This window comes from Pithys albifrons, chromosome 2 (assembly GCF_047495875.1).
Source record: "Pithys albifrons albifrons isolate INPA30051 chromosome 2, PitAlb_v1, whole genome shotgun sequence".
NCBI classification, from domain to species: Eukaryota; Metazoa; Chordata; class Aves; order Passeriformes; family Thamnophilidae; genus Pithys; species Pithys albifrons.
This window is the reverse complement of record NC_092459.1, coordinates 53,862,712-53,984,607: the sequence shown is the minus strand read 5'-3', so window position 1 is coordinate 53,984,607 and position 121,896 is coordinate 53,862,712. Positions and strand designations below refer to the sequence as shown.

The window sequence follows — 121,896 nt, the reverse complement described above, 5'->3', positions numbered from 1 at the left end:
TTGTCACAATGTCATGCTTTCTACTTTTCCTGACCACTTAGGGAGACACGAGAGCAGTGTAAGGGAACATGAAATCACAGTCACTTCAGTTTTCCTCATGATCTGAGTCTGCTACTTATTTACTATAGCCTTGTTCTTCAGAAGAGTGCTGCTGCAATAACAGTGCTTGATCAAGATCAGAATAGCAGAGCTGGGAACAGTGCTGGGGGTTTGTCATCAGTGCAGACTGATTTTCCCTTGCTACTGGGCAGTAATCTCTTAAAATTCTTTCCCACTTGCAGCATCTCAAATTCCCCCAAGCTGCTGGTGGCATTAAAAAATGTTGCCCATTTTGCATAACAGCATTGTGTTTTAATGTCCATTTACATGATTAAGTGATTTGTATTCTATTTGTATGTCTTAAATTCAGATAAAATATTTAAGACAGCAAAATGGTTAATTTCTTTTTCTTCAAAGGCTGTTTATAGTTTTGAAGTGAACAAACATCAAACGGTTTTGCCATGCTCCAGTGGGGAAAACACAGCAAAACCCCGCCCAGACATGGTGGGGTTTTTCCCCCACTCTAGGCAGGGCTGATGTATTTAGTATCTTCTTTGCACGGCGTCAATAACCATCATTACCAATGGAGTTTTGTAGCAGATCCCCTTGCCCCCTCCGAAGCCCAGTACCCACAGCAACCCCCTTCTCTCCCAGCCTGAAACCCTTTGTGGGTGTGGGTATCCCAGTGTGGTGAAAGGGCCAGCAGTTGCCTGAGCTCACTCCAGCTGCAGCCATGAAAAGAAGCAGCCACAGAGGGAAGGAAGCAGAAGTACCTCCCCGTGCCACTCCTCCCCTCTGCTGGGGAGCCCCACAGTGCTCCTGAGCACAGCATGCACCAGGCTGCAAGTGTTACTGCCTAGAAAGCTTTTCACTGGGCTTTAGGTGCCAAGCCTACATGCTGCTTTGCTGCAGACCATGGCCTCTACCCTGGAGAAGTTCATTCATTCTCTGGACCCCAGAGCCCTTCCAAGAGTCCTTGAAATCCAGTCAGGCTTCTATTTCCAAGGTGAGCATCTAGTGCTTTGTGGCAGGGCGTTACAGGTCTGTATTTGACATCGGGTCCCACTTTAAACCGGAAGGTGAGAAAGGCAGAGGGAGGAGGCTGATGGAGTTGTCTTCTAGCAGTTGCCCAGTTTTCACTTTAAAGACTGAGCGTTTGATCAATGACTTCAGAAATGTCTTTGTTACGGTGTGCATTTGGTCTTCTCAGTGACAGTGAAGAAGAAAATGTAGTTAGTCTTCATTGTATCCTGGAAAGTGTACTAGAATGAGACATGAATTTGCTCTGTACTTACACAGAGCCATCAATACAGCAACTGCAAATCACCTCACAGACTTTAAATTGATTAACCCAGCTTACACTTCTGTGGCTGCCATGGAGAGGTGCGCTCTGCATCACGGAGTCTGGAAAGTTACTGTGAGGGACCATAAGGTTTTGCTGAAGTTCTGTCCTGCATTTCAGCATACTTCAAGTGGTGCAACTATACAAAGGAGTGGGTATGAGCTGGACAGGAGCAACACAGGTGCAGTATTTAACTGGGGTTTCCTGCTTCAGATCTTTTTATGGTCTTTTTAGTGCCAGGCTCTGCTTGTGCACAAAACACAATGGAAAGTGGTAAAGAGTCTTCCATGGAAAGGCAAAATCCTCCTCTTGCTCAGGACATGGACTTTGTTTCATTGCAATGAAAACATCATGTCAAGCTTATGGATCAGTCTAGGAAAAGAAAGTTACATCCATGCCAGTGTAAAGGAAAACTTCAGGTCCAACTAAAATAAAACAGAGCAAGCTTCATGAAATGAGCTGGTCTGCTTCATCTTCAGCCAAATACCCACTTCATGATCCACAATATCTATCTTTACAGCAATCCAAAAATCCCCATGCTGATCTATAGCAGGAGCAAACAGGAGGTGGCCACGGAAAGTCTGAGTAGCAATCAATAGTTGTGGCTGGAGTGGGTGATTATTCCATCGATGAGAACAGGCTCTTGGGGCAGAAAGAAAATGAGAAGGGCAATACTGAATCTGTGATGGTACTGTACTGTCCATGTTCTCCTGACTGCCCATCCTGGCTGCTCTGGAAACTGCCTAGGACACATGTATTGTGCTGACACACAGAAAGGTGTTCTGGAAAATAAACTTAGCTAAAATTACCAGAAACTTTTGAAAATACTCTGTTTCTGACCTTTTCTAAGTGACCTGTTCAAGTTTTATGTTTTAAACTGTTCAGACAGCTGGGACTGAATTAAGTTCTTGATAAGGAAACTACTACCTAAGTGATGAAATTAAAAAAGGGGAGATCACCTCTTTATGTTGAAATAGCCACTATATTTGTCTTTTTCCACCCAGGTGGGAAGCCAAAGTGATATGAAAACCAGTTGTATGTATATGTACATGTATGTACATGTATATGTACATATGTATGTATATGTATATATGTATATCTGTACACAAAATACTGTATATATGGATAGATAGATTAGATAGATAGATAGATAGATAGATAGATAGATAGATAGATAGATAGATAGATAGATAGATGATATACAAAATGCTATGATAAAATGATGGTAGCCCAGCTGCCTGCAGGTTTCTGAGTTCCTACAGTCTGCACCCTGCTGGTCATGCATGGTAAAACTTGCATCAGTACAGGTGCTTCTACGTACTGTGTAAACCCTTCCATGTGAAGAGAAAAAAACGGTGGCATCTTAGCCTACAGATCAGTCTGTTGCATTGTCCTCACTTGTGAGAGGAAAAGGCTACTAGCTCATGACTGACTATAATAAAAGAGCCTACACAGCCTTGGGAAGGGGTGCTTTGTGCTCTAAAGACCTGGGCATATTTGCATTAAAAAGTGTGCTGTTCTGATGCTTTTTTGGTTTTCAGCAGCATCACCTCTTCCTGTCTTCTGCTTCTGGTGGCTTCTCAGCTGTACTCATACATGTTTCACCAGCAGGTTGGGTGCAGCACCAGTGTATGTGCATGTGTCTCTTGAAAGACTGATACAGACATTCTACTTGGCATCTTTCTCTGACAGTCAGCATATCCCAAGAATACTTAATACCTAGAAACCTCAGTATCCCATAACAGGCTTGTGTTGGTTCTTTTTCCTTGCTTCAGAAGAAGCCTGAGATGCTTTAGACACTTGGTGCTTGATAGGTTTGCAGGATCTAGGGCTACAAAATATGTTCTCAGGCCAGACCCCCTCTTCCTCTCTTTCCCTCCCTCCCTCCCTCCCTCCCTCCATGAGCTTTCTGTCCCTGTCAGATATCTCCTGAGCATTTTCCTCCCTTCTGTACCTGGCAGCAGGGGTGAACATACTATTCTGTGATTGCATTATGATTTATGCTGCATTTTCTGAAGCAAGAGTAGTTCTTCAAAGAGAGTCTAAAGTAAATCCTGTTATATGGCTAAACAGGAGAATGGACCACTTTGCGCACTTCAAGTTTCCATTAGGACAACCATTTTCAGGCCTTCCTCAGGCAGATCTCCCCGCCCCCACAACAATCTTTTTGATCTGTCAAACCCCATGCAGTGCACCAGCAATCATATTGTGGGTAATGGCAGGTCTATCTGTACAGAACATGGGTTTATTGCTGTGGTTGCAGGGACCAAATCTGAGTATTTGTGCGTTGATTGTAGTAGCTCCCAAAGGACTACACACAGTCAGCTTGGTCAGCTGAGTGGCTTTATGGAGTGGGATTTCCTGAATCTGTAACCATTCTCAGCACAACATGCTAATAGTAAGGGAGGTGATCTATTTTTGAAGCAATTACTTGTAATTGTTTGAAACTGATCAATCACAAGGGATAATTAATTTTCCTGTGTAAGAATTTAAAATGACAAGTATTTGTATATATGTAAATGTTAATGTATATTCCCCTGTCCATCCCCCCCCCCACCCCCCCACCCCCCCCCCAAAAAAAAAAGGCAAGGTTTCTCAATGTCACCTTAACCACATATATAGAATGGATGATTGAGTAAATAACAGTCTACTAAATTCATTAAAGCTGTCACATCGAAGTTGTAGCAGCCACCAAAGAAGGCTATGAGCAAGCTTTGCGGTAAGAAAACAACAAAGTGTAATTCAGTCACTGTTCTGTAGTGCACTGTGTGCTGTGGGGATGAAACTCTCCATTTACTCTATCTGGAAGCTGTATTTTTCACACACTGCACTTAGGTCTAATGATTTTACAAATTGCAAATTAGCTGTGTGTTTCTTGACAGATTTTTAGAACCTCTGATAACATAAGAAAAGCATAACACTTTGTAAGGATGGATGTATCTTTTTCCATGTAGTAAGTTACTTTTACTAGAAACTACAGAATCAGGCTACAGAGAAAGGGTGGGAATTTACTTGCCTTGGGCAAGGTAGCATCTCTGAAAGAATCCATTCTGCCTTCATACCCATGTTATACCAAATACAACTAGGCCTCTGCTTTCAGACCCAAGCCTGCCTGCTTACCATTCCTGATGGAGAGTAAGTAGAAAACATATGTTGTGTGCACTCATTCTACAATTAGTTTCTCTACTGGCCAACAAAACATTATGTTCCAGCTGATATTAATGAAATGTGATGTATTTAGCTCCTCAAACTGCAAATGGTCAGGACTTTATAGACTCTGCTTCCATCTGAAATACTTTCAGCTAGAAAACCTATGGGAAATTGAACTTTTGCTGTTGGTGGTGAATACTATGAACTAGACACCTTTCTGAGGAAGTTCTGTTCCTCTTCACCTCTCTGTTCCTGGCCTGAAGCAGGAGAAAGGGTTTCCTTGGGATGATATCAATGAATTTCATATTACACCTGGACTTTGCACCTTGGTTGAAGCCTTACCAGTTTATCCCTAGGCAGGATGCCAATGTTTGAGGAGCTTGTTCATACTCCCATGTTCCTATTCCTTTTTCCCTGAAGCCATGTGTGGCTACACAGTCAGAGCCCCAACCTGCAGTCATCACCTACCACTGTCCAACACTATGCAGAGTCAGGAACACAAGGTGTTAGTAATAGCCTGAGTTCTTCTGAAGTGCTTTTCATTCATCATACTCAAAAGACCATACAGAAGTAGAGAAATTATTATCATCTCTGATTCAAAAATGGAAACACAGGTGAAAGGAGATGGTAGTTCTGCAAATGCCAGGGATGCCTCTCAGGACAGTTATTTTGGACTCAGCAGTCATAATGTCATCGCTACAGAAACTGGACTGTATTCTTGAATCTCTGAAGGGAATAGGAAGGCCGGTTATAAAATGAGAGCAAGTTTGCCAGATACAAATAACTTCATAATCAGCACTGATTAGAAAGGAACTACAGTGCAGGCTGAAGTACACGACAATTAAATAGCTCATTAAAATATGTTATAATAAACTTAAACTGCTGAAACTTCATTGGGAACTGATTTGATTGATCAAATATTTCTTTGAACATTTTAGTAAATATTGATACTTAGTGACGTAAGCACTCTCTGACCACTGATTTTTACAGATAATTTGCAACTGTGGGCTTTCATCTTCATATTGCAAAAATCATGTCTGTTTTAATATGGATATAATTATTTTATCGGTAATTGAATTTAATATTCTGCAGGCTTAATTTAATGAGTGGCAGAACAGTAAGATGTCAAACTTTAATTGTGAAAAACGTAGAACTGCTCAAGGCACCTATTCTGTTGGTGTTTCTTGTCATTAGCCTACCCACAGCCTTCCCATGCTTGCTCCATCTATACTGAAATCCCATATTAGTGTGGTGTGCTAGATACTTACAGGTATTCTCACAAGCTGTCTTTTTTAAATTCCCCTAAAGCTAAACACACACATCAGTGATGGTATTCCCATTCTCCCAGGGATTGGGACTTGCCAGAGTGCAGGGAGAGTTGGTAGTTCGACTCTGCAGTTCAGTTGTTCAAAAGCAGTATGTGTGTTGTGTAAATTGCAGTTCTAGGACATCCCCTCCTTACAACAGACCTTGAAACAGAATGGAAAACCCTATGTTCCACACTCTTTCTCTGAGGAGAAGGGAACTCTGAGCTAACACTCTCCACCTCTGCAGGCTGGGTGTGCAGTGAAGCAGCACACTATAGCTGTGGTGATCCACTCTCTGGGGTTCTGGAAAGTGGCAAGTCTGTCTGTGTGGGAAGAAAATGCTGAGAAGAGGCAACCATGGGGTTACATATATATCCTTGCTTAGTGCCCTCCCAGACCTAAGGGATCTAAAGATTCCCAGTGTTGTCAGATGAGGATCCCTCCTCTGGGCAGCTGCATGAGAGACAATGCCAGAAAAAAACCCATGGGGATTTTCTCCTTTTTTGGTGCACATGAATAGTTTCATTTCACAACTCACTTTGGCAAACTATGAAGAATATGAATGTGCTTAGGATCATGGTTCCTCTTGCTGACTGTGTATCCACATTCACTTGCCATCTCTGCAATTTCAATTTCTCTCTTTCTGCTTCTGTGACTGGAAAGAGCATCTTTCCAGGGTGCACTTCTTCAAGCCTTCCACGGGAGTGATGGATTCTGCTGGCCATCAGCAGAGTGCTGGAACTCTTTGCAAAAAGTCTTAACCCTGAACCTGTAGCTAGGCAAACTGAACATAAGAGGAATCCTTGTCTATTAAGTCTCAGCTGCCCCAAGTCCTAATTTAGACAAGAAATCACTCTCAACACTTACAGAAAATGATCATGTAGGATAGAATGTTTTTCTACTGTTTCTAAGCCAACCTAGAGGGAAGAAATCCTGCTCCCTTGTCAAGTGTGATAAGGTGATGAGTTGATGAAGGCTAGGATATGCAGTCTGTAATATGTATGGATAAAACAAGCAAGCTGCCTCCTCAGGATTAATAAAGCTACCTTTCTTACAAAAAGCAACAAGATAATTTAAAACAGAGGCTAAAACATGGACAGCTTTGATGGAGATAATTAGAGTATTTCTTAGAAGTGGAGTACCATTAAAAATTATCTGTGTGTTTACTGGGTGGACTCTCAGTTGAGTGCAAGCCAAGAGAGAATTGCATATGAAATTGATAAAATCTGTGGTACAGTCTTTGTACTAATTTGACTCTTTTTTTTGCAGAGATAGAAGCCAAACCTGTCTGTAAAAATGGCAAGGTGTTTTCCCTTGAACACAGTTGTTTGCGCTCCTCTAGACTGGGCAATTAGGAGCAAGAGTCCTAAGTACAGCCAGAGTAACATAGTTTGGATTCTCTTTTGTGGTCAGTAGTTGGAGCATGTTAGTAAATTTTCTTGATTAATGTGTACAACCAAAACTCTACACTTGTTCAAGCTGCTTCAAAAGCAGATTTTATTCCAAACAGAAAATGTCCTTCAGCGAATGCAATGTGAGAACAAACCCTGACTTTTTTGGGTCAAATATTGCTCACTTTATTCATACTGCTGCCCTCAATGGGATGACTTATTCAGACATGATGAAAAAATCTGACCCTGGGTAGCTGGCACTCAGGTTGAAGCTGTTTTGAGGAATTCCTTTGAGGGGATTTTCTTTCCATAACATTCATCTTTGGGGTTCGCTGTGGATGGCACAGGAGATACGCAGAATACCCAAATTGCCTGGTTTGTCTCAGCCCCTGTCTGGGCTTGCTGAAGCTCCCTCAATGTGCTGGTCTCCTGTAGTGGAGAGGGCTCCTCAGCTGTCATTGCATTTGGGCCTCCAGGGATGTGAGGAGGAGGTCTGCAGCAGAAGTAACCCTGTTTCCCTTCCCATGAACCTATAAAAATCCTATAAAAATATCAAGACAATTTTCACAAACTCAGGCTCTGGCAAGATGATGGGACAACCATATTAAATGACATGAGGAAAGATCCTGGGATAAGCATCCCATGATATACAAGCCCATGACCACATAGTTTCTGTGTCACAGGGCTTTTTGTGGGATAATTTTTCCTTTAAGTATCTGGTAATCTATTCATGAAGGAACATGGCATTTGTCCAAGTTCACTGTTTCTAGGTAACTCCCTTGGACACATGGCAATGTCATGCTGTGGTCTCAGTAGGTGAAGATGCTTGAACATGTTTCCAGTTCTGGCCTGCACCTATGAAGTGCTCAACACTGTGACCTGATCCTGCAGCTTCTTGAACCTAGTCCAACAGAAGATAGTTTCTCTGTTAAACATACACTTCAATAAACATACTTTAATTCAAAGTAATTTTTCTGCAAAAAATTAATAAAATTAATTTAAAGAAAATTAATTCATTTTCTTTGCAGAAAATTAATAAAATTAAATAAATAATGCTGTTCAAAAGCAGGTTTGAGCATTCTTTTCACTGCTGCAGTAATTCCAACCCATGTTTGTAAACCCAAATAAAAGGTCGAAGATATTGCATTGTGAGCTGTGGTTTCACTTGCTCTTTCCATTACAGAGGGTGCTGCATGCATAAAGCTCTGCTGCCACATGCAGAGCATGAGCCCTCTGTATAGATGAGAGTCAGAAGAAAGTATTTATTAAAAAAAAAAAAAAAGGCCATAAACCTATCAGGAAAGGAATAAATCAGAAACTTCAGAAGTAATTTTTTTTTAAAAAGTCCTTTAGGATTGAAATAGCTTAAAGCATTTGACATTGAAAGTTTGACATTATATGCCAAAAGATTAATCGTAAATCTTTTGGTTTTGATGGTTTCATGCTGACAAAAATCAGACCCTTTGCAGGTATGATCAAGATAAGATGCATATTTGCATAGAACCTTTTGGACGGTCTGTGTCCCAAATTGACCAAACTTAAAGATTTTTATTACATAGGATATGTTAAAGAGAGAAGCATTGTTAGAAAGACCAGTAAGTTGGTCTGTCACTTGACAAAGGGTCTTTCACTCAAATTCACACTGCCTTCATGGCCACAGCTATACTGGGGCCACAATGGAGCTGTGCTGACCCACTCTCATTGAGGACACCTTCTGGAGGTAGGAAGGGAAGGGTGGACAGAAGTCATACTTTATACTATTTGCAGCCACTCTGATGGCCTAGAGTTAGAGAGCAGCTGGGGCAAGCTTCCTTGTTTGTCTGACATTATGCATATGATTTTCAGCCTCCTCACAAGATATTCTTTTATTTGAATTTAGTGGGGAAAATCCAGCATACTGATGAGCATCTTTGGTGCTCAGGAGGTATTTGAGTGGGAAAAAAAAGCTAACTAATGTCTTACCATCAGGAATTGTTTGCTTTTCCCTCTGCTCAATCAGAGTACAAAATTATTAAGCAAAATTCTCCTCCCAGCAACTTTAAAATAGATCTCTTTTCTTTCCAAAGAGCATAAACTCTGAACAATTGGCTAGCCCGCAAATAATGCCCATAAAGAATGATATCTTTTTTATTGACACTAATTATAGATACATTATGCCCTTCATATTACTTTGGGAGCCTGCAGCACCCTTAATAAAACTGTGATTTCAGCTGAGCTATGTCGTAGGGTAAAGCAGGCAATTGTAATTCTGGCTGAATGGCTGCACCAGGACATTGAGCCTTTTTGTGAAAGCAGAACCATTTCACCAGCCCCTGAAACAGTCACCTCTGATTGGGTAAGACAGCACCCATATGGGCAACCGATGACAATTGAATAGTGGAGAAAGGAGCCCTGGGAAAAGGACATGGGGACAAAGTTCTACTCTTTCAGGAGATGTACAGAGATCTTTCATCTCCCTGCTAAGCAGCCAGGTTCCCAGCTCTTCGGATCTTCTTTCAAATACTGCTCAGCCTGCCAGCTGCAACGAATTCAGGAAGTGCTATCGAGGGATGAAAGGGAGAATTTTTGCCTCAAGGATTCAAACTCATGGGACTAGGAATTCAATGCCCGTTGTTTGGCCTCCAAAGTTATTGGGTTTTGTTAAGAAAAAAGCTTGGTCTTTGTTAAAATTAAAAAACAAAAAAGAAAAGGAAAAATTAATGGGGGCTACTTGGAAGTGTTTAGCAGCACACCCTGTAGCAGACAAACGGTGAGACTGGGAGTCAGCCAGTCTGGGCTTGAGCTTCAGCCCTGCTGAATAATCCTCTATGCCACCTTAGTCAAGCCTTTTGTTTTGTTTGCATGTCTTTCCCTGGCCCTCCATGCTAAATGCCCAGAGGCATGCAGCAAAAGGGAGTTACATCCAAGTGATGTATTATTGCTGTTAGTCATGGGCCTGATTTTGAGTCATACTTCCTATCAGCATCAGTGAAGCATTTACTCTGAGAGCAGTCACCAAATGGAGCTCAAAGCTGCTGGAAAGAAGAAGGGACATATTACTGAGATATTTAACTGTTCTACATTGTATTATAAAATATTTCTTTCAGTAGTACTGTTACATGCTCTGACATGAAGAACGACATTCTCCATCTCAGACATTCACTGGATTTGTATTTTATATTGTTTCTTTTAATACAAAAATACTCTTTTTGTACCTATAATGTGAAATAATCAAATAAAGGGCTCGTGTTAGGGAAGATGGTGATGTGGCTGCTTGGAATGGAGGGAAAAGATATTGAACCATTTGAGGTGGTTGCTTTGATGTGATCACAGTGGTTGCTAATGCAGATTGTCAGCTAGAGATGAGTTTATGAAAGGATATAAATGTAGTTTTTATTGAGCAAAGTTGCATTCCATAAAAGGTGATTTCAAAGGCAACAAGCTCTTTAATTACAGCCTTCAGGGGGATTGCTTGATCACTGTAAATAAACTGCTTTATTCTTGGTTCTTGCTAAAATATTGAGGGGTTTTATGCATTATATTACATACATCTTTCCAAAGCAAAAGATTCTTTTCTTAATGTTACTTGATTTACATTTTTAAAGTGGTACATTTTTTTCATAACCTGAGTGGGAAGAACAAAGTTATTATTGTGCAACAACAAATAAATGTACTAAAAAGTCCATTTTAATTTTAATTTTATTTTTGAATATGTTTTGTGAGGAGGTCTACATCACACAGCTGAAGTAAAATCTCTCAGAGTCACATTGTCACACACAGCAGGAATTTTCATAACGTTTTAAGATTAATTATCATGGCTTTTAAAGGAAAATAACTTTTGTTATCCCTTTTGAAAGCTATGCAGTTTCCCTCTCTCCCTTTTATCAGCACAAATATTTTCTGCAAATGCCTAGGTAACATTTTTCTTGTCTGAATGCAATCTTCATTGTATTATTCCAGGCAAACCGCCAAGCAAGGGCTAAAATCAGCTCCAAAGCAATCTAGTTGCAGACAAATATGTAATTACAATCAATACTGTATGTGCAATTGCACCCCCAAAAATGAATCTGTTCTTGTATGGCTGGCAGATTTTAATTTTTTTTTTAACCCTAGTATCGATAAAAATGAGGCTTCTGCATCATGGTTTCAGTCTGTTAGCCATCATCTCCCAACTTCTCACCCTCACAGTCTGTCAACCTCTTGGCCTATTTCAAATGAATCTGGGAAAGGAAGGGATAATTAAACTCCTACAAGTTATCCATGAATTGATCACCTAGGTAGATGCCTATCTATGTACATCTATCTGTCTGTCTATCCACTCATATATATGTTTTCCTACTGATAAGCTGTTGAAGTTTGGTCTCTGACTTCCTGAATCGGATGGAAAATGTGATGACATACATCCATCATGCAGTGGTTATATGAGCTACTTATCCAACTTCTCTTGTGCAATGACAAGTGCCATCCTATGGCAATAAATTCTGTGATTCTTGGGCAGTCTTCACGTCTACTCTGCTAAAGCATTCCTATTTCCTAGAAGACTTAAATCACCTTTCCTAGATGCTTAATACCCTTTCTCTTCTTAATGGTTGCAAAATATAAATATTTTCTTTCTTCCTCTTTTTTTTTTTTAATTCAAGAAGAAATCCACTTTCACTGATATCATTACAAAGCATTTTCTTTGCCAGTGGATTATGTACCCATGTTTATTTCTTTGCTGGTAGGACAAGAGGCTTCCTTGCATTTAATTTTCTTAGGGGTTTTTTTTGTTGTTGTGGTTTGTGTTTGGAGGTTTTTGTTTGTTTGTTTTCTTTTGTTTTAATTAAACACATGACTTTTTTCCTTTAAGTTTTAATTTTCATCTCATTTTTTTCCTAGAATGGATGCTCTTAGATGAATGCTCCATTTGCTTTCGCCAGGAACTACATGTTTTATTCTGATAAAAGACTGTGAGAGTTAAAGTGCTGTGGCAGCCCTGTGCATCTATTCTGTGCACACTCTTCATGGTTTGCAGTATGGCATTTATAATCCATTTTTTTTCTGAATGCATTATCTTGGCCCTTGATGTTTCAAGCAGAGCCTGCAGCTCCGTGTAATGCTTTTTGTAGGCTCCAGCTTGCATTCCATATGCTTGTCTGCCTTAGGTACTTTCTGTCTTTTGAGTGCAGATTTTCTTTCCTTGTGTATTTTACCCTTTTCTTGTAGTGTTTTAGATTGCCTGCCGTCTCTACAGTGCTAGGCCACCACTTACCCTGGTTTTCTCCTGGTTTGCAAATTTTGATTGCTTTATCAAAGGCTAATTTTTGTGTCATCCAATCATCTCTTTTTGAGTGTTTGGTAGAATGAGTTTCTTCATAGAATCACAGAATGTTTTGGGTTGGAAGGGTACCTTAAAGATAATCTAGCTCCAACACCCCTGCCCTGGGGGTGTTTAAACCACATTGCTCAGAGCCCCATCCAATCTGGCTTTGAACACCTCCAGGGACAGGGTATCCACTACTTCCATGGGCAATCTGTTCCAGTGCCTCATCATTCTCACAGTAAAGAATTTCTTCCTAATATCTAATCGAAACCTACTGTCTTTCAGTTTGAACACATTCCCCCTTGTCCTGTCACTACATACTCTTGTAAATAGTCTTGCCCCATTTTTCCTGTAAATTCCTTTCATGAAAACCATGAATACCCTTCTTATGGATATTGCCCAAGTGGATATTCAGCCTCAGGCCCATCACTGATTGATCTGTGTTTTCTCTTTTTTGCAAGCTCTGTTTATACTCTTTATTTTGTGATGGAAGGCAGGACTTCTCAAACTCTGCCATAAAACTTGTAGTTAAGCTACTATGCCTGAGGAAAAGTAAATCTGATAAAAGTAGTAACTAGCCATAGTCAGAAACAGAGCCCTCCTCTGACTCCCCTCTTTATTTTTTGGTGGCACCATTCTTTTGTAGTTACAGACTGAAGTGGTGGTTAAATATTCTTCAATCACCGCATTTTTTTTGTGAGAGCTTTAGCTCCTTAACCGCTCTGTTCAGTGGATGAGGGAAAGGCTGTGGATGTTGTCTCCCTAGACTTCAGTAAAGCGTTTGGCAATGTCACTCGCAGCATTCTCTTGGAGAAGCTGGCAGCCCATTGCTTGGAGAGGTGCACTCTTCACTGGTTAAAAAACTGGCTGGATGGCCAAGCCCAAGGAGTTGTGGTAAGTGATACCAGGTTCCCTGTTATTTGGAACTCAGGTGCAGCCAGTGAGGACATTGAACCTGTATGGCTCAGTGCCTGTGCTCCTAAGGAGCACTGCTGGTGTGTGAGTGAACACTAAGGGGAACACTTGCAAAGGCTGTCTAGCAGACATTAAAGCACATGTGCTCGAAGCCCCTGATTAGTCTGCATAGTTGCTTTCTTATGTTAAATGACTTCTAGGAGCCTGTTTTCAAGTGAGGGAATCTGGAGAAGCTGGATCTAAATCTGCACTGAAGGAAAAAAGCCTCTAGAAGTCATGAGTTGCCATTTTGGGTAGGTTTTCACAAATATTTGTTCAGAAGTGAGAATATTGGAATTTGTTCATCTTTCCAAGTTTCTGAAATGCAGCTCTCATCACACTGGGTCCTCTGGGATTCCCTGTATCTAGTAATACCACATTTGCTTGTGATCTCTACTGTGTCTGATGTGAGGAGCGAGGTGGTTCAGCACAAAAGGAATATTACCCTCTTCACAGCTGCTTAATCTTTCTCTCCTTCTCACTCTTATATGAAATAAGTAATGCACATATACTTTTCTGACTGTCATAAAATATCCTATGGAGCTCAGCTAAAGCAATGAGACCTATAATAATTCCTCATGTGTTTATTGCAGCAGCAGCCAGCCCACTGATGGGAGCAGTAGCAATATCTAGTGGAGACAGCTGAGTTAGTCTATGTTGAATTGCTCAGGAACTGAAGGGAGTGCAAACAACTGTGCACTATTTTTATAATAAGAATATTTGATTGTTCTTTTTCAGTTTTAGGGCAGCACCTTTCTTGTTCTTTGGCTCAGTACCAGAATTATTGAAAGCATGCATAAACAGCATGTTTCCTCTCTTGGCTCTGGTATCTGATATTTATGTGGCACTATGATCCAGAATATCTCTGTGTTAATCATCCTGGTGTGTATCAGAAAGTCAGTAGCCTGCTGGGTGAATTTAGAGCTTCGGTAGACCCCTTGAGCCTATGTAGGATTCTTAGCAAGGGAAACCAGGGGATGTTGTCCCATCCTGCCTCTTAAAAGCATCTGCCAGATAGCTTTTTACTTTTTTTTTTTTTAATTTATTCTGCAATGTCTTCTCCAAAGCGTTAAAAACCTACATCTCTTTCAGAGAAGCAGCTGGGGATCTTCTGGTATCTCAATTGTGAGAGCATTGCTCAAGCAACCAATAGGTTTGCCTGGACATATATTCACAACAGAATACACTTAACCAGTTGCTCAGCATTACTCTCATTACTCTCTCTCATTCTTTAGTTCTCACAGTAACCTGTTGTTCTGTAGTTGTGGTTGTTTGTGCTCTTGGGTTTAGGCTACAATGAGAGGAAGTTATGCTCAGGCTGGGCTCCCAATGACTTCCAGTAAGGTCAAGGTGATAGACAGTGCTTGTTGCTTGCAAGTGCTGCAGCAGAGTTGATAAATATATCCCAGACTTAGTAAGAGATGCTTATTAACCCAGGTTATGTTCTGGACTGGAATTGTTCTTGAGTGAACATTAAGAAGATCAGTCAGTTAATAATTGGTTTTTTGATGTGACAGCTGGCAAAAGAAACAAAGAAAAAAGATTAACTGCTTTTTTTTTCTTTTACTCTCCACCATCCCTACCAACTACAAGGAGAGCTGTGGAGTAAAGAGTGTTACTTTCTGTGGAAAGTGGGTTCTGCAGGCAAGGGCAATATTTCAGCACAGGCTACATCAATTATTGATCACAACTATGCAGCCAAAGGTCAGGTGTTAAATATGTGACATTGCCTGAGACCATTTTGGTTACCTAGGTTAAAAAAAAAAAAAAAGAGAGAGAGAAAAGAAGAAAAGACTGAACAAGATGCAAGAAAGTGCTTACAGTGATTGCGGGAATGAAAATCTGTCTTCTCAGAGGTAATAAAGAGAAGGACAAAAGTAACATGGCAAACCCCTCGGGGAAGGGAGAAATGTAAATGAGAGAAATTGTATTTTAAGTAGCAGAACAAGTAGTAGGAGAGTAGTTGAATACATTCACCAATGCATTGAGTATAGAAATGAGAACAAGATTTCTCACCACGAGGGAAATGAAATTTTGAGATGAGATTTCAGAAAGGGCATGTCCACATCACTAGAGGACTGATCTTGGTAAGTTGTTGTCATGAAATGAGCAGAAGAATGGAAGCTAGCGTTAAAGTCTACATTTCTGATGTTCTGTGTTCAATGCAATTCTATCTACAAATGGAATACCATGTTTGCTGCATTGCCTTTATATATATCAGTAATTGATCCCATGCCTCAAAGCTTCTGCTAATCTCCTGCAGACACCAGGAAGATTTTTCCTTCTTCTGCATAACTTGCCTTTTGGTTTTTTTTTACTTTAATCTTTTCCCCTGCATCTGCTTCTGAAACAGCAAAGGTTAACCACAGCTAGAATGGAGAAGGGAATGCTGTTTTTGGCAGGGAAAGATGCAGTTCCAGGTTTTGCTGAGGAAGTGCTGAAATGCTTGACTGGATTGCCTTGTTCCTACTCTCAAAGTTCTAAACAACAGAGATAAAAAAGGAATTTTTCTGCTGCCAGGTCAGAATCAGTAGGCTTATTTCAGCACGGGACAGGGATTGCCATGGTTAATTGGCCAGTTTTCCAATTTATTGTACTTGCTTTAGGTCTTCCGTTACTCCAGAAAGCTCAAATGCTGGTTACACTTTGATGTCCTCTGCCCTTTCCATGGGAACTTTCTAGGGTCTATGGTTTTGGTGGTTTTTTCCGCTGTAGTCTGTTGTTTCCTATGGGATATGCTATGCCTTCTGCTGTCCAGAAGTACCTTTCCTGCCTGAGCTCCCCTGCCTGCTGATTTCAGGAGACAGCTGCTGACCACTCAGCCAACCCTATGCTCTACCTCATCATTCTGTTTGGGTCTAATATTTTGGAATTGTGGGTTTTTCAGGCCTTGTTCTCCTTATATGCATCTAAGAACAATGTACACAATAAAGCTAAGACAGAGATCACTGAAGCCACTAGATCGACTTTCTCATGACCCTAAGGAAGAAAATTAAAATTAAGTCTATTATCACAGGAAAAGTATTATTTTATATCACTTAAGTATTATTTTTGCTTTCATTCAAAGTGGTAAGGACTCTTGACAAAGTGAGAAGAAGCTGAATAATGTTTTTCTTCTTTTGTATTTCTTTCCAGGCTCCATCTATGAGATGTTTGGAAATGAATGCTGCCTGTCAACAGGAGAAGTCATTAAAGTTATTGGCTTCAAAATTAATAAGCTCATAGCAAGTATCTGTGAGAATAATGAAGTCAGCCGGTTTTCAGCCAAAGTGGAATTACCACTAAATTTTCCTGGTATAGTATTTCATGCACACATGTTTTTGAGGAATTATAGTCCTGAGTAATAACCTTTGTTCATGTTATCGATTTGCTGTCTTGATTGATATTTGAGGTTGCAACTCAGTTGTCAAGGATGCAGTTTCATCAGATGATACAAGACACAATCAACTAATTTTCAAATTTCAATTCTTACAGTTATTTTTCAAAGTTGTATAGAAATGATTAACATTATAATATTTTTAGTAATGCTTTCTATACTTGGAGTGACTTGGTCTAAGAGTTACAAAAAAGCCTTTTTTTCATTTACTTCTAACTTTGCCAAACTTTGTTGGAGCTGAAACCTTCCTAGCTGTGTGCTCAAACTGTAGTTTATTTACCATTACTATATGTGTATTTTACTATTTTTGAATGCAAAATATTTTCAATGCTTTATTACATTCTGCTTTTATTTTAATGATTTATTTTAATTACAATGGCCAAAGTGACTGTTCCATGCTTGAAAACAAGATTAGAGGGAAGTAGATGTGATTTTCTGCTTAAAAAATACATTAGTTCTACAGATAAATCCAAATATATTCATATTTCAGAGGATGGACTTGAAATTTGGCAGGTGGTACTGACTTATTATTTGAAATATATCTTCCTCTGTTCATGTTGCCTTGCTAGGGAGAGCTAACCAAGTACTGAATCTGGGGTACCTGGTTTATCACACATTATGTTTATTAGTTTTTGAATTCTGCTCTCATCTCAATTCCTCTACTGCTAGGGCCCAGCAGTGTTAAATAGGGAAGTGAATGGAGTGCAGAGGGAGAAGTCATGGACTGTGAGTATCCTATATGTGGGAAGTGGAGGAGAAAAACTAGGTTAGGAAAACAATAGAAAAAGGTTGAACCTCAGAACAGGGCATAAGGATGAAGACTTGTCTTGCAAACATTGAGTCTTGGAGACAGAGGTGCAGGTGGTTTCAGCAGCAGACGAATATCTCACACGCACGTAAATATATAAGTAGGGCATTTCCTGTGCTGAGAGTCTTGAAGGCAGCAGAGGTCCTGCTTGGAGAGAAGAGATGCACAGACTGGAAAACAGCATGAGAAGGCCAGTGGGATGTGAGGGGGAGTCTACATAGATCTGGGAGAGAAGTTATGGGACACCTGCAGGTAGGAAACACTGGGGCAGAGCACACACAGGACACAGCTGACTTCAAGAGTCTGAGATCATATCCAGGAACCACTTGGGCCCTCAGTCTAGCTAATGAATTGAATGAAGCTACAGTTTTGTAGAAAAAAAAAGTGCAAAGATTTAATTAGCACTGTAATGTACTGCAAGGACATGGAAGGATAAATTGTTCCTGCATGGGGAACGTAATATGAGTGTTTTCTAGTGTTTGAGTGCTTGACTTAATAACCCCATTGGTGTTCTAATGTCTTGCTGAGCATGTGAGAGTGCACACACACACATATATATATATAGGGTTTAGGTTATGCCAATGTCCAAACTGGTATGTGCTTTTTTTGCAGAGAGAGATAAGACACTTCTGAAAGCAAATAAAATGTAGAGGTCAATGGGAATACAATGTTTCCTGTGAATTCCACAGTAAAATATCTTCTGTCACAGCTTTATTTCAGATTTCTCTCTGAAATAGTTCTATATAGAATTTTTCCCCTCCTGTAGATCCTCAATTTACTTTCATGTTTTTCCATCTCAGTGAATCAGAACCATTTGTATGACCACTTATCAAAAGACTTTTTCTGGAATACCATTTTCAAGCACTAGTAGGACCACAGTAGTGATCAAAGACATTTTGATTCTCTGTGGCTATCTAGAGATATTGAAATATGACTGTCCTGTGAAGTCTCAAGATACTTGATATTATTCTTGAAATCCAGGCTTCTTTGCTATTATTAAAATTTCTTCTATCTCCAAAATATATATACCTATAGGAAGGCATATTCTAAATCTTGATTGGCAGATGGGGTTGAACCCTAAAATATCCAAATGAATAGAGTGATAAAAGTAATCCTACATTTATTAATGTTGAAACTCCTGATCTTTAGAACCAAATTACTTGTGATTTCATATGTTGAACCTGGTGAATCAGGATTTGTTTGCATTCAAGTGATCAGTTTTACAACTTAGCATTTGGATGTTGTTGCCCTATTGAGCACATTTTCAAATTTGATCTAATCACTACAATTTGCATGTATAGTTATGAACTCTTGCAACCAGTATTCTAGAAAACTGTGTTATTTCACTTGAAAAATAAATTCAGAGTTAATTTTGCTGAAATTTATCATTATTATCTCCACATGATGGGTATTGCTGAACAGCAGCACTGAAGAGGGGTATAATGATACTTATTAGCCCAACAGGGAGCACCTCTTTCCTATTTCTCTCTGTATATGTACTCTTATGCATTCAAGAGCTATTTGGTAAGATGTAAATTTGTCATTTCTCTAATTCACTTCTTAGATGAAGAATGATTCTACTCTGCAGCATCAAGATTTCCCAGCCTCTGCTTTTTCTTGACCCTTTTCCTTTTCACATACACAAGCCAAGTTCTAACTGAAACATTGCAGATGAAACATGGCTTGCCCCTATTTCCTGAACAAAGCACACAGCTGAATTGCAAGTCATCTTGTTCACACTGCCATTGGCTTAATTCAATAAAAATGTCCACAGGTCTTTGGGAAGCTGACACTGTATTTACATTGCACATAAAGTGTTGATGCAAAAAAATCTTTTGCTTTGATGCTACTTTTCAGTTCCTCTGTCGTGAGTTTTCATTTGTATGCAATGGGCTCATGTATCCTTTCACCATATGTATGTTGGCATATATAAGCAATGCTCCTCTTTAGGTTACTCTGGAGATACCATGTCTGTGAGTGAAGAACTGGGCTCATTGGTTTTAAACGAGCCTTACTCTTTGTCTTTCTGAACATATTTACAGACTACAGAATTGCTTTTCTTCTGCTCTGGCAAATCAGATCCTTGATAAAGGTCTAATTTGCCCTTTGCATTAGCGAAACCACTGCAACCACAGGTTCACTATCTGTGTTAGTTTGTTTTATACTCATTCTAATTTTTTCTCTTTCATGCGTCAGAGGGCCGGGCTATTCTTTCTGCACACATACAAAAAGTCTGCTGTTACTCTAGACACTTCAATGACTACATCTAACCACATTTTGAACTACAATTTCCACTACTAGGAAATTAGCAGACAGCTAATTTGCAGAACAGCTGAACTGTGTGCCAACACAAATGATTACATTTCATTCTGTTATATTCCTCCTTCTGCAAATTATTTCTGGACTGACCCTGCTCTCATGAGGTGCCTGGCTGTTGCAGCTGCTCATTCCTATGTGGTCTGACAGATACATATTTGGGCACAATTGTCCCTTTGAGTGCTCAACCTCTGTGAGTCACAAGACAGAAGACTCGTCAGCAACCACAGAGCACATCTGTGGAAGAATGGGGGTTAGACACTAGAAGGCTCATCTTGACAGGAGATGCTGTAGAGCTGGCCTTTGGGACAGGATGGGTTGAGAGAAAGCTGGAGCAGAGGAGGTAGAGAGTGGGTGGTGGAGGTGAGGGAAAAGAGGAATAGCAATTGTCAGCTTCAGAGAAATCAGGAACTGTGCTCTTCCCAGTCTTTTGCATTACCTTGGGGAACAGAAACTGTGAGTCTGGGATGAGTGGTGTTTCTGCTCTTCTTTTTCCATGAAGGCTGCTTGCTACTCTCCTAGGCAAGCCTAGCTACTGGTTTTCATGGTTTTCTGTGGGGAACAGAGAAAAAAAAGGGTACTCCTTTCTTTCAGGGCTCTAATTAGACTGAAAATGGGAAGTCAATGAGTCTACAGTGTGGTACATTTTAACACTCTAACACTCTAAAACCAGTATGAAAGCTGCATATACTGTTCCATAAAAAAGTGGTAAAAATATCTTTCTATCAAAACATACTTTCCCATAGCACATTTAATATTGGGCTATGTTTTCTCTCCCATACCAGTGAAAATAATTTTCTCAGATTCTCAAATGGTCTATCAATCTGTACATAAATTAGTAAAACTTTTCTTGAAAATGATGGGCTGCTTAGGTTTGGGCTTACTAATTATCATGTTATAGCTAGGCAGACCCGTCACCTCATGAAATGTCATAGGTCTAAAGGCTTCATCGAAAGGAATGGTTATATATTCCCACAGTTATTACACATGTGTAACCAAAACCATTGGGTATCAGTGCACTTTGATTGTAGACCTGATTACATTTAGAAAGTAGATCTATAGAAGCAATAAAGACAGACCTTGGTAAACCAGATGGACTTTTTTCCAGTTTTGATTTTTCCATCTGTCTTTCCCCCTAATAGTCCACAAAGATCTCTTAGGAAATCTAAATTAATTTAATTTATTAATTTTATGATTTATGAAAAAGTATAACAATATTTTTGTTTGACCTCAAAATGTCCAAATCTCAGTGTCTCATACTTACCATATGTCTCCTTCTGGAGATTTCCTTGCTATCTTAGTTTTGGAAAACACTTGTTTTTGCAATTTGATTTGTAATGTTTTTAATAAGGTTCTGAATGGTTCCAGATAATACTGTTTGGTTGTTATATTTTTGGGTTTGGGTTGTTGTTTTTTGTGATTTTTTTTGTGGTTTTATTTTTATATATGTAGATAGGAGAAAAAGAGCATTTATAAGACAATAAATACCATGGCAGATTAAGGCAGTTAGATAGGAACCACAGTCACTTTCACACAACACACCAAAATAACTTTATATATCTTTACCTGTTTTCTAGAGTGAAAGGTATGGAACTTTGCATACTCATAGTCACACATAGGGAGATATTACATGCGTACACTTCAGGATTCTCATCAATATAGAAGCTTAGTATATACAAGGCTATGTGACCCTTCATTTGCCTAAGCACTAATACTGTTAATAAATTAAGAAAACCAACAGAACAGAAGGTGAAGATTTTTCTGTTCCCAGCCTTGACAAAGTCAGTCTGCCTGGGCCCAAGGGGATAATCAGTTGTCTAGTTTTGTATGAAATCTGATAATTTGCTTCTATGTGAAACCTGCTTTCCAACCCATAATGCTGATTGCTTAGTTGCTGAAATAGCTGGCTTCCAACTAACTCTAGTCCCAGCAAAATTAGTAGAGCCTGAGATTACCATCAAATTCATAGAGGAAAAGAATGTTTCTCATACCTGTACATTGCCAAATATTTTCAACTGGGAGTGGTATTTTAGCATAGTTTATGAAGGCATTTTAATGCAATTCTGGAGGTTTTATAGGGGGAAATACTGGTGCTCCTGTATCACAGATGGGTAAGCATAGTTACTGCCTTTGGGACACATTGTAGCTATTTTGAATATAATTTTAAATTAAGAATATTTCTACTTGCTTTCCCCAGCACGGCCAGGAGATGATACCCATCTTGAGCTTTGCAAAGCATAACATTGGAACACGGGGATGCTGTCTTTTCCACAGTTTCAGTTTGTCATTGGTGCCACCCACACTGTGATACTTTCCAAATGCTGATGAACCTGTTTCTGTTGATCTGCACTGACAGCTCTAGTACTGATTAGGACTGGTGTAGAAAAGTGTGTTGAAGTTGTGCTTTGTACTTGTGCAGCTACATTCATGGATATGGCTTCCTTGCAGCCCAGGAAAAAGCCTGGAGATTTTCCCACAGTACTGCAGTGAGAACATACATGTAGAGGATGTATGTATATATATCCGAGGTACTAATTTCACACAGGAAAAGCTGGCTTTCATACAGACAACTGTGAAGGCATAGAACTGCAGAAAGAAGTGACATGGCTACAACTAGGGACTATTTCTGCAGAAGATCAAATAGAATATTGCTCTCCAGATGTCAACAGGCCCTCAGAGCTGCTGGTTACCACAGTTAATAGTGACCTCATGAGACACCTAGAACCAATCATGCCCAATCTGGTGATGAATTCAATTCAAAGCAATTAAACAGACAGGATCCTAACAACATATCTTTTAGCAAGAATGGTGCTAGAGTTATGAAGTAAAAACAGTGTGTTTTGTCACAGTAAAGCCAGAATCACAGTGATTTTGTAGTTAAAAAAAAAAAAAGGAAAAAAGAGGCTGTTGTGGTGGAGGCATTTGTTTAATACATCCTTTTTATGGAATACAATCTCAGGAAGACTCCTTCCATGCTGGCCTGTCAGTTGTGTTGATTATGGTCACTAGTGAATACAAGGGGATAGGTGTGGGAGAAAATAAGAAAATGCTTATTTTTAACTGAAGCAATCCCCTAATCTAATTTGTTAAACAATCCCACAATCAGGGAATATGTAGAAAAGGTAGTGAGTGTCTTCTCAAGATCTTGCAGCAACTGTGTGTTCTGCTAGCATCCCACCTTATTGAGATTTAGGTATCTGCTGGGGGATCCTGGACTTTTCTCACATTCTCATTCCCACAAGAAAGAAGTCATGGCTGGTGTGGACCCAGTTCCCACACTAAATGGCTGCAGATAGTTGGATATAAAACCTTACAGGCATAGCTTAAACTAATCACTTATGAGATTTGGAGCTGCCATAAAAGAGTGTCTAGTGGTACCGATCAGCATTTCTTGATTCCCCTCCCATACTTCCTCCTCTAAAAGACAAAGTTGGAGTAAACCTTTATCAAAAAGGTAAAGTGCCCTCTGTGAGGACCAGAGGAGCACAAGTGTGGAGTAGCAGGGCCATAGGATTTTTGCTAGTTGATTCTGAAAGATAAAGGGAGAAAAGGTATGGTATCTCCCAGGGAGCTTGGCTTCTTTGTCACTGTACCTATAGCTAATGGTTAACTTGTGATTAGGAAACCTGGCCTGGCAATAACCTTTCTCCTCATTTGTATTCACTCTGAAGCAAGTCTTCATCAATGCCTGTCTCTGGAAGCTGCACTGTAATTCCATGAGACAGCATTCACAATGATGCCACACCTTGTGAAGAAGACAGTTGAATCACAGAATTCAGCTAAGCCCTGTGTTTTAGCCCTCTAAATCCTCTAGTTCTTTTTCCTTCATGAAAACACTCACACAAATATAGGAATGTACACATTTTTCTTGCAATGCAAACTCCTAATGAAACAGCTCCAAGGGACATGATTAACATGAAATAATAATGTCCCTAGGGCATAGGGAAGCTTCTGCCTTACAGAATTTCAACATTTTAATTGACTTGTGATGTCTAGAGTGCTACAACATCCAGACTTTGAATTAATCCAGCTGTTGGACTGGGCTATCAGACGTGCTAAAATCTATTTGCTCTTTCTTATTTGCAGCTGCTACTTTTTAATTAGTGATGTATCTTTAAACATTCTTGATCTAGGAACCCCCAATCTGCGTGTGGAAGGTTCTGCAGTACTGATGTTTAGGCAGAAACTTGCATTCACTCATCACTTCAATGTTGATCTTCCTCATACCATATCTGCATTTAGCTCTTCAAGTTTCTGAGAAGAGAGAAAAGACTTTAGACTAATTTTCATTTATTCTGAAGCAAGGAAGAATTTTACTGTGGATATAAAAATGTTAGATGTCAAAAATTAGATGCAAAGTACAGAAAATGTTAATTCCATCTACCTATGCATTGTACCATGTAGTTGATATTCTCTTTGTAGAGGTACATTTGTAGCAACTGAATTATCATCTATGAATTGTTTGGTGTGCTTTGCTCCCCATTTTTATTAGTCACACTCTAAAATTTGTTGTGACTTGCTTTGTATATTTTCCTTTTTATAATGCAAGTTTTCTGCTTTTAGGTCTTTATAAGGTTGTGGCAGATAAAACTCCATATGTCAGCATTGAAGAAATTGCAAGAAAAGTCTCTATTGGGCCAACAAGGTTTGGTCATCCATGTTTCTACAGCCCCGAGGATATAAAATTGGCAAACTTCACTGTCAAACATGGTGAGCAGATCACCTTCAACTCAGTGGAAGAGGTCAATGGAACAATGGCTGTAAACTGTGTCGTGGTCAGAAATAACCAGTCTCATTCCTTTACTTTGCCGTTTTCACAAGAAGGAAAATTCTACGAGTGCGAAGACGACCAGATATACACTCTAAAAGAAATTGCAGAATGGAAAATCCCGAAGTGCAGAAACCGCATTGTCAAACTTTCCAGTACTTTACATATGTGGGATTTCTGTAATCCACTTCCTGAGAATTTTGATGGCTGCTTGATTCTCATGCCTATCTATGAAGTGCAGGCAGTAATGAAATGTAAGTACCCTTAAATACACAATATTTGCTTAAAATAGCTGTGAAATATTCAGTTTATCAAAAAATCCTGATCCATATTTGCCACAGATGCTAGTTCCAAGATGAAGAAACAAAAAAATAATATTGCCTTTATTATTCCTATATCATCTGTTAATTCAGATTGTTACCTTGAATTTCTTTCTGTTGCCATTTTACTGTCACTACAATTAAATCTTCATGTTAAATAAAATATATTGCATAGTGAAAGTGTAGAGCTTAGGAATTCTATTCAGTTCTCAGATTCTCTTTCTTTGTGACTCAGACTCTGGCCATGGAGAAGCCAAATGATCATTTATGGCTATGGCTAGGATGTAGAAAAGGAATAGAGACATACATGTTGCAATACATTTAACTACCACTTATTTTTCAGAATGAGAATTTCACAGAAAGAAAGATCATATTATTTTATTCTTTTGCAGAAAAAAGATATCAATAGAATATACACAGAAAAATCTCATGGACAATTTCTGAAACTTCTAGGTTTGAGAAAACAAAAAGATTAAAGCCCCAGTATCTTTAATAGCTGTAATTTGTGTTGTGAGGTTTATATATATATATATATATATACATATATATATATATATATATATATATATATATATATATATATATATAAAATTGTGGATAATACTATCCACAATTCAATAAAAAAGATTCCTGATAAGAGGGTTAACTGATTACATTTTCACGGGCTGTGGGCAGGAATGCTCTTTTCTTCTCATTCTTAATAATTAACAAGTTATATGTTTGGAACTCCTACAAATGCTCATTAAAAAACTTTCATTTTCACTTGCCTCCTTTGTTATCTTTCTCTTGTAGTGCTTAGGATGTTTGTCACCTGAAGGTGTCAAAGTGACAAAAGCAGAGTTGGAACAAACAGATCCTAAATCACTGTCACAGAACTCTGTCATATAAAATACATCTGACACCAACTTTGCAGTATAAAATATTGGTATGTCCTGCTACAGGGAAGTGTGAATCAGGATATACTATCCCTGTGTGTAGGTCTATGCAGAATAAGTCTTACTGAAGAAAGTCATTAAAATTTATTTGCTTGTTAAATTTTACTGCCCTGGTCAGGGATCTCTGGTGTCATTGATTTGGAGCTAAAGTCTTAAACAAGCCTTAATTTCATGGTCAGCTTTGTGCTTGGAAGTTTTGCATTCAAAATTTTGCAAGTTCAGTTGTGATAAAAGTGCTGTTGTTCCCTGTCAGATTGTTAAATTCAATGGCTCAGTTCTGGTAGTGAATAAAACCAGGTGATGCAGAAAAAGATTTCCACAGAGGAGCATTATAGTAAAATGTCTCAATTCATAAAGAGTAACCTTAGGCTTTGTTATAGAAAGTTTTTGCCCTTTTTTATGATCTTATTTCCTAATAATTACAAATGTTTTAATTATTCTTATAAATATTAAAACACCCTATTTCTCCCAGACTGGCCATAGCAACAACATTTGTTAAAGGATTCAAATGTATTTATTAACTAAAAGTATTTTCCCAATAATTTCTTTATAGAAACCATTACTATGAAATAAAAGAATAAAAATATGACTTGTACCCAAGAAAGAGTCTGATAAGATAAACAACTGATTAAACTTAGAGGTGTTGTGGGGAAAATAGTGAACTACATTATTTTTTGCCTTTTTTTTTCCTTAAACTTCTCATTTACTCACATACCTTATTCTCTCTCTTCCTTTGTGTGGTCTCATGCAAATTCGATAACCATATCTCCAACTACAATAGTTAGACTTACTGATACTATTAATGGTGTCTGTTTTCACATGGAAGTGCCCACCTCAGGGAAAGTACTTTAGTAACTGGCCAACAGGATTGTATTTTATTCAAATGTCAGTTTGAAAACAAAACCCAATGTATTTCATTTTCTTTTCCTTTTCAGTTCGAAAGGACATAGTTCATATCCTCTCAGATCTGGATGTTGAGGTCAAGGATATAACAGACTGTTATGATATCAGCTCTTTCCTTCAGCCACTGTCTTTGGAAGATGTATTTGAGAGAACAAGCATGGAATTTCCTATGGTTGCTGAGATAATGGAAGGACCTTCAGGAAGCCAAAAACCTTATAACTTATTATCTACAGGGAAAGAGATTGTCATCTACAAAAAGCACCAGGCAGCAAGAATCCTAGCTTCTGAGATCAGAAGCGATTCCCCCAAAAGACATTTTTTAATCCCTATGAGCTACAAAGGAAAGTTCAAGAGAAGACCTCGGGAGTTTCCAACTGCCTATGACTTAGAGATAGCAAGAAGTGAAAAGGAACAGCTTCATGTTGTAGCAACTAAAGCCTTTGCTTCCCCTCACAAAGAGCTTTTTTCTGTTTCAGTTGGAGATCAGTTTCTAGTTCAGCAATGCCAGACTAGTGAAATTCTCTATGAGGGAAGAAAGAAAGTTGTAGATGTTCTAGCTTGTGAACAAATACTAAGTGATACCTATAAAAAAGTGCTCCTCCCTATGTACATGGAAGGCGGCTTTGTGGAAGTAATTCATGACAAGAAACAGTACCACCTTTCTGAGATTTGCAAAGAATTCCCTCTGCCTTTTAACGTCAAAGTGTCCGTGAGGGACCTCTCCATTGAGGAAGATGTCTTGGCTGCAGTGCCTGGTCTGCAGTTTGAGGAAGAAATCACAGACTCTTACTTGGTGATCAGTAGTGCCAGCAGTCCAGTGGAGAGCTGGGAGATCCCTATATATCGCTTAAACATGTTGGTGCACTTGCTCAGCAAAGATGTCCAGAGAGTTGTGCCACCTGTGACTAAGACAACAGTGGAAGAGATCAGCAAAGAGCAATACTATATGGTGCGAAGATATGAAAACCAAACCCTTCATCCTCCACCCAGGCCTCCCAAAAAGCCAACACTTGCAACCAAACCTGCTTTTGCAGTACCTAAGCAAGCTGTATCTGATGTACTACAGGCTCCAAAGGTAAGGCATCACAACTTGCCTTGGAAGGTCTTACAATCACAGGTCATGTTCTGTGGGTTTAAAATCTTCATTTCTCTGTTGTATCCTGATGGCATGTACACAGATGTCTCTCAGCTTCCTGTAATAGGCAAATTAGCCACTATAGACAAGAATGGCTAAAATCTCCAGTGTGCATTAATTGATCCATGAAAAACAACGGAACCATGCAGACTCACAGCAGAAATCTTGGCTGTATAATTTTGCATGGATAATCCTTTACTGCACCATTGTAAAAGTGAAGGGAGAGACTTGAAGTGCCTGTATTTAAATCTTTATTAAGAGGAAGCATATGTTTTCATGATGTAAAGATAATTTTGCTCAGCTGGAAATGGCAGAATTAAGTTCACATAGAGACAGGTTGTATAGGAATTTTTGAATTCATTGTTTGCACTTATCCAAGTGGCAAATAGGTTTAGGGAAAAAAAAAAGCAGTCATTTTAGAATAGCACTTCATGTTAAGAAAGAAGTGCCCCTTCTAGGACAATTTTCTTCATGTTTAACCTAAGGCAATGCATTTGTTCATTAGTCTTTGTGTTGGGTCCAGCTGAGGTGGAGTTAATTTTCTTTATAGCAGCCTGTAACGTGTTGTGTTTTGGATTTGTTACTTAATAAGAGTTGACAACATGTCAGTCTTTTGGCTGTGGCACAACAGTGCACACACAGTGTCAAGGCCTTCTCTATTTCCTTGGTTTCCCCCAGAAAGTTGCCTGGGGTTGGGAAAGAGGCTGAGAGGGGACACAGATGGGACAGCTGACCCCAACTGACCAGAGGGATATTCCATGATATATATTGCTAAGCTTAGCAATAAAAACTCAGAGGGTGATTTGTCTAGAAAGGTAGCCTAGCTCAGAGACTGGCCAGACATCAGTTTGCTTGTGGGAGGTGGCAACTGACTGCCCTTGCATCAGTTTTTTTGTGGGTTTTATTTTCCTCTTGACTTCATTTATTTAACTGCCTTTATCTTAATGCATGAGTTTTCTTGCTTTTGCTCTTACTATTCTCTCTTCTGATGAGATCATCATCCCGATGTCAAGGTGGAATGAGTAAGCAACTGGATGGGTGCTTAGCTGCTGGCTGGGGTCAACCCACCACAATTTTCTTGCATATATTGAAAGCCCATAAAGCCCTTTTCATGGGCTTTAATGAGAGAGACTGTCTAGGAGGTATTTAACTTAGGTTGCAGTTGCCCTCATGCACAAACAAAAATTCCCTACAGGGAAAGAGGGAAAGACCTTCAGGTCTCTGTGTTGTGATTGTGCTATGCTTTAAATGCAATGTAACTCATGGAATTATATTTTGGGAAGTTTGGAGAAAGTTTTTTTTTGTGTTGCTCTCAAAGTGAAGTCCAACTGCAGCCACTCTGAAAGGGCATCATTTGTGAGCACCTCTCTTTGCCTGCTGGAGGTTTTCCTTCCCTTATACAAATTCCAAGACAATATGCAAGTCCAAAGCTTCACATAGGTCCTGGAAGATAGTTACAACACAGTATAGAAGTGAATGGTTAAAGTGGGTCCCTCAGATAAGGATAATTCAACAAAAAGAAGGACCATTCTCTCCTGTCTTTGTTACAGAATCTTCTTTTCTGCTAATTTGTACAATCAGCATTGTAGCAGCTTAAATAAGCCATCCTGTTAGGCTAGGCAGGATACATGAGAAACTGGTTCCTGGAGCTAACAGGCAAGCAATCAGCTTGTTACTGGCCTGGGGTACAGAACTGGGGAAAAATTCCCTGAAGCTGTGTTTCTGGTAGACTTGTACCCTTGTTAGGAGGACTCAGACCTCCTGCAGTTACTGATGGCTGCGTATGGAGAAAAGCAGGTGGATGCAGACTCCAGATCAGGTTCATGCACAAGATAATACTTTCCTGATGTGAAGAGCGAGCAAAAAAGGCAGGAGAGGGATGAACTGAGGTTCCTTTGCACATTCATGGCTGAGAGCAACCTGCAGATGTCCAGAAAAAAGAGATATTTTAAACACTATTTCAGAAGACCTTTTTTTTCCTGCCACATTCTTGTAATAAATAAATAATAAACTGCAGTCAGAATGCTCAGAGTTATGGAGAATTGTAAATCTCCTTCCCTGGAAAAGTGAAACAAATAGGATCCCTTATTCATTAGATTAAACAGCCTGAGCTGTAACTTACTGGGTTTAAAGTCACACAGAATGCGTTATCTTTTCTATCCTGAGCATCCAGAGTCCTCTGAGAGGACGTGGATGGTAGCAGCTAGGCTCTGTCTTGGCCCCTCTGCAGCGTCAGGGGAGACTGTATTTTCCTTTACATGTATGAGGAATGTCTGAAGGTTCACAATGTTGGAAATTGTGCCAAACTGATAAACAGCCCTCTTTGCATATTTGTGACTATGCATAGGCTCATTTGCATAAATAACAGATGAGCGTCCTAATGAGCTGAACTTAAGCCTGACAAGGTGGCAGCCTGGAATAAGGTTTAGTGCTGCATGCATTGCTATGCTTTTTCTGCAGGCAGCTCCCTGCTTGGGGAGCTCTGGCTGCTTGCTGGAGGATGGTAAATAGGTTCCTTGCTGACCAGTTGGGAAACTCTGGCTTGGAGCTCCAGGATTAAATGCTGCTGTTGCATGAGTCCACAGAGGACTAAGATCCATCTATTTTATGCCAATACCTGAGAATAATCTTCAAGAATGGGTCACCTTTATCTACAGCTTTTGCTCTGATTTCCTCTTAGCTCACAGCAAAGCTGTGAGGGCAGAGAGGCTCCAGCTGTCTCTTCCTGCTGTTCTCTGACCTTGGTAGGGGAACCCTGGGGCCAGGAGCAGGACTGTATGCTTCACTGTGTACTTTTGGTAATGTTAGTCAAAGAATTATATAACATCAGCCAGCATGGACTGGGATCTCAGACGAGTGTTAAGAAGTGCCTCTGCTTGTTCAAGGTGCAGTGCTGCAGAGACATGAATGTTTGCGCAGTTCAGCAAAGTCCAGAGACAACAAATGAATTCTCAAACATAATACAGCTGCATTTACCAAGCACTCTGCCCAGTCTCTTCACAGGGTTAATTAAGTTGGCTCAGCTGCTGCTGATACAGCTTTCCCTTCCAGAGCCTGGGGATCTCTCCTTTTCCACCTCCACAGTATAGCACAGACTTTCCATTTCTCTCTCATATGAATGTTTGAGTAAGAAACAAACTACATATTTTTGCAGTTTTGTATTGCTTGCTAATTGAATAAACAAAAATAAACCCCAGCACATATGTGTAAACTAAACAAAGTAAACAAAATACCTTATATTGAATGATGACATTTATCTGATATTTCATATAGCAGATATCCATCTAATATGAATAGCAGATATCAGATCTCTATCCAATAACTAATACCACCTCTAGCCATAAGCACCTCTAGCTAAGGACAGGGGTGACAAACAACTTGTATCCTTTGTCTCATGGTAAAATGTAGGATACAAGCAGTCTTTCACCACTCTAACTGACTTGTTGAATTAAACAGTTTAAATCATTCAGTTTCTGGTTTGTGAGCTTATCTAGAAAGTGAGAATGACCAAATAAAACCCTAGAAGTTAATGCCACTGATTTGAGAATGGAGCATCTCACTTTCTTACCAAGTTGGTCCTGGGGAGAAGTTCCCATGAGAGGAACCATTCAGGACCTCACTTTTAAAAATGAATTCATTTAAAGGGAACAAGCAGGATGTGTCTGTTCTGTCTGTAGTTAGAACCACCACTATGAATATAGCAAATGAAGTTTTCACTTAGTAACTCCCTTGAAAATTGTTTCTTAAAGTTTCCTTTTTGCCTGCTACCTACTGCTTCCTCCCCTTCAAGCAGCAAAAGTTTTCTATCTTTCTTTTTGCCTATCACTTGAAGCAGTAAATATCCTACAGATTTAAGAAGGTGCTAATATATGTCCCTCAATGCTTTTGTATTAAATTGAAACAAATGCAATCTTAATCAATGCATGGAAAGCCACAGTTTAGTTCTAGTACTTTTAATGCCCTGCAGGTACTAAGTACATTACTTAAGGGACAAAAAAAAAAGGCAGTATTTTATTCCTCATAACGAGTAAAAGAGGTTAACTCCATGCTATTTTCAGTGGTCTGTTTAGTCAGGCATCTAACTTGAGCCATGTATCTTTTATGAATGTGGTACTGGAAAACTCAGTTTCAGGCAGCAATCTGCTCATCTCTGGCAAGAAAGCTGAGAGAATTCCAGCCAGGGAAACTTGAATTTAATAAAATAGGAGTATCAGGGCATGATAGTGAATTGTCATTTTGTGCTAGAGTCCATTATCCTTCCAAAAGTCATTACGGTGTTAAGATATCAGGAACTTTCTTGCTTTCTTGCTTCTTATTTCAAAATTATAATGAAAGAAAAATTATCACTTCCATCTGGTTTTGCAGTTCTACAAACTAAACTATCAAAATCTGCCATTAACATATTTATCATATCTGTCTTCACAGCAAAATGAAGACTTATCTGGAATTAAGTTGATAAGACATAAGCTGCATTTCTCAGCAAATGAGTTTTCCTACAGTGTCTCCTTTCCTTCAATGTAACTATTTCTTTTCTGCTTCCAGAGCACTTTTTCACATTTTTGGGGCCTTTATAGAGTAGATTTAACACAAATAATTTTGCTGTGTAGCAAGAAACTAACCTTCCCAAACAAATGCATGTTAGAAAATGCACACTGGACAGCCAGGAAGGAATAGGTAAGAACAGACTTTAGGAATTAACAATTTTTTGCCTCTGGAAATGAAGAAAAATGTTGTTCATTAGCAGATGCAGAAATGTGCATATGCAACCATAAGAAGAAGAGGTTTTTTCTCTGACAGGTGCAGCATTGTGGCTGCTGAGGCTGCAGCTGTGACTCCTCTTTCTCTCTTTTTTTCTGTCCCCACTGAAGAGGAGGTTTCCCTCTTCCTAGAGTCTCAGTTTCCACCCCCTCTTTCCCCACATTCTATGTATTGTTTCTCCCTGTCACTTTCTAGTAGCTTTCTAATAAATAGCGTGTGAAGTTTGGAAAGTATAGCCCTACACATTTAGTATCATCATACAGTCTCATTGCGGTGAAGTTCCTAAAGCCTCTCAAAATCCCATCACCACCACAGCTTCACCTGGTGAATCAGGCTTCAGATCCTTCCACATCCTTGTGCTGCAGCTTCTCACTTCTCTGAGCACCACATCCACACTGTGCCACAGGTTTCTTTTCCTCCTAACACCCATCCTGTGCCACATATGTGTGATTTCCTCCAGATCCATGTGCCTTGAGCCCCCTTGTACTATATTTTGCATGTGTCTTTCACTCCCCCTAACTTACATGACATTGGTTCTCCAGTCCACTCTACTGCTTTCAACAGGCTTGCCTTTTTCTATTCCTTATTTCTTCCCAACTCACCTCCACTGCTTTCTCTTCTCTCACGCAGTGAGCTGAAGCCCAGGTCACAGGCACAATGGAGTAGGAACTGCAGGGGTATCTCAAGTTACACACAATCTTTTGTTGCCTTCACCAGCAGCTCTATTCCAAACCTCAGCAGAGCATTGGCCTTCAGCTACATTCTTAGGAGCAAAACTGGGGTAAGATGTAGGTGCTGACAAGTGTCAAGCAATTTAATTTTCTTGTTGGCTGGACAGTCCAAGCTGAAGGATTGTGTAATGGTGCTCTGTTGCCGAGATCTTTATGGCTATGTTCAGACCTGGGGGCCCATGACTATTTTCTGGAAAGCCTTTATGCATCCTTATACCATGCTGGGCTGAAGCCTAAATGTATGCCATTCCACTTCATGTCCTGGGTTTTCTGCAGAAAAAAAACAAGCAATGCTGTCTGGAGAAGCACTGTAATCTCCCTGGTACCCTATAGACTCAGTATGACCCAACAGGAAGGAGTCGAAAGAGCAGGAAACCCTAAAGACCCAGCTAATAAATGACTGGACCTTTCCTGATATTCTCAGTATGGAGGTGTGGCATTAAGACTTCTTTCTCTTTTAAACAATACTAAAAGCTTAAATTTTCCACAGAGGATCATCAAGGTTGTATTAGGCACTTACTGCAGTTTGATGTTAGTCTCAAAACCAAAATACAGTAGGGAAGATAGCAATGTGCCTGCCAGAAAGACAGACAGTACATAATTGCCTGAAAAAACAAGGCACTCTGAGGTGTAAGTCTCATTGCAGCAAGGCATTACTACTACAGGAAATGCTGATACAGTACATGAAATTAAGGAAGGTACAGATGAACATTTGGATATGCTGACTGATGAAAATGCCAAATGGTTAAAAGCAAATTGCTTAATTTAGAGCTAAAAATGAATTACTTTGAGAACAAAGAGAAAAGAAATATAAAAATAAAGAGAATGCCCAGAAGAAATAAAAAATTGAACCACATGAAATATGGAACCCTTGATAAGAAGGAAAATCCTGCACAGAATGTGTGAGCCAAAAGCCATTGATGTCAGTAAGATGAGAATGGGCTGGTGTGTTTTTTTCCTGTCTTGCATAAAGTACATAACATAATAAAACACATAGCATAGCAAAATCATACAATTGTGTAAAATTATGAAGCAGGACAAAAAATGTAAAAAAAAAAAAAGAATTCAAGGAAGCACTGCAGCAAAATAACTCTTTAAAAATAAAAATTGGAGAAAGGAATAACAAAAATTTTTTTCAGCTGGGGTTCCAAGAAGCCTGACTTCCCACAAGGCTGTTCTGCATGCTGAATCCTTCTGTTTGTGCTTTTCCTCACAGCAAGAAGATCAGAAAATTAAGTTGGTGGGTAGCTAGTGCTACCTCTTATGGCCTGTATTTTTGTCTGTTTGGAAGTCAGCAAAGAGCTTTGCAATTTAAAATTACCAGAGATAATGTGCACCACAGCAAGTCTCCAGCAGGAAGCACAGTCCCCATACTGCTGCAATGCCCATCTGCAGCAGTGGCAGTTACCTGCCAGGCAGCTCCTGAGGATCTCACAGAGGCAGCTGCTGGAGCTCTTGGCAGCTGCCAGGCTCTCTGACTCTATGCCTGCTTAAACACCCTCAGGGACTTTTCTGGGTTCTGAAGGCCAACTGGCATGAGGTGTCTCTGCTAGTAACCCTTTTGGTCTCCTTATTTCTGGGAGTGGGCCATAGGGGTGCTCTAACCCCCAGATCATGCCTGGAAACTGTTTGGGAAAGTCCTAGTTGGCACAGGTTAAAATGAAATTCAGGGGTGTTTATAGGCACTGTGTAATCCAGTAGGCTTGATACAGCTACTGCGAAAAAAAGATGGGAAAATGGATGCTCACCAAAGTCACTAAAGTGTTGTACATGATCAGTGTAAAAGACAACACAGACATTGCCAATTTACATTATGCCTTTTTTCATGAAATTCAACCTTTTGCAGTACTATCAGCTTGGCATTCTGGAAGTGAAGGCACCCTAGAAGGTTTCGATTACGTTTTCAAATATATGCCCCATGAAAGAAAATAAGAAAGGTGCTGCCAGTGTGACAGCAGGGTCAAATCTAAAAAAGACCTTGTAGTCATGGCTTAGATTTTCCAGAGAGTCTTTGCAGTGAGGAATTGAGTGATTATCATGAAATAGAGAATGCTGTGGAGAGACTCATCAAATCCATTAAAATTTGTTAATGACAGTCCAAGACTTTCCCTCTTTATTTTTTAAATGTGTAAGTCCATAGACATGGCAAAAAAGGATGTTGAGGGAGATTTTAAGGGTTGAAATTAATACATTTACTGTCTCTGCCAAGAAAATTAATTTTTCTTCTTTATGCTTAGAGATGTATAATTTACACCAAACTTTTTTGACGTATTTAACATCATTATGTTCTTGTTTTGCCTCAGGACACAAAATAGTTTTACCGGTAAATATGGTGTGATGGCAATATGTTGTGGTGTTGTGGTTCAGGTTTTCCTCTCACTTTTTTCCTTTTCTTTTTCCTTTTCTTTTCTTTTCTTTTCTTTTCTTTTCTTTTCTTTTCTTTTCTTTTCTTTTCTTTTCTTTTCTTTTCTTTTCTTTTCTTTTCTTTTCTTTTCTTTTCTTTCCTTTTCTTTTTTTTTCTTTTCTTTTCTTTTCTTTTCTTTTCTTTTCTTTTCTTTTCTTTTCTTTTCTTTTCTTTTCTTTTCTTTTCTTTTCTTTTTTTTTTCTTTTCTTTTCTTTTTTTAATACAAAATGAAAAGGGGATTGAGGATGCACAAGTTGTTCAATTTTGTTGTGATCACTGTAGTGCCACTGAAAAACCAAAGCAATGATCCCAGGCATGCAATGACTGTAGACACTGGCTTGTATCAGTGATCCACCTGAACTAGTGTGATGGAGTCTAAGTAGAGTATCACTTGATAGGAGTCACTGGAGTGAAAAAAAAAAATGAAGCTCTTTGCTAGTTTGTGGCATGCCATGAACCACTGTGATGGACAACAGTGGCAATGAACTGCTTAGACTCTGCTCTGGTTTGGGCTCTAAATTAGCTGGAGTTGAAATCTGGTTAATAAACCAGATAAAACTATTCCAAAAACCTCACTGTTAAGCTTTAAATTTAAGAGTATTTCAAAAAGTAAATAATACTTTATGTGCAAAATGAAGAAATTGTATCGGGAATCTACTTATGGATCCATCTGTTTTGTATAAGTGGCAAAAGCATGCTCTACAGTAGTAATGAGGAAAAGAGTGGTTGAGTTTGCTTGTGAATTACTCTCATTTGAAAGGAAATGTGCCAAGCAATTGAACAGTAGCTCTACAAGAAAATTCTGGCCATGTGAGGAATAGGGTTCATAGGAGCTCAGTAGGTCTGCTTTACATTTCCACTTCTGTCACATACTGCTTCACCAGGCAAATCACATAAATATCATTGCCTCCAGATACATGAAGAAACTGCCAATTGCGAAGAAGGAGTGTGGATTTACAGCTCATTAGTTACTTTATATGGATGCTTAAATCTCAGGTAAATGCAAGATACATTGCTTCACTTTCAGTAAGGGTCAGAGCTACCTCACATTTAATCTGGAGTAACAACTATACAGACAGTTGCCATGGAGTATTAAATGAGCTGTAAATTCATGCTCATTTACTAGGTGGCAACTTGTTCGTGTAGCTGTCTCCTCTGTCTATGTAATGGGATACGATGCTTCATTTTCCCATCTTGGATATTTGTGTAGACAAGCATAATTTTGGATGCATGCAGCATTTTGTGCATTGGCTACTGTGATAGGAACAACAGCAACAACATAAAAATAATATCAGCAATGAAATTACTAGACACTAGTACATTTTATCCTTCTTTAAAAGTTTTTAACTGGAGGTTAATCTATAGAAGAGGTGAAAAAACCAAGTGACAGTTGTCTAGGATAGGTGGATTCTAAAGTGTGTGTATTTGAAAGGAAGAAACAAGAAAGAAGAACTTATTTAAGAATTTATGCCATTGCAAGGTGTTAACCCTGAGACTCACTAAAACTTTTGTGAGCTTGGTGTTTTGTTAACCACTTCATAGTTGATTCTAATAGTAGGCTCTGGTCTTTTGTGCTTGTCTTCTGCATCTGCTGTGATATATCTGGTGTCTTAAGCCTTGTCTTCACCTGTTGGCTTACAGAAGGTAGCAGTTAGTTTCAAGACATTAAGACTTATGGATGGAAAGTCAGATGTTTATTATAAAGCCTCTGTAATTTTCCCCAATTTGTGGAAATTTGACAAACGATAACATTAAACTAAGAGTTGCATGTTAAAGTTAGTTTGTGCAAGCATGAAAGGTGTCAGCAAGGGAAGAAAATGAGGAAAGAGACTGCTACAGTACAGGTTATAGAAATGTATATCTATTTTATATTGATAGATCATACTTGGTTAAAAAGCAGTGGTACATAACTGATCATGGATAAGTGAATGCTGGATTAAAAAGACATTTTTCAAAGTCAGCTCTAGCACACAGCTTTAACAGACACATCATTTATACTAGTTGCAATGATGGAGCAGCACCACCATTCGGATGGAAAAGTGGATTAAGGAGCTAAGTTAGGAAGGTGAAATTGAGAACTAGTGAAACAGTAAAATGGAATATCCAGTTGCATTCTATCAAACTGTGAAATGGGATGGGAAAAGACAATTTATGTAGGATGGACGTAATTGCATTTTTGCTATAGAAAGGTTTTTTTCAGGAGGAGGATTTTTCTTTCTAGGTATGTTCTTTTCCTTTTGTGAATATCCTAATTCATAGCCATCCCTCCCTCATTGTCTTTCACATAAAAATGTAAAGTAGCATACTGTAAAAAAAAGTCTGCTCTGCTTGAGACAACCACATGCATACATACATGGTGATTATCATGAAATATCTGCTCTTTATCTGTTACTGTACACCTTGTTGACCAGATGGACCAGAGAGGTCTTGGTTTACCCCCTACTCATACTCCATACAGTCAGCATTTGATGGTGCAAATACCCAGGCTATCAACCTCCTACACTACATATACTCCCTCTCTCTTCTCACGGTTTGAGCAAAAAACATGGGAGCTAGAACAAAAACAGAAACCAAATCCTTAAACAGCAGGCTTAGATTTTGCATAAGGCTTTTCATTAGTTTGCATCTTCAGAAAAGACAGAGATAAAATCATCTCATGAAATATTGAAACCACTTCTGCCCATATGAATAGCTGAATGTGCAACATCTCCCTCTACCCTCCAAAATGGAAAATAAACCTTCTTGTGAATGTTATGAGTTATTGAATAATAATATGGCAGTCACCTAATGCTGCTATTGTTGAACCTAAATGAAAAACCTTATTAATCATGGATTTGACAGCTCATTCAGTTATAATAATGTTTCCTGTCAATCCAAGCTCTCATAATTGGATCTTACTTAGAAAGGAAGATGCTCCATTGACTGCTCAGATGGAGAAAAATATAGGTTTGAAAATGAAAATATCAGTCTGAATTCTGTTTCCAGGGAGCCTGCTTATGCATTTACAAGTTGGATAACACTTTAATCCTTGCTGTGTGTCACATTTGGATGTTGCTATAATAAGATTCTCTCACTGACTAGACACCAGCTCTACAGTCATGACAGTGAAAGTGAAAGCAGGAAGAGTAAATGAAACTTCTCCAGGAAGCTGATGTATCATCACTATGACCTAGTTGCAAAGAATTAACAGAAATAGATGGCTTTTCTACATAAAGAAGTGTGTTAGGCTGTGAATTTACAGCTAATTTGGTTTTCTGCATGGCCTCTTTTGTGTTTACTCAGTATGAAGAAAGTATTAGACATTTCCCATGGCATTGAGTGGAGATTAAGTTACTTTGAACCAAGGCAATTTAGTGAGCTGTAGGATTGTTTTCAGAGAAAGTTAGTGGCAAGGAACTGTAAATTCATACCCTAACTTACTGCATAATATCTTTGTAAACAAGGCCAGAGACAGAACAAGCACAAGCAGCTGAGGTTGTTATCAAAGGAGTTAAATATTCAGGCTGAGACAGAAAGCACTTTGAAAATAATTTCAGATAAATGTCATTTAGAAGATATTCTGTGGGCAAAACCCACAAACTGCAAATTGGAAGCCCCAGTTCGGTGGGTATAACAGGGAGAGGTGGTGCAGTGTGTGTGGGTCACAATTTGTTAAGGACACTGAAGCCATAGGGTAAGTAAAGCTTAGACTCAACTTAAAAAATACAGGTTTTATAGAAAACTCTGTTCTAGGGCAGTCGATGCAATAATTCTCAGAAAGTGTTCTTGTTCACTGATAAACCAGTGTGGCTGCAATAAATGGGAACTTGGAGCAGCTTTCTACTCAGTAGTATAATGTCAACCAGCATAGAGACACCAGATTGTTTTCACTGCCTTGCAGGATAAGTAGCGAATAATCTGGTAGCATCAGGAATTCCTGAGTATAAGGGCTTACTGGTTGTGTGCTTGAACCTACAGTAGATATACACACTGAGAAGATAGTGAGTAATCCTTTCTCCATCCATGGCTCAACTGGATGAGGGACAGATGGGAGAATAGACTGTAATCAACACCAGAATGTAGTAGCTGTATTGAGACAATATGCTTTCTTCTATGATTTGTCTTCAATCACTGCAGTTTAGCACTATCTTTTATTTTGCTTTGTGCCAAACAGAGATAACTTCTTCACTGAGATTGCAGTGCCTGAGAGAAATAAGGACAAGGCTAAGAATGAAAATGTTACAAATGTGAACAGGAATAAAAATCCAAAGGAAAGTGAAAAATGCTTGTTTTGTGTTTGCTGCTGTGTATTTGTTTTTAATGCACAGTATAGCTGACTGATTTCTCTTCTCTGAATAAATAAATATCAATTTTTTTTTCAGGTGAGGACTTGGTATCAGAGGGGCTTTCTTGTATTTTTACAGTGCAAAGATCATCCAGTCATAGACCAGAAATCATCATATGCCTCTGCAACCCCACATGTAGTGTAAATTTGTGGAGGTTATATAATGGTTTGCAAAGTGCCAATTAGCATAAAATGTCCATACAATTTGTCATGCAGCTATGTAATTTGAACGGTGGAGTAATAATTCAAGTAATACTATTCACAATATGTAGCTTGTTCAGCAGTTGTTGAATATAGAAAATAAATATTTATATTCATGGGATAGTTCTGAAAAGGTCAAGTAGGAGATATTTTAATCCATGTTTTCAATTTGTAGCCACATGTATATAGTAATAAATCATAGCAGCTTTCAAAAATAACAAAGGCAACAGTGACATATGACTCTCAAATGCCTATAGACTGTAGATGAAACTAATTTGTTTTTCCTGAGCACCTAAACACAATTTCTTTATTTGTTGTTGTGATCTCCTCTGTAATTACAAAAAGAGATTTGATACCTAATGGCATAAAACATTATGCTAACAATTTCAAATTAATGGAAGCTTCCAGCTTATTTCAAAATACACATTTCCAAGTGCTGCCATTATTTTTTTCATAGTTTTTTTCAAATGTGAATACATTTTCAAATCTACAAATGTAATTTTTATTTGTAATTTTCAAATGTAAATGCAACTTCTCGCTCTGTCTCCAGGTACAGCACAACTGTAATAACATGACAGTCTGAGACACTAATTTGCTGATTAAAAAAATCCTTTACAAATGTTTTGCATGTTTATACATTGTATGCAACCCTAACGAAAATGTCATGATTGGGTTTCTCTCAATATGTATTGTCATTCAGTTGTAACCACAAAGAAACCTCTTCCTGACAGAGCATTTTGTTTTTCTAGCTGATTCCAGTCATTAGGCAATGCTAAATTGTTTTCTTTCTGAAACATATACTATGAGCACACTTTCGACTACTCTACTGTTTGCCTAGCTCCTCATCTGTACATTTTGATGTGCTCTGTCTTAGGCTGTCTGTGCTGGGATAGATGGACCTCACAGGACATATGCAGGCAAGGTCTAGAGAAATACAGCTCTGTTTACTGTAATGGAATTGAAACGTCTTCCAAGAAGTATGAATTTGGAATATTTGTTTTGGGAGAAGAAAATGTCATGCATGTTTCTTCAGAACTGGGCCAGCATGGCCTGGTACAGCCTAGTTACAGAGGAAGGTGCCTTTGCTTGGGTTAGAGATGTTAGAGATGTGAGCTGCATCTCTAAGCTTCCACTATGGTCTGTACTCTCTGTGGCTCCTAAAGAGCCAAGTAGACACTTTGCAGTTAGCTGGATCACTTTTAAACTTTTGTATTGATGAGGTTTCCTGACTGCAAGCAGAGCAAGGACAAGTGGATCATGCAGATAGGTACACATAATTGTGTGAATATTGGTGCCTTGATCTGCCTTGAGTTGGCATAGTAATTAATCCAAACTGAATGATAAACATCTTTTTTCACAACAGGGCTGTGGTCACTGCATTTGCATAGGGAAAGGGTCATTCATACCCATCAGCAGTTCAAGTGAAGCCCTGCTGCTCTGGCTGTGTTGACTTGGGTCCTGCATAGCTGTGCAGGTACAAGGTCTGAGAGATGAGGTGCAACCCTCGTTCAGAAGGAAGTGTTTTGGCAAGGAAGGCTGTCTTGGGTGTTCCTATGCCATCCAGAAACACAGAGCCTAGAGGAAAACTAGCATTCTCAGAGGCTTGTTTTCATCACCAGCCTACAAGCTCTCTAGTGTTTGCCTTTTTGGCTCTCCCAGGTATGTAGCATGTGTCTTAGTCTCTGAGCCTTGTTCAAGAATCTCATGGGGTCTGGAAGTTTGGCTATGTGCATATCAAGGACGAGGGTCGTTCTTTCATAGAAACAGGCATAAATATTACTCAATTTACAAGCAATCCTCACTATGAAGGTTTGGGGATCCATGCTTTCCTGTTGTGCATATTTCATTCCTATTGAAGTGAAAATGTGTTCAGCAAAAATGTGTATGTAAACATTTAAGGGAATTACTTAGTAGGGTTGAGAAAATTTTGTGTTTCTCAGATTTGTTTTTCGTAATGAAACTAAGTATTGTCATGCAAATTCTCTCTGGATGAAGAGATAAAGTAAGAATTCAAGTGTAAGCTAGTCCATCTGTTTCCACAGCTCTTGCAATGCCAGTAATTGAAAGGGCACATTGGGTTCTTGAATCTGTAACAGATCCTGTTTTTCATCCACCACTTTGATTTGTAGCATTTTTTATAACAGCAGCTAAAGGCACAGATGAAAAGATCTAAACATGCTTCAAAGACATAAGAAACACTGACACCTAAGAAGCAACATGTGTGGCTGTTTTTCTTCAAAATCTTATTTAAAATTGTTTATGTTTGCTTAATGGTCATATCTGCTTGAACTCTTGAAATGAATAATAGGGATTTCTGAAGACTTCATCTCTACTGCTGATAAAGATGTAAAGTATCAACTGGAATGAAAAATTGAACAGTTCCAGTGAGTTTTTAATACCTTTGTTGTTACAAAGAAAGCTTAATTACATAAAATTACGTGTGAAAAAATCCATTTACAGTGGAAGAAAGGAGTATGGTTTGTAGTCCTGCCATAAATTTTGATTCCTACGTACTGAAACACTGAACATGTGAATGTATTGATTCAGTTTCAATATCAGGTAAAAGAGCATATACATGTGTTGTGGTTTTCCTTTTCTCATTGATATATAAGCAGTTTGCTAAAGTTCTGCCCACACATTCAGGACTGTTTAATTGAATAGTTACATCTCCTTCTCCCTCTCTGTCCTCACCGTATGTACTAATGTAGCATGAGAGAAGTATACAATTTTTTAGTTCTCCTTTTTTTTTTTTTAATTTTATGAATCCATTCCATTTTTGCTTATTACACAAGCATCTCAGCATATTAAACTTCTGTCCTAGATAATTTTCAATGGCAGATGAAAGAAATCATCCACAGAATAATTTTGTACTGAAATTCTTTTTTTTTTCATTGGTGTTTAATAAATGTGTCCCCAGCTACTAATCACACAGGGTCCACATTTTCATTAATAGGTGCAATAAAATAATTTTTTTCATGTTACTTTCTGATTTTTAGTTCACTAATATTTTTCTTTTATCTGGCAGATGTATTTGAATAGATATAATTTATAGAGAATTATGTTTTACAAAACCCCACACCGATATTGAGAGCCCTTGCCTAAAACACAGTAAATGTTGTGGGGTTTGTTGTGGGGGTTTTTTTGGGGGGGTTGTTGGGTTTTTTTGTTTTGTTTTGGGGTTTGGTGTTTTGTTTTGTTTTTTTTTTAATTTGCCTGATATAGTCATAGCTTACTGACAGATAACCTTGGACAGGATTTTTTTTTTAATCTGTGAAAATTATCTGCTGATATACAATCACTAAGAGCATTCTTGTGCACCTTTGTTCATTACCTTTAAAAGCTTGTTCAATTATGAAAAGATGCTATCTCTGCTGTTTCAAAGAAAGAAACCAAACCCATAGAAAGCACATCTTTTCACATTAGATTTCTATTTACTATGGCCTAGTCTAATAATAAATGCCATAGTCATCTTATTCATCTGTACACATTTCTTTTAGCCTCTTAGGCTGTGTTCTACATTTTACAATAAATGGGGTGATACAAAATCCCCATTTAATAAATTGATCATTCTGGAAAAACATCACTGTCATTCAACTTGCAGAACATAACGGATGTGTAAAATGTTCCTAGTAAAGCATATTCAGTACAAGTTCAGAGGACAAAGCCCTTACTCATGCCTCTGTTCAGAGCACTACCTAGACTCCTACTATCGTAAACCTTTTTCTCTTAAAATAATTATGTGTACATTTTTAGCCTCACATACTTCTTGTATGTTTTATTTGCCTTGTGTGAACCCATTTGGATATATTCTTTGAGAAGAGAGAATGCATCATCAGTACTTTGAAATAAATGGGATTAGAGATAAGAAAATAGGAGCACAGTTGTTGGTTTTCCAGCATTCCCAAGGAACATTTCACAAGAGAACTCTGTTGATGCACGTCAGCAGGTAAAAGTACCATTACCTAATGTCTCCTGCGAAGAAAAAGAAAAAAAATAAAAGCACAATATTGTATCACCTACAAAGAACCATCAATGTATCACAGAAAGATGAATAGCACAGTTGTAGTCCCTCTGTTTGAAGGGATCATAACCAGTTGCAATAAAGTACAAATACTTTGGCTCCAAGGCAATGCTGAATGCAGCCATGTGATTGAGTCTGGTGATCTTGATGTATAGTGTCTTGGGTTCTCTTTGAGAGTTCAGAGGTATGATTCCTTCTGGCTGTAATTTGCACCACTCTAATTTCCTTTGGACAAGGCTTTAATTCCTATTATAGAAATAAGTTAAATTTTACTACCCTTCTGTGACTGATACACATTCAGGCAGGAGGTTACTTCCCCTATGTGGATACTAACAGCACATACCATTGATGTGAGGAACATGCACTACTGCTTGCTATTTCTTTTTAGAAAATTTTAAGTTCTCCACCAAGAGACCTGACAGTTCAGAGAATACACTGGCTCTGACAATAATTAATAGTAAAAGAATTTTTTTCTTTAAATGTGAGCATATATAAATGTTATGACCCTTTCCCCTGTTGGTATTTGGTGGTATTTTAAGCGAAATTTGAGGAGTTTTGCATAAGAGCCTAGAAGCCTTGGTTATAGAATTCCCTTGTTCTATATGTTTCTTCACTGTGTTTTGTCTTTAGAAAGCTGAAGGGCTTGTCCTATCAATTCATGAATCTATATATGCATTCTCCAGATCTACAAATGTTGTAAAATCAATTCACCAGAAATACCCAGAGGATTAATAATTTAAATAAAAACAATCAGGACTGACTTGGTGTTTTACAGTCAAAAAACATCTTTTCCCTATACTGTTTCCCCTTCTGGTGCATAAATAATTCCTCTAGCATTAGTGGAGCTATGCTAATTTATACCCACAGAGGACTTGATCTCAAAAGTCTAATTTAGATGACAACACTGAAGTGCAAGGACTTGCCATTTTTATTTGTATGTAAAGTACCAGGCACTCAAGTAGTTGTGTGTCATTAAATTATTTCTAGAAAATAAATTGCCGTTTGGAAGACTTGCCCTTGGGTGAAATTATATCTTTTTGTATGACTTTAGACAGATGCAATGAGTTAATTTGAACAGCTGCTCTTCACTTCCCTAATTTTGCTCTCACTCCTATCTCCCATATCTCCTCTGCTGAGCATGCCTTCTTCACTACATCTGACTGAAACAAATACATCCTTGGACAGTAGCTCATGTACTTCATTGCAGTGCTCCCTTTGTTCTGAAGGGTCTTGGTAAAAAATGAAGTAGTAGGGCATAAAACTGGCCGATGTCAGCTATAGCTCCTGGGACAGCTAAAATTTGGATGGTAAGACTGTTTAAAGCCATCAAAACTCCCTCTTCCTCAGCTGTAATTTTTTTTGTCACACAGCACAAAATTTTACCCTAGGGTTTGTGTCTGAATAGTGATGGATTTGACAACAGTCTCACCTGTACACTGGACATGTAACCATTAGCAGGGCACTTCATTTCAGAGGAATCATGCAATTAAGATAGCTGATGTGCTTCTACTTTTCAAGCCTTATGTTAGTAATTTCATAAAGGCTGTATTCTGTTTTCAGCATTCAGTGTTCTCTGCATAAATTGCTGAAGTATTTGCCTTAGTGGTACCTGAGGCATACTTCCAGGTAGCTCTGGTCCAGCTCTGGTGCTGTCATTCTCACACATTAGCATTTCCTTGTGACAAAACTAGTTTGAAGTCAGCAGGACAGCCATGAACATACATATATGAGGCTAAACATGAGAGAGGGCTCCCTTGTTTGCAAACAGTGAAGAAGAGATGATCCTTGCTGAAAGAGCTTGCCATTTGGGGAAATAAAGTACACCTGCAGAAAAAGCCTGTATCAAGGTTAAGGCTGCTGTTATAGTTGATGGAACTGAAATGGAAACCTTATGTGGCCTGACAAGACATTATGGGTAGTAAGGGAAGCTATGAACTGAGCGTATTGCTTTCTAGTTTGTGTTTCTGTGCCTGTCATTTAATCTCAATATTGATCAATGCTTACCTGTCTTATAGCCTAGTGGAATACAGTGTACTGCATTCTGCTTTCTATTGCTTGTAAGTCAGATCCCCTTGGGGTCTTAGATAACACTGTGAGCCAGTTGGTAATTATTGTCATGGTGACCAGAATACCTGGTGAACTGTCTCAATAGGCAACTCTTTGTTTTGAGGGATCAGGTTCACATATTCTCAATGATTTTAACATACTGGGGTTCTGACAAACACATTTATGTAAGGATACCATTTCTATGATAAACAAGTTATTTGGAGACTATTGTCTTTATTGGCAGACTATATTTAAATAAACTCATTTTTGCACCCTTAAGCATAACTTAGGGGAACTTTTCTGACCTCAGATTTCTGCTTTATTTAGAAGGTTTCCATAATTCTGTAGTCAAAATATATATTTTATAAGTTTATCAAAATTTGTGATATGTGCGTTTGTCTATTTTGTCAAGGCTAAGGCAAGCCTGATTTTTTTTCCACATTTTTCATATTAGTATTGGCTGTACAAGAGAACTGTATAAGGGTAATATGAAGAAAGATGAAAACAAAAGGCTACTGCTAGCTGTAAGACCCTGGGGAGGCATATAATACTATTGCAGCTGGTTGTAGCTTCAGTTTCTAGGCAGCTGGAGGGCTTCTCAAACCTGGGGACTTGCCTTGGCCAATCACTAGAAAATAAGAGTGGGATATTTGGATTAATAAAATTCCACTAGGAAATGTTGTGATGGTAAAGATCCCTTGAATGGATATTTACAGTCATTGTATCACCTACAGGCCCACACAGAGTGAGGGACTTGGGATCTCTGAGCCCTGCAGAAATACGTAGTGAGTGGTAATCCCAGCAGATATCCTCATGCTCTAAATAGATGGAGAACGCATGTCAGAGGGAACAGAGCAGATGACTTGCCTGCAGTCACTCAGCAGGTTAGTGGCTAGGTTTCTTGGCTAGCAGATCTGTTTTGTCCTGAACTAAACCTCTGTGCAAAATATTTTCTCTGCAGTTTTTGAGAAGAAAAATAGACTGAGACCCCAGATACAGAGTTTGTCAAACAGTAAGCCTACAAAATGAATTCGATACAACCATAGTATTTTTTAAGCCATCATTGTTGTTCAGGTTGAATTAATGCTGTCCTTTAAAGGATGCACTAGTCAGAAGTCTGTAATGTGCTCCTGTACATCTACACCAAACTCTAGCAAGAAGTGTGTTAGAGTAGCCTTGTGAAATAATATCAGGTATTAGGTATTGCATAATGATTCTGAAGTAGCTGGAGATCATAACCAGACATCTCTTTCTGGAATGACACACCCATTTTTGTACTGACAAACAGAATAAATTTGCCACCTTACTCTCCTGGAAGTCCCTGCTTTTCCTATCTTTACAGTGGAAAGATGAAATATAGATAAGAAGAAATGCTGGAGCAAGTGACTGCTGTACTTAGCTCTTCTCTGTAGCAAAATCCTCAAGGGACATTTTTGTGCCAACTTGTGTTACTCTTTCCCTGGCCCAAAACACTAAATTCCACAGAGCTATGAGGGAGTTGAAGTCAGAGAGCTTTCTGAAGTGAAGGATTTTGGTCAAGTATAAAATAAATGTTTTTAATGTGGTAATTTTGAAAGGAAACCTTTGAGATGGGCAAAAGAGGCTATTTTAACAAAGGGTGAAGTCTATTTTCCTGTACTACCACTTTCAATCTTTAAATTACTTTGCAACCTCTGATAATGAGCAGTAATGAAAAACCATGTGACTCCACTTCTGCCTTTATGCATTCATTAACTGTCAAAGTCTGATCAATTGTTTAACATCAGTTGAGATTTGACTGACCTCTTGATTTTTTGTCTTTGTAATGCTGCCACGTTCAGGAAAGGAACACCTGCCTACTCTGGAAATCAGACCTTTGGATTTTCTTTGTCTTCCACTTAGGGCTGTGACCTAATAATTACCTAGAGAAAGCAGAAGGATGCTTGTGATGCCCATGTGATACATTTTTAGCAAATAATCAATAAGGAAATAAATCTTTTGGTCTGTAAGAGGAAAAGCAACACTCACTCTGATGTATTTACTCAAATCTGGGTTGATTTTCCTACTCTTATCATGAGCAAGGCAAAAGTAGCCTTTGGGAGCAAGAGATGTGCAAGACTGGAAGAAAACAGAGTATGTTAATGAAATGTACTCAGCAGAGAGCCTATTACAGTGTCTGTCCTCTCTCCTGTGCCACTGCAGAGCTAAAAGTGATTGATAATAACCTTGTAGTTACCGTACAATTTGCCTACAATTTTATCGTTGCAGTCATGGCATTGAGCTACAGTTAAATAAGATAATTCCTGTGTGCTATCTTGCCAATCTGCCAGGAGCAATGTACCAATTGTACCTGTAAAGTCACAAAAAATGAATACCTGCTTGAATCCAGGGCTTAATATAGAAGTTTTAGATAGCTGCATTATGAAATTGCTATGAAGAGTATTCTTAAGTTTGTAAGAGAAATGTGATGAGGACTATTTAAACCTAGAAATTTCTATCAGTAATACTGCTTTTATCAGAAGAGTATTTGATAGCCTCTGCTTTTCTCCTTTCACTATACAAATGCAAACCATTTTCTCAGGGAAAAAAGTATGAAACTTTGTAACTGTGGTCTAACTTGTATTAAGTTCTAAGACATTAGAAAATGTTCATGCAACAAATATTAATCTGCAAAAGTGTTAGACTACTAGAAATATTGAAATAAGGTGGTTTAAAATACAAGAGCTTTTATTTCTGACTTTTTTTTAAATCTCAAGCATATGTATAGTAGATCACAATTCAAACTCAGAAATGTTACTGCAAAATTCCAGTGCGATCCTACTTTGGACTAGAAACCAGGCAGTTCAGTGAAAACTTTCTGAAGCCTTCAAAGACACGTGTAAATCTTTTACCTAGTTTCTTACCAAATGTCTTCTTTCACCCAACCACTCCAAACTTAAAATGAAACTTTTGGGGCACAAAACACAGATCACCTCCTGCAAAGGTTTGCTGAAACCAGAACACAGTAAAACTCGCTGACCTCGAAGAGCTTTAAGCTGTAAGCGTGGCTTCTTACTCCTCCCTGTACCTATGTTTCTTTTGCATTGAAGCTTCTTTCTGCTGTGCCAGTGCAAAATGGGACCTCAAAAGGGAGCCAGGTAATGTCAGAGGAGGTATGTTCCCCTGCTGCTAACATGCTGGTTATAGAGCTGGCCAAATGGGACAGCAGGAGTCAGAAGTTGCTGACCCAATAAATTCTGTCTTGAAAGAAGGCATTGGGGGTGCCCTCAGGTTGCCTATGACACAGCTTTTTGATTCACAGCAGGTTTTTTTTCCCCACAGTTTCAGTCAAGATTGCAGAATTTGCTTAGAATAATAAGTTATGCTGAAGGGAAGGCTTCTGCTGGCAAGCAGGTTTGCACCATCCACAAACTGTTGCTACCTCACAGATGCTCTTTGATGATCTATGTGAAATTAATGAGAGATTTCAGTCCAACTCCAGGTAGATTAGAGAATTTTTTCCCTAGAGTCATTGTCACATGCAGCGTCACCTGCTGTTGATCTTATTAGTTACCTAAGAAACCAAAATAAGTGTTGGAGGGTGAGGCTAACCTGAGATCTGCATTACTTTTATAAGATTTCATATGTCACCAGGCACCCAGAAAACATAGATGGATTTGTTAGTTTTGAATTTTTCTACACTTAAGTAAATAAATAATTATTAAACCACAGAATTAATGACAACAAACAGTATGTTCTTCTTTTATTCTTGTCAGTCTTCTCATATATCCAAAAAGAAGCAAATAAATTATGCCAAGTTATTTTCTCTGGGTTTTGTTTGAAGTTTGGTAGCACCCACAATATCTTAAACACTGTCCTCATCTGTGAAAAATTAGTTTCTTCCCAGAATACTTTTTGGTTTAAGGTGTACAAGATTTATATATCTGATAGATTATCCAGGTCCCTTCATGCCAAAAAATACCCATTGCTGTAGAAAACATTGTTTCCAAGGTCCTGACTTTGCCAGATGTTAGGCTTGTACAATACCACAGTGAGATTTTCCACATGCCAAGTGGGATTGTTCACCATAGTAAACTTCAGTATGTGTGAATGTGTCAGTCTCTAAGGCTCTGTCCTGCAAACAGTTATACATGTGCCTGGCTCTACTCATACAATGATGCACACTTACTGTAATAGACTAATTTACTCCAGCTAATTGGATATTTCTCTTGCATTAATCTGTTTCTCACTGGGTCAAGAAGACAACAATAGCCAAAACCAGCCAAATGATTTTGAGAATCTGAGTTGCTTTCATTAAACTCTCAACAAGCCATTTTTCAACCAGCTTGAAACAAGCACCAGCCACCTCCGACACCACCTGTGACTTGGCCAGGCTCATTTCAGGTTTCACTTCTGCCACATGCCTCTTTATTTCTATCATCTACAGCAGTCTTGATACGCTCATGCTGGCTGGCTGAAGGCACAGCTGCGAGGTAGCCCCATTTTCCCAGGCTGGAACATTTTTGCATCTACTCAATGCCATGCCCCTATACAGCACTGTACTTCCACAATCTCTGTTTTTAGTGAAATCACAGGAAAAAACAGTTTTGGAGAGATAAATATCTTCTAACATCTGGCTGTGGTGAGTCTTTCTTCCCCAGACCTTGCATTTCTAATTGGCTGTGCCAGGCAGCTTCCTGATACAGCAATGACTAACTCCAGGCACTGCAGCCAAGAGCCTCTTCCTCTCCTTCTTGCCACCAGTTTGCAAACCAGACAAAATAAATGAGAGGAGGTTGGAGGTCAGCTGGAATTTCAGAGGAAAAAAGTCTTGCTGCTGCCAATGCTGCCAGTTTGATTGGACATGCTCAACTTTTTGCTCCTGGAGCCAAAGCATGAGAGACAAGTTGGTAGATCTGGGATACCAGCCTGCAATGTTGCTTGCAAACTTCTCTGCAGTGTGGGCATAAAACTCCACTGAAAATCTGACATGTAGCACATATCATTGAGGGAAGACCTAGTGTACATTATATTAAATGTAAGAAAGGGGACTGTAAATATTACCTTTCAAAACTGACATAAGACTGATGCCATAATAATCTCTTTTAAAACCTTTTGTGATCTTGCTTAGCGTCATCTCAATTTCCACCACCTGAGAAGGCAATATTCACACCAAAAAAGACCCAGCTGACCATCTGAATGTTGAGCACAAAACCTGAGGAGAAGACAGAATTGTATTTTTAAAGGCTGTCTGCTGAATTGAAAAGCAAATATACAGTTAAGCTTGGCTCAAAGACTGAATTAGATGAAATTTTAGGCTGCAGAAATATGGCCTTTTCTAAATTCCCAAGGTAATTCAGTGAACTGCGGTAAACAAAGCAGTCCTATTGATGAAACTCTTAAGAGTTACACAGCTCTTTGCCCTATATCAATAGTTTGAAGTGTTGTTCACCAAGCAAGTATTTATTTGCTCAAGGAATGTTCTATCTGGTGTATAGATGTGGCCATTGTGGCAAAGCACTCTGAAAATGTATGTGAACACCCTGACAGGTCAGAATGTAACAGCTGTGTCCGTGTCTAGACACAGGACAGAGGAGCTATGAATGCCAACAGCTGTTTAATGCATTAGTCAGCTGCAATGGTGCTTAAAACAGTCCCCTAAAGTGTACGTCTTCTTGGGCTTTGTAAGTGTAGTGATGCCTAAGGATGTGATTTAATGCAATTTTAGAAAGGTTTTAGAATCATAGAGTTTTTGCTGAGTTGCCCTGATCTTAAGTCTGAATATTAAAGTGTCTTTCCCACCAGCTAGCAGGCTTTGTCAAGGCCGAGCTGTTTTTCAGCGGAGACCTGCAAGATAACAGAAGACAAATAACAGAAGAAGGCCAAACTGCCCTCCCCCGCCCATCACAAAGGGGGTAGATTGGCAGAACTTTTGGGTGGGCTTTAGAGAGAAATGGAAACTTTGGATTGTATGTCCGTGAGGGGTATTTAACCCTGAGACTTCCTGACCGAGGGGTCAAACCCCCTTGGGTTTGATCATGGAAGGTCCTTCTAATAAAACCCTATATCTTTCTCCATTAACTTGTCTGCAGTGTGTCTCTGTTCACAGGGGTACGCAATCTGCAGGCATCAGTAGTATGGTCACTATTTGTTTCATTATTTTGGTTAGGAAATGCAGATACTTACAGCTTAGAATGTCTTCTGCACATAGAGTCTTTCAGAAAAATATTAAACAAGTGGTTTAAAAGGCCTGGTTTAGTACATTGAAACCACCTCCAAAGTTCAGACCCTATTGCATGATGATGGACACATGTTGAATATGAATGAACATGAACTTTGGACAAACAACATCCACTTTCAAGACTGCACAGTCATTAGTGTCATCTACAAAATGGAGGAACTAGCCACAAGGGTTTTATCAGGGTATGTTTGGTTTTATAAAAAATGCATATTTAACATTGATGAAATTTTATAGTCTCCTTTTGAGCTACTACACTCAGTGAAGAGATCTGAGAAAAAATTTCAATGAGATTGATGAAATCCAGATTCTTCTATTTTTAACCCAAACAAGACAACCATTATAATACCTGAAGCATCATTCTATAATGAAGAAATTGCCCCATATTAAAAAGACAAAATCAGGGAAAGGAAACCTATTTGTCAAGTATGATATCTGAACTGTAAATTCTGCCTTAAGGATCTAAAAATTGCCTAAATATTAAAATATCTTAGAGGACTTTATCACAGACTTTTCCGTGTCTGACAAAAATAAACCACAGGTGTTCATGCATCTTTTAAATAGCATCCCAAATAAACAGAATGCATTGAAAATGAGAATACATTGAAATGAGTAAGATTAGTTCCTTTGGGAGCAACAGGAATGAGTGTCAAGATACCATCACAATCAAGGAAAGAAAACACATAATTGCCATGTAACTCCTGGGAGGAAAATACAGGAGGCAAAGGACAGTGTTGTTTGCTGGAAGAAGCCTGTGGTATGGCACATCCATCTGTGTTCTGTGAACAAACTCATTATGCATTATGCATTAATATGAACATGTGTGTCACATGCCTTGACTTCCACAATATAAAGAAAAATAACTGAATATGAACCTTCTGCTCTTTGACATTTCTTAGTGTAGGAGTGAAGTACCACCATCACTGTTTTCCATGCTGCTTATTAGGATAACTTTTCAGTTGTTATTCTGTAAGACAAGAAATAACAGGTTGAGATTTGTATAGATCCTCTCTTCTCACTTGTCTCTTTTTGAATGGGCTTAAAAGGCCTTATAAATGACATTGAGGCAGAGCTCTGAACATTGTTGGAGTGCCAAGCCTGTCCTACAAACTCGGCTCTGTGGAGAGAACCTAGAAAGGAAGTGGATTTGACCAAAGTGATGAAAAACAGTTACGAGCAAAGGAGGATATTTAATTCTCATTCTCACAGCTTGGTATCAAGACAGATCAGTCTACAGCCTGGCTCTGAAGTGAGCTGTTGGTCAGGACCTGCTGTTTGCCATAGAGATAACCCAGGAAGAGCTCTGAGACCTCCTGTAGCTCCATGCCCGGGAGGGAGGGTTGTTCAGGGTTGGGGGTAAGAAATAAAAGTGGGCACATTGCTTTACAGACTTTCATTTTGGTTCTAGGGAGAAAGTGCCCTTGAAAGCCTTTCCACCCCTTACTTTCTGTGCCCTGTAATGAACTGAGGAATTTCAAAATCTAAAATGCCAACAGAGAGAAACACAACAAAAGGTCTCCTCTCTATAATTACTTGAAATTAGAGGTGTTTTTTTTCCTGGGAGATAGGCACTTCCTAATTTGCCAGAAGTACCAGGATGTGAACATCCTTTCTGATGAGAAAAAAATCCAGATCATGTGAGGGACATGGTTCAATGCTGCCAACAAACCCAAGCCTCCATGTTTTGACAAGGTTTGCTAGCCACCAATGTGCAGTTAAATACAGCTGCTGGGGAATTCATTTTCAGAGCTTTGAAACTATGCTGGAGAAAAAAAGAACTAATAAGTGAAAAATAGGGCAGAGTAGTTTCTTTCTGACAAAACAGGCTGGCTTCTACTGGGCAAGTTGAAATATTTATATACTCATATCTTTGTGTACATTTATGTGCGTATGTGTGTGAGAAGGCAAAATTCTTGAAGGAATTGAAACATTGCAGAAATACCTGTTAGAATAGGAATGCATTTTCCTAATAAAATAACCCATTTTTCTTTCACTCCCTGCTGTGACATTACCCACTGTGGCCTGGAAACCAGATGAATTTGAAAAACAAGAAACCTGGTGCTGAACTCAACCATGACTGAGTATATCCAGAATAAGGTTTTCAAACTACAGGGAGTGACTCCAGATTTACACCCAGTTTCTGAGGTCCGAGTCCAGTCTGAAGCATTTAATTCCCACCAATGCAATGTCCTGCTGCTTTCCTGAGGCTGCTGTCTACCACGCACAGCATTTTCTGTCATGCAGTAAGAGAAAGCACAGTGTGAGCTCTGCAGCTGGACTTGCAGACTTATGCTAGGAAGGGCAGCACAGCAGTAAGAAATTGAAAAAATTTACTTTAAAAATCTTTCTCCCCCACTCCTCCCCCTTCTCACTCTCTGCAGGACCACAATTAGAGGAAATGGGGCAGGATACATTCAGACTAAGGGGAGCCACAACAAGGCTGAAAGCAGATCAGGAGTTCAAGGGGAGACTGGATAAATACTTGAAAGAGAGACCCTTTGACGGTTACTAATAGGCAGACCACATCAAACTCAGGAAATTCCCTGAGCTGAAAATAGTAGGAGGCTGAGAGTGTATTTGGATGTATCAGGACACCTTGCTCTTCCTTGTTGTCTCCTTAAGACAATGGTGAAAAAAACATAGTGAGATACATTTTTGACCTGAAACAGTGTGGTTGTCTTTTCACTTTTTAGGGGCAGAGAAGATCTTAGGACTGAGGGAGAGACAGACAGGAGAACAGTGCAGTGAAGGCTGCCTTGTTTGAGGTTCTTTATCAGGAGTTACAGGAGATTTCATTCTTCTTTTCATTTACTTTCAATTCAGATTTTCAGCACATTAAACTGCACTTGCATTCAGCATTCAGATTTCATTCTGTTGAGTAGATTCCATCTACAGTTTGCAAACCTTTAGGTAATTAGCTCTTCCTTGTAATTATATTTCAAGCTAATGTCCTATTAAAGATAAATGAGAAGAATTCACATCTTCTGCTTAAGTGGTGATTGCACAAAATGCAACATTTCATAGCCTTTGAACAAACAAGCACTTCCATTTGTCAAGGTGAGGTGCATTTGTAATACAGAAGCAGATCTCAGCTTACTTCTTCAGGCACACGCTTTTTTTCTCCCTAGAACGTCAGTGCTTAGTTGGGTGAGTAGCCCAGGAGACCAGCAAAGCCTGCCTTGGTGTTAAAGCATTGAACTCTCCAAGAAACTATGGGGTCCTCCTCTTGCTTCCTTTCACAGTTGCTGTGAGTGCCATGGAAACCATGATTTTCACAGGTGGCTACTAACAGTGTTTCACTGCCTGATTTGAAACAGTCCAGGCCTAATTTGTATAGCTGAGAGTTCACAAGTGTTGCTGCAACTGCTGTGCTGCTGGCAGCGAAGGCATGGTGGTGAAGAGTCAGGGTGTTTGGAAAGATGACAGCTCATGGCACCTTGCTGGCTCCTACCCACTTCTTGAAGCTATATGGAAAGAGCACATTTCAATTTCCCAGCATGTAAAATGCGGAAAACAATATTTGCCTTTCACTGCATAGTGTGTTGAAGAGGGAAAGTGCTGTTTAAAACTAAGTACTCAGGAAAAAAAAAAAAAGCCAAGCCTTAAGATAAAGACATAGCTGCAAAAATAAATGTAATATTACCCACATTACAGTAAAGATGAAAAACCTGTTCTCTGCTCTGAGGCACTGAGGATCAAGTACTTCTGCCTTTTTGTATTTAGTAGGGAGAGAAGAGGGAAGAGATGGAGCTAGGAGAGCATAATGCAGGTCTGCATTTTGCATTTGAACTATTGCTAAAAGGTTTTGAAATATTCTTTGATTTGTAACACTAACAGCTGAAGGTGTAAGCCTGGTGATTTTGTGCTGGCTAATAGAGCATTGTTTCATTCCGGGCCACTCAAGGGTGCACAGCATCATTTTCTATTCTCTTTCGCTTGTACACATACAGAGCAGGCAAAAATTGTCTGGGAAAAGAGGCTGAGAGCTTCAGTTACTCAGACCCTTTGGTAGCAAACGCTCATTTTAAAGTCTCTTGAGACATATCTGTCCTGTTCTAGGATAGATTTTTGGGAAAGATCTCATTCAACAAATGTTTCCATGAGTACTGTGAACAGTGAATGAATACATGAAAGTCATTGGATTAAGAACAAAAAGCTTGGGGCTCTGAATTTCTGGAGCAAGCAAAGAATTTTAGTAGAATGGCAACAGCAGTACACTCTTGTGTGTCTTTTTATTGCAATTTATTTTGTGTCAATCAGTTGCAGAAAACTTACCTGAACTGTGGGAACTGTCAGTGAAGAGTGGCAGTGTTTCATTAGCTCCTTAAAGCCTTCACAAAATTTCTTAGAAAAGCATATACCATTCATGTATAGCAGCCCTTCTTTAAAGGTCATCCTATCGTCTGTATCCCTTTCTCTCCGTTTGCTACTGCCCCTGCAATTATTAAACCTCAGCTTGTTAAATTACAAGATTTTAACTTTTTACCGTATTTCATCCCAAAAAATCATCACATCTGATCAAGCATATATTCTTTCTGCCTAATCCCAGACGTAACCACGAAATTTGTTGTGCTCGTGAGATGGATCAAAAGGAGAAATCTTTGTCAGATTTCTTTGGGGATAAATTGTCAAAGGAGAGTTCGGATGCCAGATTTTCCTTGTTTTACAGCTGAGTCGCGAGCTCCGGCAGCCCCGATCTGGCGGGAGCGCCTGGCGGAGCGATGGGATGCGGCGGGATGCGGCGGCGGACGGAGCTCCCTAGCGGTGCCCACCGCTTGCTGCCCCGTTTATTCCTTTTTGTCGGTGTGCTACTAGATTCTTAGTCCCAGCTCACAGATAAACTGCTTGTCGGGCAGGGCTCGGTGTCGCTGAGTTCTCCAAGACCTTTCAGTTTCGTACATTTGCTTTTATTTTTGTAGAAATGGATCTTGCTAGAACATGTCCCTCTGCTCTGGTTTGTCTTATTTTTAAATCCAAATATTCTTATTCAAGCTCTGGACAAGGATTAACTAATACTGTCCCTGTTATTGGGAAAACACCAATTTTTAAATACAGTGTTGGAACCCTTAGAATGAGCCTACAGCAGCATCTGCCTACGATCTAGCATGACTTTATTTATAGTCTCTCCCTTTTTAACCTTTGGGGAAAGAACCAGGAGCAACATTCTCTAGTGAAAGGTGTCCCTACCCATGACAGTGAAGGTGGAACTAGATGATCTTTAAGGTCCTTTCCAATCCAAACCATTCTATGATTCTGTGATAAAACCCAGACTACTGATAATAAAAGTCAAATTAATTGTGTTATTGTCGTTATGTACAGAAAGTACCTTGTGCAGAAGAAACCTATTAAGTGCTTGAACCTGGATCAAAGAAACCTAATGTGATCACATGTTTTGTGTCCCTTTTTGGCAGAATGGAACTCATGAACTAATGTAATTTTGTTCCCGTCTTTGAAATGATGTAACCTTGACCCCTTCTTTGTCAAAGTGGCTCATCTGCAGTTTATAGCACCTTATGACTCCTGCAGGAAAATAATTCTCCTAAGTGCTCTTGTCCTGTATGTTAATAAGGCTAAATGAGGATCTTTTTTATTGCCCGTGGCCTTTCTGAAGTAACTTCTAACTAGCTCTTCTCTTTTTCCACAGTCCAGTGGACTGTGAAAAATGAAGACTTGATATCATGTACTGGAATCTGTGCAATGGAGAAGACTGTTAAAATCATTTGCTATAAAATCATAGGCCCTTATCAGTACCTTTGCTATGGGTATGCTGTGCCCTTGCAAAGATTACCTTGATTTGCAAGATAAGTTGGCTTGCCAATAGATCATGCAAGAAGCCTACCTTGGGATATCAATGAGTAATAATCTAAAGGTAATTGTTTCTTTTCAAGTGGAATAAATCAGTCCTGTCTGCCATAATAATACCGATTTGGAGAGGTGTCAGCAATTTGCATGCGTGTGTTCCCATTATTCAAATTCGTATTTCCATCTGTTAGGTGGGAGCACCAATTCCTACTTCTAGTCATACCATGGGTGAAATATATTTTCATAGAATCATGGAACGGTTTGGGTTAGAGGGCACTTAAAGATCGTCTGGTTCCAACTCCCTTGTCATGGTCAGAGACACCTTCCACTAGGTTAGGTTGCTCAAAGAGCCATCCCTTGAAAGATGGGTCACCCAACACTCTTTTGCAGAATCATGATATGCAGCTTATGGGTATAAATTGTCTTCTCTTTCTGTGTTTGGACTCAGAAATTATTTATCATACTTTCATTCTATGTATACTATATATATATATATATATATATATATATATATATGCGCTTTTTTTCTTGCAGAAAGGTACATGCAGCGATTAAACATTGTACAGATAAATATACCCATGCAGTATATCCCAAAACATGTATCTAGAGCTTTGGCTTGGATTTGTGAAGGCAGTAAAAGAGTGTCACTCCAAGCTGTCTTTAAAGATTGCAGTAAAAGTTTTATAATCTGTATCTGCTAGCATGGGTGACTTGTAATAAATGTGCTTCAAAGGTGTAGTGCCATGTCCAGCACTGATTGCTCTGTCAAATGAGTACTCCTCTTCACCAGAGTCATTTGTAATCATGTAACAGCTTGCCTTTCTGTCTGGAAAAACATAGTTTTGTCACATTGGTTTATGCCACTACATCTCTCACAGCATTTTCAGAGACTATGACAGCTGTTGGTTTCATATTTACTCCCACATTATTCTGTACTTTAAACAAATGTTGTTTCTCCTTCTTTGTTCTGAATGTTCTAGATGCTGTTGAGGCTTTCTTTCCTAAGGAAAAAAAAATCACAAACAATAACAATTATTATGAACACAGGTATTTTTTTTGTGTAAACAGATTTAACAGCCTTTTTTCTTACTTGCCTTAAGAGCTTCTCTTTCTTCTGTTCTGTCTCAGAGGTTACAATAATTTTGCTGGGCAGCTCCAGAGCTGATGGTTGGCTTTTTGTTGTTTGCTTCTTTCTTTTGTGGTTTTGTTATTGTTGGGGGGAAGGGAGTGTTGGTTGTGGGGGTTTTCTAAGAACTTCTGTGGTATTTTATGGGCTTGCTGAATAGTTGTGACCAAATACTGCTGCCTGAAGTATGTGTGGAATATGAATTGCCTCAGTATTTTTGGGTTGTATCTTGCAAAGGAGCAGGAATTTCCAGCTGGTGCATCATGGCTTACAATTTGGCTCCTGTAAGAGGAAAGCTTAAATAGACCAAAAATTCTTCAACCTGAAAAAGAAGCAACTCAGGAAAAAGAGTAAAAAAATGAATGCAGTGAGAAAATTAATAGAGAGGGATTACAGCAGCAGCATGAAATTATGAGATAGGGTAGCAAAAAAACCCCACAACCAAAGTAATTTTCAATACAGAAGTAAACTCTGGAATTCATTGCCACATGATCTTGATAACAGAAATGTAAATAAGTTATAAAAACAATTAGACATAGTAATGAAACAAATATTCATATGGAAACAATTGCTGATAGCCCAATTTTTTAAGTCAGAGGAGAATGCAGCCTGGAGCTATGAGAAGAGGATGATAGCATACACTTATATTGCAGAGGAATTGGCATTTTGGGAACTGCTTTTGTGCAGCTCAGGCTGTAGATAGGGAAAGCATTACCATTTGTGCAGTGCCATTCATAAGAATAAGAACTACTGTCAGACTTCACTGCTTCTGGAGCAGACAAGCAGAGGAAAGCTTTGCTTGCAGAAGAGAGCTCACCTACACATACACATACATGCAGTGCATTAAACTCTTCAGGTAATTGAGGGAAATTAATTCAAACCATTTATTCTAAATCTAAGCTTGCTACTGCAATGTTTTCAGTTGGTGCACTTTTGATAAACTGCACTCACTTACAGCTTCTGCAGAATGCTGGCACTTGTATTCTTAGCAAAGTGGTGCATCTCCATCCCTTTCATTCTCATGTTAGCCCTCACAGTTTTTCTATCCTGTTTGACCTAACACCTCCTATTTCCTGAGAGGAACTGTGAACATTTAGACTAACTTACCTTCACGGCTTTGTCTTCTGAGTTGTTCCTGGACAATGAGCAAGCCTAGAGATGTAATGGGCAGTGCCTAGCCATTGGGGTAAAATATTTTATTTCATGCAACTGTACCTGTTGGTTGTACTTTTTCAGATGCTGAGCTTTGGTGTTTCCTCATGGATAGTCTCGTATAACAAGTGACTGTAGTTCCGATCATGAGTTTTCAATTGAATGAGTGTTTCTTCTGGTGGTACCTACTGAAAACCATGGCTGATAACCTGAAGTCTTTAAATTAGTGGAACAATGACTCTGCATAGATGGAAACTCTGTGCTGTTAAGTCTGCCAAATATTTGAAAGACAACTGTAAGACTTCACCCACATAGTTTTAAAAAAACATCTTATATCTGTGGGTCTCTAGTATAATTGTTATCTATAGTGCTATTAAGGATGTTAAAAGGCTAACAGATTTCTACATAAAGTGATATGACAGTTCAGTCTCTGTAATCCTATTTGGTTTTAAATGTTTGAATTCTGCATATTTTAATTGGTTTGCAAGAATTAAAAGATCAGCACAAATTTCAACTTCATTTTTCTAAATGAGAGGATGTTTCTTTTTTGATACCAATGCTTGTTTTTAGCTAGTTAAGGCAATAAAAAAATAAATAAACTCAACATGTTCATCATATTCTTTGCTATTATTAATATGCTAAATAAGGACCTGATTAGAAAATAAGACAAATCATTATTTAAAACTTTTTTTCTTTATGTCTACTATTTAAATTAATGTTCCATTCTTACTTAAAAACTGACTATTAAGTGAAAGCTTTCTGTATGCTAAGTATGCCAAACAACTTGAACACAGGAATAATCTGCCTGTGAATAATAAAGTTACCCTGCCCTTCCCAAGACTTTTCATTTATGGTAAACAGGTATGATTGACACCAAGGATGGGACCAGTTTAGTGACAGCTCTGAAACATTGTTATTTAAGCATTTATCTTCCCCAAGCAGAAGGTGGACATTTCTCAATAACTACCCATAAAATGTGTGTGTTAGGGAAGGTTTAGGTTGAATATTAGAAAATAGTTCTTCACTCAAAGGATTGTTGGGCACTGGAACAGGCTTCCTGGGACAGTGATTACAGCACCAAGCCTGACAGAGTTCAAGAAGCATTTGGACAACTCTCTCAGGCACATGGTGTGGCTCCTGAGGATGGTCCCATGCAGGACTAAGACTTGGACTCCATGACCCTTGTGTGTCCCTTCCAACTTAGCTCATTCTGTGATTCACATTATTGGAACAGTCTGGCAACAAATAGTGCATACAGGCATGTTTAGCTGCAGATGATCAAGAAAAGAACAGAACATGAACAAAAGACCATGCCATGCTGGTGAAATAAAGATCCTGTAGCCTCAGTGAAGCTATTCCACAACACACCAACCAAGCATCGTCCTAGTTTGAACAGTGCTGTTTCCATTGGGTTATTTTAATTCTCTGCTGTGAAGAACTTGTGATCATTCTGTCCTCTTTGCAAAATATTTCTTAGCTGAATTTCTTTTTGTAAAAGTCCTTGAGTTTTTTGTGAATTATATCACTGCTTAAAGCTGTGCTTGGCCTCAGTGACAGTTTTGCAATCAAGGAGAGCACTGTGAAGCGTTGTACAGCCTGTAGTACACAAACATGCATTGAATCCTGTAACTCAACTGCCCTCTGCAGATCAAGCTTGCAGTATTTTTTTTCAGAAAATGGACAAAAATACTATAGATTCCTCTAACTGAAAAGAGAGGGTCTTCCATTTATTCAATATTGTGACCCACCCACTGAAGAAAATCATCCCTATGCTTCATGTTTTACGTGTTTCATCCTCATCTAGTCTTTTTAAAATACACTCTCTCAAATTTTCTATTTCAATTAGCAGTGACTTTCTTGTTGCTAACTGATATCTTTTCTCAAAAAGGGCAGATTGTCATAAAATGTGGGCTTGTGTTGTGCTTTTGCATATTGTGGGTTGATTCTAAAAAGACTAGATACTATTATTGTGTAGCTACTGTCAGTTTTACCAACATGATCTTATCTCTCTGAATAGGATGGGCTTTGTCATTGCTGAGGAAAAATTTCCATTTTAATTTGAATGGAAAGTATATACTGATTATTTCTTAATATATGTACTGTCTGATATGTTTGCAATTGGTCTGTACCTATACTGCAGCTACTGTACAGCTTCACCAAAGATATATCTTTTGATATTTTTAATTGACTGTTATTTACACAGCTAAAAATATGTACTTGACTGAAAGTATTTATGACATAAATATCTCTTAATTAAAAATAAAACAAATGATGTAGTTATTGAAATGTGTGTAGCAAGTCTGAATTTCAAGGGATGGAAGTATTGCAGCCATGTAACTTACTTTCTGCAATGTAACAGAGCTATAATTAATTACTCCATAATTGTCTGTTCCCATCATCCATCTATACTCACTATGCTATGAATGCTCCTGGGTAAATGTAATTGAAATGTCAGACTTTATATGAATTTGTGATGCAATATGTAACAGAACACATTAAATGAACAATCGGTACAATAAAAATAGTTAATCAGAAAGTAATCTGTATCAACCAAAAGGGATAGATAAATCTCCTATTGTTTGTGTAACTCCATACAGCATTCCCCATACCCCCCCCCCAAAAAAAAAAATGAATATATGTTTTAGAGGTAATTTCTTCACCTAGAGTGTGTTCTGGTCATGTTATTTTGTGATGTATACGCCTCAAAGACAAGCATTGAGGTAAATGTGATTGATGAGTATGACAAACAGAAGGCCTATGGTTAAACTCACAGAAGCCACCCAAAGAATGTTGCTCTTGCATGTCACATCTCTGAAAGCATCGTGGAATAACAATTTATATGTTAAGTTAATATACTCTTCTATGTAATTTCAGAATTTCTGTGTAGATACCACGAAGAAATTGTGTTCAAGTCAAGCTGCTGATGTTCTGGAATTTCAAGTTAGTTGTCAAAATGATTTGATGCATCTTGAGAATAAGAAGGACATGAGTGGGAAAGCTACACTAGTGGAAGCCACTGTGACTAAAGGTCAGTTAAGCTTTATGGTTTAAGCTATCAATATAACAAAGCTTAACCCCAGCCCTGATGAAAAATTGACATACAGGAGTATTTTGTGTGATTTCACTTGGAATCTGTGGCTTAGTCAAAAGGGAGGAAAAGTGAACATTTCTGTTCTTCCTCCATAAATGCCGTGAGGCAAATTCATCCAAGCTCTCAACAGCAGCATGGTATTATACTCTGTTTGACACTCCAGCATGAATATTCAGTGGATTTGAGGAACAGACATTTGGAGATGTGCTTTCCTTTTGTTTTAGGGTGATGCTTACACATAATCTATTTTAAAACAATACCTATCCCAAAAGGTTTTAAGATGAGCAAGCATTTTGCATAAATGTTTCAACTCATGTTTTTCTTTTGAAGAAAAAAATAATATTGAGCAAATTACTTGACCAATAATTGTTTTTAAAGTCATGATTTGTTTGGATTTCTCATAAGTTTTGATAGATGGTTAGTTTTTCTACTTATCGTTCAAGTTTTCCTGTTTCAGAAAGGAACTGTGCTGAAGTTGAGAAGCTAGATGATAAAAGGACAAATCTAAATTATATTTATTACATATATAATAAATTTGCAGTTAATAAAAAATTATTTCATTACTGTCAGTCACAAGTATATCTGAAATATGAACACATCACATTAATTACAACACTGGACCTTTTGGAAGACTAAAACATGAGTACTCATCCTCATAGCATTTGTTAACTGATTATTGATGTCAATATAAAAACTTCCCATAAGGTTTCTCTTTATGTTCTTGTCATTAGGCGTGTCAGACTCCTAAAAAGTATTGTTTATTTGAAACTATGTGTATTGAAACTTCTAAAAACAACATGAACAGTGTTTATAGAGAAGAATTACAGTGGCGTGTTGAATATTCATTAATCCTTATTGCTGTAGAAGTTGATTATTTGGAGACTGATTTTTGAAAGTGTCATGGTTTCATCCCAGCTGGCAACCAAGCATCCACCGACTTACTCTCCTACCAGTGGGAAGGGAGGGGAAAATTGGAAGTGTAAAAGCTATAAAACTCATGGGTTGAGATGAAGACAGTTTAATAGGAAGAGCAAAACCCCCACACACAAACAAAGGAAAACAAAGAATTAGCAGGCAGGTGTTCAGACATCTCCAAGGGAGCAGGGCCCCGTCACATGTAAGAGTTACTTGGGAAGGTAAACACTATTACTCCTCATGTCCCGCCCTTCCTCCTTCACTGAGCATGATGTCATATGCTATGGAATATCCCTTCGACCAGTTTGAGTCAACTCTCCCGGCTGTGTCTCCTCACAGTTACCCATGCACTCCCAACTTCCTTGCCAGCATAGGAATATGAGAAGCAGAAAAGGCCTTGACTGTGTGTAAGCACTGCTCTGCAATAGTAAGAACACCTCTATATTATTAACTGTGTTCAGGACAAATCGAAACATAGTCCCAAAACATTTGGAATTATATTTCAAAGTAGGCAGATACCAAAATACGTTTCTGTGTTGCTTTTAGCTGGAGTAGAATTAATTGTCTTCATAGTGGGTAGTATGGGGCATAGTGTCAGTGTTTAATGATTTTATTAGATTTTATACAGGTAAATGGTGAAGCTTACATATTGGTAGTTACAAAGGACAGTATCTTTGTCTAAACCCTGGGAAAAAAAAAAACAATACCAGGTTGGGTTAATGTGGTACTCATTTTCATCAAGGGAACTACCTGCAACTCACTGAGGCTTGACTTTGAAAACTGTTGTCCATGCTGCAGGGACCAGTTGGATCACACACATGGGTTAGTCTCTGTGGGGTGAGGCAGCCATGGGAAGTGCAAGGAACACACCTGAAGAAAACATGACCAAAGCTTCCTTGCTGAAGTAAGCCAGAAGTAAAGCTTATGCTGAGGACTGGCTTATTTACTAGCACAGAAGTGAATGCTTGCATAGGTGCTTTACTTGATGGGTTTGGACTCCTCACAGACAGGGAGACTCACACAGGCTAAACTTTCATAATGGCTTTACAGTCAAGATTCTTCAAATACTTTTCTCAACACAGCCACTCAGTTCATGAAGCAAGGAGTGGAGTTGTACAGACACTTCCTGTGCTTTTTACAGGAACTGTGCAGTAGTTTCTAAACTGAGATCCTTTAGCTGAGAAAGGAAGTTTAGAGCTACTGTTACTTCAGCTCAATAACAGCACTGGGAGGTCAGTTAGTCTTTCCACTTCTTGTATAATTTTTCTACTGTGAGGTTATTTGTTACTGCTTGTGTTTCTTTTGTCACTGGGCACTACTGAGAAGAGTATGTCTCCATCTTCTTCACGTCTTCCCATCAGGTATTTCTACCCAGTGATTTAAGATCCACCTTGAGCCTTCTCTTCATGAGGCTGAACAGTCCCAGCCCTCTTAGCAACACCCCCCCCCACCACCACCACCCCCACCCCCCCCATCCCCCCTCGCCTTTTGTATTTCAGATGCTCCAAGTGCTTCACCACCTTTATGGCCCTCCACTGGACTCACTCCAGAATGTCCATGTCCCTCTCGTACTGGGGAGCCCAGATCTGGACTCAGCACTCCAGGTGTGCTCTCACCAGTACTGAACAAAGGGGCAAGGACCTCTGCCGGCACCACTACGCCTAATGCAGCCCAGGACATTGTTAGACTGCTTTGCCACAAGAACATTGCTGGAGCATAGTCAGCTTGTCTACCAGGTTGCCAATATTTTTTTGGCAAAGATGCTTTCTAGTCATTCAGCCCCAGCTTATGTTGGTGCATGCGGTTATTCTTCCCCAGGTGCAGAACTTTGCATTTTCCTTCACTGAACTTCATGAAAGTCCTCTGCCTAGTCCTCCAGCCTGTCCAGATCCCTCTGGATGGCAGAACAACCATATCAGATGCTCCTCCCAGGTTTGTATTGTCTACAAACTTACTAAGGGGAGGTCTTTCCCACTGACCGTGTCATTAATGAACCACTGTGTCTGTAGCAGACACTTATCTTGGAGTGTCCATTAAATCCTGATCCAGAAGCTCTCAGGGTACTCTTTACCTGTCCCTAGGCAAAGGGCTGCCTCTTTTAGCCGTGCTACCAGCAAAAGTTTCTTACTTCTTCATACTGCTTGTTAGCTCATTCGGTTTGTGCTTCTGGACACTAGAAAACAGACTTGGACTTTTTGCAACTGTTCATTTGTTGGACCTTCTACTGAACATGTTTCAGCACTATGGTGAAATGAGTCAATATTGCTGACTGTCTGATCTGCCCTGCTTGAAGTTTGCCTGCATCCTTTCTCTGTATTCATTCAGAGACACCATCATCAGTCTTTTGTCCACCCCATTAAGCCTTATGTATACGTCCTTGATAAACTTTTTTCAGACTCTCGAACAGCATTGGATTTTTATTGTGATTTTTCTCTGTCTAGCACAAGCATATTTTTCCTAGCCAATTCTAATTCTGAAACAATCTGATTGAGAAGAAAGATTTTTCTAGGGGCTTTTTAAAGTTTGCAAATATCTTCTCTTAGCTTGTTCTTGCTCTATTTCCTTTGTCCCTCATTCCATCAAGATCCTAATGTTTGTTGTGACATTCCTTCTGAGAAGGAAGTTTCCTTTTCTGATAGTTGAGATCTACATATCCATTGCCATGGTAGATTGCTGTTTTAACTATTCTTATTTCCAGCAGAGTGGTCCCGTGGTGTAATGGTGAGCACTCCGGACTCTGGATCACAAGGTCGTGAGTTCGAATCTCAGTGGAGACCATACTGAGCAGTTAAATGCCTCCCTGCCATCCGATCCCGTCAGATCTCGGATGCTCAGCAGGGTCAGCCCTGGTTAGTTACCAGGTGCTGTGACAGTCCTGAGGACTTCACTGTCACTGTCCAAGCTCGCTCAGCTGTGGCAGATGGACCTCAGAACTGAAACAGTGGGGCCAGTTCTGCGCACGCTGTGCCTCACCTAAAAAATCCATTGCGCAGGCTCGAAGGGCACACCCACCTGGGGAGAGCCCTTCCTAAATTTTCGTTCGCAAAGTTTGGCCATACATACATATACACTTCCAGCAGACATATTTTTTTAAACTTAGGTATCAGTCAGGCTTATGTTTTTGCTATCTATTTCCCTGAGTTTGTGACTAGAAACCTGTGCTTTGCAGGCAGCTTTGGGTGTATGACCAAGAGTATTAGAGAAAAAATAATGTTAGGAATGCTAAAATGTTGTGAACCTCTGATACTGAGATGATTCACAGCACTAACTCTTCCCAGCCAGCACAGTTTTTAGCCATGTATCTGGTTCGAAAGCTCATCAATCACAGGTCTTCTGCCTTATTTCTCATGAAAGTGGCCATAAGTTAATTTGAAATTCATCCTATATGCTGTATTGGCTTAGACTACTCAAGGAACACCAGATAAGGAATAGCCTTTGTTACCGAGAATTTCAAACAAACTAATATTGCTTCCATTCAACATACACATAGAAAATAAAGAAGTAGTGTCATAATGATTCTTCTTTTTCAAGACTAGAAAAGTGCTAGGAAATTACCTCGAAGTATATCCCTTTGCGAACTCTGTCTAAATTGGAGCACAGTGTGTATTTGAGCTAGGCAGATTTAACCTAGTTCAAAGAGCAGTGATGGATTAAATGCTGGCATACCCAAATCAAAGCTAAGGGTTTTACTGAAAACTGTGTGTTAGTATAGTCCAGAATTATTTGGCTTTATTCAAAGATAACTGTAGAATTATACAGGAGATTGGATTAGATGATATATCAGTTCTTCCTGGCCAGCCAAGGGATGCCCATGAGTCCACTGTTGCATGCAGCAAATTTGCCTGTTCCAGAGAGTATGCTCTGCTAATTCACAAGATAATGGATTAGAAAATATGTCAAGACTAATAACACAGACACACTCCTGTGGGTTTTGAGTGGGAGGAAACGCACCATTCACTGACTAATCTTTAAACTTCTACTGATGAATGTTAAGCCACCCTCCAAAGCACCAACCTGTTTCACATTCCTAATAAGGATGTTAAATATGTACTCTCAAAAAAAACCCTAGTTACAGACACATGTAGTACTTCTTACCAAAGCCCACCTGGTTCTGAAAAGAAAAGCAAACTGTTTTTCTTTCAATTTTGAAACCTCTATTGTCTTTTCTTACAGAGTTCATGTTAATGAAGATAGGATTTATTATCCTTATTTCTAAGAAATTGAACCTCTTTGTTGCAATTAAAGCTGAATAGGTCACTAAAGGTATTATCTTATTTTCTAATATTTGACTGAGTTTGAATTCATTAGAAATAGTAGCAATATCTGCAGGACTATAACAGAAATATACTGTATCAGCTTTTTTTTAACCATGAAATTTATTCTAAGTGGAGTTTCTAAAACATTATGTAATCTTCTTACTCATGGCTTAGGTTTCTGGAATTGTTACAGTCTGCAATAAAACAGTATTTATGTTGATTTTGTTTATTGATGTTAGGATATTTTTAGGGACAGTATTCATATATTCTGTCTTTAGGCACTTGATTGAGAAGGCTAGTGGGCTGGAGAAATAAAAAGAGGACTGGGCCTTCTGATTTTACTTTAGGATGCACATATAATGTCTACTAAATTTGGCAGCAAAGATGGTTTAAGAAATTTCTGCCTCTGTGCTATATCTTGCTGTCCCAGTAGTTAAGACAATACATTTGGCAATGACACTGTGCTCTAAAACCAGTATCAAATGAATTAGGCATAATAACATCAAAACCTTAAAGTGAAACAGAATTCTGAGCCTTTTGAAAAAAAAATGTTGCGCTTCTTTTTTTATGACATCACAGGGATTTTGTATTAATGTTTTGAATTTGGTGCATAGGGATAAGCAAAATGAATTAGAATCCTTTACTATATGTATGTGTGACAACTCTCTCCAGCTTTCACACTCAGCTCAGTCGTTGATTAGAGGAAAGTTGTTGTTAGACTCTTTGGCTCCCATGGTCTTGTAACTATCTCAAAAAAAACCCCAACAAACCCAAAACAACAAAAACATTCTTGGCTGTCACATCTTTTGAGCTAAGTTTACAAAAAGGCAAGAAAATGACTTAAAATATGGAGATCATATAATTTCATAGGATGATGAGTACAATGTAGTAAATTATATTTGAACATTTTCAATCAGCTTTGCCCTTAACCAAACTCTTTCTGTACAGCAGGGGGAAGAGAGCATAGGCCCTGAATCCTTCAACATTTTACTAGTTTATTAGATATGACTGATTTTAATTGCAGCAATACGTAGAGGTTCCAGGCAGGATATTTGATGGTGGTTGCAAGGAGGAGGTATCAGAGTACTATATGTAGTGTAACTAAAGGCTACCTCATGTCAGTCCCCTCTCCCACTCTCTGGCAGATTCTGCTCCCCCAGCCCCAGGTAGAGCAGCACTTGAGAGCCTGGGAAGGTGCATGTCATGGTACCCTGAGACCTTCTCCTTATCCTGTTGCAGGAAGGTATGATAAGGCAAGAAATATGTGATTGTTTCAAACTTGTAGCAACCATTTGTGATCTGCAAGAGTTGTTAATACACTGGGGATTTATTTTATAGGAGACAATAGTGCAACAGTGGAATTTAGGTCTCAAACAGTTCAATAAAACCAGCAAGATAGACTAGAAAAAAGAACTGACAAAGAAAAATAATTTAAAAGACAGTGAAAGCGGTCAGCAGTTGTATCTCTCAGAAAATTTAAGATATTTTTAAGAAATTAAGTTTAAGATTAAACTTCTCCAAGAATAGGTTAGTAGATTCCAGATGGAGATAAACATTACCCATGCATGAATTACAACTCTACAGTTTATATGAAATAATTTGACTGTGGCACTTACCAGTTTTTAAAGATACACTACATTATCACGTGAAGGAATGGTTGATGGACATCAGCTCAAGGAACAGTCCATTAGTTTTATAGGCTCAGATTCTGCTATCACTGAATGGCTTTCAGTAGCAGTCCCTAAAGATTTGGTTCTCATTAGCACTGAGGAGCATTAGAACCAGGCTCACAGAATATAAAATGCTACTGTTCATAAAGACACCTTAATTTATGCATACTGCCTTCAGTTCTGCGCATTTTCAGTTAAGTGATGTGCAGAAATAAGGATTTGGTTCTACCACGTTGAGTTCATAAATTATTATGAACAATATTTCACAACTACTTTTTTCAAGTTAGGCATAAATAAACAATAAATGCTGTGTGGTTGGATGTTAATATATGCAGTGTAAATACTGATCTGAAATATTTACCATAGCTATAAAACTGTGTTATGGTCACACAGCCAGAGGCATTCAGGTGTGCAGCCTTGAATGTACATGAGTTGGGGCCCCTAGCACTTGTTTTCATTCAATCAAAGCTCTTGATGGGTTGGGCTACTTCTGTTGCCTACATTTTGAAGAAGGGCAAAATGGAGAGTTATGACAACAATTTCTGACCCTGAAATTTCTGAAAAATAACAAGTATATTCTGAGAAACCCCCCCATCAAATCCTACTCACTCAGAGATATAAGTGAGATAAATTGAAAGTTTTAGTCTGCAGAGCACTACCCTTCCACTAGAAAGGCATACATAATTATACAAATTGTTCCAGGAAGAGCAGAATTAATAAAATTTGGTTTAATAAGTATTCAGGTCTGTTGTCCTCTACTGCTCCTCTCTGCCTTTCTTGATAATAACCAAAACTCTCCTTATGGTGATCCTATCAATTGAAAAATAGCAGGTCTGGAGCTATGTGTGTGTGGAGTGGCCAACCAATATGTACACACTGATTTATCCTGCTGTCTGCTGCCAAATGAAGTGGATAACAGCTGTGTTCTGCATGCTTCTCTTTCAATAGAGGAACTAATTCAAATCTTGCTTTTGTAACCACGGTGAGACTTCTGCCCCCTTTCCAAATCTGGCTGAAATTGGCAGAAATAAACTTGTAAAAGTACAGAAGAGATTGACGGATGGACAACATGATGACATAAGCCTTGTTTTCTTGACAGGCTGAGATGGCCTATCTGATTAGGTAATTCAGTGTTGAGGCTAATAGATTTTATTTTTCAAATAGGGAAGAAAATTGCATTGATTTCAATGCTCAGAAACCCCTTGGGATTGTTCAGCTTGTCTCATTCATTGCTTAATCCTTTATTGAAGTGTAAATATATACATTTCAGAAGGCATCCTGCACAGGTTGGGGACTGGGGACAGCTGTGATTTAGTCTGGCCTGATGACATTAATTTTCTTTCTCCTTGAGCTGTCTTGCTTAGAAGTGTATAATTTTGTTTGCATGGGTTTGGGAAAGAAGAAAGTCTAGCTATGCCATCCATGAGCAATCTGTACCTTATATCCGTATTAGCAAGTCTAAGTGCACAAACAATATTTCCCTCACTGAATCACAGGGATTAGTTTATTCTTTCTGTGCCTGTTTTATTCATCAGTTTACTTTTACTGATATCAAACACAGCCAAATTGCAAATGAACTACAAACCTGGAAATGCTTATTAACAAGATAGTGGCCATATGTGTGAGTGAGATCTTAAATACATTTCTAATCATACATTTGGGGTTTTGCTTTGTTTTTTTTCCTTTTGATGCCTAGATCTGGAAATATTTTGTTAATTTAGTACCAGGGGACTTATGGGCAAATTGGTCTATGGTAGACTCTACTGGCAGCCTGACAGCTGCTTGATTAACTTAGTCTTTATTTCTAGCCTTAAAAAACCTATAAAGGAAAGGATCACAACTTCAAAAAGAAATTACTACTACCCAGTTTTTCAGATAGAGACATGTCAGCCATGGAAAGTCTCAGGAGGAGCATTAAGTGGGGTTTGGAGACTGCTGAGATATTGTTATACAATCATTCTCTTGGTGAAGGGGCACATGGTGGTTGCAAGAGTTAGCTTGGGAGGATTTGTGTTTGAAAAGTTTGGTCCCATAAAGAAGGACCTGTTTGACAAGCATGGTCTTGCTGGGAGGTCAGTAGACTACTGCAGGTTGTTTCCCATTGTGTCGTAGCAAATTAATCAACCAGCAGCAGCTGTACCCAAACCACTGTTTCACATTGTTTTGCAATTTCAGGTGAAATTTTTTGCTTTAGGAATACTGTATCCTCTCAGGTCTATTAAAAATGAGTCTTCCTAATAAGCTCCAATGGTGAGCTGCTCTTGGCAGGGGAACTTCAATGATGTCTCGCCATGACCTCAGCTCTAGCTGGTGCCACTGTTACTACTTCAGCCCTGCCTGATTCTATTGCCACGTGGCTTTTCCTCACCACAGCCTGGATAAAGGGATGGGGTGGCTCTGAGGGAAGGATGTGGGGCACTCACTGACTGATCCTTATGAGGCTCTGCTCCATAAGACCAGTGGTTCCATGTGACTTGCACAGCTTCCTCTAGTCTCAGAGAGGTGGTAAGACCACCCAAGCAGGGCAGAAGACCCTGGGACCTCCTGGCAGCAGCCTGCAGCTGGTCAGTGTGAGCTGTAATGTGAAACTGCTCTGTGCCCAGATGCAAAGCAGGGGCATCTGAGCTCCTAAGCAGTCTCCAGTGAGGGTCTGTGCCCTTTTGGGAAAAGACTACTACTTTCTGGAGTTTGTCCTCACTGTTGCTTCAAGCTAATTTAGATGGATGTAAAGAAATGTACTTCAAAACTTTAAATTTTAGCCTGAAGCCATTTTCAAGATTGTGTCTCTGTTATATGACCTTCTGAATAAGAAGCAAGTGGGGGTTCTGGCTTTAGGAAATTCCAAAGTAACACCATGGTTTCCTAGCTGCAGTGGCTCATCTTGTCAGGCAATGAAACACAGGAGCAGGGGAACATATCTGCAGTAAGGATGGTATGTGTGGCTCATGGCAAGTGAACTGCTCTTCTCTTACTATAGTGAGATAATTTTATCTGCCTGCTTTTATGCTGTGACTACATCATTTAAATGTTTCAATAAACTTTACAGTTATTTCTGCATGGTCAAATAGAGGTAAAAGTACTATGCAAAAAATGAAACACTGTTTACTTTGCTTTTATGAGTGTATGTTTGAATTGCACTTTTTTTTTTTCTTTTCCCGGGACAAGGGCAGAGTCTTCTATTTTCTACAGTTATTTTTTTGTTAACTTTTCAGGACTAATGAGTCACTGTGAGGCAGAAGAGGAAGAAGAGCATGATTACAGCTATGTGGATGAAAACATAATTGAAAACATAAGAAAAGTATTTCATGACAGCAGTGTTGGAAATAAGCCTACACTCTCTGAAGGAAGAAGGTGAGCACAACCTATGGTCACTTACACAAAAAAGTGCAGACAGAGTGATTTTTCAGAATTGCTGATAACTTTTATGTCTCAAAACAAGAGAGGTTTTCCCCTTGGAGCTGCTGCTGTTGCCCCAAACATCCTGGGAATATGGCGGCAAAAGCATCTCTGAGCTGCCACCTGTGACACTCTGCCACTCTTAGCCATGTCACCTTTATTAAAGAAGTACCTATCATTGTTCTGGGGACAGATGAACATAGGCATTTTTTCTGATTTTTGCCAGTCTCCTGTAAGAAATTACAATACTCTGAATGCAATCCTTATCCTCTTTTTGGAAGTGGATGCTTTGCTGTGCATGACTAAGCTTTGTCACTTTAAAAGCTTTCAGGAATTATCTGTGTTTTCATTAAAACTTCAAGGTTCTGCTCTGGCAGTCTGCAGAGACTTTATGTGCTAGTGAAGAAGGCTTTTACTTCTAAAAATCTCTAGGCATCCTTTCCAGCTAAACAGAGATGAGAATTTTTCTAGATATGAGTGAAACTGTGTGGTCATAGCCCTTTTCACTCATAGCTGAACGTTGTATGAACTTCTCTTGATTCAGCTGAATTTCTTCTTTTGTGAAGAGAAACCCATGAAAACAGAAAAACTTGCAATGTTGTGTTTCAAAGATTTTTAAAAAATATTATATTAGGAAGTGGTATTTTATTTCAAAATGGACTTTTTATTTATTTTTGAATGGCCTGCAACACTCATATTGTATTTGAATTCAGCAATATAGTGAATCTGAAATAAGCTGTTATTTTTTTCTGAAATCTGTAAACCCCTCAGAAACATGACATCCAGGGCAGCATGCGGTATACGTGAGACCATATATTCCCCTTCACACAGTCACAAAGACTCCAAAATTACAGAAAAGACTGAAAAAGGGAACAAAATAGGACATTTCACATAACATACTTCTCTTCAGTCCACATGCTACTGAGGGTGGGGTCTTGCTCTATCATGTAAAGAAGCTGAGTAGCAGAGAATTAAATTCTGTTTTTACTAAAATACTACTTCTGACTATAGGCATTAAGGGAAAAGCATGTTTTCAAGAAGCAACACCAGCCTAGAGGATCAGCATCTATACTACTTACCGTTGTGGCGTCAACTCCTTTGAGACTTTATCCACCTGCCCTTTGAACTCCCTATCAATGGAAGCAAGATTTCACTTTATTAGTTGTCTTCTTTGAGTGCTCTAGCAAAATATGACAGTAAGGACCTTTGCCACCTTGAGAGATACCACTCTGTCTTGGATTATAAAGTAATCCCATAAATTATCGTCCTTGATGGCTCACACAAGTATCCACCCTCTGAAATTACTAGCTAGCTAAGGAGCATGTGGCTCCTCCGGCCTGCTGCTCTCCCTCCACCAACAGAAATCCTTACTGGGGTAAGGATTAAGCACTTAAAATTTCTATTGAGCTTCTACACTTGTCAGCATTTTGAGAAATATGTATTTGATGTGGGTATATGCAGTTAACCTTTCATGTGGGCAAAAGTTTAATAAAATATCTATCCAGATAAAGTAACCAAATAAGCTTTATTTATGTTTATACACAGGAAAAGAATACACCAAAATATGTTGTCTCTTTCACCTGTGCCAAATGCTTAATATCTGATCATATTAGTTCTTGAAGAATTTGTCCAACCATTTCCCATCCATAGTTCCTTCTTTCCTCAGGATATTTATGCCATTTATTTATTAATATGCACTTTTAATTGTTTGGTATGCATGTTCTATCAAAATTAAATCTATTGGTCTAAATTGCTTATAAATAGATTCATTAGGAGGAAAAATAGTTTTAATGAAATATAGAAGTAAACCTCAACAGTCAGGTCTGCTTTAAAAATCCCAGTATTTATTGTTTGCGGTGTTTCACCAGTGCTCTCCTCAAAATCTTTCTGTAATCGGGGCTGGAGCATGACAGGATGATGCTACTAAGAGCTAGTCCCCACCCCGAGCAACAGGGAGAAAGAACAGAGACTTGCCTCTGGTCATTGCTATGTTAATTTTGATAGAATAAACGCCCCCAGCGAGTCAATGATGTTAACATGACCTCATCACTCCAGAACAATAAGCAATTAAGCAAGAGACTTCACTACAGATGCCTGAGCTTGCTATAGCAACAGCCATCATTAACATATTTTAACCTTATATTAAAGATTCAACAGAAAGTAAGGGGGGGGGGGGGGGGAGGGGGCACAACAAACCCACACAACCCTGGAGGCATTTAAAATGTGTGCCTTTCCTTTTAACAAGACAAGTTTCTCTCCTTTTTACTGCCGCGAGTTGTTTTTTGCTTTTTTTCAATGAGGAAAGCCCTCAGTTTTACAGTCAACAGTGGCTTTTCCTGGGTGTGAGAAAATGGGGAGAAGGTCCATTGCGCTGAATTGGAATAACTGTAGTGCTGCTGTAATGTCTTCTCCTATGTCCCCGCAAATAAAAATGAGGTGCAGGAACAGCAACAACAAAACAGCAGTAAAAACAGAGAAGGCCGCTTCTGTCTCCAGTGCTGATAGCTGCTTGTAATCTCATGGCTGGAAAAGGACGAAAACAACGTGGATCAGCCACCCGGAGAGCTGAAAATGAGTGCTGGTGTCAGGCTGTTTCAGGACGTTGCTTTAACTTCACACAAGTGTCAGAAAAGGAATGGTCTCAGCTGACTAATCCTCTGTGCTTATTAAATAGGAGACAAAAAAAACCCCAGAAAAGTAGAAAATATCGAGAAATGCAGTAGGGAATGAAAAAGCTACACAGCTGTGTTTTCCTGTTCTCATGAACTTAACAACTGAAGGGGTTTTGTTTAAACAGAGCAGTTTTCTTTATTTCCAATTTGTACCAAATTTTTAAGGTAATTTTATGAAATGGATTGAGGTGCAATGTTTTGGTCTGGTTTTTTACTTTGATTGTGCTGAGATGCAGGTTCCTTCATAATTGAAATCGAGAGACAGTACTACAAATGAAAACCAGATTTTATGATCCCACCACATCTTCATTAATCCTTTTGTACTGTTTTTCTAAGACATTTCTCTGGAGCTTTCCTACCACCGACTCTCTAAGATGTTTCTTTCATAGGAAAGCCTCTGGCTGAAAGGCTGAGGCAAACTTTGTAGCCTTGGGGATATAGGAGTGAGGAACCCACATCCATTCCTGTAATTGTGTTCTCAGCACTTTGGAAAGTCCCTCTCTAAGTAACTTTTAATGCAGATTTGGGGGCATTTTTACTCGTTCTCATTGTTAGGTAATTTTTCAACTGTCTAGTGTTTTCACCTTTCCTAATATGTGAAGTGTAGCTTTTTTCCAGGTTGCAGTCAATGGTGATTACAGAAGGAAGAAAGAGTCAAGAGGGAGCAAATAAATACTGTGCTGTTCCTAAAGCTGCAAATCACTTCTCAGCTTTGGCACAGGCAGGACTTCAAATAGCCTGTCTCAAAGCAGTTGTAGGTTCAGAGACTCTAAGGGCAGGGGAAACTACCATGATTATTGAGATGTTCTAAATGTTGTTCCTATGTGCACAAGCCCTGCCATTCCCCCAGAGGGCAAATTCAAACATGGTTTTATAGTGTGGGAGAGCTGGGAACAGAGCCCAGGGGTGAAGTCTTACTACACTGGCATATTGTCATTAAATATTAATTAAATTATTAATTAACTGCCCTTCAGACCTTCCCCTCTGTTACAACAGCCCCAGCACATACCTACTGGAAGCCTCTCTCCAAGAAGAAGGTGTCTCTTGTCCCATGTCTGCCAGATCAGCAACATGACACAGGCACCATGGTTAAATCACACTGGAGAAACACTAGAAAAGCTTTTTGCTGGAGTCACAGTTTATACTGACTAACTGAGCTCTTTGCCCCATGTAGGACAAATATTTCCCTAAAGTGCATAAGCTATACTAGTAAAAGAAATATTTACTGGTATAAGTTTCACATACTTAGGCAGAGTTGCTGGCAGAGCTGCGTTGGAGTCATATGTTAGCTTTATTTTTGCTGTAGTCTGGGGATTGCTGGTGTAGTTGTACTGACAAACCATTTTACGGCTCAGACAAGCCCGAACTCACAGCCATTAATTTGACTCAAGAGCTCATTCACCTGTATTCTCTGTGCAATTTTTAGATTCAAATATAGAATTTGCCATTTCATCCTGTCATTTTGTTTGTTTTCAGCAACAATTGAAGCAAAATAATTCTGATATTAACTAGAAACAAGAAGCCGTGTTCTTCCTTCACATATTAAGACTGACTGCAACTATAAGAAAAAGCTGCTCATGAAAGTGTCCTTCTTGTCTCATGAAGAGCATATGAGTCTGTAATTTAGCTCCAATAATCCCCCTTGAAAATAAACTGCTTACTTGTCCTAAATAAGAAATCAAACTAGCTAATGTCTCATGACCCTTTGAAGGGATGAAGTTCTCCTGCACATATTTATTAATTAATTCAGATAATGATGCCAAGTGCAATCGTTCATTCTTATTGCACCTGAAATTCCAGTTATTTCCTGAGCCACTGTAGGATATATGCAAAAGGACCATCACATACTGAAACAGCTGCATGGTTGTTTCTTTAGGTTTTTTTGAGAAGGGAAGGGTAGAAAGGGAAAAGAAGTGTTGTCTAAGGTGAACTTTCCTTTCTTTAGCCAGTCTTACATGCTTCAGGTTCAGGCTCAAAACTGGAAATGACCAGATTCTGCCACTCTTTCAGATTATGAACAATGTACAAGTAGTACTGTTGCACAACATGTAATTCACCCTGGAAAGCAATGCCACTCCTCTCATAGGGAAGTGCTACTCAGAAGACCTGGCAATATCTAAGTTAGGTAGCATTGCCATCTTCATAACCCCTTGCACAGCTAATGATTTGATTCAGCAATGTACTGAAAATGCATCCAGAAAGGATGGGCAGAAGCTGAAGTTCAAAGATTAGTGTTCATGTCAGCTCTCCAAAGTGAGAAAAAGGCATAGGTTGCCTTCTTTAAGAGGTCTGAGAAAAGCAGTGCTGAACAAATTCACCTGCACCCTACGGTAACTCATTATCTCACTCAGGGATTGGGGGGAACAGGCAGCCAGAGATGCCTCTCCACAATCCCCATGAACGGCCAATACCACCCCACTAGAGAGAGGGCATAGGAAGGGCAGCACAACTTCTTTTTGAATGAAACAAGTGTTTGTTTTGAAGAATTTCCTTTTACTTTTGAAAATGAAAGCCAAGTGGTTACAATGTGTCTGAAGGAATACAAGACCTCCTCGGCCCAGATGGAGGGACCCTCCCTTTGTATCCTGCCTCTAGCCTGTGAGTGCTGAGCAGGAACAGGAAAAGCCTCTGCTTGCATGGCTGAGTATCTCAATGGGCTTGGCAGTGAGCATGTAATCGATGCAGATGTTAGACCTGCCATATTCCTGTCTGGAACTGATTTGTGCAGTCACATGAGCTGCACAGGTAGGGTGTGCCTAACATCTTTGTGTGACACTGGACCTAGTCCTCATGTTCTGTCAAAGTGAGTCTGATATCCATAATTTGTGGCATTTAAGAACTGTGCAGCTCATGCATAGTGAGTGCTGTGTATCCAGAAGTTTTAGACCTAAGACAGGTGCATAACCCTCTGGCAGTGATTTGACTTCCAAGGAAAGCTATCAAGAACTGATGTGTAAACACAGAGTTGATATACCAAGAGTTTCCAGACTCAACAGCAGCTTGATCAGAGTGGCATATCCAGAAATCCCAGACAGCAGAGTGGAGAAAGAGAACATGTTTAGAAAGCCTAGACGTACCCTGTTTTTACTCCTACTGAGGAGTTAAAAAGCAAAAGCCCACAAATATGCCTTAAAATACTTCATTGTCTGCTTGAAAAGACTTTTTCTTTATAGTATCTTCAGACTTGTCTGTTAAAATTCCACTGAATGATCAATTTTCACTAATACAAAATAATTTGGTATTTCTTAATATTGTCTGATATTAATTTATTTAAGATAAATGTTCATCCTCATTAAAATCTGTTACAATTTCAGAGTTAGGAGTATCACTCAGAGTTCTCTGGTTCCGTGCATAGTTAATACAGTTTGGAGGTGTGTACAAATCTTTGTAAGTGGCTGACACATCACTTTTGAATATTTTAAATACATTTCAAGCTTAAGCATTTTTTCACAAAAAACTGTATTTCTCTTTTAGCAGCTCAAAACAGCCCCATTTGTTTCATGGGCAAGTGCAGCCTGGTATTTGAATAAAAGAAATTTGTTGTGTATTTTACTGATTTTTTTCTCATTTTCTGCTTTTCTGTGGAATGTGGTGTTGTCATCTGCTGAATATTTGAAAGGTATGATATGTTACTACAATAATTTTCCTTCACAAAAGAGCCAGAAGCCAGGCTTCTGTGAATAGAAAGGAGAGAAGAAAGCCAATAGCCTCCTAGGCTGCAGTGGTGGAACAGTGCCAGGAGGTCGAGGGTTGTGACTCTTCCCTCTGCTCAGCAGAGGGCCTCTGGTAAGGTGACATCTGAACCACTGTGTCCAGTTCTGGGTTCTCCAGTACAAGGAAGATGAGGACATACTGGAATGAGTCCAACAAAGGACCATGAATGTCATTAAGGACTTGAAGTATCTGACATACACGAAGAGGCTGAGACAGCCTACAAAAAACAAGGTACTCACTAGTTGCTCTAAGTGTTAGGATGGTATGAACAAGGTGGGATGCAGTAACTTTCCCAACAAACCTAAGCTTCTTTCAGACATTCTATACCAGCATTTGGGATCTAGTTTTAAACCAAGACTTATCAGGCCTTTTTGCAAATCCTCCATTTAAAACACTTTCAAAGAAGCAATTCTGTCGGAGGAGACACAGGGTTTATACTCTGGCAAAAATACTACAAGAGATGGATAGACGAGGACACCGAAGTCCAGGAACCCGGCTCCCCGAATATGGAAGCTCTGCGAGAGATTTATAAGGACTCTAATGTTCACACCCTATATTGATGCTTCCCCAGCTTGAATGTTATACACCCCAATGTGTCTACCCTGGTTGTTTTTCCCTTGGTAGTTCCTTGTCCGGGTTCCCTCTTCCCACAAAACCCTCCGGGTCGCAGCCCCCTGTCCTGGCCCGACCCGGTCATGGAGGCGGTTGCCGGCGGTACCGCCCACGGGGCGCCGCTGGAAGCCCGGGTGGGGGCTGTGCTTGCCTCGAAGTGCCTGAAGCCCTACGGTGACTTTCCCCGCCCATCTCATTCTCCCATTGGTCCTTTTGCCGCTCCTCCCCTCCCTCCTTCCCTTCGTTTGCATGCACCCAATGAACTGTGTTACTCTGCCCCGTCTCCGCCCCTCTTCCCCGCCTACATCCGGGGAATTCCCATGCTCTCCTCAAAAGCTAGCGCGCGGCAATAAACTTGGGTTTTCCTCGTGGACTCCTGGCAAGTGTGGGCTTGTTCCGTTCGGGACGGTCGCCGGGCCGGGGGCGGGAGGAGCCGTCCCTCACTTCTAAGGGGCCTGATCCTAGGGAGCCCTGCTTGTCGCTTTCCTAGCCTGGCTCCTGGAAGCGGAAACCTCTCCACCGTATCGGTGGGCTATTTTTAATCCGCTGATACAATTCCTCTTTGCGTAGATGCTGTCACATACAGAGTCTGGTTCTAACACCCTTGTCATGTGCTATAATCCCGTCTTATATATTCAGCCTCACTGAATTGAACAAGTTCTATTTATCTGAGTAAAGGTGGCAGATTTTATGATCCTTGTAAATATATTAGTGACAGAAATGTCTCCCGTATCTTGTCCTTGGGCACATGAGCCAACATCATGTCCTGTCACAGAAATAAGAACTAGCCTGGCTGTTCAGTTTACATGACACAGAGGAACAGTGCCACTTGAATTCAGTTCTGGCATGGAAGAGAGGCCATGGTGCTGTGCTGTGAGGAAAGGGCATCCAGTCTTGCTGAGGAAAGCAGAGGGGAGGGAGGAGGCATGAAGTAAGATCCTAATAAAAGGCTTGTGTTCAATATTTAAGACTTAATAAGTACTGTGATTCCCTTATGCCATACAGATGACCACAGTGTTTGCTAATACATGTTTGACAAAGCTATAATGTCATTGCAATCCTTGAGGGACATGGTTATCATTCCCAGACATTAATGCTCAGGAAGACTGCATTCAAGAGGGGAAAGCCATTTTCAGCTGAACACAGACCACAATCGCTATGCCTGAAGAGAATACAAGTGTATTTAAATAATAAGATATTTGCTTTGCAAAAGATTGGCGTAAGCTTTTGCACAGACTGTTAGCTTAAAGGCTTATCTCTTCTAATGCTAAGAAGTATTTCCAGTGTGTTCTCACTGAGGGCCTGATCACAAGCAGCTGCTTCCACAGCACTCCATGTGTGCATAAGCCCTTAGTGAGATGGCATTTTCTGTTTGGATGATCAACATGCACATTTTTTATATATCCAGCCTTTGTGTCTGGGAAGATAAGAAAAATCTCCCTACATTCTTCTTTAAATGTGAAAAGCTTTTTTGTTTAAATGACACGTTGCAAGAACGCTTATCTACCACAATGCTCCCAATAAGAAGCTGCTGTTTATTCTTGCTATCTCTTCACTTAACGGATATGGTACCTTTCTTACCTCTCCTAAGGCTGCCCAAGTGTTTCCTAACATTTTTCCACTTTGATGTACCTTTACCATGTTAGCTTTCAACCTTTTGGCACCATGTTAAAACTGATACTCTCTGAAGAGAAAGTTTTCTTGCTTCTTCTTCATGTATTAGTGGCAGGGTTTTGCTGGTTTGGTTTGTTTCCTTTTTTAAAAAATTTTCCACCTGTCCTAGTTCAGCAGGTGGGACCAGTTTATCACTGTGTGAGTGTGACCAAAGCTATGTATTCTACACCCTATATTCATTTCCCATGAACTGTTAACAATGGAACATTTGCAGCAGCTGCCCAGGGCACATCTGACCCCTCAGGATGTAAGCTGGGTGTTAAAGAAGCCTGTGTGATTGGAGCTATGATAACTCTGCTCCAGGGAATTGTTAGCACCCTCACACCCAGTCTGAAGGGTGTGTGTCTGCTAATGGGTCATCAATGATTCCAAAAATATCTCATGACTCACAGAGTTAGATCACCCATTGTGGAACTCGCTGCCCTGGGGGAGGTACTGGCTGTTCACACCTGGACCTGAGAGTATATAATCTGGGGTTTGAAGACCTCTGGGACCTTTTCATTGGATCCAGAGGAGGACCAGAACCTCAACAGGACTGCAACCATTACCTGCACCAACAGGATTTTTTTCTTTGCCTTGTTTTTACTTTGGACTCAGGGGAACCATGTGGGACTCAGCATAGGGGCTAACGAACACCATTCTCTTTGTTCCCCAGGGGCTGGGTTATACTTCTGGGTTTTGTGGGTTAAAACCAATTTATCTTTGTATCATTGCATTTATTGTAAAAATTTATTAAATCGTAACTGACTTATAATCTCTTTTTGTGTTGGGTTCATTTCTCTTGCTGGTTTGCCTTTAAACCAGCACACCACCCTTAGTTTTTAATGCATCTGTGCGCTGGGAGAGTTCCGGTGCTTTGCAACAATACATTTCTTTTATAAGCTTGCTCCATATATTTTCACGGGTTTTTCTATTTTCTTGGATAGCCTTTTATGACTCTTTGTCTAGAACTGAGAAACTATGTGGGTCTGATGTAAGTGCAGCCCCCAGCAGATAGGGGGTACAGGGATGGATAGCTCAGTCTGACCATTTTAATTTTCTCATGTAACTAAATTCCTCATGTTTGTTAAGACTGGGAGTATGTGGAAAAGGTTACATGGTGTCTCAAGGGTCTGATCCCACCAGGATCTAAGAAACGCCCATACATGTGCATACTGTATTCCCATGTCCTCTGTGATATTGTCTCTGGAGCTCTGGACACAGCAGTGCCAGCAGCTGGAGGCTCAGGCCAGCCTCAGGAAGCAGTAACTCTTCCTAGGGTAGCCTCGGATGTTATGATCTTTCTTTCTTGCAAATTCACTGCTCCTCTGTAACCCCCCTGGTACTCTTGGTGAAGGGGAAGGGTCTGAGTGGAACTCAGGCCGTTGCCCCACATGGTGCACTGCAACTACTTTGTCACCAAGAAGACTCTTCTCATTTTTCCACCTCATTCCAACTGCTTGTTCTCCTTAGGTTCAGTGATCACACCTGTTAGTATTTTAGGACCTAACATCACACAAAAGAAGAGGTAGAAAACCTTTCTTTCTAAAATTGCTTTTCTAGTCTGCAAAGCTGGTTTATACTGCCACTGTCTGTCCACCGTACCTGCTGCAGCCCTTTCCTGTAAACATGCGCACAAACTGTTCATGCAAATTTTCCCAAAGATATGAACTTTTTGGAGAAGGAAGTAAGAGACATTAAAGATTTTTATTTTATGGCATTTTCTGTCTTAGAGAGTTTGAGTAGACATGAATCACTTAAAAAATACTGGTAAATTATCATGGTTTTTCTCCTAAAGTCATGTTTTAAGTAGGTATAATGCTTTTTAACAATTTTTATGATTCTGCCTTCATTCTTCATCCTCTAAACCCCATTTTGAGGGACTGTCTATGCTTCCCAGTTGGAACAGCCCTTTTCAGCGAATGCAGTCAGGCAGGTCTGCAGCCCTAGGCTCCCTGACACCCTGCAGGGATCCTTGCCAGCCACTGCTTGTGGCAGCTCAGCACTTCAACACCATGCACATTGCTATTATAAAACCTCATAGCCCATTGTGTCTCATTATAGACCTGAGAATTAAATCCAAAATGAGTTTAGACTCAGATGTACAAGCATATTCAGGTTCTTAAATCATATAAAAAATATCCTATTAGGTGTTAGAAGCCCAAATCCTGCTGTGGATGTAGGTTGTAAGCACTTTAAACTTAAATAGGACAGAGTCCAGCAAGTGCTCTGATGTCCAGTATCAGTGCAAAAATGAAGTGTCAGTGGGACATGTAGAATCAAGCTGGGATTTTTCTTCAAAAATTAAACTTGACGAAATATCAGACCTTTTTCAGATGCTGGCTCTTTGCACTTGCTTTATCAAGGTTCAGTATGAGATCTGGAAAAGACAACATGCTCCTCCTGAAGTCACTGATTTTAGGATGAGGGAAATGTTATGAGACTGTATCATCCTGAATCTCACTGCCTTCAGGAGTGGGAACTGAAGGTTCACAGCTCACAACATCCTGCCAAGAGGGGCAGGCAATGTGCCTTGGTCTGCAAATGTAACTGAACTCTTTAGGTTGCAAATACATGGACAAGGACAAGTACCTCATTTCTCACTGTGCTGGTTTAAAGGTGAACCAGCAGGGGAAATGAACTCACCACGAGAGAGATTATAAGTCAGACCTAAAATTTAATAATAATATTACAATAACAACACTGACACACAAGGGAAATTGCTTTCAACTCACAAAACCCCAGCAGTATAACCCAGTGTCCTGGGGCACAAACCCAAGGGGGTTTGTTTGCCCTTGTGCTGAGACCCCTGTGGTTCCCCCAAGTCCAGAGCAAAAGGAAAAGAAAAAACCTGCTGGTGCAGGCGAGGGCTGTGGTCTGGGCGAGAGCGGGGATCTCCTCCTGTCAAGGTCCTGCTACTGCTCTGGATCTGACGAGAGGTTCCCGAGGTCTTCTTACCCACCACTTATGTACCCTCAGGGAGCACTCAGTCCCTCCCCCTGGGCGGGGACTCACACAATGGGTGATTAACTCTGGGAGCCAGGGGGTGTTGAGCTGTTGATGGCCATTAGCAGCTCCGCCCCCCTCAGGCTGGGTGTGAAGGTGATAATGGCTCCCTGGGCAGCTGCTGCTAATGGCCCATTGACCTTGGGGAATGAATAGAGGGGGTAGAATACACAGCTTTGATCACCCCCACACAGGGTTAGCTGGTCCCTCCTGCTGAACTAGGACACTCACCATTCCTCAGAAATGTGATCTCTCCTGTAGGAAAAGCACTGAAAACTGCACAGGTCTCAGAAACAAGGAGCTGATCTGCCTAAAATGAGCCTGGATGACCTTGGGAGTGAGTAGACTCAGGAGAAAAAGATGGTGGTTCCCTATCAGCCCCACAGAGCTGGGGACAGGAAGGACTGCACAGTGTTCAACACTATTGTCCAAGTTTTGAGAATGGACTGACTCTTTTATGGTAGGCTTTTATAGTCCCAAGTCCTTCCTTTGCCACGTACTACATTTCATTTCTCAACTTCCCTTCTTCCCTCCCAAATGTTGTTGTTTCAGTTCCTTTAGGCTTGCTATTTGCAGATACATACACAAGTTTAACTCTCTGGGTTTCTGAAGATGCAGCCAGCTGTGGTTATGCTTTCGTCTAACAGCACCTCTGTCAAACAGAAGCTACCCCTGCTTAATGCCAGGAATTCCTTAGTAAAGACATTACATGTGTAAAAGGTGTGAGAACAGAACTGCAAACCCCTGACTACTGCTGAGTAAGAAAACCCCATATGCCTTGTGAGTCCTTCTTCCTGGGCAAATCCCTGCTTTGGTAGTTATCAGCTTTGCTGGCTCTAACTAGCAAGCAGACTCCTCCAGTGCTCTCCCATTTCTCTCCAGAGGCATCATACCGTACCTCTATAGCTTTCTGTTGATGCTTTTCTCTCTGTTTAGTTTCCAGTACTCAGATGTTTTCTTCCAAGAATGCAACTATTCTATTTTAAAGTATCGGGCTCTACTCTGCTTATAAGAATCCCACATCTCGTATTTTGTCTAAACTTGTATACATGCCTCAACCTCCAAAGTGAAATCACTGGCCAATTTCTAAAGTCTTTACCTGACTGGTTGTCTTGTTGTATTAGGACCAAGTGTCTGAAATATATAAATGCTTGATGCTGTATTAAGAAAGATAGTTCTTTTTCAAAATTCTGAAGTATTTCTTCATGTTTTCATGAATTCAGGTAAGGGGTTATTTGCTTTTTAAAAATGTATTTTACAAATATTCCCGTAAGTCTAGCCATTTGCAGTTTACAAGCTTGTATTAATGTTTTTTTTTTTTTCAAAATGAACCTTAAGTCTAAGTTAACCACAGAAAAGGTCAAAGCTATTTTTCAAACTTTTCTGGAGCACAACTAGCTTAATATTTTAGCAGCTGGCAGCTGTGGTGATTGCTTTTTGGATTATACCTAAAGTCTGTTGGAATCTAATTGCTCTGATCTATGAACCAGGTAATTAAGGTAAAAACTCCCACATTTTCTTAGCCCTCATTAATGTATTTCCTTTGAAAATTGTTAGTTAATGATGGTACATTAAGAGTTTATCCATTAAGTGACAATGAATAATTAAAAAACCTTTGTTCTGGGACATTAAAGGACAAAGTAGTGTTTAACTGCTGAATGTGTTGATAATTATTTCTCAATTTACAGTGCAAATATCATTCAGTTTGGGGGAGAAAGTACCTATCAAACTAGGAAAGTAGAATGGAAAGACAAAAATAATTTCCTTTTCATAGAATAATAAAATGGTTTGGATTGGAAGGGACCCTAAAGGTCATCTAGTTCCAATCCTACTGCCATGTGCATGGACGCCTTTCATTCATCTCCTTGGTGTACGGCTAATAACTCAGAAGGTGTGGAGCCTCACAATGAGCTGATGTTTCTCCTGCTGCCTGGAGCTGGACTAGTAGTATAGAGAGACAGTGGGAGCTGACTATGTACTATGTGCTTTTCTATGGAAAGCTTTGTCAGCTATAGCATCTGGCAGGCTGATGATGGGCTCCCTTGTGGGGCACCTGCAGTACTGGAAAATTCTGCAGCAGCTGCAGCCTTGAGGGCTGCACTCCCACCCCACGGTCAACATGCTGGGAGGGTGGGCTTCTAGAGGCATCCTCAGAGTGTCCTTGCTGGAAGGGCCTTTGCTCAGCTGCTACCAAGGCTGCAAGAGCTTCTTTCAGTCACTTTAGTGTTGGAGAAGAAGTTTGAAACTCATCCCTAATGTCCATGGAAAATCTTGGGCTGTCTTTCAGGCGTCAGAAGGGCCATCATTACAATGGCTACAAAGTAAATGTGCTGTGTGAATCCAGTAGAATGAAGCTCTGAGCTCCAGCAGAACAGCAAGTGGTACTTGCCTTCTTCCTTCTGAGTGAAGAGTATTGCAGTGAGTTACCAGCTGAGGTGTTAGGTGCAACCAAAACTATCACACAGACTTAAAATGGTGTGAGAAGAAAGCCGCTTTGCCTTATTTTGACTTATGAGTCTAAGACTTATGTTATCTTTAGCTACATTGTAGTGCAGGCTATAACCTGATAGGATACAGCAGGCAGTGGCCCTGCATTCCACCATGGAAAGGGAGCTCCAGCTGTGCCTGCTTTCTGGGGTGGGGGTGGGGTGTTTGGGGGGGGGTCATAAAGATGGAGGATTCAAGTCAGGAGATTTCTCAAGAAACTTCAACCCCTGTCTGCATGCAGAACCCTTGTCCCACCTTCCCACAACCTCTGTTACCAGGTTATAATTGATTCCCAATATGTGTTATCCACCCTGAAGACTGGGGTCAGCACTTGGGTCTGGGTATGCCAGTCATTGGGATTACAAACACATCTCTTTCTAGTAATCACATCTAACACATGACACACTGTGATGCCAAAGGAGCTTTTGTTCTGATTTTCACATTTTGTAGATTTTAGGAACACAGTAGTTGTAGATTTTTAGAGGGTTAATATTTCTAACAGTTTAAGTTTAATGCCTTTCTATCACTACCCCGGTCCCAGAACAGGGAGCTCAAATTCCTTTAGTTAATTAATCTTGTTTAGACTCCTTTCCAAGGTAAAGAGCTGAAGGATATCAGAAGGCCTACAGAATGAAACATAAACATGGGTCAGAGTGACCCAAAAGCCAGAACTTGATGAACTCCAAGAGACCTTTGTGTGCCCGAGGAAGAGGAGTTGATGAAGACAGAGGATCTTGACGACCCCAGACCCAATTCCAGGGGTTGGTCCAGGGGTGGGACTGGGGCTGGACTGAGAAATGTGTAAAGCAATGATCAGAGGGATCTTATTATAAAAGCCATAGAAACAAGAGCTGGGGTATTCCTGTGGGCTGTAGGCCTGTGGTATTAAAGGACCTTTACTTTTTATCTTACCCTACACTAACGTGGCTCGAAGTCCTGTTTTTGGGGGAAGGGTCATTCACAGCATCACTGTAACAAGAGGATTAGACATGGGGGAATGGAAAAGCAACCTGTTGTTATACAGGATACATAATCACATAAATCAATACATAGATCAAAGTTTTCTTGAAGTAAACAGAATGGATCAAATGCCAGAAATCTCTGTTGTCATGTAACAGCTACTTCAGAATAAGCTAATTGCTTCAGGACTTCTCTGGGCTGGCTCTGCACTACCACATTAGGCATTTTCTTGCTGCAAAGCAGTATACAGAGAAAATCCATCTATGCCCTAGTATTTACCCTGAAAAGCTTGAAAGCTTCAAATTTGATTGCAGCTGGTCTGCAAAATAATAACTTTGGTGGGGAACAGTCAAGGCATTGGTTTTGGATCAGAACTTCAAAGTAAACTTTCTGATGATCATCTGTTAGACGATCAAGGACTTGAGCAATTACATATCTGGTGGACTCCCTGTCTACAGGGGGGAAAAAACCAGTCTGAAACAGAATATAATTTGCCTGCATTTAATTTTGTCTCCAATAATAATACATTATTCATAAAGTTAAAAAAAAAATAGTTAAGTAAGGTTTTCTGTGAGGCCTTTTATTCATAAGGAATTGAATTAAACAAATGGGATAATTAGGAAAATTAAGGATGAAAATATCAATTCAATATGAGAGAGATGCACACATCGTTTCTCAGGAAATCCTCCTGTAAGAAATTACCAAGGCCAGATTACCAGACACATGTCTGCTAAAAGACAAAGCCAAACCATGTTGGTACTGCTCTTTCTCAAGAAACCAGTCACTGTCAAATCAGCTCCTTCCAAATTCCCACAAGGTCAAGCTTCTGGCTCGAAGTCAAGTTTTCAATCAGTTCTCGGCCCATTTTTCTTCCTGCTTCAGTAGACATAGCCTTTTGCCAGAGCTTCAGCAGCAAACCTCCTTGGAAAGAAACAACATGACATTGTCAAATTAGCATGGAACACATGCAGCTCACAGCACACAAGAGATGGAAATGCTGCATGTCTGCATTTGCCACTCTCCTGTGGACTGTGAAATGTAGACAAAGCTGGAGCTTGCTGCTGGGGTAATAATTGCCTACAAATGTGTAGGGAGACACAGGCCATTCATTCAGCTCAGGATCTTTTGTCCTGACAAAGAACTGGACTTGTTCCCTTGTCACCAGTGTTGCAAGTCAAAATGATTGAAGACTCACGTTAAGGTCTTGGTTCTGCACTTGCACATAGCTTCATGGTTTATGAAGCAGTAGCCCGGTAGTTATAATCAGGCCTGTCTTTTTTTCCTCTCTAAACAAAAAATTTGCACTTTCTGCCAGCTGAGGCCTCAAGCTAAAGAAGAAAATGATCCTAATACTTTTTTTCCAGGCAGTAAGCAGTGGTGATCAGGGAAGTGTGCCTGGCTAGCCCAGGCTAGCATTAGCACCAGTTTCATTGCTCCTCACTCCACTCAGTGCTGATTTTTCTAGTGTATAAAGGGTTGTCCACAGAAGAAATCTGAGGGTAAAACGTCTACTAGAAAGCCAAGAAGAGTTTATTCTCCTGCAAAACATGTTTTTGTGTAAACTGGCAATGCTAAAGAATTGAATTTGCACAGTATGGTACTGGGAAAATAAGAAGTTAAGAGGAGAAGGCAACAAACAGTCCTCCTGCCTAGGAGGACCACAGGAGAATTGCAGTAAAGGTGAGGACAACAGGAAAAGTTTTGAATAATGTGGCCTGTGCTGTTCTACCTTTGGGTATAAGTGAGGGGCAGAGCATAAAAAGTAAAGCTTCTGACTATCCATGAGTCACGAAGCTTTAGAGGTAGCATAGCACTCTCTCAATACAATTCCTGCTGAACTAGCAGAGACAACTGGAGGAAAATAAAGAGTAATCAAACTCTGATTCAAGAAATCAAGTCTCACTCTTGGTTAGGCAGGATCCTGTCCTAGGAGGCACTATCTGCTGTGGTCTATCCCTCTATCTGCTGTTAAGGTTTGGAGTGCCAGAAGGGGACTCTATATCTCACAGGATGTATTTAAAAGTTTGAGGAATCTGACCCTAAAAAACCAGCATGTCGTTTCTTGTCATCTGAGTTTTGTAGCAATAAGGTAGTGTCTTTCAGGCTCCTGCTGAGGCTGTGGATCCAGACACAAGTCAAATATATACTAAAGCTTCTTTTTCTGATCTGCAAATCATCACCGGGCTGAGTTATCTGCCCTATAATTCTCAGCCGAATTCAAAACTCATCCCTTAGAGCAGAGTCAAGAAAATCTCCTCCCTGCAAAGCAATTTCAGGATTTCAGCCATGAACTTTGTTATAGCTGCACCTGCATGAAACCTCATCTCTCTCTTTCCTTCCATCTACCATGTTCAGCACCGATACCACCTTTCCTCTGTCCCTGCAATGCTGTCCTTTACCTGTTGTGCTGCCCTGGTGCTTTTCTATCCCCCTGCTGTCCTGCTGATCATACTTTTCCTTCTTATGCTCCTCTGGTGGAAGTAGGTCAAGAAACCTAAACTGTGGCATAGACTGCCAGGCAGGGGATAGAGCTATTAAGACCCTTATTCAGATTCTGAGGAATAATGCCATGTGGAAGGTGCGAGAGAAGCACTCTGTGATGGGAGGATGCTCTTCTATAACACTCAATAGCTTCATTTCATGTCTTTTTCAACTGCAAATGCAACTGCAGAGAGAATTTTCACTGAAATGTATGGACAGAGAAAAGCATCACAAATGCCATAGCTAGGCATACTAGTTTTTCATTTTTACATTCTCTTTTCATTTAAACGTTCAAAATAACTTTGCTTCATATAGGTCAAACAAAAATAACCAACCCAGCAGTATCTGTGAATGAACTGAAACCTCAGAAGAGTGTAATTCTATGTTACACCACTGGATGGTGATGGATGACTTCTTTTGGTGAAGATCATGAAACCAGCATTGTCTAAGGATACAGTTTTGCTGAGACAAATTATATCGTCTGTCTAATCAAATACCTAAACCAGAACATATATGAACACACAAACTGTTGCTCAATTATCATTTGCCATTTTGTTGTCCAACTGATCTATAATAACTTCAATTACAGCTTTGATGTTTTGAAATTCAATTGGTAAAATGAAAACTAGTGTCTGTGTTTTTAAAGTTCCTTTGAAAACTAGGGGGAAAAAGTAAGATCATCTGCTCCAAAAATGCTTCTGTCTCATGGGAATTCTACATATTGTCAGTGTTATCTCATTGCTCTGGGACGTTGTTTGCTTATGATTGTATTTTTAACTGTTTTACTTTTAGTCTCTATAAAGTGTTTATAGTGCTTTATATAAAAAATTCACTGTATTCATATAGAGAAAAGTATATATAGAGAACAAGATATTAAATACCTACAGACTACAGACATTTGTAGATCAGGCTCATACCTGTTAATTTATTTGCTTTGTGAAGAGTGCTCAGTGAAACCAGAACTTTATTTTGCTGTGGACTAAAGTCACGGATGGATGGGAGGACATCTCCTTCAACAAGCATCCTTGGAGGCAGAAAAGTCTGAAAGTCATTTACAGTCGGTAAATCTGTAGAAAAGTGTGTGGCCCCAATGAAATCTACAGCATTAGACCAGTCTTCACCAAAATCTGCTTCTGGATGAGAGAGATATTTTAAGCTGAAAGAGATGAAGATAAAAAATGTAACAGATAATTGAAATCTCCTGTAGAACACATTAGTTGATCATTTATCCCAAATGTTTTTGTTCAATATAAAATCCTGAGTGGTCTCAGTGCCACAGTGACCTCCTTCAGCACCTTACACCTAATTTCTCCTGGCGTCACTGCCTCTGCCCAGATAAACACAGCTCCTGAATCAGGCTCTGGCTCCCAGAGTGTAATCAGCATCTCACTTTAAGCCAAGAGCCTGCTTGCCCATGGCAGTCTGGGCAGCCATCTCTCACTGGTCATCCCATTCTCTGAGAGAGTGGAAAGAAGAAGAGAGTCAAAAGAGTAGATGCTTGAAGTAAGAAAGCTCATGCAGACTATATTAGGATACTACCCTTCCAAAGAGGTATGGAGGTGGGAAGATCTTTCTTGGTCACCTTTCTCATCCCCTTACCTGTCCTGGAACTTGGGGAGTGCATAAGCGATGGAGGTAACATGTGCCTTCCACATAAGACCGAGGGCATCATCCAATTTGAAAGAGGAGAAGGTTTCAGGTCTCACAGCTTTATGTTCTGTAGATAACAGATACTGCAGCAATAGGGAGGAAAAAAGGCAGAGAATCACAGGGGAGGTTTAAAAGCAATTAATTGTTGTTACTTATGCACATACTTCACAAAATAAGGAGCTTGCAAGCTCAGGGAAATTGTTTTTAAGTAGTTAGAATATACCACATTTGTAAGTAACTATAATGTCTGACACAGGGACAAAAAAGATGATTAATATGGATTTGTAAAGTGAGTACATATCCCCACTGGAGTTAATGGAAGTTGCTGTTCTTTGACTTCAGCAGAGCAAGGGTTTTATACATATAATGTAGGTATTTTATCACAAAAATTTAGTGAACTATTGTATCTGAGTGCTGTGGAAGCTTCTGCACTGAAATATTGGATTTCTTGAGAACTTGTCTGTATCCTTTTGGTCGCTTTCTGAAGATTTTCAGAAAATAGGAAAATTATCCTTAATGGTTATCATTATGGTTATCTGAGGAGTAGATATTTTATAATAACTTCTGAAACATCCATCATAGGAAAAATGATCTTATGAAGACAACTCAAGTCTTGCTCTAAAACCTCCTACCTTCATTCAGAGTTACCAAGAGGAACTCATAATTTAAGCTTTCTGATTTTTATAAATTATTTAATTACTGACAATAATGTTGAGTATTGTATCTATCTTAGCAAATAGTTATTAAATCTATCAAAAATATTGCCATCTTTTGAATTGGGGAACAGCTGAATGTGGAGGAAAGAGAATGTCTACTTGCATAAATAATTGTTCTTCTGAATGAAGTTTCAGCATTTCCATGTTTTCAGATGTCTAAAGGAATAAATGAACCCTACAAAACCAACCCAAGGCTATTAAGGACAGTATTCCATCTCACATGCTTATTTTGTATTGCTAACATAAGCAATATTGGAAGAATACAAAAATAATTGTTAACAAAGCAGTGTCTTGGTTCAGAGGCCAAATTACAGAAATGATCTTAAAGCAAGAAAAAAACCCCCTCCATAATCTGTAAAAATCCTGGTCTTCTTGTCTCTGACTCACTTTGTTATACTTTTCACTTTTCCTGCTTGTTGCTTTTGCATGAAGCTCTTATTGAAAGCAAGCTAAGCTCTCTGAATCTTACAAGTGACAGGAATAATAGTTTTTAAAGGTAATATTCTGGTCTCATTTCCAAAACTATGAGGAAAAAAAAGTAACATTGTTTACTTCAAAAAAAGCTTTCCAGTCATCCATGAGTTTGGGCATGCGAGACCAGCAGTCTGCGACACCATAACAGAAATCATCTTTTCGCTCCTCTGGTGGCAATATTTCTACTTCAAATGGCAACTGCCCAAAGAGGCCAGCCTCCACTGCTCCCAGAAAGGGTATGACAGCCAGATAGTAATTCATACCTGTAACAATAAGGAAAAAGAAGGAGGTGTTAATGACAAGAAAATGAAAAATTCCTGCACAGTAAAATGAGCTCTCACACCAAATGCAACCATTTCAAATTGCCGCTGATACAACTGTGTTCAGCAGTGGGATATATGTACAGAAATGCACTAACAATTATATCTGTATTGATTTAGATGTGATTGCAATGTCCATTTACAAATTGTTCTTTAAGAGTCTTGCACAAGTTTACAGTGTGCTTTAATTTGCAGGAAAGGAGAAAACTACTGAAAAACCCCCCAAGATCTTTGTAGGCTATCATGGACATGACAGGAAAAGTCTCTCAAAATACTAATTGCAAACTAAGTACAGAAAAACTGAAAGGTACTCCACAAGTATTATTTTAAATAAAAAAACCTTCTTCTTCGCATCCTAGACCTATAAGTAATGCAAAGACAAATGCTAACAATATTTTACTGGAAAATAATAATTTTACTTTAAAAAAAATATTTCATTCACTGAAAACTGCTTGAAAATTACCTCAGTTTATCTGTCTAGATTTATTTCACGATGATGACTTTCTTTGTTCTGACCCTTCAGTTGGAGCAGTCAAATTCAGGATGTAGAAAACTCAGGCACAGTTCTCACCTGTGCCAAATCTCGTCTGCAGTGAGAGTGCCCATAGAGCTATTTGACATTCCTCATTTGAAAGGAAGATTTTTAGTTCTCCTTGTAATTGTGTCCCCTTTGTAGAAATAAAGTTTAATAACTTTCAGTGAAGAATAGCCTGCCAGTTGTTCTCTTTTTTGGGTGGGTGCCTCTGAGCTGTTCTGCTGAGTAGTCATTTGCTCATACGTGGTCTCAGGGCCATGGATGGCCCTGGTATGTTGTACACATTCCCAGCAGTGAGGATAAAAATGGCAAGACCACAAAACAAAACAAAGTTGAGCAAGGAGTGTATATATTGGGCTATAGTTCACCAGGGACTGGGTCTGCACAGGAACACTGAGGGAGCTTGGTGTATCACTCTGAGGATGAGATAAAAAAAGGATGGAGTGGCATGGAAGTGCTGCGGTCATGCTCTGTTGAAATCAATACAGATATGAAACAAAGGATAGAGCAACACAGCAGCACTGTGGTTATGCTTCATCAAAAACAATGCAACTAACAGGAACTAAGCCAAAGGAATGATCCAGATAGTAAGTGATAGCTGGACTTGGACTTCTCTTTATTATCTCAAAAATATGTATTACTTTTCACACCCTACATATGCTAATAACTAAAGTCACTCAAACTCCATCTCAACATGAAACATCATCAACTATAACTTTAGTTTTTCCCTTCCCTCAAAGAAAATACAGCTTAAGTGGGGGAGGGAGATCAGAGAAGACCTGTAGATAGTGTGAAGACAAAACACAAGAAGAAGGTTCTGGAACTTCTCCAAGGGGCAGTTCTGAGGACCCCTATGGGTGGATCACAGAGGGAAATGAGAATCATGGTTGGTTGTAGATATCTCATATGTTAATTGCTCAAGAAGTTATAAAAGCCGTGACATCCCTGGTCACAGGTGCGCATGTCTGTGTGCATGTCTGTGTGCATGTGTGGGCTCGTGCATGTAGGTCGCAGACCTTCTGGTGTGCACCTTGAAAGCTTTCAATAAAGGTATACCATCTATCTTTCTCCCTCAATATTGTTTCTGAGTGCCTATTTCCACAGGAATTTAGGCATCAGCCAACAGTCCCATCCACTTAGAGATGTACTAAACATGAGTTTCTGCTTTAAACTAATTCCTGAGTTTGTAAGACTCATGCCTGAGAGGGCAGCTCTGAAGGACAGAGATATCTCACAACAGTAAGAGATATTTCCATACAGTGTCAAAGACTCTTTGCATGTTCTTGTTGCAATAGACGAAATCAAGGCTGAGTTTATACATTTTGTGGAAGCAACAAAACTGATATCAAGCAACATGAAGTATTTAGAGGTGAAGAGCAGGAATGCAAATAATGAGAAGATAAATGTGACAGTCCCTATTCCAGGAAGGTCCCCTGCTTGCACAGGGCTATGCAGTGACCTTTGTTGCTTGCTACTGCATGGGACACTTTCCCGTAGAGCATCCAGTGTTATCCAACCACAGAGGTGGAAACTAAAGTTGGAGTATCACAGTCAGCTTTGGTTTTACTGTGGATTTATAGTTTAAATTTGCTCTGTGCTTGCCCCTTTGTTCACTTGAAGATATATGCATTTAATTGCTGGCTCACAGACAGAAGCTTCATTAAAAGGGCCTCTGCAACAGAGCATTCCTGTGGCAGGGAAGGGACAGAGCTGCTCCCTGAAGCCTGCTGGCAGGTCTGGTGGAAAGGAGGACTTAAAACAGGAGAGCAGGGAAGCTAAAGGAGCAAGGGACAGAAATGATGGAGGGAAAACAAGCTATGGGAAAGGAGAACCAAAGTAATGGAAGAGTCACAAAGATTCCTGCTTGACCTTCTCACACCAAATTTTAGTTTGGAGTGCTGGCATCGAACCTGAACAAATCTGCTCTGGAGTAATTGAAAACTGCAAATATCTACAACTATAGATAATGTCATAGTGTTTCCCACACATGTTTACATAAATTCTTGCAGTGTAAACATTTTTAAGGCTGCAAATTTGGTGATATTTTCCTCCTTCCTCAAATAAATCATCCAGATCAACTAACTTTCATTTATTCACACCTAGGTGTCTCACTGCAAATGTGCAATGGAGCATTACGTAGCACAGAAATTGTAATAGAGAAGTCTAAGGAGCAGAAAGATTTAGAAATGGCCTTCTAGGACATTAATCTTATTTTGAAGAACAGTGTAATAACATATACTTACAGGACCACCAGCTTCTTACAGATTGGCACAGGAGATCTCCATCTTCATAGCCACAGGAAGTCACACCAGAAGGATCTGCTAACCTACCTGAATGAATCAAATGAAATAATACAATAAATATTTCTCAAACTTTTCACACAAGAAATCCTACTGAGAGGAAAAAATATATAGGAGTAAAGCATGCAGAATTTTGCTCAGAGAAGCAAAACAGTTACTGTTGCTCTATTTTGTAAGCTACTGTTCCTAGACTAGTTGAATTTCTCAATGCATCATAATTGGATTGTGTTTCACAGTTTGATTTATTCCTCACTGTAAATGTATTCTGAGAATTTATGGAACTGTTTGAAATCAGGGCATCACAGTGACATTTTAAAGAGATATAAATATACATTCACGAAGAGACATACACATGCATAGGTGATGCACCATTTTCAATAGATGTAGGGCTGCTAGTGCAGAAGAGCTGCTTAATGAGCAGAATGGCACAAATTAAATGTGCTAGTAATTGTCTCATCTAATTGGGTTCTGTGATACAGAATCGCTTTCAGTTTAATCTTGCATACAAACAGAGTCTTACCGTGAAGCTAAGCATGCAAACGTTGTTGTAACTGATTAGCAAGGTTTTCAAGCATCTGTGCTGTAGCAAACATGCAAGACATTTTGCAATTATTCATAACAGCATGTAAGGCATATTTTATTTTAAGCATGTGACATGAAGAAACAGCCTAAATCCTAAAAGAATAACATACCTGTACATTAAGCAGTAAGTAGACAAGTAGTGTGTCAGCAATTCTGCTTTAAGTGCATGCCATGAAGTCACCATGGTCTGGTCCAATGACTTGAGCTATTCCAGGAACTCTCAAACTCTGCCCTGCAGAGCACTTACTCTCTGACAAGTCAGCTGAATAAAAACAGCATCATTTCTGTGAAATTAGAACTAAACCTCATTACCAAACCAAATTTTCTGATACTTTTTCCTCAAGAAGAAGAGATGATCATGAACAATGTACATACAAATTATCCTAATTATCCTTCCTAGACAACAGGACAGAGCTTGTGCTTTGAGACATACTAGCTGCTCAAACTCATGTCTTTCAGTGCAGAGCACTGAGAGCATGAATTTGCAGTGATGAGGATTGCAGTTCAACTGAATTTTTTTAAATGAAAAAATATGATTTTTAGTATTTACAGAAAGATGCTGTTTTTCAGGATTCTACTTCAACAGAGTGCCAAAAATAAGCAGCAATAGATCACTGGTGTGCAAATGAGATTGATGGGAATGATAAAGAATAAGAAGAAAAGGACAAAATGTTGCAAAAGAATTGTGTCCAAGGTTTACCAAGGGTTGTTCGCCTTGGTGTTTTGGGAAGAGTCTTGGGCAGTATCAGTGATAATGATAAGATACGTAGAAATTACTAGCTGCACTTACAGGTCTACACTCCATTTTTATTGTCTCTGGTCCTTCCTATTCTCTGTGTTTAACATGATTGTTATTTCAGTCTTCAGGTCTACTCAGGTTAATCTGTGTCTCTGTATCAACAGTGCCTCCCAGCTTTATGTTATTGGCAAATATGTGCAACCTCATCAGCAAGATTCCTTCACTGATTTTTGTGGAAAGGTTGTTAGTGAAAATGCTAAATGCAGTTGTTCTTATCTTGCTGATGAAGAACTCTGATCAGATCCTTCACTTAGCTGTATACTTCTCTTATCACACTCATTGCTAAATTCTCCTTCAGACGTTCCTTTACCAGATATGCAGTTCCCTGTTTCATCCTTACCTTGTAAAGTATCATTAAAAATTTCCATTCTATTCTTTGCTTTTGCCAAGAGAGGAAATGCATTTCTGGACTTTAATAAAAGTCATAGAAGATATCAAGTTAGCCTGACACAATCTACCTTTGATTCTTTTAAGCTGTATTTTCTTCCTTTTTTTTATTTAGTTCTGTCTTTAAATATCCTTTCCTCTATACTTATTCTGTCTCATCTACTGCTGATTTAAGAGAAATAAACATTTTTTGTCCTTATCCCATTTTTCCTTCTTCTTAAATATAGGTACAATCTTTCCTGCTCTTCAGACATACAATACCACCTGAATCTTTCTTAAAGTTCTTGCTCCTGAATTTGTACTTCTGTATGTGAACTGGAAGTAGAGACTATCCAGTTTCCTCAGTTTGTGTAGGTAGGACTCTCCATCTAGCTTCATCTCCCAAGTGGCAATTTCTGCTTCCACAGTCTCATTCCTAACATCTGTGCTGTCTCAACGTCATTGTCTCTACTGTGAATTTGGCAAATTACTCATTTCATTTTATGTCCATGAATAGAGTATTGCAAATCTTTGTATCACTCTTATTAAGTAATAGCTTCACTTGCTCTTTGTATAGAAACATTTCCATAAAAATATTTTCCCAGTAACATGAATTTTAAGACCAGACAGAACAGTTAAGTCAACCATTTTTGCAGTATTTTCAAAAATCTGTTGTCTTGCACCATGAATTAAATCCTGCTTTTTCTTTTTTTTGTCCAAGCTTATTGAGTCAACATACAAATGCTTCAACCATTGCTCACCAGTTTAGTGCAGCTGACTATCTTGATTAGGTTTAGCCATTTGCTAGCCTCAATATGATATGCACCAGAATTATGTTGTTCTTTATCCCTTATCCTTTTCTCCTTCAACTTCTCTCTCTCTCTTTTTTTTTTACTGTAAAACCTTTCAGTGTTTTTTTAACCTTCTGGTAATATAATTTCAAAAATATATATCCCAGCCTAAGGGCCAAGTCCTATGACTCTTTGTCAGGTGACAGTACACCTTTACCTATTATGCAACCAAATGCAGATCTTCTTACCTACTATCATCCTATTTGGAAATTGCCATTGGAACAAGGCACACCCTCACCTTGTGGAGAGGCCATACTATGTAACTAGATCCTTTACAGCCGGTCACCACTCAAGTGTAGCTTCTGCATCCCGTCATCTTTGTCTCACAGTGGGTCAATTCTCCAGCCATACTTTTCTTCCTCTCCTCTTTTTTGTATGCATAAAGAAGGGAAAGAGGAAGAAGCTTGCCTAATCTTCAGCCAAATTCTTCATGTTGCTGTGTGTTTGCCAACTAGTTCCCTGTTTGGAGTTTGCTTACTACCTCGTTTTCCTCATTTTGACTTAGGAGTTAATTTTCCATTAGGTGTGACTCAATGCTGGCAGCCTTCCTTCACCATCAGCTGCAGCACCTCTGTATTTTTCCAAACCTACTGCTTCAGCCAAACCACCACCTGCTGAAACTACATATTACACAGAATAAAGAAAAAAACCCAATAAGACAGACACATTTGCTTACACCTTGTTACCACCAGACACAAGTTCCTGAAAACATCCTTGACTTTTATTCCCCTATTTCTCTCTTTTCTGGTTGCTAGAACAAGGCAAGTTCAACTCTGGCTTTGAAAGGAAAGCCTCATGGACTGCTGTGTGTGAAGCAGTCTGTGAAAGAATGCATTTTTTTATAAAGCCCCCAATAAGATACCACAACCTTAGCCTTCAGGGACCTGTCACATGTGTTTCTGTGTCTGCTTCCCTGTTCTGGACAACAAGTAAACAAGAATGACTACCCTAGATAACAACAAGCTTTTAGGGGATAAACCATTAGAATGTGGACAAAATTTAAAACACTACAAAACCAAATAAACAACAACCACCAAATAGAGACCCCAAAAGCCTCACAAACAAACAAACCTGAACAAACCTGAATTTTTTAAAAAAGCATCTCTAGAAAATAATGAGGCTAACTGATTATAAACAGCAAATGGAAATAAATTTGCAGAGGGAGATGTGGACTTTCAGCTACCTGTATTAGAAATTAGACTCAAGCCACGTATAGAAGATTGTAATACTAGCAACCATTAACAAAAACTAAAAGCCTATTAACTAACAATTTAAGAACCACCCCACAGAGTTGGGGCCCTAAAATCTCTTTACCATAAACTGGAGCAACTGGGAATGCCTTTTCAAAGATTTACAGCTAACTGGAATATTGCCCATCTAAACCATAGATCTTCTGGCTTCTGACCTCTTCATATTCGGAATTTTAATAGCTATTGCTCAACAAGGCAAGGGTGTTCTCTTCAATCAGCATTTCTTTTTCAAATTGGCAGCTTAGCTCAGTATGTCAAAGTTTATACTCTCTGAGGCTACATTTGGCTTTTGAGGCAGAAACTTTGGAAAGGAAGACTCAAAGCAGATCTGGTAAACACTTTGCTAATCCAGCAGTTTAAAGACATAACTCATACCTGTACGAAATTGCCAGCCATGCTGCAGTGGTAATCCCCAGAGAACATTGCCAAAGTTTTGGGGTCCAAAGGCACTAAAATATTTGTCTGAAGATTTTAGCAAGCTCTTATACACTCCCAGTCGTTCCTGATAATTCCAAGCATTGATGACAATTTTGTTGTCCTTTACTGGGAAATCCAGCAGGTTTTCAGAGGCAAGGTCCCATAGAGGGGGATATTCTTCTCCAGTGACCTTGTTTTCACTCCATGCTGTGGTAGTCACAGGACTCAGGGTAAGAGTCACTATAAGAAGAATGAGTTGGCCAAGGCAGGACCACATTGTGGAGGTTTGTGACCCAGGTGTTTGTGGCTGCAGGGTTTTTATCAAGGAAGGTGAGGGTTGGGCAAAAAAGGGTGACTCATATGCAGAGGTCTCCATCGCCCTTCCCTCTTCCCAGTGACCCTGACATGGAGTTGCCAGATTAGCAGCTATGAGTAATGCTCTGTCCTCTCCATGGAATCTAGGGAGAAGGAGCAGATGTTTAAGGGGAACCAATCTAATCAGAAAATGTTCAAGTCTGTGCTGCCCATGATATATACCCACCCTTCCAAATGGCTGATGTGCTACAATACTGATTGAACAGCTGCATTATAAAACTTTTTGTTGCATTGTTTCTTACTATCGGCTTTCCCTTCTCAGCCTAGTTCCTTCTGGTAAAAAAGAGGCAGAAATGCCACAAAGCTCCCCGCAGCACACACACAAAGCAGGGTTGGGCTAGACCTGAGGTACTCTGAGGAAGGCTCCAGGTGCTGATACAGTTTCAGCAGTGACACGTTACTGGCACTGCCATTGACACCTTTATCTTTTGGCCGTGTAACCACTGCCTGCAGCCTTCAGGTCAAAACAGTGTTGGAAGAAGCCAAATCAGCCTGTCTGCATGTCAGGCAGCACCTGTCTGGCTGTAATTTTAGTACTGATTTGTCTTGTACACAAATGGTCATCACTATAAAGTCCTAAAGTCTCCTACTAAACCTCCATGTACTTGTAGACTGCAGAGGGAATACCAAGGCCAAGCCTCCACTGATAAAAGGGGTGTCTAAGTTACACTCCAACAAAAGTGAAACTGTCCAGCTGCCTTCACCTCACCTACTTCTAGGGCTTCTAGGACTTTATAATCTTCAGCTGCTTTTTCTCAGATAAGCAATAGTTACAAAAGAACATTCAGCAAACAAACACATGGTTTGTTATCTCTGTAGTCTTTTATTTGCATGAGAAAAATTGCAAATGTCCCTTTTCTTTGAAGTAATTCTGTGAGTTTAGGTTGGGCTTTTTGTGCCTAAAGTACCTTAAATCCTGGATGAAGTAAGTCAAAACTGGCTGCAAACCTCTGACAGTAAATTTAAAGGAAATTTTTCTGTTTAATTCCAAATTTTTCCATTTTCTCTGTGTATTAAGGAGACTTTCTAGTAAACAGCATGATTTTTCAATGATCATTTATTATTTTTGGCTCCACTACTGAGAAAAAAACAAAAGCTTTTGAAATACAGTGTTCAACAGAGAATAACACAGATCTGAGAACACTTTTCCTAATCATGCTTCCTTGAAGAGGTTTCAAATAATCAAGTTGTTCTTTCATTAACTTTCTGTGAATGGGATTTATCCAACCTCACTGTGGGCATTTAAACATTAACTGAGCCATGAAGATTCCCTCGACAACCAAGTTAGATAATCAAGCATGTTCAGAATGTAACTCATTTAAAACACACCACTAAGAGATGTATTGCTCCTGACTGACTATAGAGGTAGTAGAAATGACCAGTTCACCTTTAGACATAGAAAAAGTATTTTTAGACAAAATAAAATCAATACTGTTTTACGTACTTTTCGGAAAAAAATTTTTGAACTATATTCTGAAATAATAATTTCAGAAATATTTTCAAATGTACTTTTTTCTTGAAATAAAATATTCTCTTAAATAATCCTGAGGATAAATGCCAAGAACTGTGTTGATTTCAGATATATATATGCACATATATTAATATATATATTAGGCCCTAATTGAGGCAATGGGCAGTAAGTCTCCCCTAAAAAGGAAGAATGCTGAAAGGCATCAGCTAGGGCTCAATACATGTGGAAACCTGTGACTCTATGAAATGAAAGGCACCAAGTTCATAATTGCACTAGGGCAGAAATTTTATTTGGGAACATGAAGGAATGTGTAAGAATAGTTGGCTTTTTTTTTTTTCGACCAACACTGAAAGAAGGGTCCAAATTGGAAGCCTAAATGCTTTCTGCTTTTCTATAATCAAGGGGGAGAGTTTGAATTTTATAGTGAGAGCTATCATCCATTTTTATTACATGAGTGATTTCATTTAAGGTAACTAAGGTAAAGAGAGGTGAATAAACTTCTTCACTTTCTTTTATTTTTTGCAGATACATCATATATTTACATCCTCATGGCAGATGACATGTAGTAAATTGACTGGTTCCATGTTTGTATGGAGCTTTATTGTGCATGAAAACTGTCCTCCTCTGCCATCTAGAAAGGCAAACTCTATTGACCGGTTTGGGCAGGCACAAAAATATTAATTACTAGCCTGAATGCAAACTCATACTTTCTCAAAAGACGTATAATACAGACTTAAGAGAAATTAGTGATATAATTCTTGCCTTATATCAATTTTTGAGCTATTTAGTAGGAAAAAAATTGTCTTATATACTAAATGGTAAATAAGAAGACTTGAATATATCTACTTAGATGGACTCTGAGGAATTTCTTCACTTTTAAAATTCAGCTTTTTGCCTTATTATGGTAATTAAAGAACTTCAAAAACCCAATTAATCTTTAAAGAGTCTATAATAATTTTTAATAATATAACAAAAGAATTCTTCCTGAAAAATATTATAATTAATTTTATAGCTCCTACTCCATTTTTGCATTTATCTGTGTCAGCAAAGAAGTTGCTGAAGTTTCTATAAGACTTTAAGAACAACAGTTTTGTTTTGAGACATATATAGGCTGGTGTTTCCAATTTGGAATCCAGTCCTGCTGGTTTTGGTGTCCTGAGGGGAATAAGAGTAGGATTCATTTGCTATCAGTTAGCCTTGAGTCCTGTTGATGTTGTTTTGAGTCATAGCACCCCTTCAGGGCTGCCAGCATTTTAAAAAAGTGGAAGATTAAGGAATACTTCTGGTAATCTCTGCACCACTGTTCTATTCACCACTTCCTTAATAAATACCTTACCAGTTACTCAGTAAGAATGTGCTTAGACAGACATTGCAATAGAAGCACACACTGGAAAAGCTTGCAGATTATGATAGATGGTAATTTCAGGTCCAATACACAATTGTTGTCAAGTTTCAAGAGGCAACTCTAGTTTTCAGGTGGGCTACAGATTTTTCTTCAAGATAACTGCAAAAAAGTTGGTAAGCATCAATTAGATTGATTGAAATGTCTACAAGTAAAAATGGCAGGTCTAAGTCCCCAGACCATCAAAACATAAAGTTCCTTAGTCCTGAGGGGATACGCCAAGGAAGGAACTGGAAAGCCCATGAGGAAGATGCATCAGTACTTCCACTTGAATGAACTCAGAAGTGACACAGCATTTTGCAGGTGAGAAATCTTTGGGTAAACTGGGGATGTCACTATCCATCAAGCATGTAAAATACTACTGTAAGGACCATCAAGCATGTAAAATACTACTGTAAGGAAGGGTTCACCCATTTCATTTTAGGGCAACTGTCCTAAAAAGAAAAGAATGAATTTTCATTCAGGTAGAATATTGATATGGATGAGCCTCCCTATCACTTGACACCTTTTTTCATGCCCTGACATGTCCACTAGTAAGTGTGAGTGCTCCTTGACTGTGATCTGCTCCAGGGACAAGAACACACTACAGCTGAAAATATTCTTCATGTATTTCACTGGATAAACTTAGAGCAGTGGAGATATTTAGGTTGCTTACTAATCTTTGTTGTAATTGTCTGCAGCCACTCTTGTGAACAGACTTTTTTTTTTGTCACAGGCCTTTGATATTTGGCAGGGTTGATCTCTCTGGCTTCAGTGCCTTCCATCAAAACACCTTAAGAGGGCTATAATTGCTGCTGGTGTGGTGGTTCAGAAATGTCATCACCTAAACCTCATGATCACATGAGTGGACTCTGCAATTAATGCAGCAGCATGTGATAAGACTGACAGGCATCTGAGGGGAAACTATATTGTGTGCATAGTGGACTTAGCATGAGTTGCTGTGTCATCATATCTTGGCCTCTCCATACATCCTTGGACCTAACATTTCTCCTTTTTTGGAAAACATCATTCTCATGTTGCCTATTATTCCCATTCTTGCCTCTGCAAAAATGTTCCTATGTTGCCTGCTGATCTTGCCTCACCAGAAAGAGTAACCTGTGCAGCAGATGGTGACAATTCAGACTATAAATTGTGCTGATAAATCCTATTGGTGTAGTATGGTCATAATAATATATTCACTTTTTGTCCCTCTCTCTCTCTCTCTCTCTTTTTTTTTTTTTAACAGAAGCAATCTACTGAATAGGGCATACACAGTAGCACAAAAACAATAAAAACAAAAACAAGCAAACAAACAAACAAACTAAACCCAAAGCAAACCAAAACCCAAAACCAAACAAATGCAAAAAACCCTCAAATCCTAATAATAAAAACTAATGTTCCAAATCAAATCCTATCCCCTATTTTAGAAAATACTGGATTCACAGCTGTGGTGGGATTTTACCACATACCGTTGTTGGGGGTTTTTTTCCTGGACTAAGAACTGCTCTTTCCATGAGCCTGGCTGCGTGAAAGTCTGGCTAGATAAATGCCTACAAAGGCAAGTGTAAGTCCAATGTTTCCAAAGTCCCAATTTGTTACAGCAAAAGAAGAGTAACTAGCAACAGGGTAAAAATATGGATTTAGGAGCAAGCTACACACAAAATGTGTAATGAGTACCTGATCCTCTCCCAGATGTACTCTTTCAGATCAGAGTTCTCTAGAGGAGTATAGACCATAAGCAAATTTCTTGAGCAGTCTTGCTTGCAGGGCCAATGTTAAGATGTGTGCAAATATAAATATAAATACGTATACATGAAACCAACAAAAAAAAACAACAAACAAACCCTTAACCAGATTTAAACCAGGAAGACTTGAATTAACCCCTATTTAATTAATTTTTCAAATGCTTTATGGAGGTATATTTTCCTTAGAGTTTTGTTCAGATGATTCCATAACCTTCACGTCTTCTTGTTATCTTCATCTCAGAAGGTGATAATTAAGCTGATCATGGAGTCATAGAGTCATGACAACTACAGTTATCTGTAGTTTTTAGCACCTACAGATTTGTGGTCTTCGACATTACCCCTCTTCAACACCTACCATAAAAGACACTACCCTTATTTTCATAATGTAGTGGGATTCAGTCTTTTGGAGCAGACCACACAAAACCTCCCCTCACTGAAATACAGATTTAAAAGCTGGTAAAACCAAAATAGATAGATATATTCCTGAGAGTATCAGGATTGTAAACACATGTCTAATGGATGAAGATGATAGTAAATTTTTAATTTAATACATCTATTCTGTCACAGAAATAATTATTTAAATACAGCCCTAAGAATGTATACTAAGTCAAAGAAATGGTTTGGTTATTTTTTTGTATATCACTAGGGAATGAGCAAACTGCAGCAAAAAATACTAGAATCACATTGTCAGTTGGGTTTATTTTTCAAACTTTCATTAAGTATGCATCAATTTATAAGACAAATTAACTGAATCTTCACTTATATTTTTAGCATGACATTTTAATTAGATGAAAATAAGAATAAGTGGGAATAACTAATTAGAAAAAATCAGCATAATGGCAAAGGTTCATTAAAATAAAGGCATAAATATCCAAAGCAGTAAATCTGTAGCTAGATGCTGGTGCCTGGATTTATTGATGTGAAGTATGCAAAATGACTGCATCAATTAGAAACATGGACCAAAACAGCCTTTTTTGTCCTTTGGAAGGAGTAAACAATTAATTCTGGAATTAAAATCAGGATATATTCTGAAGCTCTTGAAATTCAGAGACTGCCAAGAAAATTTTCAAAAGACGGTGAACCATCTTCTTCCAGCTGCAGCCATTTTCCTTAGGCTGAAAAATAAAAGGGAGGGGGAGGGGAGAAGCTTCCTTGCAAGAAAGGAAAGGAGAACTAACAAAAACGTTTCTCAAAGAAACAAATTAGTCTTCATTGTACAAGCTGAAAATTAAATTTTAGTATTCAAAAAACTGGAAGGGAACATAGTAAAATAAAAGAGAAGTGGTATAAATTCTCTTCACATTTATTACTTAATTTGATTCTGTTGTGGGAAAGAATAACACTCTTGTTGTTTCTAATTGATATTCTGTGTTAGTATACATCACAGTATTTTGGTTCTGCAGTTTCATTTGCAATGACAGAGGAAATAAGGGTGATTTTCAATAAAAACAGATTCCAATCTCATTTAGAGAAGTCTGAATAACTCACTAAAAACAAATTCCAAACCTATCTATCTGATTAAACTAAACTATATATTTAACATATAATTCCTAAACCAAATCACTCATTTTTGAAACATAATAACGATCCTACAAACTCAGAAAAAGTATATAAGGAGCAAATACATGCATGGATAGGTACTAAAAGAGAGAAATTACTTGTTATTCACAGATACTTGCACAACAAAGCTAACATTGAAATGAGACCTAATGATAGTATATGGAAAAATGTCACCTCACCAAGTTGAAACATGACAGAAAAAAACTTTTTTTAAACCAGGACATTTTTCTGGAAAACATGATAAATATTTCCATTGCCCTTTTTTCACGCTTTTCTTTCAGTTGACTTCTATTTCTCTTTAGATCACACCCCAGAGTCCAATACCTGGGTGCTACTAAAGACTCTGCTTCTGCAATTTGTCATGTGACATGATTTCATGCATATCAATATCAATTCCATAATGCAAGTGTCCAATGCATAAAGATTCATGTGAAATGTATTTCCTGTATCTGACAGCTACCTGCTGATATTACACAGCAAATACAAACATGACTAAATGCCAGAAAGGCCACCAAGTTTGGGACCATAATAAAAAACCCTGCAGCACACAGCTGGGCAGCCATTGTAGGCCAAGGCTTTCTACTCCATTGTCTCGTGTCCGAAATAAATTTGCCTTTGAATTATCAAAAGGATGCAAGAGAAACACATTTAACTTTAAATAAGTTTGAAGGGAATTCATTTTAGCCCCCAGGTGTTCCTATCAAACAAGAATCTCTGAGGATTCACTGATTTCACTGGAAAAAATGTCCAGCTTCCCAAATATTTCTGGCTTACTCTGAATGGCTATTTCCTCAAAGGAATGTGGCATATGACCTTACTCAGCTCAAGTCATATTTAATTGTCATATTTCATTCTCATCAAGAACATTAGAATGGTCTGGTAAAAAAGTATGTCTCCCTCAGCCTTCCATCCAGCTGTCTGTCCTGTTCCTACATTGGTTTATATAGTGTAATCTCTCTTCGTTGCCTCCCTGCCTGCATCATCACTTGGGTCATGCTCTGTGGTCTTTGTGGGGAGCTGCAATACAATACTTACTTACAGGGGATGGTATACCGTGAGAAACCATCCAGCAGAAGAGGCTGTGGAAACATGATCTGATTTTTTTCTGCTGTTTGAGTAGTGAAGGGGGCTGCTGTGCTCCCTAGAACAGAGGTTGCCTTTCCCAGAGTGATGTGACCTGTTAGATATGACAGAAGTGTCATTGACACAGATAGAAGAAAGTCTTACACAATAGCCTAGATTTAAATGACAGACCTGGAGTAATTTAATTTTTTCCCCACTAGCATAGACCTTGCTGCAGGCTATTTTACACATACTAATACAGTATACAGTTAAACACAACTGATCTTAAAATCTTGAAATCTTAAGCTTTTAAGAAGGAGACAAAAGATAAAATCCCCTCCACAACAATGGACATAAGCAGCCAAGCTAAGGCAGGTTTCTGAAGTCTGTGACTTCCTCTTGGATTCCTATTGTATTTTCTTCCAATTTATTTAATTTAAAATGCTTAGCCTTAAAGAGAGAAATTTGAACTCCTGTTCTGATCCTCTGTCTTTGAGCAAGTACTTAAAAAGTAAAGCATGGTAGTGTATTTTGTCAGTTCTGAGTGCATACAGCAGGCTCTGATCCTGGGCTTTTACCCTCCTTATACTAAAATTGAACACCAAAATTCTTTGGCTTACCCTCATCTTCAAAAGTACTTGTAACAAAATATTTTATATTTTTGTGCTACAACTGTGAATGCTAACAGCGTGGGTATGACACACCCCTTTCTTTCTTTTCGTTTCTTTATTTTTGCTTAGAGACCACAGAATGATACCTGGAAATAAAGAATTTACCTCACATTTTCCTTTGGAGTCCACATTGGTGCCAGCTAATCTGAATAAGTAAGAGTGGTGAAACTGCAGGCTCCTGTAAATTTGTAAAGGAACGCTAGATGACGCTATATAACTTTTCAATCTTTTACTTTCACACCAACTGAAAAAAAACTGAATAAAATCAGACGACTGGACTAGAACTTGGCTTTAATACGCTGACAAGTATGCACATAAGCCAAATCATAGCACTGGAATAAAAAAAATCTACATTCTTCTCCCAATCAGCTGTCTCCGTCTCAGCTGACAGACACAAAGAGAGAGTACATGTGATTTTAGGGCTCCGTGCTCCAGACAATGTGGCAATGTGCTACAGAATGATTTTAAACAAACCTTTAACAGCAATGGTACTTTCCAAATGCTTTGCCAAAAAAATTGTCAAAAAACCCTTGCCCTTTGCATTGACTTCAGCTTCTCAATTCACTGGCTTCTTTGAAAGCATAGCTCTGTTTGTATTTAGCAGGTAATAGAACAGGCCCTTTTCACTCAACCAGGTATCAACTCTGGCTGCTTTCAGGACAATGCCTGAAACTGGCACAAATATCACATACCATACGTGGCTTAAGTCATCTTGGTCCAGATGAAACTTGGGCTGTCAGGTAATGTGGTAGTGTACAGAAAGTCAGTGTCCCAGAGAAAAGGCTTTGTAGTCATTCTGACTTCTCCTGTTCTTCCTGTGAGAAATAGCTCCTCTGATTTCATTGACCCTTGTATGTATGATGTCTCTGTGTGACAATTCAAACACTAACCAACTGGTAAATTTGAGTCTCAGGGTGCATACAGTTACAGATACAAACAAATCCCTGTTCACGTTTTGATGATTCTTTCATAATTTGATGAAATATTAAAGGGAAGAATCCCAAATTTTGCTGTCTGGAAAGTGGACTATCAGCTGCTCTTGCCCCAGAGAAGTATTGATCTATGCAGTTTCCAGAACTCCTTAGGCAGGAGACACTGCTTAAGCACTAATGTGTTCAACAGGTGGTCAGGGAAATAACATTGCTATCATGCTCATTTCACATCACTGGTGCAGGTCACCATTATCTGAATGGCTTGAATCAGACTGTTTCAAAGAGTCATTGATGACCACACAAAGGCTATAAGTTTGCTTTAAAAAATAGTTTGATCCTTTGCCAAAGCTTTGTAGTGATTACAAGATGTAGATTTAAAAGGTTCTTCACCAAAAGGTGAGTTGTCTGGCTAAATCCAGTTGCTTTTCTTCTATGTGGTCAGTTTTCCTGGGTGTTGCAATGGTGAAAAGTAGGCTTATACTTTTGTTACATCTTCTGGACTTTACAAGCCACTACTCAGAGACAAATTCTATCCACTTCATGAATGTCCAATAAATTCCTCCATTTCATGAATGTGACTAAGCCAAGTTGTATAAACCACTCATTAAGTATCAGAGGCCTTAGTGGATAAAATTATCTGTTCCTTCATATATAAATATATTTAGTCAATCTGCTTATTTGCTTAAGGTCGAACTATACTAATGTTCTTGGAATATGTTTCTTCTGCTTGGCACAATATGCCCATTGCAGGCTCTCAAGTGACACCAGATAACACAGGAAGGTCAGGAGCATCCTTACACCCTGTTTGTCACATGCCATTCCTACAATGGTTTCCTCTGTCCCACTGCTCCTTCTCCCCTTCCCCAGAGAAGAGCCCAGGAAGGGACAGCCCCCACTGAGTCTATTCAGTGTTGTCCCTTCATGACAGAGGCAAGAGACAATGTTTGTTTAGTATCTCCTGCTTTCCATACTGTTTCTACACCAGCCTGAAACAGAAAGAGGTTCAGTAATTCAGATCCTAGATTATGTATATATATTTATATGTGCACACATCTTAACATTGGTCCTGTAAGCAACACTGCTCAAGAAATTTGCTTATGGTCTCTACTTCTCTAGATTTCCGAAAAAACTGAGGAGGATACACTTGGAGCAGTGAAGATCCATGCTGGGCTTTTGCTCACCCTTGAAAGATTTGTGGCTCTGGCAGGCTCTGGCTCACCATTGCTGCTCTGGCCTTGCTTTAAAAGGTTTGCCCACCAAGATACATGGGAGAATTGGATGGCAATACCAAACAAGAGCCATGGGTCCTCTGTTCATAGATAACAATGTTATCTGACAGATGTCTTGAGTCTTCTGTTGCTTTATTTAAAACAAACCAAAAAACCACCATTCCCAATGTATTAATACTATTAAATACAGCATAATGTTAATAAAAACATTTGTTGACACCACTGATATTTTACAGTGAAATGACAGAAGCTGTTTCCACTGTCTAGATGAAAGGCAACAAAATACCTGCTTTGTTTGTCTGTTGCTTTATATGTGGGAAAACACTTGTGACTGTCTTTTGCAAATGAAAAAAGTTTTGTGTCATTTCAATAATTCAATACCTAATCATCATGGTGTACGCTTAATTCTGATCTAAAATCAAGAAAGGGACAGAAGACAGCAAGTATTTGTGGTGTTTAAGAAAGTACATATATTATTTAATACACCCTAAAATGAAAACAAGAAAAAGGTACAGCAATTCCACTTGTATGCAACTTACCCATCTCTTTTAAGCTGTCATTTCTGATTGTATTAATCTCTGATCTTGCTCCTCATTTTCATTTACAGTCTATGTTGAAAAAGAAGTAACATGAAAATAGATATGAAAAGCATAAGACACAGTGTTTGGTTTGGTAGTCTTCCACAGTCAGAGTCTCAGAAGGGATTCTGATTCTTGTTGTGGGAGGATTGTGTGCCCTTGCCTCAAGTGCCTCAGAAGTATCATGATCCTACCTGCAAAGATGTGTAGCTGGAAAATTAGTGAGTAGAATACAGAGAAAAAAGAGGGTTAAAATTACCCAGCAGTCTTCTGCAAAAGTGAATGGGTTTCAGGGAAATCATTGAATGGAACCCAGCAAAGTTCATTGAGAAATCCTATCCTAGGCAATCTCTACTGTAGCAAAAATGTGTGTTCTCAGATAAGACACAGCAGAAACAGTTGGGAAGGCTGTTGCTGTTGTTGTAGATGAGAAATTCGTAGTGGTGAGAGCATAGTTGAAATTTAGCATACTTGAGTTTTAGCATTATCAGAACTAGAACACAGGGTTTTATAATGCTCTTCTAGAGCCCAAGAACAACTCTGGTCCCTGCCCATTGAGTACGATTGCAAGCATCATGATAAGAGTGTAATCAGGGAACAGAAGCTGCCACCTCTTTCATACAAACTAGAGAAGTTCTGACTGGAGAATACTTTCATTCTCAGCAGAGCTTTTCTATTTGTTGTGTATTAAGCTCATACTGTCATCAAGAATATTTTAATATACCACTGAAATTTTGGAATTACTCCCTGTACGCACCTTCAGCTTCCTGTGGTAGGAAATGGGCTCCTGCATGCAGGTCTAACATTTTTTGTTTAATCAGTATTACTCCAACAGCAGTACACATCAAATCCCTATCTTGCAGCTTCCTCTATAGGTCTCCAGTTGCTGTTATGAGAGATCAACCTTGTTCTTTGAGCAAGTGGGGAAAATTTGATTTTTCTAGTATGCAAAAACATTGCTTACTCTGGAAAGTCTTAACTTTGACTGTTTTACTGCTCCTCAATTTCTCATCTTTGCAGGAGCACAGTAATTTTGGGGTACAATCCTCAGTTGTATTATACAGACAATACGCAATGTGAGATCCAATCTAACTGCTTCGTTGTAGTTATGATATCCTCGCATATAGCCTAGAAAATGGTGCTGAAAGGTTATAAAAATAAACAAAAGCCAATCAGAGTCATACTTCAGCACCCAGACTCCCAATGGCTCACAAAACATCCTGCAATGAGGGAGAATGTTGCCACAGCAGTCACTGAAGAAAACACTTATTCTTGCTGAAAGAAGGATATTCTGGGCTCAATACAAGTTTTCACATGTCTTTTTGTGGGTTTTAATGGTAGTGAAGACTTCAGCACTGGAGTTTTTGCTATTTCAAGCTACTAAAAGTATGGTAAACAAGGAGAAAGATAAAATTTTGTTTTGACTCAGTGAGACATCTTTAAAATTATGGTTTAATGAAAGTGCATACAAATGAAAAGCTGGGAAAAATGCTTTAGCTTTTTTTCCTAAAAAAAAAAAAAAATTAACTCAGTCATCTCTGAGAGAAGAGACAACTTTCACAAGTTAGTCTGCTTTTCATATCTCATTCCAGATTTAGATCTCAAAGGTAGGAGAGGAAGAGATGACAATGAATATTGTCATGACTTTAGAAGACTGAAAGTCTTAAAGTACATGGCCAGCATCAAACAGAAGATGGGAGTGCACTGCTCAGCTCTGTGCCTGAGCATCGGCAGCCCCAGCTGAGCAGAGAGAGCCTTCCTTTCTGGTAAATGACACTTATTTCCTCTTGAAAGAAAAGCTTCATTATAAAATTGGGTATATCTATTTTGCTACATTAAGTAATTTTCATTTTGCTTAAACTTTTTCTGTCATACAAAAAATTTTTGCATGCAAAGATAGCAAAGACAACTGCTGTTTTAATGAAGTCCATTTCTAGTACAATTCATTATTACAACTCAGAAAATTTCTCAGGATATATGAAACATTTCAAGTGAACAGAACATTGGGGTCTTTTTCCTAGTCATGGCAGAAATAACCAGTGATTTGAAAATACATATTTTCTTTATAGCAGTTTAATAATTTAATAAAGCTTCTAATTAAATCTGTCAGTACTCAAATCACTGTGAACCATCCTGCACCAGCTTAGAGGAGACAATGAGCAAAACAGTCAAGGAATCCTAATATTTGGGAATGGTCATTTTGATGACCATGTGAGATTTGCTATTGACCTCAGTGGAGCCAAAATTTAGTCCTAGAAAATTTTAAGGACTATCCCTGTAATATGAGGATTTTTTGCTTCCTACACATGCCTTTTCTACAATTACAAGACAACTTGGAGCTTGGGAAAAAAGGGTGAGTTTGGTAAGAGTAGGTCACATCTCTTTTGAGCAAGTGTAGGTTTACAACAGAGTGAGTTTATGTGCCTTCCTTGGACTTCTTCCCTCAATAATGAACAAAACCTGTGGGGCATCCTCTCCTGTACATACATTTCATCAATAACTGATTAATTAGGCCAAACAGAAACACTTGGATGTATTGCTGACTGCTGGGATAGGTACCAAGTTAACCCCACATTCAGATTCCAAGGAAAGGGAGAAAGAAAGATTCACTCTGCAGCACCTTTTTCAACCCAAAGTTATTACCTTAAGCTTAAGGGTCAATTATTTTACAATTATGGTCTCTTGCACAGAGAGATCAATAAACAATTATCTGGGATCTTTCCTGCAATCTGATTCTCCATGGGCAGCAGCAGCAGCTGTCTGGGGTTTACAATTTGCTATGGCAATGTGACCCAAAACCTTGTTGCAGGACTCCAATGTCAGTGGCCCTGTCCTTACTGCACAAAGCCTGATTGTTATTTTGCTTGTAATAGAATTACACCATGGTAGATATGCTGTGCTGAAAAACATTACTCTGCTGGGACTCCAAACAAGATCAAGCTATCAGCATTTTATCTCTGCCATGCTTTCTATGAGATGCAAAGAATGCAGGAGGGGTTTAGGGTGGAGGAGCCCAGCATCTCCCCAAAGCCTCCCCTGCAGGAATGAGGTCTCTCCTATTTCCATTCCCCGACACACTGACACCACCATAAAGGCTTCTTGAGGTAATACACAAATACTGATTTCCCAGGCTCCTCCTTGGAAATACTCCTTCCTTGCCTCCACCTCCTCTCCCCCGCCCCACCACCAGCTTCATGGCATTGAAGAAGGGCTGCTCGATGGGGTGATGTGCAGGTAAAGTCACCATAGAAACAGGGGCTCTAGCCTCATTTGCACAGCGAGCTGCTCTCCCACAGCCCAGAGAGAGCACAGAAGCTGTTGTAGGTATAGTCACAGCTGATCGACACTGTCTGTCATTTAAAACCATATAAAGGAACATCAGCACACACACAAGGGATAAGATTTGGGGCAAATAATTTTCTTTTTTGTTATTTAAATATGTGATCCCTGAATCAAAATCCATGGAATGAACCTGTTATAGGTACTTCACAATATACCTACAGAGCTTTTTCTGTGCACATGTACCAGCTGGAAACCCGATATCCTGATTTTATTATTTTGATGTGTGCCAGAGTCCTCTAATTTCTCCAAAAGCACTAGGGTACTATGTAAAAAGCTTGGATATGATCCATAATGTAGATAACAGCATAACAGGCCTGATAAAAAGCCCAGGAAATTGTTGAACAAAGGATTTGATTCACTATTGATTTATTAATTTTCAGCTTGCCTAAGTATAGTGATTTTTCCATAACATTTGCAAGTATAAATTAACAAATAAAATGTCAAATCATCATGTTCAAAATCCATTAAAATATAGAAATGAAAAAACCTTATTTTCAGAATTACTTATGTTGAGGTCTCATAGTCGTTTAGGGGAAAAAAAGAACAGAGATATATCTGACAATATTTTCAAAAGTTCCCAGTTCAAGAATTACCTCTGAAAATCACATTAAGCTCACAAACGATTTGTACAAAAATCCACTGATACTGAAATGCAAATTATAGTGAATAATTACCAGAAACAGTAAAGGCAAAATAAAAAGAGAGATTATCCATAAGAAGAGGACAACAAAGCAGAGAGGAATTCAGGATGCATCACAGGTGGACAGGCAACTAATTGTCCAATTTTAGCTCTTGGAAAATTTATGTTGAATTTTGCATCTGGAATTTTATGTGTATGATACTGTGATGCCACTTGGAAGGCAAAGAAGCAAGATACAGTCCCATCCTAAACAATTGTGCATGCCCATAAGTTATCAAAACAAGCATCCTGAATTAATAAGGAGGAAACAAAAATTTAATTAACATTAAATGACAAATAAATAAAAATATCAAGCTTCTCAGCTAATGACATTCTGTTTATTCACCTGTTTCTTTACTCCACCACTGCCTTTCCAAGGTAAGGACTTAAATCCCTTAGCACTCAAAAGGAATTGGGCATTCTAGTGCCTTTAAAGTTGTACAGCTTTGTTTTACGCTTGCATGACTAATGCATCGGCAAACTGCTGGGCTGTAGCAGAATCATAAAGAAAAATGACCCACTGTGGAAACCTCTGGAAAGGACTGTGCTTTGTTGGTCACCAGATGTGTGAGACTGGGTTGGCCCTGATTCTTTCCAAGCTCTTTTTAGGCACAGAGGAAGGAGACTGTAAACCACCTAGGATGCTAGAACCACTGTTCTCCCTTATTTTAAGATGTGGTGGAGCACCATGGGGTAAGAAGCTCTGCAGCCTGCTTGAGAAAGTCACAGTGAGGACTTTAAAGATAAACATGAACAATAAAACATTCATATTGATCATGGGCCACTGCTCAGTGCAACATACAGGTTGTGGTGCAGCCTCCCTGTCAGAAGGAAGCAGGAAGACCCTGGAGTACAGCCTATTCATGACTGATTTCTTCTAGGATCATTCATTTAACTCTGAGATCACCTGGAATTATTGTGCTTTATATTTGAAATCTCTTCCTGGAAAAGACTGTTTGAACATCTTAGTACTGAACAGGAATATTGTTTTTGTTCAACAGCCAATGAGCATGTTATATAAAATGCAATGAGACAGGGTACAAGACTGATTAATCTAGAGAAATTTTGTATTCTGGCTTCCATTCCCACACTCTTAGCTATGAAATTTTCTGTACTGTTCCTCTCTCATTAGCCTCATTAAGTAATCAATGAGCTTTAGATACTGATGCAATATATAGACTATGAAGATATATGAATGTATGATAGGATTTATACAAGTTTGGTGTAATCTCATACTCTGAATATGAGAAAGTAGGGTGTTGACAACCACAGTAAGACTTTTTTCAGAGTCTTAAGACCCAAATTAATAAATTTTATTTTTTAATAATTCTAGTAACATAAGCTATAGCAATTCCAGGAGCGACAGATGGATAGAAGTTGTTTTATCACCAGAAATGGTTGAGCGGCAGTTGCCTGTTTTAAGGCATGTTCAGTTCTGTCATTATCTCTGAACAATAGGTGCAAGTGATTGCTGTAAGAGTAAGAAGCAGTACAAAACTTCCTGAAGTTTCAGAAAGGTTAAATGAAATGTATGATATCTAAAAGAGAACCAAGCCTTTATTTCATAAGAATTTAGTCATTATAAGCAACAGACCTAATTGTTTTATTCTCCACTGACAGAGCCAAAGATTCCTCTAATTTTCATTACAATATTAATTTTTTTGCCTTCTCACAAGCCTGTGAGGCTGAAAAACCAGTCAGATGTTTGAAGGCAAGGGTTAAACCAAGAGATGTAACACACAGAGCATGACATAGAGACTTCCTGAACCAGGACACGGGGAGCCCTTACTGATATGAAGGCTGAAGATATTTCCTTTACACAACAGAGAAAAGCAGTATGACCTACTTCTCCCATTGGGATGAATTGCCAGGAAGGGTGCAGGTGATATTTCTGTACCTTTGATGGGGCATCTTGTCCCCTTAGTAAGGTTTGTGGATGAACAGAAGGTGCAGCCTCAATGTGTCATGCTACAGCTGTCTCTGGCTGAGGAGCAACCATCAAAGAGGAGGAGGAAAAAGGAGGGAGACATGACAATCAGTCCACCATTATTTTATATAATGATCTGGTTAAACATGTATGCTAAATTATGCCTCTGTTAACAAATTATTTGGTACTATTATTTCTATTTTACTGAGTTATACGAACTTAAAATGTTTGGGGTTATCTTTGTTTTTTCACCCAAGTATTACTTCTATCTAACATAAACATGTCTTCTTTTTGTGCTGTACAATTCTGCTATGCAGTACATCTGGAAAGCTTTCCCATTTTCAAGTAAATAAGAAAAGAAAACACTTGTAAAGTATTTATTGTTTACTCTCAAGTTACTCTTTGGCACATTTAGTCAACATATTAGAAACTGGTGCACTAAAGTATGAAACTTTCCTTTTTTTTTTTTTTAATGGACAGAGAAAATGGGCTCTGGTCTGGTATATAATTAGTCATGTCCAGCACATCGTCTTGGACAGGGAGATGAAATGCAGCCTCTGCCAGCTGGGGCAGTGCCAGTTCCATGAACCAGCACAACACTCTCCAGAAGCTTCTCTTTCTGCCCCAGCATAACCCAGCATATTCCCAAGAGGGCAGGGGAGGTGAGTAAGCAAGTGGTAAAAATACAGCAATTGTGTGCCACTCAGGCATTCTCCTGGAAAAGCATCCTCTCCAACCTGCTTATGAAATCTATTATTAAAATATTTTCTACTGAAAGCTAGGAGGTCATGCTTTGGTCATACTCCTAGGGTGTTATGTAAAAGGATTCTCTTCTTAACTTAGGGAAAGAAACATAGATGACTTAAATTGAAACTCTTTTTGGAGACAAAATTCTTCTTCTCCTTTCCCTTTCTCTACTTCTAAGTCTGATGTTGTTTCATCCCTTGCACAACTGCATACAACTAAATGCAGTTGTAGGCTGAACCCAAAAATATGACTCCACATGAGCAAGCAATAATGAGGACAAGAAAACAAGGTATTCACACCTCTAGTCTGAGTCAAAAGACTTCTAGCTTTTGAAGACAAAAAAGCAATGAAAAACTCATAAATATGCTCTACCAAGGTGCAGCAGCTTGCCAATGCTCTGCATGACAAGAAACCTATGGAGGAACAATAAAAAGGAAATGAAGGAAATAAAAGAAGATGGGAAAGAGAGAGGGGCAAAGCTATAGGGTGACACTTGCTGGATAAGAATTCTCTTACAGAGACGGATCAAAGATTTTTTTAGCCTACTGATAGGTATCTGACTGTAGTCAATAGTGGATGCCAGAGGAGAACACAAAACCACATACTAATATCTCTCAGACAGTCTCGCAGATCAAATACGTAGTCAATGGAGAGATGTTTTTTGAGCACATTTGCCCTTTCCTGTGTCCAACTGATTTTTCTTCAGTCACTTTTTAAACCCATATACACCCTGATATTCCCAACACCCTGTGTCAGGGAGTTGAATTGTTTAACCACAAGGACTGATTTCTAATTTTTTGGAATCCTTCACCTGCTTGTTTCTTTTGTTCACGTTTGTATCTTTGCATCACTTGTATGGGAAGAGACTGTGAGTAATAGTGAGCCTTTTACCCTTGTATACCTTCCTTGCTAAAGATTGTAGGGACCTGCATCATATTTCTCCTCAGTCACCCCGTTTCCACTCTGAAGACTCCTATCATACCTAGTCATTCCTCCAGCAGAGACTCTTGAGACCCTGGCCACCCTTCTCTGAACCTTATCCCCTTTCAGCACTGAGTATGCCTGGTTCAAGCTGGGGGACCAGAGCTGCTCTCAGTAATCAAAATTTCTCTGTACTATAAAAATTATACAGAAAGAGTAATAATGTATTCTGGTTTGTTCTCTACTTCTTCCTAAATAATTACTAATATTTTATTTCCACTCTTTTGCCTGACATTTGAGCCAGTATATTTATACAACTGTCTAGCATCATGTCAGTGCTTCATTTCTGAATGATAGTTGTCAGCTGAGAGGCCCTTCTTTTCTGTGTGAAGATCTTTCTGTGCATTATTTCCATCCACAGGTCTTTAGAGACCTTACAACAAAATCTGTTCATAAATGGAATTTTTACTATATTAAGTTTTATGTATAATTCTCTTCATACTATACTTATTCAAAGGTAGATATAATCATTTTATCTTTTATGTCATGACCTGTAAGTGATGGGAAATGCCTACAGAGATCTAGCAGAGAATTTCCTAATGGAAATACATATGATATTAGAAAAAATAGCTTTAGCTTGTGTAGGTTATACCCATTTCTCCCAGAAGAGTAAATGATATGAGTAGAATATTTTTTGTGCCCATGTCAATTTTTATTACTGTGGCAGCACTGAAGTTTAACTAGAATTGAAATTTTGGGGGTAAAATCAACAGTCCCAAACAATACTGAGAGATGGGATTTTTTTCTACTATAAGATTGATCTTTGCTATCAGACATATAGTCTGGGAATGTGGGTGAAGAAAATCTGATGACCCAGTTTTTGTTTGGACACTACTATGAGAAAATAAGAATCTGTGTCTTTACAAAAGCATAATAAAACTTTTTGTAGGTGGTATGTCATCACATCCCATAATTGTTTTCTGTGGAAAATTCATGCAGGGATCTATCTCTCTCATCAAGTGAGCAGAAAGGATGCTAATTTCTGTCCAGTGCTTAAATGTAGGGACTGTTGTGTTGGTCCTTCTAAAAGATATAGAGTAGATGAAATGGTATGTTTTTGTGCTGACCTTATTGTTTCTATTCTGTATATTCACTGAGACTAGGACCATAGATGTTCTAGCAGAATCTGTCCACTGCTTTCATAGGAAAATTTTTCAACTCCAACTCCAGAAATATTTTGTATTTTCATTCCTCATGTTTTCAACCAATTATTCTGTTTAATTAGTATGATTGCAGTGGTTATTTGTGAGTTTCAAA

General features: G+C 39.1%; 2 protein-coding genes across 6 annotated transcripts; one reads left to right on the top strand and one right to left on the bottom strand.

Annotated features, from left to right (window-relative positions):
* The first annotated feature begins 865 nt into the window (after positions 1-865).
* Positions 866-80,909, top strand: THEMIS (thymocyte selection associated). 5 transcript variants are annotated; one of them, XM_071549038.1, is made up of 7 exons: positions 866-1,045; positions 16,600-16,758; positions 24,528-24,986; positions 26,923-27,965; positions 63,661-63,814; positions 73,931-74,069; positions 78,263-80,909. In XM_071549038.1, the coding sequence occupies exons 1-7, from the start codon at positions 955-957 to the stop codon at positions 78,270-78,272; spliced, it is 2,055 nt and encodes a 684-aa protein (XP_071405139.1). In that variant the 5' UTR covers positions 866-954; the 3' UTR covers positions 78,273-80,909. The 5 variants fall into 5 exon arrangements, with proteins under 5 accessions (XP_071405139.1, XP_071405140.1, XP_071405141.1 ...); XM_071549039.1 differs by lacking the exon at positions 78,263-80,909 and adding an exon at positions 75,126-76,268; XM_071549040.1 differs by lacking the exon at positions 78,263-80,909 and having other exon boundaries at positions 73,931-74,073.
* An 8,794-nt stretch (positions 80,910-89,703) lies between these two features.
* C2H6orf58 (chromosome 2 C6orf58 homolog) lies at positions 89,704-102,238 on the bottom strand. Its single transcript, XM_071547905.1, has 6 exons — positions 101,918-102,238; positions 97,638-97,724; positions 94,618-94,802; positions 93,299-93,432; positions 92,617-92,855; positions 89,704-90,139 (listed from the first exon to the last, which is right to left on the bottom strand). Exons 1-6 carry the CDS (start codon positions 102,234-102,236, stop codon positions 90,006-90,008), a joined length of 1,098 nt encoding a protein of 365 aa, XP_071404006.1. The 5' UTR covers positions 102,237-102,238; the 3' UTR covers positions 89,704-90,005.
* Positions 102,239-121,896: the final 19,658 nt, after the last annotated feature.

Bases quoted from the DNA above. Each gene is read 5' to 3' on its own strand.
- C2H6orf58 (XM_071547905.1), bottom strand. From the start codon at position 102,236: ATGTGGTCCTGCCTTGGCCAACTCATTCTTCTTATAGTGACTCTTACC. The intron at 94,803-97,637 runs GTAAGTATATGT...TTATTGTTACAG, and splicing joins TGTAAGAAGCTGGTGGTCCT to GTATGAATTACTATCTGGCT. The intron at 92,856-93,298 runs GTAAGGGGATGA...CATCTCTTTCAG, and splicing joins CTCCCCAAGTTCCAGGACAG to CTTAAAATATCTCTCTCATC.
- THEMIS (XM_071549038.1), top strand. From the start codon at position 955: ATGGCCTCTACCCTGGAGAAGTTCATTCATTCTCTGGACCCCAGAGCC. The intron at 27,966-63,660 runs GTAAGGCATCAC...ATGTAATTTCAG, and splicing joins ATGTACTACAGGCTCCAAAG to AATTTCTGTGTAGATACCAC. The intron at 63,815-73,930 runs GTCAGTTAAGCT...TTAACTTTTCAG, and splicing joins GGAAGCCACTGTGACTAAAG to GACTAATGAGTCACTGTGAG.